General features: G+C 38.9%; 5 protein-coding genes and 1 pseudogene across 7 annotated transcripts; 2 read left to right on the top strand and 4 right to left on the bottom strand.

Annotated features, from left to right (window-relative positions):
* Positions 1-23,670: 23,670 nt before the first annotated feature.
* On the bottom strand, positions 23,671-24,864 carry LOC104445886 (histidine--tRNA ligase, cytoplasmic). Its single transcript, XM_018873062.2, is given in 3 exon segments — positions 23,671-23,930; positions 23,933-24,038; positions 24,702-24,864. Coding segments are annotated over 3 exon segments (468 nt in total). The 5' UTR covers positions 24,804-24,864.
* Positions 24,865-29,031: 4,167 nt separating this feature from the next.
* On the bottom strand, positions 29,032-43,531 carry LOC104443319 (MLO-like protein 1). The gene is made up of 15 exons (XM_018874758.2): positions 43,403-43,531; positions 43,221-43,276; positions 42,897-43,122; positions 42,314-42,430; positions 42,142-42,202; positions 41,835-41,929; positions 31,372-31,426; positions 30,877-30,911; positions 30,681-30,769; positions 30,515-30,552; positions 30,068-30,120; positions 29,752-29,961; positions 29,597-29,664; positions 29,450-29,510; positions 29,032-29,343 (listed from the first exon to the last, which is right to left on the bottom strand). Exons 1-15 carry the CDS (start codon positions 43,529-43,531, stop codon positions 29,116-29,118), a joined length of 1,521 nt encoding a protein of 506 aa, XP_018730303.2. The 3' UTR covers positions 29,032-29,115.
* Positions 43,532-46,296: 2,765 nt separating this feature from the next.
* On the bottom strand, positions 46,297-61,172 carry LOC104443318 (methionine aminopeptidase 2B-like). The gene is given in 13 exon segments (XM_039312048.1): positions 46,297-46,592; positions 46,719-46,936; positions 47,017-47,106; positions 47,109-47,159; positions 48,572-48,668; positions 48,980-49,074; positions 49,203-49,294; positions 49,372-49,517; positions 49,662-49,761; positions 57,284-57,391; positions 57,474-57,513; positions 60,753-60,878; positions 61,133-61,172. Coding segments are annotated over 12 exon segments (1,263 nt in total). The 5' UTR covers positions 60,868-60,878; positions 61,133-61,172; the 3' UTR covers positions 46,297-46,481.
* Positions 61,173-62,993: 1,821 nt separating this feature from the next.
* On the top strand, positions 62,994-73,828 carry LOC104445885. Of its 3 annotated transcripts, none has more exons than XM_039314084.1 (15): positions 62,995-63,192; positions 63,285-63,419; positions 63,509-63,595; positions 63,879-63,950; positions 64,688-64,805; positions 66,814-66,932; positions 67,610-67,990; positions 68,084-68,218; positions 68,808-68,945; positions 69,150-69,305; positions 69,473-69,712; positions 69,846-70,012; positions 70,306-70,420; positions 70,815-70,895; positions 73,205-73,828. In XM_039314084.1, the coding sequence occupies exons 1-15, from the start codon at positions 63,064-63,066 to the stop codon at positions 73,427-73,429; spliced, it is 2,298 nt and encodes a 765-aa protein (XP_039170018.1). In that variant the 5' UTR covers positions 62,995-63,063; the 3' UTR covers positions 73,430-73,828. The 3 variants fall into 3 exon arrangements, with proteins under 3 accessions (XP_039170019.1, XP_039170018.1, XP_018730532.2); XM_018874987.2 differs by having other exon boundaries at positions 64,688-64,889; XM_039314085.1 differs by lacking the exon at positions 68,808-68,945 and having other exon boundaries at positions 62,994-63,192; positions 64,688-64,889.
* A 15,807-nt stretch (positions 73,829-89,635) lies between these two features.
* Positions 89,636-92,971, top strand: LOC120293215. Its single transcript, XM_039312190.1, has 3 exons — positions 89,636-90,126; positions 90,901-91,587; positions 92,358-92,971. Exons 2-3 carry the CDS (start codon positions 91,468-91,470, stop codon positions 92,943-92,945), a joined length of 708 nt encoding a protein of 235 aa, XP_039168124.1. The 5' UTR covers positions 89,636-90,126; positions 90,901-91,467; the 3' UTR covers positions 92,946-92,971.
* A 1,048-nt stretch (positions 92,972-94,019) lies between these two features.
* LOC120293436 lies at positions 94,020-107,190 on the bottom strand (annotated as a pseudogene).
* Between the last annotated feature and the right edge of the window lie 36,989 nt (positions 107,191-144,179).

The following is a 144,179-nucleotide window of genomic DNA, read 5'->3' as shown; positions in this document are numbered from 1 at the left end:
GGTGATGGACTCGTATGTTCATCCTCTATGTTGTGGTATATTTATTTTACATGTTTGATAATTTTATGGATATGAAAATATATGCAAAGCCCTGAATACACATATTTTTAGTGTATTTTTGCATATTTTTCTTGTATTTTCTATGTTTTTTGGAAATACATGTGTTGGGTTACTGGTATGTTATCACATAAACATTATAAAAGGTGATTCATTAATAAAAATTAAATTTTATTGTATTTTTTTAATGAATAAGGCAGTGTAATTAGCATGTCATGTGATTTTAGTGATATGATGCCCCTATCACTAAAGTTAAAATTACATGTATATGGTGTATGTGAGATGTAAAGATTATATCCTTGGTATGAGAGAGTTTCAAGGATTCAATTGAGTCGTGATCGCCAAAGTAGTACATTTGATTGGGTTTGAGAAATTTCAATCTCGTATATTGATTGGGATGTCTCCTGGTCTAATGCATAGTTATACTCCTAAAGGAGGTGATTGTGTATTAGTTCATGGAGGGATACATGATGGTGTGGTAGAGGAGTGACTGATCCTAATGCTTCATATGCCCAAAGGCGATGAATTCACGAAGATTGAAATATATTCTCATACCTCTATCATGTGGGGAGTGTACAATTGCATGTCATGTATTATGCGAAAATGTGATTATGTGATTTTGCATGTAACTCTTTGGATGTGTACTTGTGTGTCAAGTTACACAATGCTCACATGATGCTAATTATAAATACACTGCTTGTTTTTCAGTCACTTTTTCTGTAAACGGTAACTCCATCACTATTGAGGTTCTTGCTGGTTCAAACTTTAAGAAATTGAGAGAAGATTTTCTGTTTGTTATGGAGATGGCAAATGTTCATATGGCTTTTACTGTCGATCGGCCGGCAAGTCTTACTGCCGAGAATACAGAAGCTCAGAAAGCTCATTTTACTGCATGGGAAATGAGTAATAGAATTTGCTTACTATCGATGAAGTGTTCCATTCAGGAACACTTGAAAAGTGGTTTACCTGTAGACTACACTGCTAGGCAGATGATGGAAGCCTTGATGGCTAGAAACCGTGTGTCGCCTAATGCTGAGATAGGAACACACCTGCAAACACTATTTACTATGAAGTATGATGGTTCTAGTGGAGTTAGAGATTATGTTATGAGAATGGTAGATTTGCAGACAAAGCTTGAGGCTCTTAATGTTGTTATTCCCACTGCTTGCATTGTGCATAAAACTCTAAATAATCTTCCTCCTGATTTTGGGATTATCAAGACCAATTATAGTTCCCAAGATAAAACCTAGTCAGTTAATGACCTAATTGCAAGGCTGGTGGTAGAGGAAGAAAAATTGAAGAAAGATAAAGGGCACATTGCACTTTATGCTTCTAATTCTGGCGGTGATAATGGTAAGAAGGTGAGAAATTATACTCATAAGGGCAATTTTGAAGTTGCTGGACCTTCCAACAATAAAGGAAATTCTGAAGGTGCTGGACCTTCTAACAGTTTGGGTTCCAAGAAAGCATTCACCAAGAAGGATGGTGTTTATTGCTACTTTTGTAGAGAGAGAGGACATGTAAAGAAATGCTGCAACAAGTTTAAGATTTGGTTTTCTAAGAGAACCAAGAGTGAGCCTAAAAGTAATGATTCTTTGGCATTTGTTTATGAATCCAATCTATCTGAAGTTCCGACCAATTCCTAGTGGCTAGATAGTGGTGCAACTAATCATGTTGCATTTACCATACAGGGGTTCATAAATCGAAGGACGCCAAATCAGGATGAATCAAAGCTCACTGTTAGAAACAGCGTTGGAGTTGACGTCGAGTTCGTGGGAGATGTTATTTTGATTTTAGATTTTGGTTTTCAAATGGTGTTAAGAAACACTTTTTACATACCTTCTTTTAGGCGGAATTTAGTTTATGTGTCTTGTTTGGACATGTGTGGATACTCTTTTGAAATAAAGAGTAGTACTATTTCCATGTTTTATGATTCAAATAAGATTGGGTGTTGCAATTTATCCGATGGATTATATCGATTGAGTTTATCTCCCAACGACATGTACGTTGCTTATTCAGCTGAAAAAGGTGTTTCCAAAAGGCCTCTACCTAAGGAACAATCTTATGCGTTGTGGCATAAATGTCTTGGTCACATCTCTAAAGAAAGAGTAGAAAGGCTTTTAAAGGCTGACATCTTGCCTACTCTTAAAGGTGATTAATAGACTTGCGTAGACTGTTGTAGAGGTAAGATGACTAAGATAAAGAAGAAATCCGTTGTATGAAGTTCAGACTTGTTGGAGGTTATTCACACTAATATTAGTGGACCATACACGGCTACTTTGTGCATAAATTTTTGTTTCATCACATTTATTGACGACTATTCCTGATATGGATACTTATACTTGATTAAAGAAAAGTCTGAGTCTCTTGATAAATTCAAGATTTTTCGGACTGAAGTTGAGAAACAGTTGGGAAAAGTTATAAAGATTGTCAGATTTGATCGTGGTGATAAGTATTTTGGTAAGCACGGTGATGCTGGACAACTTAAAGGGTGGTTTGCTAAATACTTAGAGGATTCTAGGATAATAGGTCAGTTTACTATGCCCGGAAGTCCTGAACAAAATGGTGTAGCTGAAAGGCGCAATCGTACTCTTATGGACATGATGAGAAGTATGATTAGTAGGACCAATTTACCTAATTTTCTATGGGGTGAAGCTTTGAAAACAACTCTTTATATTCTAAATCGTGTTTCTACTAAAGCGGTTCCACTGACTCCTTTTGAGTTGTGGATTGGACGTAAACCTAGCTTGAATCATCTTAAAGTTTGGGGATGTCCAGTAGAAGTGAAGTTATATAATCCAACATTGAGTAAGCTGAATTCCAAAACTACTCGGTGTTACTTCGTGTCTTATCCAGATCATTCAAAGGGGTAAAGATTTTATAACTCTAATGGAGGTACAAGAATTGTGGAATCTCAGACTGCAAAATTTCTGGAATTTGATGTAGCTGAAAATGATAGCTGCTTACAAGCTATTGAAGATGATAGTATGGTGGGGATTACTAGATCCTTGTCTCATCCTATGCAGACAAATATAGAGCTTCCTGCGCCACAAAGTGACCCTGTTATGGCTCAGGATCCTATTGTTGAGACATTTCCTAATGAAATTCCTCAAGCCCCTCAAATTCAGAATGAGGTCGAAAAAGCTCCACTCAGAAGATCAACTAGAGAAAGACGTTCAGCTATACCACTAGACTATGTTGTCTACCTAGGAGAGCATGATTATGATATTGGTTGTGTTATTGATTCGGTAACTTATATGGATGTCATCTCATGTCCTGATGCAAGCCTAGGGGAGGCTTTCTCAAACAATAGGATCGGGAGAGTGACTCGCGCACAAGAAAGGGGACGAACAGAAATTTCAGCACTGCGCAAGCTCAGGAGAACAGTCATATCTTTGTCGATACAGATCAGATCAACCCGATTCCAATACCAAATGAACAAAGACTTCTGGATCTACGATTTCTCTGTTTTGGGTTTTCTGAAATAAGCACTGTAGGATAGTCGAAATTGGGTTGGAAGTAACGAACAGAACAGAAACAGATAGACACTCCGTTGGTTGCTCTTCTAGGCCTCCAAGGAAGTTGAGGGGGGCACCGATTCTTCTAGATCGATAACTGCAACTCTTCAAGGATGCAGATTTCGAAAGCTCCGACTCTTCAAGGACGGAGTGAAAACTCTTCTAGGTTTTCAAGGAGATGAACTCTATAAGGTTCACGATAATTGCTTCAAGCAAAGTTTTCTTTCATTCATCAAAAGCTGTCTGTCTTCTACAAGGGATTGGCTTATATCATTAAAGAAATAAAACATAACGTTGAAACTAGGAGAAATAAAGACAAAGCGTTGAAAACTAGGAGAAATAAAAACGGAGCATTGAAAATAGGAGATATAGTAAAGGGCATGGAAACTATAAACTAGTAAAAGCATCACGTGAGCTTTGAAGGTGTCTTTCAAGCTTCCGGGATGGACTCAAGATGTCGTTATGGCTTCTCGGTTTCGTCGAGCTTTAATGCAGGCCGATCTTCTTGGTCGAGAGAGCCGGTCTTCAATGTGGGCTGCATCATCCTCCCCATCTTTAAAAGAATTCGTCCTCGAATTCTTGCCATCATCATCAGAAGAATCTCCCACCCTACTAGGTTCCAACATAATCTTCTTGCCTCCAAATTCAAAAGAATATGTATTTCGATAACCATCATGCATAGTCCTCTTATCGAATTGCCATGGTCGACCAAGAATAATGTGACTAGCATCCATCGGCAGAACATCACACCATATTTTGTCACTATAAACAGAACCAATGGATAGATTAACAAGGCATCGTTTTGAAACAGTTACCTCAGCACCTATCTTCAACCACAACATTTTATAAGGCGTAGGGTACGCTTTTAATTCCAACTTCAGCTTGTTTGCCGCTACTTCATAAATTATATTCTCACAACAACCAGAGTCAATAATTAATTGACATACCTTTCCCATGATTGTGCAAGCAGAATGGAAAATATTGGTACGTAGCCACCTATCTCCGGTGTCATCTCGAGGAGTAGGAAAAATTTTCCTCACCATAAGAAGTTCGCCGGTGTCGGCATGCACTATTTGTTCATCATCCGCAGCTTCTTCATCATTTTTCAACTCCTCTTCAAGTGGATCCTCAGCATTCTCGTTAGAATCATTATCCACCAAGAAGGCTTTACCGGCTGGTCGATTCTTATTGATTCGACAATTTCTAGCACGATGACCCAACTCCCCACAAGAATAGCAACGTATTTCGGATGTAGCAGGTTGCTTCGAAACATGAGGTTGAGTAGAAGGCTTACTAGCAGATTGCTGTCTTCGAGAATGAGAGCGCTCCATTTTGAGTGCCCGTTGGTGTGCATCTCCTAAGTCCCAAATGTCGAGGACTTCCAAGGCGTCTTGAATGTAAAATTGAAGACTGTTCAAGTATTTGTTCACAAGCACATCCTCTGGGTCCTGGATATTGTTACGAATCACCAACTCATTGAATTCATTGGTGTATTGGTCCACCGTTCGTGTACCTTGTGTTAGATTTTGGTACCGTTGGTAGAGCTCTCTCTTATATCCTTTGGGGAGAAAATATTTTTGAATCTTGCCCTCCATCTTTCTCCACGAAGTGACTGGTGCTTTGCCAACGGCTTGGCGAGTTTGTTTTTCACGTCTCCACCAAGCAATCGCCTTGCCTCGGAATCGCATAGCAATGATCCCAACGCGACAATTCTTCGGAATATTTCGATGCTCAAACACCTCATTCACAAGTGTTAGCCAATCAACAATTTCATCAGGAGACTCATTACCTGTAAATTCTGGAACATCTTTCTTGATTTCCTTTTCCCAATCTGCTCACGAATATGTTGTAAACGATGTCGAACATGCCTCCGACCGTGAATAGATTGAACACTCTCCGAAGAGGAAGAGTCACCATGGGAATCTTCAGTCCTGGAACGGGGTGGAGAATTATTTGCTTCAGCCCTCAAACGCTGAACTTCTTGCGTCAATTCATCAATTTGTTGTTGCATATTCTCAGCGAGTGTGTGCAATTCATTGAGGGGAAGGGTTCTGTCGCCACGACGCCTAGCTTGTCTTGGAGGCATTGTCCTCTCCTCCAAAGCTCTGATACCAAATGATGCAAGCCTAGGGGAGGCTTTCTCAAACAATAGGATCGGGAGAGTGACTCGCGCACAAGAAAGGGGACGAACAGAAATTTCAGCACTGCGCAAGCTCAGGAGAGCAGTCGTATCTTTGTCGATACAGATCGGATCAACCCGATTCCAATACCAAATGAACAAAGACTTCTGGATCTACAATTTCTCTGTTTTGGGTTTTCTGAAATAAGCACTGTAGGATAGTCGAAATTGGGTTGGAAGTAACGAACAGAACAAAAACAGATAGACACTCTGTTGGTTGCTCTTCTAGGCCTCCAAGGAAGTTGAGGGGGGCACCGATTCTTCTAGATCGATGAATGCAACTCTTCAAGGATGCAGATTTCGAAAGCTCCGACTCTTCAAGGACGGAGTGAAAACTCTTCTAGGTTTTCAAGGAGATGAACTCTACAAGGTTCACGATAATTGCTTCAAGCAAAGTTTTCTTTCATTCATCAAAAGCTGTCTGTCTTCTACAAGGGATTGGCTTATATCATCAAAGAAATAAAAACAGAATGTTGAAACTAGGAGAAATAAAGAGAAAGCGTTGAAAACTAGGAGAAATAAAAACGGAGCATTGAAAATAGGAGATATAGTAAAGGGCATGGAAACTATAAACTAGTAAAAGCATCACGTGAGCTTTGAAGGTGTCTTTCAAGCTTCCGGGATGGACTCAAGATGTCGTTCTGGCTTCTCGGTTTCGTCGAGCTTTAATGTGGGCCGATCTTCTTGGTCGAGAGAGCCGGTCTTCAATGTGGGCTGCATCATGTCCTCAATTAGATTTGTGGCTAGATGCGATGAAAGATGAGATGCAATCTATGAAACACAATGGTGTTTGGGAGCTTGTTGAATTGCCTGAAGGTTGTAAACCTATTGGCTGCAAATGGGTATTCAAGACTAAAAGGGATTCCAAAGGAAAGATTGAAAAGTTTAAAGCCAGACTGGTAGCTAAGGGTTTCACTCAAAGAGAAGGAATAGATTATGAAGCAACATTTTCTCCAGTTTCTTCTAAAGATTCCATTAGAGTGATCTTGGCATTGGTAGCTCATTTCAATATGGAGTTACAGCAGATGGATGTTAAGACTGTTTTTCTAAATGGAGACCTTGATGAGGAGGTTTATATGGTGCAGCCTGAAGGTTTTGCAGCAGATGACTTAGGTAAGCTTGTTTGTAGATTGAAAAAGTCTATTTATGGCCTTAAGCAAGCTTCTAAACAGTGGTATTTCAAGTTTCATAGTGTTGTCACTTCATTCGGATTTATTGAAAACAAAGTAGATCAGTGTATATACACCAAGGTCAATGGGAGGAAATATATTTTTCTCATACTTTATGTAGATGATATCTTGCTTGCTAGTAGTGACATTGGTTTACTACATGAGACAAAGTGGATGTTATCGAAATTTTTTGATATGAAAGACCTTGGTGATGCATCTTATGTTCTTGGCATTGAGATCCTTAGGGATCGTTCACACCGTTTATTGGGTTTGTCTCAGAGGGCATATATTGATCGCATTTTAGAAAGATTCAGTATGCAAGATTGCAAACCACGAATTGCTCCCATTGTTAAGTGTGATAAATTGAGTCTTTCACAATACCCTAATTCAGATTTTGAGAAAGCTCAAATGAAGAATGTACTTTATGCTAGTGTGCTGGGAAGTATCATGTATGTTCAAGTTTGCACTAGGCCAGATATTGCATTTGCAACAGGGCTTCTAGGCAGATATCAGTCTAATCTAGGACGCGATCACTGGGTTGCTGCCAAGAATGTTTTAAGGTACTTAAAGAGAACAAGAGATTAAATGATGATTTATAAACATGTTCCAGACTTGCAACTAGCAGGGTATTCAGATGCAGATTTTGCTGATTGTCAAGATGATATGAAGTCAACAACATGATACATATTTATGTTAGTAGGAGGTGCAGTATCATGGAAGAGCGAAAAACAGAAATCTATATCTTCTTCTACCATGCAATCGGAGTTTGTAGCATGTTTTTCAGCGGCTACTCAAGTTATTTGACTCCGGAACCTCATTAGGGAGTTATCAGTTTTTGATTTTGTGGATAGACCCATACAGCAACATTGTGACAATAACTCTGCAGTGTTGTTTATTAATAACAACAGAAGTCTTAAGGGGTCTAAACATATGGAGGTCAAGTTTTTGACTATAAAGGAATCGGTACAGATGATATGATTGCAGATCCATTAACTAAAGGCCTACGCCCGTGTTTATTTGATCGACATGTCATTAGTATGAGCCTAGGAGCATCTTGAGATGCTGTTATTTAGTGGGAGCTGTGTTTTATTTTTCTTTGAATAAAGTTTACATCTGTTTTGTTACAATTTAGTAACACTTTGATATATATATATATATATATATATATATATATATATATATGTCAACTTTTGCATTTAATAAATATTTTTGAATGGATTGTTATTATGTTGAATATATATATTGTTGAAAGTCTCAAGGTATTGCTTAATCCTTGAGTGAAGGCTAGGGGCATCCGGTTATTAGCCTTGTGCATATGTCTTGTGATACATAAAGAAATGTTAAACGTACGGACAAGACATATGTGGATTCATTGGAATCATAAAGCATTCTCTAGTGGCACAAGTTTTTTTTGTGTTGCCTAAGGTAAGAGAATTGTGACTGACAAATGGAGTCTCTCTATGAGAGATGTTATCCATTTGCCACACTACCATATTGAATCCATATCGATAAAGTTGAGAGCACTCGTGACCATGGAAGGCTCTGTGTGTATACATGTAGTTATCGCCATGATTCGATGTTTGAGACTTTATGGGATATGATTGACTATTAAGAATTATCTCTGGACCAATGTGCGCACATACGGTACGATTTCAATTAATATAGTCCAAGTGAGAGAATGTAAGAGTTTTCCTAATGTTGACTACATTAATTGATATTGTAATTTACTGTTTTTACGGTTACCGTAAAATAAGGCTGGTCTAAAGTGAGATAGAATGTTTATTAATTAGTCTAATATGGGGTTGACTAGTGTGGGTCGAGTTGAGCTTGGCCCGTAATGAGGGGGCCTAGCTGGAAACTCTATAAATAGTGCTCAAGTATCTCCTCTAACCCTAATTCTCACATATATCCTCACCTAAGGAGTGTTTACTTAATGCTAAACGTGAGGGGGCCGCCTCATTGAGCCAGTGATACGGAGGGCAATAGAGGAGAAGGACTTGTGCATGGAACATTGTGTTTTCGTTTCTGCTTCAAAAACAATAGATCCTAAAACATGTACGTTAATCTTTCTACTCAATTATACATATTATTGTTATAGTTATGGAGATCTTGGGGTTGTGCAATTTGCGCACAACATTGTGTGGTTATGTCACTCATCCATGGATATCCACAGTAAGAACCCCTATTGTTTACGTTCTTTTTATTCATTGTACTTGGTAAGGGACCACTTATGAATATAGTTACTCTTTCATACATGATTTTTCTTTGGATGTCATTTAGACACAATTAAGTCAAGTTCACATGTACTGTTTTTCAGTGTAATTTTTAGAGACAATTAACCTCCAGGAATAATACTTTACAGTTCTTTAGGGGAACAATTTACTCTATGCAAAGTTGGTACATAAAAAAGTTAAGAGTTACTCTTTAAATATGTTTTGACTTGTCAACTGCCAAGAGACATAATGACCTATTTTGTCATATACAAACAATATGGGTGAGACCATAAAGTGGGAAAAGGAATGAGAAGGCAACTAGCTTAGGCAATTGCAGGAACCAAACAATGCTGACTTTTGGTCTGATCATGTAGCCTCCATCTGTTTTAAAGTGGAGGATGTTGTGAATGTGCCTATCATCAAGTCACATCATAATATGATCGAGTTGCAGATACCTGAAGTGCCAAAACTTGGCACGGAGGGACACTTAAGTGCCAAAAGTTTGGAAAGTGACACTTAAGTGCCAAAATCAGAGCAAAATGGATCACTTAAGTGTCAATCTAGCCAAAATTCGGCCAAAATGCAGACGTGGCATTTTCCGGCGACATGCTTAACTGACGTGGAATTTTTTTTTTTAAATTAAGCACACGTGGAGGAGGAAAACGACGTCGCCCCATCTACTCTGCCTTGACCAAGCTAAACGACGTCGTTTTTCCTTAGTGCTAAATGATGTCGTTTTTCTTATTTAGGGTTTAATCGGTCGTCGCTCGCGTTCACACTAGATCTGACGTCCTCTCCATCGCCATTCACAGCTCACCGTTCGTAGGTCATTGTGCATCATCGTTGCTCACTATCGTCACTCGTCGTCGTCCCTCGCCATTATCGCTCGCTCAGGTTTGTTCTCTTCTTCCTCTCCCCTGTGGTAAAATTAGGGCTTTGACTCGTTTATTAGGGCTCCAATTTGAAATTTGGGGGTCGGTTGGGAAATCTTGGAATGGTATTAATGTGAGATTTAGGGCTAAGATATGGTGCTAAAACCCTTTTGGGGGTTCAGATTGACAGTTTAGGATCGGCCTCGAAATGTAGGGCTCGGCGTAGGGCTTGGCGGGGGGAAAATTAAGGCTCATATGTGGTGCTAGGTATTGTGATGTGTGATTTAGGGCTCGGATGTGGAATTGTGATGTGCGAAAGTAATTTGTAGGGGTCGGATGTGAAATGTGATGTGTGATAGTGATTATTAGGGTTCAAGTGGGGACCTCTAGGCATTTTTTTTTAAAATTGCAGTGTTGAAATCAGTGTTATGAGGACCCATCTTATCTAGGGGACCTCTCCATATTTTAAGGGAATGCGACATAATCAAAGTAGCTGTATGTCGGGTGGGGACCTCTATTTGTCCTGAGGGCATCTTTCCAATCAAAGTAGTTGTCATTCCGAATACTGCATATTTTCCTTATTTCTTATCTTTTCTTTAATAAAGAGTGTAGGGACCTCCACATGCAATTGTCTGTTGTCCTTTGTGAATGTGGTCCCAAAAGTTAATTGTATTTTTTTCCTCTTTTGTTGCAGAAATGGCTCATGATAAGGACTATATTGCTGTCATTGTTTGCTACAATAGGGATTTTGCGATTAGGGAGGATGAGTGGGAGTATGAGGGGGGAATGAGGGTACTATCTTTGTAGATATAAAGAAGGCATCTTATATTGGATTTGTTACGATATAGTGACATATTTGCCTTGTAAAGTACAAAAGTTGCTGTATTGTGTTCTTGGGAAATGCTTGAGAGATGGTTTGAGACCTTTAGAAGATGATAATGGTTTTAGGGATGTCATATATCATTATCTTCATGGCGAAGATGCAAAAGTATATGTTGAATAAATAGTGATAGTGAAGATGAAAATGATGATAGAGATAGTATCCAAGTAAGAGAAGGAGGAGATGATATTCAAGCTAGTACTGAGATTAGGGATGAAGAAGGGCATGATAGATAAGACAGGGAGGAGAGGGGCGTAGATGCTGTTCACCAGAGTGATGGTAACATAGGTGATGTCACCATCACTGAATTAAATTGGGAAGTAGCTGAATCTAGTGATGGTGATAATAACGATGAAGGGTTGGCTGCTGAAAATTTCTTAATCTTTAGTGACGATGACGACGAGGAGCTTACATAGTCAAGGAAAAAACAAAGGGACTTTTTGTCAAATAGATTTGTAACTTTGCAAGTAGTTGATGAAGTTCCAAACAGAGATGAAGGCCCTGCAAATGTTACTGGTGTTAGTGGCCAGGAGATAGATTATAAAGAAAGCATTAAGACTGCTACTTGCCAGGACGAGCTTGAAGAAGATCAAGGAGCTGTGCATAGAAGGAAAAGTAAGTTTCTTTCCTATAATCCATCCATTGCCTCTCCTACTTTGTCAGTAGGTATGAAATTCCAAGATGCAAAACAATTTAGGGAAGCTATGCTGAAGAATTCCATTGCTGCACAAAGAAATATTGACTTCATTAGAAACACTAAGAACTTTGTTAGAGCTAAGTGTTCGCAGAAAAATTGTCCATGGAAGATTTACAGCGCATTTGTTAAAAGGAGTGGGTCTTTCCAGATTAAAGCCTACCAAGAGGAACACACTTGTTCCATTAATTTTCAAAACAAAAGGGTAACGGGTGCATGGTTGTCCAAGCACTTCTTTGATCTGATCAAGCTGATGCTCGAGATGAAAAGTACCGACTTTAGGATGCTGGTGAAGGAGCATGTAGGCATCAATGTATCTAGGAATCAATGCAAAAGAGCAAAGCAAAAGGTGATAAAGATACTTATTGGTCAGTATGGCAAGGAATATGGGCAGGTGTGGGAGCTTGGGAGTGTAGGCTGCAAAACCCTTCAAGTAGTGTATGTAGAGGTGGTGGAGAGGCCGCTTCCTGATAGTGGGACAAAGTTCGACAAGTTCTATGTGTGTTTTGATGCATGCAGACAGGGATTTTTAGCTGGTTGTAGATGGATTATAGGATTGAACGGCTGTTTTTTGAAGGGCTTGTGCAAGGGAGAATTGTTGGCGGCGATTGGAAGAGATGCGAATAACCAAATGTTCCCACTAGCTTGGGCTGTTGTAAGGATTGAGAATAAGGACAATTGGTCCTAGTTCTTGAAAAATCTGATGGCTGACTTAGAGATAACAAACATGGAAGGGTAGGCGTTCATGAGCGACCAACAAAAGGTAATGCTTGCTTTTTGAAAAATGTAGTTAATTGTTTGCTTTGTAATATTAACATGTTATTTGCTTACATTTCTTACTTTGAATTATTGTAGGGATTGGTTCCAGTAGTAGCCGAGTTGTTGCCCCATGCTGAACATCGAATGCGTGCATGGCACATATACGGGAATTGGGCAAAGACCTACAAAGGGGATAAGCTGTAGTTGCAATTTTGGCAATTAGCAAAGAGTACGAACATGACTGACTTTACAATAGCTAAAGAAGGACTACTTCAGTTGACAAAGGAAGGTTGTGCAGCACTATTTCAAACAGAACCGAAGCATTAGTGCAGGGCATTCTTCAGTGAGGAATTCAAGTGCGATCACATCGACGACAACATATGTGAATCATTTAATGCAAAGATAATAGATGCCAGATGCAAACCAATCATCTAAATGCTTGAAGATATATGAGTTATGGTCATGACTTAGCTGCACAAATAAAGAGATGATGCTGCAAAGTGGACTAGACAATGTAGTCCTAGGATTACCAAGAAATTGCCATCCCATTTGGAATGGGGATGACGGATATGAGATAATGAAAAATTTCAATAAGTATGTTGTCCATCTAGATACGAGAAAGTGTTCATGTAGAGCATGGAAACTAAGTGGAATTCCTTATGCACATGCCATATGTGCCATCCAGTTGAAGGGCCACAATGTAGAGGATTACATTGATGATTGGTACAAAAAATCGAAATACCTTACTTCGTATCAGTTCATGATGCAGCCAATTAGAAGTAGCAACTTTTGGGAGTCGACGGATCATGAAGCATCTCAACCTTTGCCACTGAAGAAGAAAATGGGAAGGCCAAAATGAAGATGAAGAATGGTGGAGGGAGAGGTCTCGGGTTAGCAAAGAATGAGCAGGACAGGTGCAAAGATGACGTGCTCTTATTGTCGCGTAGCAGGGCACAACACTAAAGGTTGTCAATTGAGAAAGCAACAAGAACAGTTGAAGCCAACTAAGGGGCCTAGTGAAGGGACAGTTGGAGAAAGGCAAATAAAAGGGCTAAGTGAGTCGACTGCTATTCAGTCGACAACCAGAAGCCCAGTAAGTCACAAAATTTATGTTTATGTTGCTTTGTGGTTTATCATAAATATGTACATAATATCCTATTTGGCCTTGTATGTAATGTCTTAGTCAGGTCACGAGAAAACCCCAATAAGTCATGAAACTGAAGGGCCTATTCAAAGAAGGCAAGGTAGAAGACGGCCAGCTGAAGGATTGGCCCAAGCAGTTAAACGGCTAATTCAGTCGATTGTTCTTCAGCAGAGAAATAAATACCCAGTAAATTCAACAATCTGTATTCAGTTTTTCTTTCTTTACGTTATTATATATAGCCTGATGTTATATTTATGATGTCTTTTGCCTCTTTCTCAGGTTTGAAGAATGCAAGTTGGAGCTCAATTGCCAATTGAAGGGCCATCACAAGAGCCACCACAAGGGTCATCACAGGGGCCACCAGAAGAATCACTATAAGGGTCACCACAAGTACTACCAGAAGGGCTAATAGAAGGTGTCACTAAAGCTGAAGAGCTACATAGAAGGACAACTACAAGAAAGCCATATGAAGGGGCAGCTATACAAAGGCCATCTAGAAGATGCCCAACTAAAGAATTAGTTGAAGAAGCCCCGACTGTAGTTGAAGGGCCAAAATAAGAGCCAAAGAAATCACAAGCAAGAAAAGGAGCCAACAAATCACAAGTTCCTGAAAGTGACGCCCCTATTCAAACAAGAGGGGCACTTGGGAAGAGGTTAAGACAATATGGCTATAACCTTTATACAGATGAGTGTACTGGAACAATCATTCTGAATGTAAGTTTTATTGGCTACATTTAATTTAATATATGCTACAGATTTTTGCTGACAATTTATTATTTTTTTGTAGCTTGGGAGAAATTTAGAGGTTCTTATCTCTCAAGGCCCAACTCAAGAATCAACGACTGTACCAGCAAAGAAGAAAAAGAAATCATCAGTTGCGCCAACAAGAAAGAAGGGCAAGAACCTAGTTGCAGGTCCATCTGAATCAATTCAGCCTGGGACAGTTGCAACTGCACCTTCTTCTGAATCAATTCAACTTGGGACATTTGCAGCTCAATCTGAGTCAGTGAATACTAAGAAGGTTGAAGAAGAAGTTGCACGTCCAGTTAGAAAGAGTGCGAGGATTATGAATCAAGTGAAAGACCCATCAAAAAGAGCACGAACAGGGGGTGTTGTGCATATTAATTGATGAGATGGGACGTGAAAGGATTTGTGGAGCTTAGGAGTTAGTTTTGTAAATTTTTATCAATGGAATATTTGTCATTCCTAACTTGCTATGGAACCATCTTTTTTTTTTTTCTTTAGTTCATCAACAATTTCGTGAGACTTAATTTCAATATCAATGGAATGAACTTGCTGCTTGTCAAATTCTTTTGTTTTTTGTAAGATATGGATTTTACTTTTACTTGCTGCTGTTGGTGTTGGGTTTGTGGTGGTAGCTGGAGAGCTGGTGTGGCTTGTGGTGGTGGATGGTGATGTTAGAGTGCTGCTTTTACTTGCTGCTGTTTGATGCTTGGTGTTGGGTCTGTGGTGGTAGCTGGAGTGCTGGTGTGGCTATTGAGTGGTGGCTGAGTGCTAATTGTTGGAGAAAACTTCCTTATTTGTTTTGAAGCTGACAAAACCTTTCCATCAGTCTAGTCTGAAGACTTGCAGACTCTTTTGACAAAGTCTGAAGACTACCAAACCGCCAGACTCAAGACTCAAAGTCTGCCCTCATTGACAGATTCTAGACTGACGAAGAAGACTTATCCAGAATTGAGTATTTCTCTAAGGATTTGATTCGAGCGGTTGAAGAAGATCTCATGGCTAGAGATAGCATTTCGGAATCTATTATTCATTTTGAAATTAATTCAGGTAATTTGGATCCGTTGATTAGTGCAGCATACTTGGAAGGTTCTACTTATGGAAACCTGGATCTTGTTTGTATGGGCGAACATGATTGATGGGTTATCGTCACATTCCTTAAGTAACTCAAGATCTCCCTAATTGATTCTGTCCAATGGGTAGATTGGAAGAACTCCTTTGGAAAGTGCCAACGGTTATGAAGGCATGGAGGAGTATATAAGGAAGATGCTCTGGTTATTTGAGGAAGTGCGCGATAGATAAATTCCAAAGTCTGAAGCTCATTGTTCTTTGTCAATTCATTTGTTGAGCGTAAACTTGTACTCAAAAGAGAGTTTATACATTTGTGAAGCCTTGAGGAAGTGTAGCAGAGTCTCTACACTATAGAATCAAGGAAGTGATACTGTAACAACTCTTTTGATTCTTAGTGGAATCCAGTCGGTGGGCTGTCAGTGCGGGAGAATGGACGTAAGCTTGGATTAAGCCGAACCACTATAAACCTTGTGCTCTTATTCTCTTCCCTAAACTCTTTTACTTTGATCGTAACTCTATTTGATTATTAGAGTCTAATTTCATTTTCAAAGTCTATTGCTAAATAGATTCGAGTTAAAAGTAAAATTTTATACTTTACTCTACAAAATTTGTTTTCGCACCTATTCACCTCCCTCTAGGTACTCGTACTAGCATTTACACTAATGTGGTGGTTGGGGTGATGGTGTAGCTAGTGGTGGTAACTGGTGATGCCTGGTGGTTATGGGTTTGTGGTGGGGTTGGGAGCTTATGCTGCACCTGGTGCAAGTGTGCAGTGTGGTGGTAGCCGGCGTAATTTTTAAAGAAAACCTACAAAAAATTGGCACTTAAGTATCCCACTTTTCAAAAAAAAAAAAAAGTGGCACTTAAGTGTTCATTTTTAATTACGTGTGACACTTAAGTGATCACTTTAATAATAACATGACACTTAAGTGATCATTTTTTCATCGCGACTAACACTCAAGTGATTACTAAATACAACTTATGACACTCAGGTAATCACTCGTGTTTGTCTTATGTATATGCTGGTTTGCAGCAAAACAGAGAAGGTGATGATAATTTAACTTATGGCAACTCCATTCAATTCTAATATTTGCTGCTAGTTTACGTTTATATTCATAACACATTGACCCAATACACATCCATCATTATTGGTTTATATTCAAGAACAAGCAACAACACAGTACAAGCAGCATCAAATTCACTCATTCCCTTTCCTTAACCTCCTTACAAACATAAGAAGTAACTCATAATACATATAACAGCATAAACAACAACAAAGCCATAATGATCTTGTGGAACAACACAAACTTCTTCTCATCTTTCAAAAAGAAAAAAAGCCTACATTTAATCCAAAACAATTACATTTCTCCATTCATTTTTAACTATGGTAGTCGGAGAAACTTTTTCTCATCTTCAAGTGCTTTACATTTCATCATAAAGTATAATATATAACAAAACAACATCATAATAAACGCTTGATAACACTTCCGTTCAATATTCATCCTTGAAACTTCATTCTTGAAAAGTTTAGCCAAAGACGATTGAGCTTGCATTGAGTCAACATCGTCCAAGTTGTCCACGAACATAGATGAAGATTGATGTCTTTTATCAAGTAGATCCACTATCACTTCTGTGGCTCAATGAGAGAATTTCGTATCGACCCATTTGAAGTATTTGCACTTCGACCCTTCATTATATATGGCGCATACATAAAATCTTCTCCCGAGATTCATTCGAGTCCACGATGTTCTTCTTGGACTCGGTAATCCATAAAAATAGAAACTCTGGCCTTCTCCTTCGCTTCGGTGAGAGGAATTTGAGGCGTTGCTGCGAGTCCTGCTCTCCATTTCCAATATTTGACGATGGAATTTTAGGCAAATCAAGTTCGAGACTAGGATTCGAACACTTCACTAGGGATTTTAGCCGATTTAAGGTTTTAGATTTGGGGCAATTTCGGCGATGACGACGTTTTGGCAAATTCGGGGCTTATATTTTGGCAAACTATGGAAACGACATCGTTTTGGGTGAGTTAGAGCTTAGTCAGCTCTCCAGCGAGCCACCTAGGCGAGCAAAAACAATAAAATATTGCCACGTAGGATTTCCGGCAAGGTCCGCCAGAAGTGGCACTTAAGTGTCCCACTTTTTCAAAAAAGTAGCATTTAAGTGTCACTTTCCTAACTTTTAGCACTTAAATGTCTTCTTGTGCCAAGTTTTGGCACTTGGGTTGTACTTTGCCCTAATATGATCTGCACTTCTGTTGATCCGGCTGTTAATATATCTACTTTGAATCACATTTAAATGTTGAAGCTTCTTCCTTCAAAGTTGGACCAAGAAACATTCGGATAACAATGGAATGGTGCTATCTTTTTCTTTTTTCTTTTTAAAGCATTTTTAATGTTATAGGAGAAACAATTGTATTGACAGTTTTCACCCTCGTTTTCTTGCTACATATCTTCTTGCATCAAGAGCTTGTCTCTTGGTTATCTCTTCTTGAGTCATTTTGCTAGACTCAATGGTTTCTTTTCATCTTTCTGAGACTGATGTAGATTTAGAAATGATTCCTTTTTCTACCACGTCCCATTCCAGAGGATCATTTGATCTTAGAAATGCCTTCATTTTGTTTTTCCATATGTTATATTCCTTTCCATCAAAGTAAGGCGGTCTGGTATTGCTTTGCCCTTCAACCAGTCCTGGAGCCAACATACTAGCCATGGATCTTTAACTTTAAAGTAAAACACTTCAATTCAAGTGAGTACATAAGCTCTGATACCAATTGTGAGAGCTAGTATGAGCACCTAGAGGGGGTGAATAGGTGCAGAAACAATTTTGCGAGATATGTGCAGTGCTAATCAACAATAGATTAAGAAAATGAAATTCTCAAAACGAATTACGATCAAAGTAAAATAGTATAGAGAAGAGAATATGAACACAGAGATTATAGTGGTTCGGCTTAATCCAAGCCTATGTCCACTCTTCCGCACTGACAACCCACTGGCTGGATTTCACTATGAACAAAAGAGTTGTTACAAATAGGCTCTTCCTTGATTCCACTGTGTAGAGACTCTATTACACTTCCTCAAGGTCTCTCAATGATATAGACTCTCTTTTGCGTACAAGATTTCGCTCAGCAGTTTAATTGACTAAGAACAAGGAGCTTCAGATTTTGGAATTCTTCTATCGCGCACATACTTGAACAACTAGAACGCCTTCCTTATATACTCCTTTATGCCATCATACCCGTTGGCACTTACCAAAGGAGTTCTTCCAATCTACCCGTTGGACAGAATCAATTAGGAAGATCCTTGAGCTATTTAAGGAACATGACGATAGCCCATCAATCCTGCTTGCCCATACAATCAAGATCTTGGTTTCCATAAGTAGAACCTTCCAAGTATACTTCGCCAATCAACGAATCCACGATTCCCAAATCAGTCTAGATCAGAATAAATGATTCCGACATGCTATATCCAACCGGAAGATCTACTCCAGTCGATAAAGTCAAATCCTTGATGAAACATCCAATTCTGGATAAGTCTTCTTCGATGGTCTAGAAACTATCAATGAGGATAGACTTTGAGTCTTGAGTCTAGCAGTTCGGAGGTCTTCAGACTTTAATGGAAGAGTCTGCAAGTCTTCAAACTAGATTGATGGAAACGTTTTGTCAGTTTCAAAACACTCAAGGAAGTTTTCTCCAACAATTATGAGCACTAATATCCACACTTTCTGACACGTAACTACACAAAATTTCTACTCTAGAAATAGAAAAAAAAATAGAAATGCGTTTGGTACGAAACAGTTTCTTTTTTGTATTTATTCGTTTTTATTCTTACTCATGGATCGCTTGTCGACCGCTGGCCGCCACCGATCGTCGTCGCCTGCCACCCTTGCTGCATGAACGCCGGCGGCCGATAGCTTGTGCAGCGGCGGTCGGCGGTGATGGTCGGTGGCTGGCGTTTGTGCAACGGCGGCGGGCAGCAACGGGCAGCGGTGGCGATCGGCGACGGGTGGTAGCGGCGATCGGTGACGGCCGTCGGTCAGTGGCGGCAGCGACGGTCAGCAATGGCTCCGGGTGGTTGGAAGTGGCCATGAGAAGAGAGAGACAAAAGAAAAAAAAAATTGGCTTATTTCTAGAAATTTTTCCCGGGAACAAGAAGGTACTTTTTTTGTTTCTGGTTTCTATTCCAAAACTGTTCACGGAACCAAAAAAAATAGAGAAATTTTTCCCGGGAACAAAAGTTTTATCAAATGGATTTCTGTTCTTTTTTTATTCCGGAGAACAAAAGAACAAAAATTGAAAGAAACAAAAACGTTGTCATGCATACCCAAATTGTCCATGTCAATCCTTATATGATCGAGTTGCCCAAATCATATTCCATGCCGATAGATTTGTCTCTAAAGATATATCTACCACATTCAACCACATCACCATCCAACATCACTAAAGCACAACTCTTTCATCTCTTGAAACAGTGGTAAGTGCAAATATTTGTTCCATTGGAGCTTCAAAGTAGCAATACTTGTGTAAGACCAGCAAAAACAAGGCTCTGAAATGTGGATGGAAGTTCACATTCACTTTCAAAACCTGGCATCGTAATTTAAATTGATAGCTTTTCTAAATATCTCTGGTGGTGCAATTATTCAGTTCATTACTATTTCCATAGAGAAGCCTTTGGTACATTCTGTAACTAAGGTCCATATTTTTTATGTGAATATTAACAAAATAACATGAAAATTTGCACCTCTATCAAGATGCAAACTGTTGCGACCTAAATTTCGGGTGCACCATTAATGGACTACTAAGTCTAACTTAGCCCGGGCTCTCCCAAGCCCATACCAATTCACGACTTAAATTCAAATATCTAGCATGCAAAAGGGAGTCGCCATTAATCAGTTTCAAGCCCATATCAATTTGCGACTTAAATTCAAATATCTAGCATGCAAAAGGGAGTCGTCATTAATCAGTTTACGGTAAGTCGATTAGACACCTAAGTAAAATAATAACTAGAGACTTTGGGTACGGGGATTTGGTTACACTAGACTTTTCTAATACCCTTTCGGTATATTTCTCTTTTATTTTCAAAAAATGTTTTGCAGGCAGCTTGAATTAATTTTAATTTACCTCCTTAACATGCAAGGTGATTGGGTGCGCAAACCACCAATTTAACACCCCGAAAGCAAATTGTGAAAGCTAGTATGAGCACCTAGAGGGGGTAAATAGGTGTAAAAACAAATTTTCCCTAGTGAAGTGTGCAACTTAAATTAGCAATAGATTATGAAAAGGAAATTAGACTATTGTAAACAAATCGAGTTACGATCAATATAAAAGAGCGTAGAGAAGAGAATAAGAACACAGGGTTTATAGTGGTTCGGCTTAATCCAAGCCTACGTCCACTCTTCCGCACTAACAGCCCGCCGGCTGGATTTCACTATGAAACAAAAGAGTTGTTACAGTAAAGCTCTTCCTTGATTCCACAGTGTAGAGACTCTGCTACACTTCCTCAAGGTCTCTCAAAGATATAGACTCTCTTTTGCGTACAAGATTTCGCTCAACAATGTAATTGACTAAGAACAAGGAGTTTCAGACTTTCGAATTCTTCTATCGTGCACACACTCGAACAACTGGAACGTCTTTCTTATATACTCCTTCATGCCATCACACCCGTTGGCACTTACCAAATGAATTCTTCCAATCTACCCGTTGGACAGAATCAATTAGGAAAATTTTGAGCTATTTAAGAAACATGACGATAGCCCACCAATCCTGCTCGCCCATACAATTAGGATCTGGGTTTCCATAAGTAGAACTTTCCAAGTATACTTCACCAATCAACGGATCCAAAATCCTCGAATCAATCTTAATTTGAATAATGGATTCCGACATGCTATATTCAGCCAAAAGATCTTCTTTAGTCGACATAATCAAATCCTTAACGAAATACTCTGATTCGGATAAGCTTTCTTCGACGGTCTAGAAACTGTCAATGAGGATAGACTTTGAGTCTTGAGTCTGGCAATCCGGAGGTATTCAGAATTTTATGGAAGAGTCTGCAAGTCTTCAGACTAGACTGATGGAAACGTTTTGTCAACTTTAAAACACTAAAGGAAGTTTTCTCCAACACATAAAAAAAAAATGCAAAACTTACCTCATAACAACGAAAGCATATGCAATGTTAGATCATAATTCACATCAACGGTCCTAGATATGATTTCTAATTAACACGTAATTTCTTTTTTGTTTTCACTTATTTGATTTTCACTTATTTGATGAAAATCATGATTTATGTAATACATGCTATTAATCTAACATGAAATGATATGACATGACAATATGATCTAAACTACATGACATAAATAAGTATGCAATCTATTCTAAAGATATGCAATAATTAAATGTGCAATCTAAATTAACCAAATGACCTAATTTTAATGATGAGCAATTTCTAACTAAATGAACCTAGCAACAATCACTAGATGACGGGCATTTCATGAATCTAATCCCACATGACATGTGCATGATTTTTTTTTTATTTAATGAAAATTCGTAATTAAAATCACTAAAAATAATATCTAACTAAAGTGAAAACTAAAGTGAAATGTTATCTATTCTAAATAGATGCATTTAAAAAAAAAAATCTAACTAACCTATCATGCAATCAATTCTAATCTACATGAAATGCAAATGTAATTTTTTTGTATTTTCGGGATAAGCAAAACAATTAAAAGATAAACATAAATCATCCATGGTTATAAAAAAATGCTATCCACCATTCGAATTGAAATTCAAACTTGATTATTTCACTTATAAAATCGATAAATTGATCTTAAGCCTTAAAGATCAAGATATCAATTTTACTCCCGCGTGAATAATTATTCCATCTAAACCTTATAGATGGAACAAAAATTCATGCGGTTGTGAATTGGATGCTACATCATGGATTTCAATTATGCATTGGAAAATATTTCAAACAAAGAGATAAAATATCAAAAACTAAAATAAGATAAAACAAATCTACCTAATAAATTAAATCTTCTTAATAAAATAAATCTACCTAAAAATAAAATAAATCTCTACCTAAATTGAATTTTTTCAAAAATCCAATCAGTAGAATGGACCAACGATGGGCGCGGCACGGCACAGCTCTAGGGCAATGGCTGTGGCAGTATCACGACGTGGCTTGACAAAGTCACGACGAGTTCGATGGGCTATCGTTCAGGACACCAAGAAATCTGCAAAACTATCGAAAGTTTAAATAATTCGTCGGGAGGTTTGCCGGTGTCGCTGAGGGATCGTTAGTGCTGAGAACCGGTCACAGTATTGAGGCCAGAATGGTGAGGCCGAATAAGAAGGAACAATCCGTTGCGTCGGGTTGAACAATGAACAATCTGGTCGCAACTCAAAGCTGGGGAACCTGCAGTAGCATCCGCACGAATGGATGGGCGCTGGCGCCACTGTACCGGCCACCTGGAAGCACACGCCTGGATTGCTGGCAGAAGCTGGGTCGTGGTGGGACGACCACGAAGCAACTGGCGTGGCAGCAGACTGGTTGACGTTGGGCGCTCTTCACGGACACGATAACATCACCGAGAAAAAGCCGCAGGCGTGCATGAAGATCCCTGGAGTCGATGGAGCCCCTTTGAACTACCAAAGGTCAAAGGGCAGAACTTTTGTTCGCCGTCAATTTTCCCTCACGATCTGCCCTTTCCTCTCGATTCTCACGTATGTTTCTCAATTTTTCGTATACTCAATTGTGCGGCCCCCGAAAATCCTACACAAATAATCTATTTATAAGCCATAGACTAGGATTTCAATTTATTTTCCAAACGCAATATTCATTTTGCCGAACGCAATATTTGCTTTCCCACTTACCCTATCCAAAAAAAAAAAAAAATTCAATATGTCCCGAAAAATTTCAAATTCCTATTTTTCACGAGATAATCTTCGATCATCAAAAAAAAGGGGTTTGGGCCAATTTGCTCGCTTCGTGGCCTTAGTCTAGCCTACCAAGCTAAAGCTCAAAACCACTAATTCAAATCCATCCACTACCGGTCCAATAAATAAATGCAAAACATGCAAACTAAAAATAAATGCATATAAATCTATATGATATGCAATTAATATTTTTTCAGGGATAAAATTAACCCATTATTTTCTATGCAATAAATAAATGACCAGATCGCTAAAATTTAGGTGTCAACACAGACAATGCAGCAATGAGACCTCATCAACATCTCTTAGCAGATTTTACGCCTCATATCTTTCATCTCTCTCACAAGCATGCGCGCACTCTTTCACAAGTGTAGAAATGACCACGGGGACAAGACAACAGCAACTACAAGGCAACTCCATTTTGTAATCAAAGGGGATTACTTCTATGTCCTATCTTTGACGAGCAAAACTGCCAGACAGAAATTGCTTATACGTGAAATATTAAGTAGGAAGCGCTTGCAAAGAGTCACCCGCGTGGCCCCTTTAAAAACTGCTCCATAAATCACCCCTGTATAATAATCAAAACCTCTGGCAAGACTCAAGTCAAAAACAACTCTGTTGATACTCTTTGACTTTTCCAAGGCATTGAACAATATTTCCAAATCATCCAGAGCATGTACAGATCCTTCATTTTCCAAAAATTGCTCCCCTTGTCTTGAAGCTTTGCCAACAATTCCAGAGGTGGACCCCTTTCCTTTACAAAATTGCCAATGCGGTCGGCCACCTCAGCAGTTAAACCTTTTTCCTCCACCTAAACGATGTCAAGAAATTTTAGCAGAAATTTGGGCTTATGTTTTTAACAATAAAACACAGTGAAAATATCAGTTTATCCACCCAAAGAACACATGTTTCCATAATGACCACAGGTCATGAAAAACAACCCAACAATAAAGTTGTTAAAGAGCCCCATCAAATAGACGAAAGCTGAGTACATATTCATACATAAGCAGTGAATTGGAACAAAACACAACTAGCTGATATTTACTGAATGAAAACACATGCACGTTACCTTCAACTTCGCTGGATATTCCAGGACTCATGCATTCATTTGAGGAGCCTTAAATTTGCTTAAACTCTTCCCTCCAGAGAGAAACATTAATGTCTTCCAATGGCGAAAGGCAAATCGATTGTCAACAGATAATTATAAAAACAGAGCTCTACCAAGTGCTTTCAAGTATGTCCACATTTGAATCACCCAATGCTCTCTTTTCCTCCATCAGAATCAATTGAAGATATTGTACAAAAAAAGTCAAACGAAAATTGAGTTCACAAAGAAAATGACATTCAAAACACCACACACAAAATCTAATTTTTCACCAACACAAGCATACATGCAAGGCTACTAAAGAGTTTCTCACCAATACTTTCCTAATTTAGACATGAGCATGACCACAAGGATGGTATAATTTCTTACCATCTCCTTCCTGATCTGGTCAAATGACTGTTTGTCTAACTTGTCGATACTTGAGCAAATAGTTCTGAATTTCTCTGGTGGCACACCACATATTTCCAGCATGCCGTCCAATAACTTCCCGTGGTTCAGCTTTATCTGAGAACAATCATTATCAACAAATAAAAAAAAATTAAAAAAGATAAACAGGTGAAGAGAAGGTATTCATACTCTGACAAAAATGCCAAACATAAAGAACTTCTCTTTCCATGGACATATCAAGTCTGAATACCAGAAACTAAATTTTTACCGGCAATCGTTAAATCCTGAAAATAACTATAAAAACAGTCAAATTTACGACCGAAGTGCAACATCTTTCTTGAATTTCTACATAAACAATAAAGCGCTATCCTGAACATCAACAACAAAGATATGAAAATTACATTATAAAAGGACAATCCTTGAGGGTAGTGCTGGAATGGATGAAACAATCATCAGAGCATTTGCCGTGATAGGCCTGAAAATCAACATCGCTGAAACTTTGTGAAACCTATAACATCAGGGCATGAGATTTCCTCTTTTTACTGGAAGCTATGTTGTTTGCTGTGCTTTATTTTCAAAAACTGAGCAGATCTTTTAAGACTATTGGAGTACTTGAGTGACTTTTCACCAGAAAAGATGAAATCGTGTTTTATATATTCGTTTATGAGAATTTCCTGGTTTGTTTCCCGGACGGTTAACTGGAGGATGCAGTATTAATTTTCTGGCAGTCAGCTGAGATCCACCTTAAAATTTATTTTAAGTTCTAATGTGCTTACTCACTCAGTATTATATCCTAATCTTGCTATTTGTATGACCAGCCCGGGCACATTGTAGAAGGAAATGAGGAGGGAATCAAAGAAAACAGACAGAGCTGTGAAGGACAACTCAGCGAACCTTGTTGTGAGGCACACTTCAATGAGGTAAGTATATATGGTGAAATTTTTTAGGCATTGGGTCTGGCTTTCGCCCACTAGCTATGTAGTCTTGGATAGTGCATGGCAGCACTTTTGATTATCAACATAAGCATGAAGGTTGAAGAATATGAATCACATTGAAGACATTCTGGCTTGCAGACATCTTGAAGTTCGATCTACCTTTGTTGTGTTCTATGATGCTCAGGCCCATTTTGATAGTTTTTGGGCTTGGGTTCCTTGTTTGAGAACCTCCGACTATACTCCAGTGTTTAGTCTCTGTACTTGTGACAAATTTCATAGACAACGATGATGAGTAAGCTTTGAAAGATGCCAGCTATCTGCGAAATGAACTTATCTCTCTATGTTCTCCTTTAAAATCCCATTTAATGGCGCCTAATGGAATGGCTAATTCAAGTAAGTTTCTGGCTTGAGGTCTTTCAATTTAGCAGCTCAGAATTTGGTTTTGTTTGAACTTACAAAAATGAGCTATTCGGAAATTTGCTTCTCGAAATTTTGCTGATAAATACATGCGATTTTAGCTTGAGTAATTGTGTTGCTGTCAACTGTTTTTTTTTAGGGGATAATGGACTAGTATAGTGTTTACTAATTGTTGTGTTTGGTGCTTTTTCACATATGTTTATCAGTGAGTCATCTGTAGTTTATCAAAAATGAAAAGTGAGTTGAGTTTTTTTAAGAAGTTTTTCCATAGTCATCACTTATCGTTGTTTATTGCTCTTTCTTGTTAGCTTCAGTAATGAAAGTTTCTTTTCCACCTGGTGCAAGATGAAAGTGAAGAGAATGCGAATGATGCTGAGTTGGTAAAGCGCCTGAACAAGCAGAGACGGCGAGCAATTGCTGCTGTTCATAGAGGAGGGAAGACCATTGCTTCTAGAAATTCTTACAAGGGCAAAGGTGGAAGGTCATCTCACAATTCCAAAATTCAAAAGAAATTAAGCTCCTGGTAGTGCACATGGAAGAATTTAGCAGCATGTAGGGGCTGGAGGAAGGTGTGAGTTTAAGACTTCGTATTATAGCATATTTCGTTAGGAAAGATAAAGGAGAATTTTGGGCAAAAGAATGCTTAAGTGCCATAACTTGGCACAAAGGGACATAAGTGCCATAACTTACGAAAATGACACTTAAGTGCCACATTCGAAGAAAAACTGATCACTTAATTGCTATTCCAGTCAAAATCTAGCCAAAACGCTGACATGTCAATTTTCCGGCGAAACAAGTGCAAAACGACGCCGTTTTGCACGCTGACGTGGCCAAATAATGCAAAAACGGCATCGTTTTTGGCTAACATGGTAAAAATATAGTATAAATATTAATTAAATTAAATTTAAAATTAAATTTAGTTAAAATATTTAAAAATAATAATTTTAATAAAAAAAAAAGAAAAGGGGGGGGCAAGCGCGAAGGGCGCCACCGCCTCCCCGCCGTCACTAGGAAGGGTCGGCGACGGAGGGGGAGGGTCGGCCGGGGTCGCCGGCCTTGGCCGGGGCCGTGACCCCGGCCGACGGCGCGACGTTGCAGCCCTCGCCTAGATCCGGCGAGAGTCGGTGGCCCTTGCCTAGATTTGTGGCAACCGGCGAGGGGTCGGCGGCCCTTGCTCGGCCGGGCCAAACCCGACCGACCCTCCCCCTCCGTCGCCAGCCCTTCTCGGCGATGGTGGGGAGGCGGTGGCGGCCTTTTTTTTTTTTTTACAATTTTTTAATATTTTAACTAAATTTAATTTTAAATTTAATTTAATTAATTTTTATATTATTTTTTACCACGTCAATCAAAACGAGGCCATTTTTGCATTATTTAGCCACGTCAACGTGCAAAACGACATTATTTTGCACTTGCTTCGCAGGAAAAATGCCACATATGCAATTTACTCAAGTAATCCATTTTGCTCCAATTTTGGCACTTAAGTGTACCTTTCGTAAGTTATGGCACTTAAGTGTTCATTTCTACCAAGTTATGGCAGGTCCACATGTTGAGAATTTTGTGTATTGGAAGTATAGATAGGTGGCTATTTTGTTGAGAATATGTGTAATAGTCAGTTACCGTGATGATGTTTATGTTTGAGCTGTTGTCTCAAACCGCTTTCTTGATTAATCATGAAAGGTTTAAATTAATGGGTAATGATTGTTGAATTATGCACTACTTTTTGTTATTGAAACCATTTTTATAGTTAATGTCTGCAAAATAACTTGGTTTTGCAGCTCCACTATGACAGCAAAAATAGCTTGGGCGGGAATAATTCGAAGCATTGAATCACGATTTATTGATCTTGTATCTCCTTTTGTTTTTGTAATAAATTATGCCGAAGAAGATATATATATATATATATATATATATATATATATATATATATATATATATATATATATATATATATAAGGCAATTGCCCTCTTTGAGTTTACTGTCTTGGTACATAAAATATCCTACTCCATGATCTTCAAGACTGCAACAATGCGCACCAAGAAAATTTCACTTTTTACTATTGACTCATTGCCTAGAAATCGGATTTTGAGTATTAAAAGTCCAAATGTGTGGAACAATTTGACAATCAGAATAAAATTTAGAATATAAAATTTATCTTATGTTTGGTTTTCGTTCAAGATTTAAGAGGGCTATAGCATGAATATAATTATTCTATGGAGATGTGAGATAAAGGTAAATAAGATTTCTAATATCTATGATATAAAAGTTGTTTTTTTTTTTTTTTCAAAAAACAAATTTCTTATTATAAAATTAAAATAATATTGGAAGATAAATAATATTTTAATTCTGATAAAAAAATTGAAAATAACAAAAAAGCAAAAGTTTCATTTTTATTTAATCCTCTTTTTTATTTATATATTTTATTTATTTCTATCTTATAATATTAATCAATATATATATATATATATATTTTTAGTATGTATATTACATATTTTAGGACTTTAGTATTTTAGATATATTACTATAGTTTACTATATAATAAAATTTTATTAGAGAATGATGGAAGGGGAAAAAGAATAAAAAAAATATAGGAAAAAAATTAAAAATAATTAGCAAATAAAAATGAAGTAAGTTAGAGAATGATGAGAGATTTTTATCATATCTATTGTGCAACTTTTAGATTCATTTTGTATTGACATGTTGTTTATACCATACAATATATATAATATGATGTGGATATATTCGATTTGATCACTGTGACGAACAATTGATAGAATATGGCAAAATTTCTAGATTTTATATCCTCTAATCTTCTCCTAACTAGAAATCTAAACGACCACATGTAACCTTATAGAATGAGAAATGACCGTCTCAGAGAAAATAGGGCTTGATGGAAGGTTCATTTTTGTTGACTATTGTTTGGTGTCTGGTGTCTGGTTATGAAATATAATCAACATCGGGGTAGAGAAAGCAGGCCGAGTTTCCCATTTAAGAGGTCTAAAGATGATGAAACATGGAAATTGGAAGGGAATGTTTCAGATGGTTGCTACATCTCTTTTGGTCCCTGGAAGGAAGGATCATATTGGATCTCAGCTTCTTTCGTTGGCTCGCCAAGGGATTGTGAAGTCACTTTGGGGTCCACGGGGAGGGTGGTCGATCCTGTGCCAGTCGCCGTCATTCTTGCATTCTTCTTCATCTTTGCATGCTGGGTCCAGACGCTGAGCCCCTCATGTATGTGTTCCTCAAATATAGCCTTCTTGAATGAGCTTCCCATCTTTAACAACCAAGCGCAAACACGCAAGTAAATATGCCATTAGTTTCAATATCATGTTGCAGTAAATAGTCATGAACCGTGAGAACGATGTGCCTAGATTGGTCACCTGGGTAACTATCGCATAGAGTGGCAAGGTGCTGTAGCTGCACATGAATTGAACCGACACCCTGACAACATTGCCCGTAGCCATTCAGATACATGTGATACTGGTAAGGATAAATCCACATATGAGGAGAAGGAAGAAGGCTTTTACCCTATCACGAGTCTTGGGATTATGAAACCGACTTGTCCCATTATGCACGAGTCAGAACTATACTGAACCTGCCAGGTTTTTTCCCCATGGAAGCTCCGGTAAGTAATCGTAAGCACTTATTTTCTTTTGGCAATTCAACTATTTTTATCCCTTACACAAATGAAGAAGAAGAAAGCGAGCTCAAAAGCATTTTGGAAGAGGAGGATATGAATGAGCAGCAGGACAATGCGAGGTCTATGGAACCAGAAATGATCATCAGAAGGTTGAACCACCAAGTCCCCTTCCACGGCTGCATGCTTCTCCGCGACATCTTGCGCTAATTGATTTATCACGTGCTCCAGCTTTGTTCCGACAGCAAGTAAGAGCTAGAAAAGGAAATAGAATAACCAATAATCTGAATCCCACTATGACTCATTTCTCAAGAGATGTACAATGAGGCTTAAGCAGCCCAATGCCGGGACACGAACTCACCAAAAAGGGAATGAAAGATATCCAGAAGTATGCATGCCAGCCTGCATAATTGATTGCAACCCCTCATCAGTTACAGTTAAATCCCCCTTTTATAGGATTGGCCTTTAAGCGTTACTTTAGGGGTTTTGATGGGAATTATGTTGCGGGTAACTTGATATTAACTGCTCTTGACTCTCGCATGCTCAGAAGCATCAAGAAAGCTGTTATGATGTCCATGACATTGCAAAATGCCTAGGTGTTTCTCCGGAAAGGACCATTGAACTCCGTGCAAATTCCTTCTCAATATGAGGACTAGAATCACCATGCCAAACCATGCCTAAATTGTGTTCAGCCATGTTTTGCTGGGGTAAAAACTACAGTAATGAAAAGTAAACCTTGTTGTATTCATGAAGCGTAAATTTGGAAACTGCAATATGCAATTAATGTGGTTTCTCACCATGGACATTAGCAATAAGAAGATGACCACAAATATCCAAAGGTACCAACTGCAATTATATAAGGAGATGTCAACAGTAGTAGTGCTCCAACGGTTAGCGGAACCAACAGAAAGGTAAAACCAAACGTTTTTGAGGAAATAGAAACAGATAAAAGTAAATAAAGACTAACACCTTACCTTATTCCAACAACTTTCTTAAAATCAGCTTCAAGAGCGCGGATCATATATTTATGAAAGTTAAATTTTGGATTTCCCCTGCAGTGAGTCTAAAACGATGGTTCCAAATCAACATGCAAGTTTGGAAAACAAATAACCTAGAATTAACTAAAGATACATGAAGTCAAAACAGATAAGTCAAGACCAATTTGCTTACCATTATAAAACCGAGGTGAATTGTCATATAATCATCTGTTAAAAAAATTTTGATGTGTGAGTGCGGAAGCATGGTTTTGGTATTAATTATAGTTTTTGGTTAGTGACGTGTGCAAGTGTATGAAATATTTTGTAGATGATGAACCAGGAACATGATATGATAATTGAAGGATATAGGACATGAGATGTGGGGGAAAATAGTTTCATTAGTTAAACAAAATAGTTTGATGGAGGTATAGTAGAGAACTATGACCTCTCATGCACAAGGTGGAGGTTTTACCTCTCACTCCCTCAAATGATGAACTACACCACCTTAGAGGATTCTAGACTTCTCTAGCTTGTTCTAGGATTTTCTTTGATGCTTAGCTTTTGCTTGCTTGCATTCCCATGTGAATCTTCTAGATTCAACTAGCAATCTCCATTCTCAATTCTAGAAGGTTCTCACCTTCATGATTAAGTTAGTAGTTTCTAGATAGTTTTAGAGAAAATGAATCACAATTTCCAACATCATCCTTGGTCACAGAAGCGTAAAATTGCTTGAAAAATGATTGCTGGGAGAGTATATGATGAAAGTTAGCGATAAGTTGGGGTTTACTTATGTATGACCCAGGAATTCTTAATTTTCAATTAACTTAATAACATTGATAAGAAGAAATGTTAGAATATCACCATGTCGGATTTTCGGTGTCCCAAATCGGAGTCAGTACTTAAATTATCGTATTTTTTAATTCAAAATTAGTACTTAATAATCTGATGAAAAGTTTTGGCACAAAGTTATGACACTTCTAGTGTCCTTTTCCCCTTTAAAATGTCAAAATAGATTTGGTTATTTGTGTTTTTTCTTTGAGGAAACTATACAGCTCAAGTTGCTATTACTTGTATCAGATGCTAACTCGTCCATAAATGAGCAAGTACTAGCCTCTAAGGATTCATGACTTACCCGTGACATCCAGATTTTCGGGTTTAATTTGTCTCGAATAAATAGGATCTGTCTCATCGCTCGTCAATTTATTGACGGGTCCGAAATTTCAATAAAGAAATTATCGGAGGAAAAATCGAAGACCGGAAGACATTAGAAAGGGAAATGGAAAGAGAAAAAGAAAATTTAGAATATTATTGTTCTTTTTCTTTTCTCTCTCTCCCTCTCTTTTCTTTTCTTTTCTTTCTTTTCTCTCTTTTCTTTCTCTCTCCTCTCCCCTCCCCCTCGTGCGAAAATCCCCCACCGCTCACTTCCCTCTCTTTTCTTTGACCACCAATGCTTATCTCTCTCTCTCTCTCTTTCTTCTCTTTCTTCCTCTCGCACGCCCGAGCGAATGAACCAGCTCTTCTTCTCCTTCTTCTTTTCGCGTGCGAACCAGCCAGGAGCCGGAGCGAAGCGGCCGCCCGCTCGCCGCTCGTCTCGCCGCCGCACCGCCACCCGCCCGTCACCGCGCGCCCGGCCGCCGTTCGCGTGCGCCCAGGCGTTCTTCCCCCGCTCGGCTCAGCTCGATTCGCCTCTGTTCAGCCGCCATTCGGCCACCTCCCGCCGCCACCCGGCTCCGTTCGGCCACCGCCTAGCCCCGCCGGACCTCCCCGCGATCCCTTAGCCCTCCGCCGGCCTCCCCGCCGTTTTGGCCGCCGGATCTGCTCCAACCAGCCAAGGACAGAAACCCACGAAATGGGTTTCCAGCTGGTTTGGGCCCGTTTTGGCCGTTTCCGGCCCCGAACCCGAGCCGTGCTTTGGGGACAATCGTTCCTCGCGTCGCCGCCGTCGGATTGATCCGATTTGTGCGCGATTTGGTGAGTAATCTCACTAATCTTTGATTAGTTGGCTAATTATGCTTTAGGTTGGTTTAGTTTTAATTAATTATGTTTAGGTTGTTAGATTAGAATAAATTAGCAATTATTAGTCAATTGTGATGTGATTTAGATAAATTGATTGTGCAATTAATAAGTAGACGTGGTCTACTAATTATTGGGAGTATCTCGGGAATTTTCCGACCTCTAATTGGGCTTCAATTTGGCAATTCGGGCCTAAGTGAGATTTTTGGGCATTTAAATATTAATTTTCGGAATTAAATTAAATAATTATTTATTTTCCGAAAATTCAAGGGAGATGGTTTGTGACCGGAAAATTATGCTGGTGACCGTGGTGAAGTCCGTTTATTTAATTGGGCTTTAAATTGAGTTAAATCGAATTTTTAATACTAATTATTTAATTTTCGAAATTTATTAATTAATTAATTATTTTCCGAAAATTCAATCGGATGGCCCGTGACCGGAAAATTATGCTGATGACCGTGGTGAAGTCCGTTTATTTAATTGGGCCTCATTTTGAGCTAAACGGAATTTTTAATGTTTAATAATTAATTTTCGAAATTAATTAATAATTAATTATTTTTCGGAAATTAAGATTTTGAAGGCCGACGACCGAAATCTCGTACTGATTGTCGTGGTGCAGTCTGTTTATTTATTTGAGCTTTGAATTGTGCCAAATTGAATTGAATGTGGAATTTAGGATATATTCCTAAATGGTTGTGGTTAACTATTTCATTGAGAAGCCATTGAATCTTGCAAGTGGTCGAGTGGGACCGTAAAGCCATTAAATCTTGCAAGCGGTCGAGTGGGACCGTAAAGCCATTGAATCTTGCAAGGGGTCGAGTGGGACCGTAAAGCCATTGAATCTTGCAAGGGGTCGAGTGGGACCGTAAAGCCATTGAATCTTGCAAGTGGTCGAGTGGGACCGTAAAGCCATTAAATCTTGCAAGCGGTCGAGTGGGACCGTAAAGCCATTAAATCTTGCAAGCGGTCGAGTGGGACCGTAAAGCCATTAAATCTTGCAAGGGGTCGAGTGGGACCGTAAAGCCATTAAATCTTGCAAGGGGTCGAGTGGGACCGTAAAGCCATTAAATCTTGCAAGCGGTCGAGTGGGACCGTAAAGCCATTAAATCTTGCAAGCGGTCGAGTGGGACCGTAAAGCCATTGAATCTTGAAAGTGGTCGAGTGGGACCGTAAAGCCATTGAATCTTGCAAGTGGTCGAGTGGGACCGTAAAGCCATGAAATATTGAATGTTCTTGAGTGGGACTATGAATAGCAATAGCTTGAATGACCGGGAAATGGTCAAGTTGACATGTAATCGACAAGGTCGATTGATCATTGTTTGATTTGATGTTGTGAATTGATTGACTGAATGTGAATGACCGTGAGTGGTCTTGTCAGCTTGTAATCGACTAGGTCGATTTGATCGATGCTTTGATCGGTGATACGATTGCTTGAGTGCCTATTATGAATTGTACCGACTTGCGTGGGATCTAATGCCAAGGTACGTCTTACGCCCTATGCGTGTATAGGCAGCCTATAGTATAATAGTTTACTAATTGGGCTTAGTGGGGTAGAACTCGGCGAGACGTAGTCTCATCCCGTTTGGGGAAAAACATTTCAGGACCCCGATGAGGAGCTGATGAGGAGGAGTCTCGAGAAGGAGAATTCGGAGGTGAAACTTAAAGAGAAGGATTTTTGGAAGAAGAAGATAAACCCGAGAGGGGCCTTGAGTATGGCCTGGATGGGCTGAAAGTCTACCTTCTTTTGAGATCTCTTTTTGATGTGAATAGTTTTGAAGTGGTTTTTGTTTTGTATAAAAGTTTGGTTATAAATTTCAATATGAAAAATATGGCCCTGCTTTTCTATCCCATCGTTTTATTGTCTGGGATTTTAATTGCTTCCGCATGTGCTTAATAATAGAAAGGGTCGGCGATACTAGTCCTGGGATATCGCATTATAAAATCGACCAAATAGAAGGATGTGCACGTGCCTGAGGATCGGGGCGTGACATCCTGTTTAAGTGGTATCAGAGCGAAGTTGAAGATTGGAGTGATAAGGAGCGTTGACCATGGGATAGTTAGTAGGAAAGGCCTTTAAATTCATGCTGGTGCATGTCTGTGTTAGCTGGATGCTAGAATTGATTGTCGTGTGAGGATCGCTCATCTTCCAATCCAGTGTGGATGTGGAAGACGGGTTTCGATGTAAAGACGAACCATGAGCGAGCAGAGCCGAGAACTCCTAGTAAGAGGACAATGTCCTCTCGTGACTCGGATAATGCACGACAAAGGTCGGTACCCGAGGTGGTTGTGGCGAGTGTTGGCTGCGCGGCTCGAGTGTAAGAGTACCACTGCAGGTTGGTACTAGTGTAGCAGCGTCGAATGATCCTAAGTTCGATAGGATCGTTCTGATGCAAGTATTTCTTGGGAACTAGATGAGCCAGTAAGCTCAAGATCAAGCCGTTGTCGTTGTCGCTATCACTACTGCCGTTAGTGCTACAAGCGCCTTTGTTACTACACCTGTTGAGATCCAGAGTGGGGATATGATCAGGGATTGAGCCATCGCTTCCAAGTCAAGGTACGATCCGGTTCGGGCGAAATGGAAATCGGTCGGGAAAAGATCGAAGTCGAGAGCGGTTCTAACAGGACCGATAGGACAACCGAAAAGAGTGTGTGCTGTCACTTTGGGCGGGGAGATAGAAGACTCACCCGATGAGTGCCGAAAGTATGGAAGGAATGCATGGATTAATCCTGTGTTCGAGAATGACTAGAACATGCTTTGATGGTAGTGAGCACGGCCATCAAGTGAAGGACTATCGGTTGGGGTTTAAGAAGAACACCAACACTGTTACTACCGTTGGAACACCAGCAAGATGGCAAAAGGAACAGGAACGGAACCGACTATGCCTTATTCAATGAAAGAATATTTTGTGGTGATTTTATCAGAATAGTGCCATAGAATGTTGGGATTGTAAGTGTGGAATTTCAGTTGTTTGTTAAGGCTGTAGGAAAGAACCATTGACTAGAGTTATACTTGATTGGCTGTTGGTGTATAACTTATTCGTCAAGTGTAGAAAGAATTGGTTCTTGAGCATTTTATGGTGATGAATTGTTATGGTAGAGTAACCCTTATTCCGGAGCATGTAGAAGTACCGAGTTTTACGAGAATTGAGAAGGGTTCTTGACTTCTTTGATTTCGTCACTTGAGGTAACTGATTGTCGACGAAGTTATCGAGATTAGTGAGCAATGATCCGAGATAAGACAGATTGAAGAATTAAAAATTGAGAACTCCTCGGTAGTCCAAGAATTCTTGGAAGTGTTGCAAGAAAAGTGGTCGACCGTTGCCGAGAAAGAGATAGAATTACGATCAAGTTAACATCCGGAACGTAACCATTCTATAAAAGTTCTTAATGGTTGTTGTTGTTTGAATTGATAGAACCAATGGTGCAGATGGGAGGATTGATGAATGAGGAATTCATGCATATCGCTGCATCACTTAGGGATCATCGGTTTTGTGAAAAGAGAAAGAAAGATGGTTCGTTGCAATTATGCATCAACTATAGTCGACCCAATCAAGTGACAATCAAGGATAAGTGTTCATTGTCAAAGATCGACGAATTGGGCGACTTGTTATAAAGAGTGTGGATGTCTTCAAGGATCGACTTGAGGACAGGTTATTGTCAGTTGAGAACTAGGAAGGAGGTTATACTGAAGACGGCATTTCGCACTTGATTTTGTCCTTGTGAGAATAATGTAAAGCCATCTGATTTGACGAACGCTCCAGCCGCTGTCATAGATTTGACAAATCGAGTGTTCAAAGAATATCTAGATCAACGGTGATCGTGTGGTGTAACGACATTATAGGGTGTTCATTAAGTGTTGAGAATCACGAGATGCCCCTAAGAATGGTCGTGTGGTTACAAGCAAAGGAATCTTCATGGACCCGGCAAGATCGAATCGATTGTTAATGGACCGAGACCGACATCAATGTCAGAGATCAGAAGTTGTGGGGATTTGACAGATTACTACGGAAGGTTTGTGAAAGAATTTTCAGCATCAGTATCATCATGGGCTTGACCTCTTGAGAAAGAAGAGAAATTCATTGGCATAGATAAGTACGAGGATAGTTTCCAGAGCTTCAGTAAGATCAGGCCACCGCACTTATGCTAAACTTTCATTTGGCTCTGGAAAGCATGAAACCTTTAGTGATGTGTCTTGCCAACGATTGGGTATGTATTGATACAACATGAGAAGATTGTTGTATAACCGTCCCGCCAGTTGAGACCCAACAAGTTGAACATGAAACAGTGTCGTGAATCAGAATTTTGGCAGAACTATAATGATGTTATCTGGTATTATTTTGGGAGAATGAAAGAAGTAATTTATGTGTTGAGCCCAGAGTCTTTGATTATACATAGGCTGGCTAAAGTATAAACTTTACTTAAAAAGGGTTCGAAATTTGGTTTTCAAATTTGAGGTAGGCTACCTTTTAAATTTTATAGCCGCCCTCAAAATTGAACCAAATGTTCAAGTTAGAATTGGCACCTAGTTGACGTACGAGATGTTCGGGAGATCTTATAAGAGGATATTGGCAAGAAAGAATCTAACTTTAAAACTTCCGAGAATGGAACGTTTGGGTTCCATGAGGAAATTGAGTGCACTTGACAAAGCAGCACTCGGGAAAAGATTTTGTCGAAGTTCGCTATAGTATTGCAGCTTTGTCCAGATGGTGCAAGTAAATCGAATCGGCATGAGCTAGATTAGTAAGCTGATATGAAGATAAATACAGCTAAGCGGGTTGAAAGCGTCAAAAGTGTCGGTAAGTGGAATGCGAATCGGGAGGATTTTACCATCACTTGAGAGTCCCAAGTGAAAATGGAAATATATCACAATGGAACATTGTGATAGGCTTACTAAAGATTCGGGGATTGCTGATACCATTTGAGAATAGTGGTTGATCGATAGATGGAGTTGGTCCACTTTGGTACAGTATGAATATATCTTGTTTTGAGTGTGCGATCCAGATTTCGGCCTCTGATTTCGATTAGATAAATTGGGCATTTCCTCGATGCGATTACAGTGTTTTTCTCTGAGTTGGCCACTCATGAGATAACTAGACTAGCTGGGTGAGTTATTAAGGACCTTAAGGCAAATAGACTTGAGAATTCGACCATGGATCGACTTCTCGACCGTGCTCATCTTTAGAGATCATTGCGGCACGTATAAAATCGATTTGAAATCGAAATAGATCGGCTCGACTAAGATGAATGACCGATCGTGGGTGACTCCACTAAATTGGAAAATTCTCATCGACCGGTACTAATTTGATGTTTCTATCGTTTTGGTACCCTGTGTCCGTATTTGAACCTTTGAGATCTTCACGATAATCGAGAGTCGCCAATGTGTCGAGTGGGTTCATTGTGGCTCGAAGAAAATCGACCACGGGTCATTTGTCCTAAAAGCTCAACACTACCCGGTAGCCTAGGTCACACTAAAAGCGTGTCGGAGTGAAATTAACCGCCAATCTAAGTTCGATTTCAGAAATTGAAGATCCTATCTTGTTACGAGTGGGTATACCGAAGTGTGTGTGTGCATTAGATGATTCGCCGGCATGGAGTGTCGAGGATGAATTATATTTCGAATCTAAATCGAGATTATAAGTTCGGCGAGTTTTCGAGAGGATTCTTTATTAAGCAAAGTGTATAGCAGATGGTACAAAATTTCAAAGTGGGGAAAAGAAAGTGAATAAAGATTTCAGGCCAAAGTCATTGCGGAGCTGGGGATTACGGTTGCCAAGATCGGTACCGAGTTATATAAGATCTTGACCGAGAGATTCCCGTTTCAGCGGGTCATCGCCGATAGTTTCTTTTTAATCAGGCAAAGCGAGTGTACAGATTTCAATCGGTTGAGATGAGATCGAAATCGAAAATCGCAAGTCCAGTCGCTCGGTGATCGGTATTTGCGGTTGTCGATCAATGTCGAATAAAGGCTACTCGTAGCTGTCGAAATTTTGAACCGTTGAGGTTCAAAGGTTTATTAAGGAGTAAAGAAAAAGAGATCAGATGTGGATGACAGAGTGTCTTGTGAGAAGCTCAGTTCAGTTGTTGGTTTAGAAAGAGGAGAGTTTGTGTACCAAGATGATCTCCTTGGTCAAAATGGTCAAACAACGCCACGAGACCGAATGATCAGCGTGGAGAAGTGAGACTCGATGAGACGGCAATATCCCCACCTTTCGTTTATGGATTGATAAAGGTTTAAATTTCGAGGACGAAATTTTTATAAGAGGGGAAGAGTTGTGACATCCAGATTTTCGGGTTTAATTTGTCCGAATAAATAGGATCTGTCTCATCGCTCGTCAATTTATTGACGGGTCCGAAATTTCAATAAAGAAATTATCGGAGGAAAAATCGAAGACCGGAAGGCATTAGAAAGGAAATGGAAAGAGAAAAAGAAAATTTAGAATATTATTGTTCTTTTTTCTTTTTCTCTCTCTCCCTCTCTTTTCTTTTCTTTTCTTTCTTTTCTCTCTTTTCTTTCTCTCTCCTCTCCCCTCCCCTCGTGCGAAAATCCCCCACCGCTCACTTCCCTCTCTTTTCTTTGACCAGTCAATGCTTATCTCTCTCTCTCTCTCTTTTCTTCTTTTCTTCCTCTCGCACGCCCGAGCGAATGAACCAGCTCTTCTTCTCCTTCTTCTTTTCGCGTGCGAACCAAAGCCGGAGCGAAGCGGCGATCGCCGCCCGCCGCTCGTCTCGCCGCCGCACCGCCACCCGCCCGTCACCGCGCGCCCAGCCGCCGTTCGCGTGCGCCCAAGCGTTCTTCCCCCGCTCGGCTCGCTCGATTCGCCTCGTTCAGCCGCCATTCGGCCACCTCCGCCGCCACCCGCTCCGTTCGGCCACCGCCTAGCCCCGCCGGACCTCCCCGCGATCCCTTAGCCTCCGCCGGCCTCCCCTCGCCGTTTTGGCCGCCGGATCTGCTCCAACCAGCCAAGGACAGAAACCCACGAAATGGGTTTCCAGCTGGTTTGGGCCCGTTTTTGGGCCGTTTCCCCCGCCCCGAACCCGAGCCGTGCTTTGGGGACAATCGTTCCTCGCGTCGCCGCCGTCGGATTGATCCGATTTGCGCGCGATTTGGTGAGTAATCTCACTAATCTTTGATTAGTTGGCTAATTATGCTTTAGGTTGGTTTAGTTTTAATTAATTATGTTTAGGTTGTTAGATTAGAATAAATTAGCAATTATTAGTCAATTGTGATGTGATTTAGATAAATTGATTGTGCAATTAATAAGTAGACGTGGTCTACTAATTATTGGGAGTATCTCGGGAATTTTCCGACCTCTAATTGGGCTTCAATTTGGCAATTCGGGCCTAAGTGAGATTTTTGGGCATTTAAATATTAATTTTCGGAATTAAATTAAATAATTATTTATTTTCCGAAAATTCAAGGGAGATGGTTTGTGACCGAAAATTATGCTGGTGACCGTGGTGAAGTCCGTTTATTTAATTGGGCTTTAAATTGAGTTAAATCGAATTTTTAATACTAATTATTTAATTTTCGAAATTTATTAATTAATTAATTATTTTCCGAAAATTCAACTGGGATGGCCCGTGACCGAAAATTATGCTGATGACCGTGGTGAAGTCCGTTTATTTAATTGGGCCTCATTTTGAGCTAAACGGAATTTTTAATGTTTAATAATTAATTTTCGAAATTAATTAATAATTAATTATTTTTCGGAAATTAAGATTTTGAAGGCCGACGATCGAAATCTCGTACTGATTGTCGTGGTGCAGTCTGTTTATTTATTTGAGCTTTGAATTGTGCCAAATTGAATTGAATGTGGAATTTAGGATATATTCCTAAATGGTTGTGGTTAACTATTTCATTGAGAAGCCATTGAATCTTGCAAGTGGTCGAGTGGGACCGTAAAGCCATTAAATCTTGCAAGCGGTCGAGTGGGACCGTAAAGCCATTAAATCTTGCAAGCGGTCGAGTGGGACCGTAAAGCCATTAAATCTTGCAAGGGTCGAGTGGGACCGTAAAGCCATTGAATCTTGCAAGTGGTCGAGTGGGACCGTAAAGCCATTAAATCTTGCAAGCGGTCGAGTGGGACCGTAAAGCCATTAAATCTTGCAAGCGGTCGAGTGGGACCGTAAAGCCATTAAATCTTGCAAGGGGTCGAGTGGGACCGTAAAGCCATTAAATCTTGCAAGCGGTCGAGTGGGACCGTAAAGCCATTAAATCTTGCAAGCGGTCGAGTGGGACCGTAAAGCCATTAAATCTTGCAAGCGGTCGAGTGGGACCGTAAAGCCATTGAATCTTGAAAGTGGTCGAGTGGGACCGTAAAGCCATTGAATCTTGCAAGTGGTCGAGTGGGACCGTAAAGCCATGAAATATTGAATGTTGCCGAGTGGGACTCGAATAGCAATAGCTTGAATGACCGGAAATGGTCGTTGACATGTAATCGACAAGGTCGATTGATCATTGTTTGATTTGATGTTGTGAATTGATTGACTGAATGTGAATGACCGTGAGTGGTCTTGTCAGCTTGTAATCGACTAGGTCGATTTGATCGATGCTTTGATCGGTGATACGATTGCTTGAGTGCCTATTATGAATTGTACTGACTTGCAGGTGGGATCTAATGCCAAGGTACGTCTTCTGCCCTATGCGTGTATAGGCAGCCTATAGTATAATAGTTTACTAATTGGGCTTAGTGGGGTAGAACTCGCTGAGACGTAGTCTCATCCCAGTTTGGGGAAAAACATTTCAGGACCCCGATGAGGAGCTGATGAGGAGGAGTCTGAGAAGGAGAATTCGGAGGTGAAACTTAAAGAGAAGGATTTTTGGAAGAAGAAGATAAACCTGAGAGGGGCCTTGAGTATGGCCTGGATGGGCTGAAAGTCTACCTTCTTTTGAGATCTCTTTTTGATGTGAATAGTTTTGAAGTGGTTTTTGTTTTGTATAAAAGTTTGGTTATAAATTTCAATATGAAAAATATGGCCCCGTTTTCTATCCCATCGTTTTATTGTCTGGGATTTTAATTGCTTCCGCATGTGCTTAATAATAGAAAGGGTCGGCGATACTAGTCCTGGGATATCGCATTATAAAATCGACCAAATAGAAGGATGTGCACGTGCCTGAGGATCGGGGCGTGACATTACCAACCAGCCAAGAAAGGTTGAGTTTTTACCGATGCCCAAAAAACGACCCTTGATAAAAGCATGATCTTGGACTCTTGTGAACTTTGTTCGTAGAACTGCATTCATAAAACAACGTTGAGAAAAAAAAATTAGGCAAAGGAAATGACAGGTAGAAGATGAAATAAGTGATGCATTCCATAGCCTAGTACCGACCCTGATGGCAGTGGCAAAGAAATACTAAGCTAGAATTGCGTGACCTGTAAGTGTATAAGTGTAAGAAGAAAAAAACTGTAACACTGTCAAGGGAACTCAGTCAGGAAAACAGTACCCTCTTCCGAATCATATTCTTTCTTTTGCAAGGCATCCTCCCAGGGCTTCCACTGACGTATCTACAGAAATCGCAAGGAAAGGTGAAGAAAGGCATAGTTGCAGGAGGCATAACCATATCGGGCCAAGGTTTCCCAAAGATTGATAAGAGAAATGATAAATGGGCATTACACCTTTGTGCCGGCAAACAGAATTGTGAGTGCAGACATAGTCACGTGCACGATTACCAGCACAAAGATAAAGATATGTAGATGGTGGAGTGCTGTTGCAGATAACAATGGGACCTTCCCCTGCAATGTCAATTTAAGGCACAACAGTTAGAATTCTTCCACTGAGTTCTGGCATGGTAATGTTACAGGGAGTAGAAATTGTATAGGCAAAATATCGTCAGTGACGCTCAACGCTATTACTGTTGTTTGTTTGAGATAATGCAATTAAGGCAGTACTTCGATAGTTATCATAAATTTGGAACTTCAAACGGTTTAGAATACTTCCGGAATGCAGAGAAGAGCCAGGAAGTCGTGTGGTTTTTTCCAGACATTGGTGTCAGGTTCAGGTACAACTAGTGGCTTGAGCTTGATCATAATTTGGAATCACGGATCTCAAAGGTCCTCATCCTGAACATGGGTACAGGAGTGAAACTAAGCTGAACACCAGATATAATGAGGGTCATTCTATTATGGTAGTGTCTGATGGGAAGAGACTGGACACGATAGAGAAGAAGCAACAGAATTGATATCAGCAGGAAGAGGAGACCTGTTGAGCACAGTGATCAGTGGAGGCCGATGCTTCGGCGAGAAGTCGGCGTGCATTCCCAGAAGTGAAAGAAGAGAAAGAGGTCTGGAAGTGGGTAGTACTAGTATCATCTTCTTTCTTGCAGGGAAGCCACTTGCTGGACGAGTGCTGGGATATGCAAATCGTGTTTATCCTACTTTGGAACACCGTGAGGAGCAGTGATATAAACCCCAGCAGCATCAACTCCACACCATCACAAACACAACCATCCCCAGTTTATACCCAAACTAGCTAGCTGGTGGACCTTCCCCATAAACATACGGTGAGGAGGGTCGAAGAAACCTTCTTTGATCTTTAAGCAAGGAGTCAAAAAGAGGCTTCTGTTTCTTTTTCTTCAGATACTGTGTGCCAGAGCAATAAGAGTCATCAAAAATCAAATCAAAGGTGGTGATCAGCAAAGCAACCACTTGTAACTGGAAATAGAAGAAAAAGATTACAAACATAAGGGATGATGATTAAGTGCATGCCTTGCCGGTGTAGTGAAGGAGGCGCTCAACAGTAAGGGAAATAGTAACTATCACACTGCACACCACTGCCACCACCCACGTCGGCGTGTACTCCAAATTCGTCTCCTCTCCGTCACTGCCACCCGCCATCTTTGTCTCTGTCCCCTGCTCTGATATCTCTCTCTGCGTCTATCTATTTATTCATGTGCGCCTTCACACCACCGGAGTCACGAGGAAGAAAAGAGAATTGGTGGTGGAGCAGAGGCGAATTGCTTCAATCAATTATCGGATCATACTTTGAAATTGAAATTGGAGTGGTGGAGCTGGTGTGTTAGGACGACTTTGACCTGTCCTTGTCTCATGACAGCCTTTGCATTTTAAGTCGAGTCATGCTGATTAATATATTGTAGTTATACTATGCCAAAAGCTGCGCCTACAACGCACGACTAGTGCCATGTCTTTGTTTTTTCTTCGCATGTTTTGCTTATAGTTGGTTTGTTATGAGGAATATCTATTGGGGAGGGCAACCTTCTTCTTCGTTGAACTATCGCCAGAGTCATATTGGATATTAAATTGAGCAACCAGCTTGACGGGGTACTCAACCAATATTTTTCGTCCTTTCAACGTGAGCCGAATTAGGACTTTTGTATTCGTTGCCGGTCCATGCCATCTCATGCTGCACTCATGCATGAGAGAGATTCACATCCCCATTCCTTCTGTCTTCCAATTTGACGGCCCACGGATCATATCATGCCTTTGGTAATTATGGGCGGTACTAAAATTCTTTAGATACGGTTTGGTCAATCATCCACATATAAACTCGACAAATATTATTTTTATATAAGCCAGCATTTGGAGACATTCAAATTAATTAGTCGTGTTATTTTTAGGTACTCTCTATTTACGTTAGTCCACTTCATATGAGCCTTTAGATTATATGAGTCTCATATTTAACGGCATATACAGAGATGGTTTGCACAAAAGAGAGTATCTAACAATTTTCTCAATTAGCTCTATAGTCAATGTTGGATAAGAGACCTTGATGAACCACCCATAACAGAAAATTGGGAGAAAATAGGTGGAAGGGAGAGAAACACAGATGAAGAAATAGTCCGCGACTCTACTATTGACAAGCCTGGTGTCGATCATTGTAACTCTTTATGTGGGTCTCGGTACCTTCTTGACGTGTAATTGATTGATGGTGAACAAACAATTCATAACTCCTTCATTTGAAACGCATGAGAATAAGTTACAACGGAAATAAATAACAAGAGCAAATAGGATGAGGGACCAAGATCCCAGTTTTGATTACACATCCTTCTTCCCAGTATGCACTGCAAGCCAGTTGGCACATGCATTAACCTCACTAAGGAATCGTATATATGGAACAAATTCTTGTTAGCGTTAATCTCTTGACAGCACATTTTTTATGCTCCCAGTTGCAGCACTAGTGGAAATTGATGATGTCAGTAGAAACAACTTGAGCAACCATCCCTATGTGCCCTTTAGCCCAACATTTCTGCTTCGCAAGCATCGACCCAGCTTGGATCATCAAGCCTCTGGCATCCTACAAGCTGAACTTTCAGCATCTCTAGCCACAACACCTACTGCAGCAAAGCTTTGTGAAATTTTGGAATTATTAATCTCCGTAATTTTGGAATATTAAGAATTTGTGGTAAACACAGCATACTTGGGATTTTGTTGCTCTCAGTTGATGGAAAGTTAATATTTATGTTGTTTTTCGTGAAAAGTGTTGGTCTAATTTTGGCATGTTGAAGCACTTTGAAATGAAAATACTAGTGTGTCTTGTAGTTTCTGAAATTAAATTGAATTCTGGATTATTTTTTACGTGTAAAAATGATTTTATTGACCAAAATGTTTGCTGTTCCACCACCCATCATAAAATAAATAAATAAATAAAATCAAAAAGTGACTTGCGATTTCTGGTGTCATAGATAATTTGTTTTTGTTTTGGCAATTCGATATATGCCTTTTCCTTTTTGTTGGCTTTTCTTTTACATCTAACAGTAATGTATGTACAACGACACTTATTCTGACATTTATATCCGCTTTAAATGTTGCATTTAAAAAAAGTTGCACTTATGCTCTCAAGCATAGAGTAGCAATAAGATCAATCAATTCCTCTGAAATATAAATTACAAAATATATTCCAATAATAGGCTGGACTCTCGTATTGATGCGAACAAATTATCCCTTTTATTGAATAAAATCTTCACCAAGCAAGCAAGAGGATAGTGAATTGCCAATTAGATTTCAGTTAGTACATGTAGATTCATTGCAGTGAAATTCACGAGTGAGGTAACAGCTATATGAAACACCCAACTAACTTGGCGAAGTTCGGCGGGGATCAGTGCATTCTTGCCTATTACCCAAGGCCCTTAGCATTAGGGGTGTCATTGTACTGTTGTTCAACTCAAGTTAAAGATTTAACCAATGCAACCCAGTGATTGAACTTCTTACCATCAGATAGAAAGCTTTATGGTCAAATAGTACATGTGAACTTCTCACCATTCATAAGCTCATTTTATTTCCCGCCTGCAGGGTTACGTGTGCAATGGCCTCTTGTGCAAGTTTGCCAAGATAGTAGTAGAAAAACTTCAAGAGAATTTTAACGAACTAAACTGCAGCCCTAAATTCCCAAAGCTTCCTCAAGTTTCAAAAAATGCTAAGAACAAGGTCGAACATGTTTATCCCTGTTACAAGCCAAGGATGTCAATGAAAGTATTATGGTATTTACATAAAGGGATGTCAGCCAAGTTATGTCCGTAAACACTGTCCACCCCACATCGTAAATTATTAAAGCAAGTTACAGTCTGCACAACTTGCTTCTAAGCAAATTTTCTACCACTACCCTACCTCATAATATGTCTCAAACAGTTCAACAGAACCAACACTGAAGCAACTCCAGAAGAAGAATCATCATATATCTTGAACCATTTAATATCTTTTTCAGACGAGAGACGCAGGAAACAAACACAAATCCAACACCCCAAAATCAAAGTAAATGCCAAACGGTATCTTGCTAACATGTAATCCTTTTTATCTTCTTGGTATTCACTGACATGTTACATACAGAAGATCAATAGTCATCACCTCTGGATATGACCTCCTTGCAAGTTGGCCGGAGTAGGATGGTATGCTCAAACTGAGAGACATAGCTTCCCTTGACGTCACAAAGAGGTGGACAAGGCTGCATGTGAACAAAATCCAATATTTATACACCAGTGCATCATCTGTCTAGTGAAGGGCATGTAAAAAATTGGCCCAATGGTATGTCATCTAAAAACTCAATAAAAACAAATTAAATCAATTTCACCTGCACAATTCCAGCATCACATAAGTTCTTCAATGCCATAAGATATTTGGTCTCACCCAACCGGTCTAAATAACGTCTGCAAAATGCTAAGGTGGAGAAGTTCTTATTAATTGTTGCTAAGAGTTGCTTTGCTCTGGGCAGCCTCAACGGGACGTGGCCAACATCAAAATTTTTCATGTAAATGCTGCACTCCAAGTCTTCTCTTACATATCCCTTTCCTGCAAAAGAACAAAGTTACCCCTAACAGGACATTGAAACAAACTTATAATAAACCTACATTAAATGCAAAGGCGATTACCTGTCCAACCAAAGGTTTCAATAGCGAAAAATTCACCCTCTTCCATTTTTGTCTGCTCACCTCCCTTCACAATGGGCACAGATTTTCCAGATGGATTTGATAGGGCCCGATGCTATGTCCATTTAAGTTCTGGATGCTCTTAACTGCAACAAGTCATACAATAATCCAAACATTAGGAAAGTATTTGTTCCTAAGTCTATAACTTAAATCTTAAAATTAAGTTCCTGTGCTAATGCCAAGGCAACAAGTTAGATCAAAATCGAATAATATACAGAGCAGAAGCAAAAGCCTTGAGAAAAATGCTTTTAGTGATGAGACATCAAGGCAACTATGAAAACCGACTTTACAAAGTCTACTAAAGTGATTTGAAAATGAAAATTGTACAGAGTAAAAAGAAAGGTGGGATGAAGCATCAATATTAGCTATCAAATCATATAGATGATCAAGAAATTTCACACTTCAGTCAGTTTTGAGAACTGAAGGGTCCATAGAGATTACATCCATGGCATTAAGAGAATTTAATGAAGTGCAGACATGTATAATTGGAATTTCACTTACAATCAACAAATAATTTCTTAAACTGCAATGACCACATACTTAAGAGGAACTAATGTGGGCAAGGCATCAGAATAAGCAAAAGGAATAAGTGCAATTAAGACAAAGATGTCTCTAGAGAAGCAGGCCAAGAAAAGAAGAGTAAGAATGGAGCTACAGCGGGTCGAAAAAGAAAAAGAAATGGAGTTCAGATCCTCATAATAAGAATTCTTGCATGACGAAAAACAGAAGTCACTTTAAGGAACTGCAGAAATGAGAAGACCATAACTGGCTTTGTAAGGCATACTTGGAAATATAACATAAAGCTTTATCAGTGTATTTGTCAATATATTCCACAAGATAGGATGAAAACAAAATCAAATAATGCCAAACTCACACCTTAGAGGAACATATGCACCAAAACAGTGACATATTACCACCACGAGCAACGAATTTAGGGGTCCAATTCCACTAGTTCAATAATTTCGGCGTCATAACAAGCAATTCTGCAATGATCTCACTATATTCAACTTTAAACTCAATTGCAATTTTTTTACAATTCCCCACATACATGAGCAGAAGTTGACCAATTAACTATGTAAACGATGCCTAAGAGTCCCTCAGTGGACATAACACCAGTTATGCTTAGAAAAGTGTAGTTGTAATTAGCCTAGCAAAGTAAACCACTTTGTTACTTTCCAGTTTTCCTAATTAATGTCTGCCATAACATTCTTAAATAATGCACCAACCAAAGCAATGGGAGCATTAGTGATATAGTGATGCTTCATATATTGACAGAAGCACATACTGTTAAACCTAAACAAACCAAAAAAGAAGAGTTACGAGGATAAACCATTGTAAAAACATCTTAGCTGCCAGAGAAGACCAAAGTACAATCGAGTTAACATCACACAAATCAACTCCTCCGCATAAACTAACAAGCCAACCAAATTAACACACATCATTCATGGCAATGGAAGAACTGCATTTAACTACGCAACTACCTGAGTAAGGGAAGTACCTTGAAAAGTCTTTCCATTAATTTCAACTTCGTATGACTCCATGACCTCTTGGATTGCAGCACCAACATCACAAAGACGAACGTCTATTCCAGATTCCTATAAAACCATAGGTTATGATTGACATGTCTAGATCTTGAAGAGAGATGATGAATCCATCTCATGCAATGAAATTCTGCCTGATGCTTCCTATGGATTAGGAAGGAAAAATGCCATAAAAATATTATCCTTTAAACACAGCCAGGTACAGCAATAACTCTCTCACCATCACACTCCTTTCTAGAGCTGAGAAAAGTGAGTAAAAACAAAACTTGATCTATGATGAATCAACAAAAGCAAGACGGAACCATGCGATATGTCATGGATTCAATTCATATCTAATGAGACTCGGTCCAGGAAGTGTGAATTACCTTAATACCAGCATTCGTTGCTTCCCGGGAGGCTTCAAGCAGAGGATCAAACATGGGATTAAAGGCCACTGTAAATGCACAGTCGACTATAAGCCCTGCAAATTGAGTAGACTTTTGAGATAAGATCAGTAAGGCAAGGTACCGATACAAGTCATGCAAAAATGAATTAAGATATAAGCAGCAAGCGAAAAGAAGTTTCGCTAAACAAACTCAATAAAATTACCATCAACATGAGTCCCAAAGTCCAACTTCATCACATCATCATACTGAAGCACAGTCTTATCTCCCGTATTTGGAGTCCAGTGAGCAGCAACCCTAAAAAGAGAGGAAGTGAGAAAGAAGATACATCCAACAAAATCAAGTAAAGTTGAACACAAAAGCCATCACTATACCAATTTAAAGAGCATCCTGTAGGGAAAGCAATCCCTGCTTGCAAACCATTTTCAGATATTAGCTTACGAACCGTGTTCTCTAAGGTCTCACATAAGTCAGTCATTAGCATTCCGGGTTTCAAAATTTCCCTGATATACTTCCTAACCTGCTTAGAAATAAATCAAGCCAAAGTCAAGAAGTAATAAGAAAGTTCATAGCAAAAGTGGTCGATATGTTTTTCCCTTCACCATACACAGTCTAATATGCATTTTGAGCAGCAATAAGAGCATAAGTAGACGGAGATTGCAACCTGTCGATGAACCTCTGCTGCTCGTCGAACTGAATTATATATTGGTTTTTGAAGGCGCTCCAATTCCCTCTTCTCTTCAGACGTCACCCTCCATAAATTACTATAAATGAATTGAAATTTCAGCACATAAGATTTTAGAAGTTAGCAATACCTAGAAAAGCTACGTGATTGAGCTAGAGGGAAGACTGGCATGAAATCTTTCTCTACATGTCTGTGTGTCTATCCATTTGTATTTTTCACATAACCATATAGAATTGAAAAAAGTAAAAAGAACTTCTGATGGTGACTAGTGGCTCTCGCATTAAAATTATATAAAATTATATAAGAGTTAATATCTTGTCAATACTTGAGCTCCTCATGAAAATGATCATGAAAGAAACTTAGATTACATCAAAAGAAAAAGCTAAAAGCCCAGCCAACACATATTATTGATGACTGAAACTTGAGGGCAAAAAGAAGTAATGTGGCACAGTGGAAATATAGAAAGATCAGAGACAATGGCATAGGTTATTCTCTATATTGTCTACCATCAACAAATCATCATAGAATAGACTAGTGAATTTATATAGGTGAATGCAAAAGATCAAGATGTGCATCAATTTCAGACTTCAGGCCCATGGCGAACTGTTCCAAGAGCTAGCAATTCATGTTCTCATGTCATCACCACGACATGTCAATTTAAGATGGTTATACTTTATTTGTTTGAGCCCACAATGACACATTAATCATTTCACATTTTTGAAGCCCCCATCATGACACATCTACTAACAAGCAAGAAGCGACACAGAATGCCATGTATAACACATTTGACAAATGATTTTCTACGTAAGTATTAAAAAAATGTGTCGCAAATTAAAAATGTTCAAAGACATCTTTGAGCATCTATAAAAGAAGAGTACATAGAAAGGCCATCGCCACAACATCATCCTTTTAGAAAGCACTACAAGTACATAAAAAAAAATCCCTTTCCCAGTGCCAAGGTAGATTAAAGAAAATGGACCAAAAATATGATGCAGGATGACGAGTCCCACAACAAAGAATAAACCTTCAGGTTTCACACACAAAGCTTCCTAAGCATCACTTCAATAAGTTTTGTCCCTCGAGTCGAAAGAAGTTCAGTTAGGGCATATTTTGAGTAAAACTCCTGACCAAACTTCTTGTGATAATAAAACTAGTATGGTATCATGAAACCATCATTTTCAACTATGTTTGCTTGATTGTTAAAATATGATCCATTTTGTGAAAAATCTAGAACTCCCTAGACTGCTCTACGTATGAAGGAAGAAAGCCAGCTGGAAATTAGTTGAAAAGTCAACAAAAGTGGCTGGGAGTTGCAAAGAATAGAATAATGCAGAAAAATTGAGAAGAGACCAGATTCTTCGGGAGAAGCCGCGACATGCAGAGACAAAGAAGCAAGCTGAATTTTTTATTATTTCTTGTACTTAATGTCGGTGAAGAAGAGGCGGTGCTCACGCCTATAAATAGGGGTTGGGGTGTGTGTTTTGAGTTGTAGAAAAACCACACACACTCCTTCCAAAACCCTTCCTCTGTAATAAAAGTTTTCATAATAAAAGCTCTTTTTTTTTAACCCATTCTCCCTTTGCCTTTATAGTCCTTTTATTCACACATAACACTTGCACACACACACACGCTTCCGCAAAACCACCAACAGTGGTATCAGAGCCACGTCTTTGGTTGGTGTCGGGCGTTTGTCCTACCCACCCACTCCTAAAACTACTATTTCCAAATACCCACTAACTAAACCATGGCCAACTCTACCTCGTCCTCATTTCCCATTCCCATTTTTGATGGGAACAACTATGACTTTTGGAGCATAAAAATGACTACATTCTTGATGGCCCAAGACTTATGGGACATCGTGGAAAAAGGTCACGAGGCTCCGCCAAAGGTGCGAGTGTTTCAAGGATCAACTACAAAAGGATGCAAGGGCGCTATATTTTATCCAACAAGCACTCTCGGAAACCGTATTTCCGAGAATAATTGGAGCAAGGACTGCAAAAGAGGCTTGGGATATACTACGAGAAGAATTTCAAGGATCGGAAAAGGTACGCACTATTCGTCTTCAAACACTAAGAAGAGATTTTGAGAATTCTAAAATGAAAAATTATGAGACCGTACAAGAATATTGTGGAAAATTAAAGGAACTCGTTAATCAAATGAGAGCCTATGGAGATGGGATAACTGATCAAAGGGTTGTTGAGAAAATATTGGTGTCACTTACCAAAAAATACAACTCCATAGTTACAACTATAGAAGGAAGTAAAGACTTGACGACCCTATCAATAAGTGAATTAATTGGCTCTCTAGAAGCATATGAGAAAAGACTAATGGCACAAGATGAAGATTCAGTCGAAAGTGCCTTTCAGTCTAAAGTAAATATACGGTCTCATCAAACTAAAAATGATGGAAGGAGCTCATGGAAAAACAAAAGAGGAGGAGAAATTATAAAAAAGAAAATTATCCACCTTGTGGTATTTGCAAGAAAACAAATCATTTGGAGAAGGATTGTTGGTTTAAAAATAAAAAACAATGCCGCTTTTGTAAAAGATATGGCCACGTAGAAAAAGATTGTCGCTCGAAAACAAATAATCGAGCAAACTATGTAGAAAAAAAGAAAGTGAAGAGAATACATTCTACGCAGGCCAAGCGGCAAATGACAATAAAAATGAAACATGGTACATCGATAGTGGGTGTAGCAATCACATGACGGGGGACGAATCTATATTCACTCATATTGATAAGTCGGTGAAATCTCAAGTAAAGTTGGGCAATGGTGCATTAGTAGATGTCAAAGGAAAAGGCACCATCGCCGTGGAAACGAATAAAGGCCCAAAATATATACGTAATGTATATTTAGTCCCTCGTCTTGCACAAAATCTCTTAAGTGTGGGCCAAATGATACAAAGTGGGTATTCTCTATATTTTAATAGAGATGCCTGCATTATCTATGATAAATATAAAAATATCATTGCCTCTGTTAAGATGAAAAATAACAATTTTCCTATTCAATGGAAATTGGTCAAAGATATAGCCATGAAAGCTCAACTTGATGATTCATGGCTATGGCATCGAAGATTTGGCCACTTCAATTTTGCTGGGCTAAAAATTCTCCATCAGAAAAATATGATGAGAGATTTTCCAGCCATCACAGAAATTTCAGATGTTTGTGAAGGCTGTCTTCTTGGAAAACAACAGAGACAGTCCTTCCCATCTGGAGTTTCATGGAAAGCTAAGGAGCCATTGGAACTTGTCCACACGGACGTGTGCGGTCCGATGAGGACACCTACACCCAGTCAAAATAAATATTTCATCTTATTCATTGACGATTATACAAGAATGACGTGGGTATATTTTCTTCGAGAAAGATCTGAGGTTTTCTCTATCTTTAGAAAATTCAAGAACCACGTCGAGAATCAAAGTGGCCAAAGAATCAAAGTCCTAAGAAGTGACAGAGGCACAGAATACAATTCAAAGGAGTTTAATAAATTTTGTGAAGATGAAGGAGTCCATCATCAACTAACTGTTGGCTACGCCCCAGAACAAAATGGAGTAGCTGAAAGAAAAAATAGAACCGTCATGGAGATGGCAAGGTCTATGCTAAAAGAGAAAGGCCTTCCCAACACTTTCTGGGCAGAAGCAGTTTATACTGCTGTATACCTACTAAACAGGTGTCCAACGAAAGCTATACAAAATAAAACTCCAGTCGAAGCATGGAGTGGACGAAAGCCTTCAGCAAAGCATCTTAAAGTGTTTGGATGCATTTGCTACGTCCACATCCCTACTCAAAAAAGGAGTAAACTAGATGAAAAGACAGAAAAAGGAATATTCCTTGGATATAGTGACCAATCAAAAGGCTATCGAATTTACAACCTAAGAACTAAAAAGCTAATAATTAGTCGAGATGTCGAGTTCGACGAGAATGCTGCCTGGAATTGGGAAAGCGAGAAGATTGAGAAGAAGTACATAACCTTGCCAGACATACCACCTGCTCAAGAGGAGACAATGTCACAAGAAGGAGGAGTAGTACCGGATTCTACCACTCACGATATAACTCCACCAAGCTCTCCAAGAGCAACACAAGAAGAGTCTACTCCAAAGTCTCCAGTACTAAGGGTAAAAGCCCTTAAAAGAATTTACGATACATGCAACTTTGCTATTTTGGAACCAGAAAACTACGAACAAGCATCCAAAGAAGAAGTCTGGATAAAAGCCATGAAGGAAGAGATCAAGATGATCGAGAAAAATGAAACTTGGGAGCTTGTCGATCGACCCGAAGACAAAGAGATCATTGGCGTCAAGTGGGTCTATAAGACGAAGCTCAATGCGGATGGATCAATCCAGAAGCATAAAGCAAGGCTTGTGGCGAAAGGATACTTGCAACAACCAGGTATCGACTATACTGAAACTTTTGCTCCCGTCGCCCGCCTTGATACTATTCGAGCACTTATAGCCTTAGCGGCACAAAAAGATTGGAAGATTTATCAACTAGATGTAAAATCAGCATTTCTAAATGGATACCTTCAAGAAGAAATATATGTAGCTCAACCAGAAGGCTTTATTGTCAAAGGTAATGAAGAAAAAGTCTTAAAGCTTAAGAAGGCCCTATATGGGTTAAAACAAGCACCACGTGCATGGTATAGTAGAATCGATGAATACTTCATCAAACAAGGATTCAGGAGGAGTATGAGTGAGCCAACACTCTACATCAAGACCCAAGGTAAGTCCGACACTCTCATTGTCTCTCTATATGTAGATGATCTCATATATACAGGAAACAATGAGACAATGATCCGAGAATTTAAAGAAGAAATGATGAAGACATTTGAAATGACGGACTTGGGCTTGATGAACTATTTCCTCGGTATTGAAGTCAATCAAGATAAAGGAATTTTCATCTCGCAAAAGAAATATACCGAAAAGCTCCTTGAAAAATTCAAGATGAATAATTGCAAAACAATGGCAACACCACTTGTGATGAATGAAAAACTATTGAAAGAAGATGGAGCTGCAAAAGCAGACGCTTCACTCTATAGAAGCCTAATTGGGAGTCTACTTTATCTTACTGCTACACGACCAGATATTATGTACGCGACAAGTTTACTATCACGGTTTATGCAGAGTCCAAGCCAAATTCATTTTGGAGCAACCAAGAGAATTCTAAGATACTTACAAGGAACCACTGATTATGGTATTTGGTACCGACCTAGCGCAACAACTAAGTTGATCGGTTATACTGATAGCGATTGGGCAGGATCATCTGATGACAGGAGGAGCACCACTGGTTATGCATTCACATTAGGTTCTGGAATATTTTCATGGACATCAAAAAAACAAGACTCAGTGGCACAATCCACTGCTGAAGCAGAATATATTGCGGCTTCTACAACTACTAGTCATGCAATATGGCTTCGAAGAATTTTAGAAGACATTGGAGAACCACAAATGGAATCAACGCCAATATTTTGCGACAACAAGTCCGCAATAGCAATATCAAAAAATCCGGTCTTTCATGGAAGAACAAAACATATTGATATAAAATATCACTTCATTCGTGAAGTGCAAAGCAAAGGAGATATCGAGCTAAAATATTGTAAGACTGAAGATCAAATTGCGGACATACTCACTAAAGCACTACCAACGGCAAAATTCAAGACATTGAGAGGCATGCTTGGAGTATCACAAAAATGGATCAAGAGGAGTGTTAAAATATGATCTATTTTGTGAAAAATCTAGAACTCCCTAGACTGCTCTACGTATGAAGGAAGAAAGCCAGCTGGAAATTAGTTGAAAAGTCAACAAAAGTGGCTGGGAGTTGCAAAGAATAGAATAATGCAGAAAAATTGAGAAGAGACCAGATTCTTCGGGAGAAGCCGCGACATGCAGAGACAAAGAAGCAAGCTGAATTTTTATTATTTCTTGTACTTAATGTCGGTGAAGAAGAGGCGGTGCTCACGCCTATAAATAGGGGTTGGGGTGCGTGTTTTGAGTTGTAGAAAAACCACACACACTCCTTCCAAAACCCTTCCTCTGTAATAAAAGTTTTCATAATAAAAGCTCTCTTTTTTTAACCCATTCTCCCTTTGCCTTTATAGTCCTTTTATTCACACATAACACTTGCACACACACACGCTTCCGCAAAACCACCAACATTGATCTTCAGAGAGCCACTTTGAACTGGTGCTTCCTTGTTTTCCCCAACGTGCACCCTCACTGAACATTGACAAGCAACATGACTGAAATCTCCAAACCAGAAGCACTAACTTTCAAGCCATCGTTGACCCATTCATATTTGATCTCTTTCGTGCATTCAACAACATCATTTCACTCAAGATTTTCCTTCTCGAGTTCAGACTCTTCTAATACTTGAAAATTTTGAACACCTCTAATATTTTCATCTTGTGGAGGGACTTGCTTGACAGTTGTCTCCCTTGGTTGCACTCCCAGGGCAATAAACTTCTTTATTTGCTCAAAGAATTTATCAATCTAGCTGTTTGTTGCTTAAAATGGCATCCGTGATCTTTGTGCATAGTGTCCGACTTGGATGTCAACTCACCAACCTCGGAATTCAACTCAAAGTTGGTCATTATTGTGGGAGAAAGTATAGAAGCCTTCCCTCTGATACCATAATTGATGTAGGACAGCAAGATCAACATCAAAGAATAAATCTTTAGGCTTCACACCTGAAGCTTCCTAAGCATCATACCTAGAGTTTCTTAAGCAGCACACCTAGGAGAAGAATTGCATAACACACTCCCAAAGTATATACTTGTAGAAACTCTATTACAAAGTTACAACAATATTAACAGACTCTCTACAGTTCTACTCCAAGTTGAAAAAGGAAAACTCTAAAAAATGTAAGACTGCTAATTTATCTATAAGTAGAAACATAATAGCTGCATCAAAATACTACATCTAAAGACCTGAACCCACTGTGTATCTCTCTCTCTCTCTCTCTCTCTCATGCTCAAACACACAATTTCATACTTTGTGATACCATTTCTTAAGAAACCTTACTCTTTGCTGTTGACAAAGAGAGCTTTGGACCACTTTTAAAAGAGCAAAAAGATGATGATTTGCTCTTTACTAGAGGAATAGGTGGCCAAGTTAAACACAGATCGACTGGCCTTGTAGAATGATAAAATCAGAGTCCCAAGACTGACTTAAAAATAGGCGAGGGACATGACTGATGAAGTTCTGGGGAGTCACCAGGAATTCAATCAAGCATAGTTGTGGTCCAGGTATTGGTTTGAGCAGCACTCCGAGACTATGCTCTTTGGTCACCTCCACTTTCCTACTTCAATTGGAAGTCCCATTCTGAGACTCTAGTTTCTAATGATAGAAAAATTTCTCTCAACAATAGACGGAAGAGAACAAAGTAAAGAAAGGTTTCCAATTGACAATACAAAGTTCTTGCGGAACCTCACCTCGTATCAATTGTAAGTTAAAGAAATCTCCTAGACACGCTTAATGCAGCTACAACAAGTAATTAACAGAAGATTCTGGCCACTAGAAGGGCAGGAAGGAAACTATATAAATGTCCATCCAACCAATAGACTCCACAACGATTACAGATAAAAAAGCACGATAAGTCAGGAACTCACTCATCCTTGTACTGTTGAATTTCACCCTCTGGAAACTCCCCAGATGGAAAAAGTTCAGCAACAGGAATTGAGGGCGGATTAGTCTGCTGGGGCAATTCTTTCTTTTTCCTAAGAGCCAAACAAGGGTTAAAATTCTCAAACTGCACTCATTGGGAGGGAAGGGTAGGGGAGGAGGTAGAAAGAGTATTACTTGCTTTTATTCTTTTTCTTTTTCTTCTTGGTGACTTCTCCTGTAGGAAAATCGAACCAAATTAAGTCACGATCAATGCAGACCTGTCGCGACCAATTTTTCGTCGGGTGTGAACCACCTAGGGTTTAGCTAATGGATTGTTAAGCCTAAACTTAACTCGGGCTCTCCCAAGCCCATACCAATTCGCGACTTAGCTTCAAGTTTATAACATGCAAATGATTTTTCAATTAGGAGTCGCCACTAATCTATTTTTGGTGGGTCGATTAGAAAGCCAAGTAAAGTAACGGGAGATTTACTTTACTCCTACGAACCAGAGATTATGAATTCGGGGACTTGGTTACGCTAGACTTTCCTAACGCCTTTTCGGTACATTTCTTTTTTATTTCGAAGAAAATTTTGCAGGCAGCTTGGATTGATGTTAAATCTAATTCTCTAACATGCGAGGCGATCATGCGGGTGCGCAATCCATCAATTTAACATCCAAGAAAGCAAATAGAAAATGCAGGACTTATCTCGTAGCAATGAAAGCATCTGCATTGTTAATTCAAAATCCACATCAACAACCTTGGATATGGTTTCTAATTAACACGCAAATTCTCTTTTTTTGTTTTCACTTATTTAATGATAATCATGCAATGCATGCTACTAATCTAAGATGATATGACATGGCAATATGACCTAAATTGTATGACATGAGTAAAATAATTTCTAAAGAAATGCAATGATTAAATGTGCAATCTAAATTAACCTAATGACTTAATTCTAATGACAGGCAATTTCTAATTAAATGAACCTAGCAACAATCACTAAATGACGTGCATTTCGTGACCCTAACGCTATATGACGTGTACATGATTTTTTTATTTTCTTAATAAGCATGCAATCTATCCTAATATAAAACTAACATCTTAAATGAATGCATCTTTTTTGGATTTTTATTTAAGGAAGTCGAAATAAATAAATTTCCTATTCTAAACATGCAAAATAATCCTAAAATAAGTATTTCTAACATGAACCTAATCTAACTCAAATGTTTTTTTTTTCCTTTTACGGGAGCGAACAAATAAAGGCATCAAAAACAGCACGGCACCAAATCAAGCAAAATATCATCCATGTCCATTTAATTTTGGGAAATAAATTGACGTATCGTATCTTGCGCATGAGATCGGATTGGCCAATTTCAAATGAAATCGCGAATCGTATCTTGAGCGTGAGATCGGATTGGCGATTTTTCCGTGTGATTGCGAGTCGTATTTCGAGCGTGAAATCGGACCATCAATCGTATGCACGTTGTAAAATTAGGAAAATTTCATAATTCGAGAGATCAAGAGATCTCTTGGATATGGCAATATCAATCAAACATTCAAAGAAATATTGCGATATTACAAATTAGGTAGCGACATATATGAAAATCAAATTGATGGAGAGTCTTACCTAATTCACGATGTCACATGGATGACGTTTCCGAATTCAGATGGATGATGGGTCACGGAAATCATGGTGAGGAAGGCCGGCAATCAGTAGCATGCATGGTTGCTCGGTAATGGTCGGACACGTTCCATAAGAGTATTTGGTATTCTATTTGAGAACTTCAGCTTCTTTTCACTTTGCTATCAAGCTTCGCCATTTTAAAAAAGCTTGGGCAAAACAGGACAAACTTCACCGCCTCTTTTGTATTGGGAACGCCCTCTTGTGCCCATTGAAGAATTTGGTGTCGGTTGAGTTGTTCAGAGAATCATCAAAGCGGTTGACGTCGAGGTGTGTATCGGGTTGAGCCGGACTTGGTCCTAGATGCTTCGCCCAATCTGTTGGATGTGAAGACAGATTTGCAAGTTTGGTGGAAACGTGCTGCTGAATGCTTTGGTCGTAGATCATCACTTGCAGGACTTGAGTCTGTGTTTAATGCTATGGTGGGTGGATGGTTTGACCGCGTGGACTCAACCTTTCCAGTTGAACGAGTATGTCCTTTGTTCCCAGTTCTCCATATCTCCTGGTTCTGCTCAAAAACCTGCAAAACAGAATATTTATCTAACTTGGCTCGGTGAGGATGCTGTAAGTCTCGATGGTGCTTTATGTCATCATGATGGAGGGCACTGAGCAGCAATTCGTTATGGTGATTGCGGCTAGAAGGAGTGATGTAGATCGGTGCGAGGAAGCAACTCGTGGGTGTCGCTCCGTGCAAGGCAGGAACAGAGCACCGTCGCTGGGAAAGAGTGGCAGCTTCACGGTGGCGTCTTGACTCACGCTCGGTGCTACGTTTATTCTTTTAGCGTGTAGAGTATCTGGTATCAGAAAGAAGCGAGCCCCCCCTTCAATGTGGCCATGGATGCGTCGATGTCGCGGCTGCTCTCTTACGGTTGTGCAAGCGGCAGGATCAGAGAATTGCAAGTGTTGACCGGCACTGGTATAGAGGACTTGACCGAGGCTCTCCTCTCCAAGATCTCTCTTTCTCTCGTGTGTTCTCTCTGAAATTATCAATTTGCCGGCCACCACGATTTCTTCAAGGGGGCGTGATGCTCTCTCTTCAATGCTCTCAATTGTGGCTGCCGTCTATTTTCAATATGTGTGGCCTCCTTTTATATGCATGCACGAAGCCCCCCACCAAGGAAAGAAAATGTGATAAAATATTATAAAATCTTCACTTTTGTTTTTCTTTCCCCTCTCGGGTGCGCTCAAAATCTGCGACTTTCATGTTTTCGAACGAAGAATATATCACGCCGTGTACGCTTCTTGCTGATACATTATATGAATATATAAAACGTCAACTACCATATCATCCTTTCTTTTTATTCATTTTCATTGGTCAAATTTTCCTTTTATGCTCTTGAATGAATATTGACACGATATTTCTTTTGGTCTTGTTCCGATTGTGAATTTTCCTCCAAGTATTTGACGAAGATATCCATTTCTTGTTTGAAATAAAGAAATGCCTTCATATCTATCAAGCTTAAAATCGTTCGTTCGAGTCCATCCACCATCGTCGACCCAATGTGACTGCAATAGAAAAATGAATGCACCTAAAATTATTTGTTATGCAATTAATATTTTTTCAGGGATAAAATTAATTCTTAATTTTCTATGCAATAAATAAATGATCGGATCGCCAAAATTTAGGTGTCAACAAGACCAAAAGGAAAAAAAGACAAGGACCTAATCTAGATGCAGCAGGCAGGAAATGTCCACCAATCCCCAATAATTACAACTAGAGAAAACGCGGCCAAGGCGCTCTCCAAAGAGAAGGGGGTTATTGGGTAGCGCAAGAAAAGAGAGCGGGAGGACCATTATCCTTGCCGTCGTCGGCATCGGTTTGCAGCGCGTCAAGGCGCTCGGTAGCCTCCTCTACGCCATTTTCTTCGGCAGGAACCGCTGCCACGGGCACGTTCTCCCCCTCCATCGACCAATGACCTGAAATCGCAGACGAGGGCGCGACGTATAAAACGCTTGGAAAGGTTTTAGCAAATGTCGAGCAAACAGAAGGTAATGAGCGGAGTGCGGAAGAGCAAGACGGAAACGGTCAGAAGCCAGGAAAAACAAACGATCAAAGTTCGTCATCCGCGTTAGCAAGTTCGACGGAACCCTAAATATACATCGATAGTTTGACAGATATGGATAAATGGAAAAGCAATCTAGGAGGAGAAGATGACGACGACGACGACGACCTTCAACTCCGTTCCTGAATTCAGCGTGTTTGAATCGAATCCCTCGCCCTCGCTCTCTCTCTCTCTCTCTCTCTCTCTCTCTCGCGTGCTGTACGTGCAACTGCTCGCCTTCAGCGCCGACCAGACCAGACCAGACAAACCCCTCCTCCTCCTCAACACGAACCCAAAAATATATACGAGAGAGATACAAGGCGGCTCTCCCCCACGCCCCTTCTCTTCTTGGTTTTAAGAGCGAGGTCTCGAGGCATATTGGTCAACAAAAAATAAAAAAAAGGAAAAACCGAGAGGGCGAGGAACTGTCGAGGAGCCGCTTCCTTTTTCTTCCTTTTATTTTTCTCCGCTCCTACATTCATTTTTTTTTATTTATATTTCTTTGGATATATAAAAATTATTTTTCCTTTTTCATCAAAATTACAAATTAAAGCACATGAAGAGCAAGATTTAGATCCAGTGAAAAGTAAAAGCAAAAAGTTCATTCGAATAAGTTCTAAGTCTTAACACTTGTTATCTTTCTCCACTTTGATTCTTTTATAGGTTATGGCAAAAATTCCGTAAAAAAACTTGTAATATCTTTATTTTCTTAAATAATAATCTAAGTGATTATATCAGTATCAAAAAATGGTCTAGAGTGATAATAACTATTTCAAATAGAAGCCCAACTTCACTGGCTTGCTAGTAAAAAAAAAATTCCAATCGATTAATAATACTTTTGTCCAAACACAAATTAAAATTTAATTTAATTATATTAAAACTTCAAAAAGAAAAATTAAAAAAAAAAGAGGAACACACAAGCGAGAGGGCTCTTGCCTGCCTATGACTATCGCCCCATCATCGGTGGGGCGACAACGACGGCCTGAGTCACCCGCACTTGGGGCGAGGGCTCATAACCCTTGCCGAATAGAGGCGAGGGCTCGCCTAGTCTTAGGAGAGGGTCATTGCCCTTGCCCAAGCGCTAGTGCTCTTGTCGGTTGTTGCCATCGCCCCATCGATGATGGGGGCAGTGGCCATAGGCGAGAGAGAGTGCTTATGCCTATGTTTCCCCTTCTTCTTAAGTTTTAGTTTTTTTATATTTTTTACGAAAAAATAAAGAAAGAAAGGAAAACAGTTGGTGAGTTCAAGCCTTTATTTAAGATTGATATGATCACTTTTAATGTTCTTATTTAAAATAATATCGACTTCAGGTCTTTATTTATGAAAATGAGAATACTTCAAGTTTTTATTTGAAATGATGTTAACTTTGGACATTTATTTGAAAAAATGAGAGTACTTTAAATCTTTATTTGAAAATTTTCCTAAATTATGTTATCTTTCAATGAAAATGGAATAAATCTGATCTGACCTTTTTCATTAATTTTCTCATCTACATGGCCATTAAAACAAGTCGATGGAGCTCTATAAACTGCCATTAAACCAGAACGGTGCCTTGTCGTTTTCATGTTAAAGAAAAAGAGTTGGAAAAGTAAAGAAAAGAAGATGAAATCCGATGGAAGAGGCGATGGTGCAAAGGCAGCGCCTTGCTTTGCCCTCGCGCGGTGGTAGGGGTAGCCACTCGCGACCAAAGTGGGAGGACGAGCCAGGCCCTCACCTCGCCTCGTCGCAACTGCTGCTTCGTGTAAACCCGTGCAAAGATTCCTGAACCCTCGACGACGTCTACTCCGATTTCTCTACTGTCCTTTATTTTATTTTATTTTATTTCCTTCGCTTTTAATTTCAGGCTTATATAATAATAAAATTAGAACGACCTCTTGGAATAAACTGAGAGAGTGATTCGAGGGATATCTATATGAGGGTGACGACACTGCCCAGGTCAGGTCGGTCGGGTGCTGTTGCGTTCGTGTTGCTTCAAAGGGTACCCTTTAAGAAGAGACCGGTTTCAGCTCTTTCGGGCTGCCATCGGAGCAGAGGCTCGGACTGACTGCTGATGTGGTGAAATGGAGAGGCTGAAGTCGATGGTGCCCGACACTCTCAAGGCGGTGGTGGGTGCAAGCAGCGCCGATGATATTCTCTCCACCTCCGCTTCTCTTCTCCACTTCTTTCTTGCCCTGCCCGAGTTTCAGCTGGTTCTTTCCTTTTCCTTTTCCCTCTCCATTAAATATGCTTTGTACCTCTTTCTTTAGCTATCATACTGAGCTTGATTAGGATCGTTTGTTAGATGGTACGGGACTTGGTGGATCCTGAGAGGTGTGTTTCTGGTAAGAACAAGGATGCTGCACTGGATGCAAAGCAAAAGGGCAATCGCTGCTTCTCCAGTGCCGACTTCTCCGGGGCATTAGCCTTCTATTCCCAAGTAACGTTAACCTTCATGTTCCTCTAGCGTGCCTTTGTGCTTTCCTTGTTATGCCACTTCACTTTCGCTTCCCTCCTCCTTATTGATAGGCGCTCATCGTTGCTCCCTTTGATGCTCGCGACAAGGACAAAAATCTCGTCTCTGTTTTATATGTGAATCGCGCTGTTGCATTGTATGTAAGTTCTTGTGCTGTACGCCCTCCTTTTATGCCTTTTCTATATATTATATTGCCCATGGCAGTTTCCTTGTTCTGAAACCCATATCTTTTACTTTTGGGGCTTTACAGTACTTTCAACCAGGTTATACCAAAGGAAGTTTCTTGATTTTGTATGCATCTTGGTGATTATCTTTTGGATTTGTAGTGAGATAATGTGGCTGATGCTGGACTAAGGCTTGGCCCTTAAAGCTCAATTTCAAACTTCTCTCTTCTTGTCTCATTGCTATTTCCTCTTTTTACAGAAAATCGGCTTTAAAATAGAGTGTCTTCGAGACTGTAACAGGGTGCTTCAAATTTCCCCGGGTTATGCGAAGGTATATGAAGCTATGACTCCAATTGCAATATCCTTCTACTGTTAAAACGGTGATTGGAATTTGCATCATAGACTATGTACGTGGCATATTTTTTGTCTTGCATCTGTGACGTCATCTATGGTGAGTGTGGTCTTGCCAGAACCAAGCTGGTGATAACCACTCCTCACACTGAGAGGTGCGAAGGTCATATAGCCATGGCCGGTGGTTGCTTAGGTGGTGACGTCCCTACACAAGCACACTCTCTCAGCATAGTCAATTGTGTTAATGCAAAGGGACTTCGTTGTGAAATCATACAAAGTAGAAGAGTTGATTGCACCAAAAACAGTTCAAAGAACAAGCTGCACAAATAGCACACGTAAGAGAATAAAAGAGAGCTGTCCCTTCATGTTACATGAAAGTCTCTTTTATTCTATAGAAATAGTAGCAGTTTGACTTAAGCGAACTTTGGCTGGATTTGACTTTTGAAATTGTTTTGATTTACATGAGCCAGAGATGAGTTGAGCTCAAGTATGCTGAGTTTCTCTTGATTGAAGCTCTAATTCAAAAAGATGCCTTGGTTTGAGCTCAAACCTTACTTTAAGCATTGACTTATTTAATTCAACTCAAATTCAGTTACTAAACTATGCCACCAAAAAATTTCAGAGGACACCGACCCTTATTGTGCCTTCTTCTTGCTTTCTATGGTCTGGTTAGCTTGCCATACTTGGTTTTCTGAAAATAGTTAATTTCTGCTGCAGGCATGGTATTGGAGGGGTAAGATCAACGCTTCTTCAGAAAATTATGAAGATGCAATGGCAGACTTGCATGTAGCAAATTTGATGGAGACATCATCGGGTGGCAAGAGACAGATTGAAGGTGAGATGAAGTTACTTCAGGTCCAGTTCACAACGACGTCTGGTTCATTAACTCAGCATGATGAGAACATCTTCAAAATTTCAGGTGTGAGATTATTCTTTGTTGTCCATGCATAATATAATGTGGAGGTGAATTCTTGTTGCTGCCTTTCTCATGAGACTTGTTTCTGCAGCTATGTGAATGATATCAAAGTTCCTTGTTTGTTTTCTGCTGTTTCTTAATATGATTTTAACATTTATATTAATATGGGAGAACTACTGATCTATGTGCTAAATATTTACTACGTGAAAACTTTGCTTGATGGAGATAATTTAGAGGGAAATGTAATAATCCATATTAGGATGGGAAAAAGAAGAAAAGAGATGGAGGGTTTGGTCATACCGTGTTTTGAGTGTTAATCAGAGCAAGGAAAAGGTATCGTGACCTTAATGCTCTTCTATGTCATCAGAACTGGAAAAAAAGAGAAGGTTTGACTTGGGAAATAATGACATATCTATTACCAGCACCCCCTACCCTGGAAATCCATCCTATTCATATGGATTCGGAGGGATTTAAGAACCACATATTTGCTATTAAGGCAAAAGATTGTATACCTCCTCATCCTTTTTTTACTTCTCCGTTAGTCCTTTTAAACAAGTTGCTACATTGAAGCCTTTCTCGTTCTTCCTGATCTTTTGAACCAAACAAGCTGAATTTTGTGATCCTGCTGACGATGTTGGGAAGGGTTTTTTGATTACATAGATTCATTTTTATCTCTTCCCACAAATATCACATCTTTGGAAGGCTTCTTCAGTTTTTAGTAGCTTTCTTCTATCATGTAATTGACATGTTTATTCCTTTGTTTGGTATCAAGGTTGCATCTTAAGCCTATGTGTCTTCTAGAGAGAAATTCTAGAATTTCATCAGCCAACTGTGCATAGAGGTGGCAAAAGTTGGTCACACTGGTGAAATCTATCTGACCTGGAATGATTCAATTCATACTCGTTTTGGCAAATTTTTACAAATTGTTTGTTTTTTTTTTCTTGGTTAAATAGCTAATATTTCAAATTCTCAAAACCTTACATGATCGATCCATTATGCATGAACTTGAGCCAACCTTATTTGATGCAAAACTTGAGGTTGTCCTACCAAAACTTGAAGAGTTGATTCAAGAAAGTGGTGAAATCCTGGAAAGAGACCAAAGCTGAAGGAAACTTTTATATTATGTACATACAATTTGTGATTGGTTATGCAAAATTTTCTTTGAACAAGGATACATGGCACTCCATAGTTCTTTAATACTTCTATCAGGTATTATGTTAAAATCATGTTCAGGAAATGCGAATTAAAAATCTAAAAATTTCATATATTCGTTAGTGAATGAGTGGAATTACAAAAAATGTAGGACCACAACCCACTGATCTAAAAGTTCAAGCTATTGAATGAAGGCATATGAATGCTCTATTATTGTTTATACCAGGATTTGACCTATGCTTAGAGCTTGACCTATTAGTTAGAAGTTGGGTGGCAAATAAGGAGTTTGGCGATGAGATCCCCAGTTGCTCTTCCTCTCATGCTATGTGGATGTGGGACCATTAATCTAGAATAAGTAGCTATTAGATGAAGGCATGGTTCAATATTGAGGTGCCTACTGGAAACAAATTCTTCCATTCAAAAAGATTGTTCATTTCTTCAATTAGGATACATAAAGTTGATTTTGCTGGTCTTTGTCTTCTGATGACTAAAATTTGGTCAGACTACCGGTATCCATTCTTCAGTTCCTTCATTACCTATGAGGGAGGATGAGTGAAAAGTCCATCGAGAAATTTTGGTCGACCTTTGTCCTTATTTTGGGATATAATTTTAAGTTGGGTTTTAGGAGGGGAATGTTTTCCTTGGTTAATATGCGAAGTTCCTTTTCTGGTCACTAGATTACTTGATGATTGGATACCTTATTTGGATGGTGAGAACCTTGTTTTGCTGGTGATCTGTAAGTAACGCCTAATTCTCAATAATTCTCCTTTGATAGATGTGCCACATGAGGTAAAAGTGAAGTCCATTGTGATGCCACATAAAGGAAGGGGGATGGCTTCAACTGGTGAAATTCCTCCATCTTATTTGGTTCACAGTGAGGAACCTTATGCTGCGGTAAGGATTTTTAGCCTAGCTTGTCTCTGGTCTGTCTACTTTCACAGATTGAGTCCTAGAATGCCAAATGTGACAGAATTTTTGTAGTTCTCTGTTGACACATGGAATGACATATGCACATCGGTTTAAGGCATAAATTTACGTGCGAAAGATCAGCACCTGACTAGCCTTTCAGGCGACCCAGTACTGATAAAAGTCACATTCCACATACCTTTAGCTTGTGGCGCACCATGACAAATTGCATTCCATGTACCATTAATGGAAGCAACTCTGCACAGCTTATGACAGCAATTCTTTATTTTATGAGCTGGACTACTTAAAGCCCTTCTAGTGAACTAACTTGTAAGCCAGCTAGAATCCATCCATGTTAAATACTGTTGGCATGACTTAGCTGCCTTCCTTAGTATGAATCTATTTTCTGGCGAAAAGTATCAACTTGCCGATTCCCTTTGCCTTCTTTTAAGGATGTGTGAAGGTTGTGACAGAACCACATGTAAAAGGTTTAGGGCTTTTAAATTTTGAACTATGTGATTGCCAAAAAACTATCACATTTGTCTAATCCGAGTGATTCCCCACAGGGATTCTTGACCAGATTATAATAGTGATGATCTGAGGCAGGTCAGGGTTAATCATCTGCGGAACACATTTTATTACGAGGGTGCTCCCCTGCCATGCAGGTCATATTGAAGAATTGTCGACACAGGTACTGTCACTATTGCTTCAATGAATTACCAGTGGATGTGGTACCCTGCTCTTTCTGTGCAATACCACGGTACTGCTCTGAGCATTGCCAGCTAAAAGCAGGAGGACATCAATCAAGAAACAACGTGGAAGAGGTTAGCCTTCATGTAGAAGTTCCTACAGAGATTGAAAATCACATCAGAGAAGTTACTTCTGAAAATTGGGAGGAGAAAATTCCTGAGCACTTTCCAGAACACAGACATGAATGCCTGGATGCAAACTGGCCAGCTGTATTGCCACACGAGGTAGTTTTAGCTGGTCGAGTGGTAGTGAAGTCCCTGGTGCAAAGAAGAGACCTGGTGGAGATAAAAGCCTTGGTATCTTATGACATTAATTAAATTATCTAGTTCCTGAACCTTTTTAAAGTTTCTCAAGCTACATGAGTATCTCATGGATCTATTTAATTGCAGGATCTTTCTTATAGTTACACTGAATTGGCAGTAGAGGTTAAACTGGAACTGTGTATATACGCAATTGTATTACTTGTTTGTCTTCAACACTCTCTCAGCCTTGACCTTCCAGTCAATCCTTATTTTGTATATCAGGTCTCTCTCTCTCTCTCTCTCTCGACAATGGCATGCACGAGCACATGCTGGCTTGCACTCTCACATGAGAAAGATGAATATCCTACTATTTTTCCTTCTTCACTCCTGCAACTAACACTTGTGTCCTTCAAGCTGCAGTTGAGAATTTTACTTCCATACATACAGTTCCGATAGTTGTTTCTCATTATTGGTCATGAAACAAAGATCTTATAGTTGCTCTTGTTTTGGTTGGAAGCCACATATCATACTTTTGGGTGTCTATTCAACTTGTTCAGGCACTGTCAATATGTCCTTTGATTTGCCACAGCTTGTCCATTCACCTATACCAAGTATATTTGATTATTCTTGTTTCATAAGAAGGATATGCGGCTACAAATTTAAGAAGTGTATTATTCTACTGTAAAATGCTATTTTTAATTGATTACTTCAATTGGTAAGAATCTGTCACTCTTATCACCATTATCTCAATCTTTTGATAGCTACTATGATGAATTTTGTTTTCCTTAATGGACAAGATAAAGATTCTGAGGTTGTTCGTAGTTACCTTTATCTAGTCACTAATGCTTCACACCCATTCTTATCGATGCGGATTATCATCATTATGTGTCAAATAAGGCTTAATTCTATGGCTATCAGCCGGATGAAATCTAGTGATCCCAATACTCCCCAAGATCCTCATAGAAAACTTTCATCCAATGAAGCTGCTTCAGCTAGTACAATAGAACAGGTTTCTCCTGATAGTACGCTTTTTAATCAAGCCTTAGCATTTCTGATGGAATATCACCGAGGTCCTTTTGCTGTTCTTTTTTTGGCTATTTAGAAATGTATCTACCATTATCGAATATGTCCAAGCAGAATTGTCACTTTTCCTGTGACAAAAGAAGAAAGTCTTTCTAATGTTTTGTGGTCTGTTTTGGTGATTATTATCTAGGTCAGCGTTGGTCAAGCTATTTATGCCGTTGGCAGTCTGTTTAACCATTCTTGTCGTCCAAATATTCATGCATATTTTCTTGCTCGTACTCTCTTCATCCGAACAACGGAACTGGTGGAAGCAGGATGTTCCCTAGAGTTGTCTTATGGTCCACAGGTACTATGATCCTTGATCACCAGGTTCTTCATTTCAATTAATAATCATGCTGAGTCACTAAACGTCAGTGCAGAAATCTATGGGGGAGAACTTTGATAATAATAATGCATGTAACTTGTTCACAATTCCCCAGTTTATTAATTATATTGATGATTCCCTGATTGCAGGTTGGGCAATGGAGCTGTCAAGACCGCCTTAAATTTCTGGGAGAGAATTATTGTTTTCGATGTCAGTGCAGAAGCTGTTCAGTTGTGAATCTCTCTGATCTTGTTCTGAGTGCTTTTCATTGTTTTCATCCTCACTGCTCTGGCATAGTTTTGGATACATTTGACATAAAATCTGAAACTGAAAAACTTAAGCAGTCAAGACATGCTGGAGACATATATAGCTTGGAGCCTTATGTACAGGTATCATAAGTAATTCTCACCTAGGACACATGTTAATTTTTATAGGCCTTTCTGTTTGAAATAACAGCATTGGAAAACTAGTCTGAGGAATCTTTTTCTTGTTCCTGTGGTGGCTACATAAAATTTTTCACAGGTGGATAAGTTTGGTGATCTCTATGCTGGCGAAATGGATCACAATGCCCAGGAGAAAAGTTATAGCTCCCTTCATGCAGGTGTAGGATATTGCTTGAAATGTGGGTCCCATTGTGACCTGGAATCTTCTTGCCTGATGGTGAGCAAAGCTTTAGGAAATATTAAAAGGTAATTTCGTGTATCTCCATGAAGGTTTTGCCTTGGTATTTTGGATAAGGACTTAGTGTGGAGTGGTTACTGCAAGGTAGGAGGTTATCTCCTGATGAATTCGAGTAAATCTGAGCTGTAGATTTTGCATAGTTGGGTGCATACAAAAGAGCATTAAAAGTGAAACTGCCAATTTAATTTTTTGTTTTACACTAAAATTCTTTTCTAACTAGTACTAGAATTTGCAAATCGTGTCCTTCTCCTTGCATGCATCACCTATTATTTCATCTGTAAGAGCTTTCACTTCTTGACAGGTTGCAGGATGGAATAGTTAGAAAAGAACTGTCAAGTTCTTTACTTTCTAATGCATTAGAATCTCTTGATCAGCTGAGGAAAGTGTTGCATGCATATAACAAAAGCATTGCAGAAGTAAGTTCCTCCACTTCACCATTTCCTTATTGTGTTTTTCTTGAGCGATTGGCTTATTTTGGGCGCGCATGACAAAATTTCTGGCATAGAAATTGATTTTTGGCCAGAAATTGATTTCTCAATTTCTATTTCAGAAACTGAGAAGCTAAAAATTTTAGCTTCTAATTTCTTCTTCAAATCTATTTTTGGAATAGAAATCTGTTTCAGAAATAGAGAAATGAAATTGCGTTACCCACCGGATTTCTGTTCCAAACCTGTTCCAGGGAACAGAGAAACAGAGAAATCAAGAAACAGAAATTTTATCATGCGCAGCCTTTGCGATCAGAAAGCATTAACATGTCGAGTTCTGAAGGGTAACAAATTTCATGTAAATATGTCAAAACTACATTCGTAGGCAGAGGACAGCATAGCACAAGCATTCTGCTTCATTGGAGAGCTGCAGTGCGCGATGGGGCACTGCAAATCATCAATTCAGGTATATGTATGTGGTTGTGGGCGCTTAGAATCTTTTTAACCCTTCAACAATTGTATTCTTTTTATGTTTTTGGTCATAACAATCATATTCTTGTTTGAGTTTGCATAATAGCTTTAACTTGAGGCTTGATACTCAGAGTCGATGAGAGGCAGAATAAGAAGCTTGATGATCTTAAACAAATTCGTTGGTTTTATTCAGTTTTTTTGTGAACCATATGCACTTGAATTTCAGGCTTTTAAAGTCCTACTGAAAAGACATAGGTAACATTCTGACAGCAGAAATTACTAGGAATACCCTGATTTCTAAGATCTACACTGATTTTCTGTCGGTGCTTTGTTGGATTATCTCCTGCAGTTTGTTTTACCTGCCTACTAATCCTAGATACTGAAAACACTAGTTAAATGTGAAGGGTAGATGATGCAAACCAAATCCATTCTTTACCATTAGTAGATTTTCCTATTCATACAAGAGGATGATCTAGGTTGAGAGATTTATGAGTTCACTTTGTACAATGTCAACATTTGCATAGATTTGCCATATCCATGTTTGCACAAGTCTTGAAAATTAGCAGACTATTCTTTTCGTGAGGTAATAGTTAAGTCTGAGAGATTATGACTTGACTTGCCACGATGTTAGACTGTTCTGTTGAACTTTAAATTCCATAGTTGGTTTTTTCTTCTTAGTTGTCTCTTTTCCAGCTTTGCTTATGATGTTTTTTTTTTTTTTTTTTTTTTTGGTGGCCTAGTAAAATTGATGACAAAAGGTGGTAGGGACATAGTCCTTTTTGCAACTAAGATAAAACTATGTAAGGATGCTGTGTGGCAAAAGGAAATGTTTGGCACCATCATATCTAGCATGTAAGAGAGTATAGATTCCTGTACAGGGAATTTTATTTCCCATGAATATGAGAAGTACAATTGGAATGAATGACTTTAAGTATTGGTTTTTTTTTTTTTTTTTTTTTTTTTCCTCTGATTGTATGGAGGTGGCCCATGCTTTTGACAGGCCTTGTTATAGTGGGCTGAGAGGAATATAGGTTACCTAGATCATGGATCACTTTGGTATGAAGAACGCATCGTGACGCTGAATGTCACTTACCAAATACGTGATACAGTAGATAAAGGTTTCTTTGGGTTTTCAAAACAAGGAATGATTATTTTATTATTTGCACTGAACATCAGTCTAAAAAATATATTTGATGATTAACTGAGAGTTACGGCTATCTTTTTCTGCAAAACACAACATTTCGTTGACATTTGCTTATGGAACAGCTTGGCATCAGCTTCTGCATTTTTGGTAAACGTAACTTTTTGCCAAAACCAGTTTCAAATCTTAAAGTTGGAAATGCACGTCATGATATAAACAGATTATAAGATTCAGAAATAAATGATTTGTACCTAGTTTACTCATTCACATTTCCTGTCATTCATGAGAATCTAAAACTTGCATAATATACAGCCTAATTGTAAATTTGTGGAATTTTGTGAGATTGATCAATTTCTGTAGAGTTGATCTTATCAATCAAAGCTAATCAAGATGTGAGAGGTTTTCTGCAAAACTGTTAGTGTCTATTGTAGATAAAGCAAGTTTTGAGGACTTAGGCATTTTGTGTCAATGAGGTTTTATGTCAATTGCCAAATAGTTGTTTTTGGCATTTGAATTTTGACATGAAGAGAGAAATACTAGTTTTTGCTAAACTGTTAAACAATGAAGCTTAAGAATTGCTTCTCTGTGATCAAGGTCTTGTGAAGCATCAAATTGGGAGAAAATGTATTATAGAAAACATGCATCATAATATACATCCTAGCAAGGTACCGGTTCTCATTTTCAACATTTTCTAAAATGAAGTTGGCATGGCACCTATTTCATGGGCTGCAAGTGCTTGGACAATACACTTTGAAAGTGCAGTTTGATATGTTTGTACGCAAATGTATGGATATGCCTATGTCATGGATATGTGACCATGAGGGTGTGTTTTTTAATATTCATTGAAGGGTGGGGACATGTACAAACTTCTTCATGAGCATTTTGAATAATCTCAAAACTTGAAAGGCATGCGGCACTCCTAGGGGAAAAATGGGAGTTGTCATCATCACTACTGAGATTACTATCCATCCTCCTACATAAATATTTTTTCAGTCTCAACTAACATAAAATTTAAAGAAACTTCATGATTATAATGTGATGTTGAGTTATTTCAGGATGATTGATAGGTCTACTAAATGCAGCTTGCTTTTCATACAGAGACAGTGCAAGCCTCTAAAATTTCGTAAAGATTTTTACTCACAGTTCTGTATGTGTATATGTAGATTCTGGAAAAGCTTTATAGTCCTGATCATGTCGTCATTGGATATGAACTGGTGAAGCTTTTATCCATTCAGCTATCACTGGGTGATGTTGATGCTGGAGAGACCTTGAATCGATTGGTTATAATCTTTGAGCATCACTATGGGTCCCATGCAGCAGTTGTGTTTCCATATCTTAAGTCATTCAAGAGGGAAGCGAGAAAATTGTGTGAGGTGGAAGACTCTTGAAGGTGTCGGGTATGGCAGTTCTGAACTCAATCTAAAGGTCCTTTTTTCCCTCTCTAGAAAATTAATATTTCTATGTTTTCCACTTTTGTTAATGTGATTTTGTGGTGGATGGTGGGCATATTTTTATATAATTGGTGGCAATGAATCCATCTGAAATGACCAAATTCCAAGGACCAGCCTACAAGAGTAGGAGCTCGCTTTATTTGCAAAAATGACAAACACGTGGCCTTCTATATTGTTGCAATTGAAAGGTTTTGGGGACCAGTTCAATCCACCTCAAGAGAAAGTCTTGGGGGCAATTGCTTCAATTAGGGAAATGGCCTCTCCATGTTTTCAGCTAAAGCTGTCACCTTTGTCCTTTCCGAAACTTTGCAATGCAAGTACTCTTAGTTGTGGGAATTGTTGAAAGACAAAAATTGAACTAAATACTTGGTTAAATCGATATGACCTCAAGCTATCTATTTATAATAAAGTTCAAAGTCTAAAATTACAATATTATTCTTATTGTTTCCATACATAAAATAATAAAGGAGATAAACAAATGTACTCCTATTATTTAAATATTCTCAACACTCTCCCTTGAGTTGGAGTATAGGCATCACACATGCCCAACTTGACTATACCAAGATGAAATGATTTAACTCAATACCCCTTTAGTGAACACATGAGCAAGTTGATGATTGGATTGAACAAATGGCATACAAATTAAACCACTATCTAATTTCTCCTTGATAAAGTGTCTATCAATCTCCATGTGTTTCGTATGATCATGTTGTGCAAGATTGTGGGCAATATTAATAGTAGCTTTATTATTTAGGAACATGGATAGATACACCGGATCTTCCAGTAATCCTTTAAGCCGTAACAACTCACAAACTCCCTGTGCTATCTAATGAAACTTTTCTTCAGCATTATATCTAGTAATTACATTATGCTTTTTATTGCGCCAAGTAACAAGATTCCTTTCTAAGAATGTACAATACCTAGAAATAGACTTTTAGTTAGGGGATCTAGCCTAATTAGCATTTGTATCATGAGAAGACCAAAGAATCCAAGACTTCAAATATCGAAGAATTCGAAGAATGGCATCTATATGAGTAAAGTGTGGATCATGCATGAATGATCTCACTAGCCACATGGCAAAAACAATATTAGGTCAGGTATGAGACAAATAAATCAACTTGCCCACTAACCGTTGATGATTTTGTGTAGTTACCAAAGGCCTTCAGATGTTTAGAAACTTGTCCACGGAACAAAATAAATAAATAAAAAAAATTTTTGAACGGAAATTATTTTGGGAAATAGAATGATTATCAAATGCACTCTAAGTGATTGATTGAAAGTCATGAACTCAAGAGAACATTTTATAGAAGTTATGACGCTTAAGTAATTAAAAAAAAATTATGGCACTTAAAAGAGTGCTATACGAAAGTTATGACATTTATGCTGTTTTTATCTCCCTTCAGTAGAGAATAGAAATAAGAAAGAAAGAAGCTTGTGAAAGAATATCCATTAAGAAATGCTAAAGAGCACCGGTTCAATGTGAGTCTATATTGCACCACCATTGTGGACTGGAGTGATGACAAATCGAAATGATATGGATGTTAGAATCATGATCGGTTCCCTTCCCAGGTGTATTTGCAAGTCCTATTGTTATATTGCGTATTGTCATGACAAATCAAAACAAAATGAATCAAAACCTTGTTATAATGATAAATTTGTGAAACTGATTAGCCGGCTTTTTATGTTATTCAAGGTGGAAGAAGTAGGGGAAAATTACAAAAAAAGTCAAGAACCTACTGTAGGAATGCCAAATCAATTTAAAATTTTGCAGTTAAGACAATTTGGTTTGAAACCCTTGACAAGTTACTAGTGTTGTCATTCCAGTTAATTTTAGTTGGAAATCATTGATATGGATGTCGACTTGTCCTATGTGGCACGAGCCAGTGTTGATATGAACAAAATTTTGAAATTTTTATGATTTTTTCTTTTTTGTTTTATTTTCCTTTTTTTTTTCATTAGGATTTGGTGATTTGGCGAGGGTCGTTGGTGATGGTTGAAGACCCTTGTCAGCCTTTAGGTAGGATCTACAAGCCCTTGCCCAAGCCCATGCCAATTGCCCATGCCAATTGCGAGTGTACTTGGGTGAGCTCATTGCGGACTCATCGGCTGCACGTAAGGACTTTGCAGCCATCCTCAATGACACTTGGCCATAATGGAAAACAAGAAATCTAACAATTTAGAAACCTTTATTTTTTTTAAATTGGTCATATTACTGCTAATCTTGTCACGTTGAGCGTCTAGTGTACATGTCACACCTCAACCCTTTGACACTTGGCATCCCTAGATCACTTTGGTCATTTAATTGCTATGTCTCCTATTCGTTTTATCGTTTAATTATACGAAAGTGGAAGTAGAAATAAGACCACCCAATCATTTAAATCAGGGATAGCATAAAACACACACATATAAAATCACACCTTAATACATACATATGCATCACCCATTACACGCCACTTCCTTTACATCCCACAAGCTTGGCCGTACACACATCCAAAAAGGGGTCTGGAGGTAAGTCTTAACACCTTTAGTGATACAAGGAGCAGGCTCGAGGACCAACTCCGTATCTAGATTAACCTTCAGGTCAGCGACCTCGCCATTAGGGGATACACAACCATTGGGTCCTAAACAACACCCTTGGATCCCCTGCTTGGTGGTCCATCAAATCTTGGGAGAGGGCCCCAGTGCTCCCCTCCAAACCAAATATACCTATGGGGCACTAGGTTGGGCAGTCCCTCACAAGCTTTCGTATCTAGTGTTCATACCCTCAATTGGATAAGAGGCCATCTTGGTGTCCTGATCCATAGGCACCCCAAAATGAACATAGCTCAACGGTTTAGACATGCTTAGGGCCTAAAAACATTTAAAACAATAATAGTGAGATAAAACTTAGTAAGTAAGCTCCTTGATCCTCGTATAGGGAGGCAATTTACTTTGAAGTCGCCTGCAACTTATCTGTTGATAGTAGATCAATAGCAAAGCCTTTGCTTTACATGATCTATTAACAGGAATTAGGCCACTCAACAAACAACTCTCCACTACGTGCTCGATTAGAGCACAAATAAGTTCTATGTGAGTGCATTATCTCATAAAGCATATGATGATCACAACTCAATAAATCCAGGCAGGAATAATGATACTTTTATGCACAATGCATTACACAAGTCCTGATTATTACGACCACTTTTGGCCATGACCAACTTGAAAGTTGCCGATCTTTTGGTATGACTGGGCATCGTCCCACTCCATTGGATATGACATCGTCCTGCATATTCATACACATCAGAATAACATTCCATTTAAGGTGTTTTGTTTTGAAATCCATACACAACTGCATTCCGTCGCATATTTATATGCATCAAGATCGAACCATTGCCCCACGTAATCATATGCATTAGGGCTATTATGTGATCATACAAGCATACTATCACTCAAGCCCATTTCTTATCTTCCTCATTAGCCAATGCAAGAGTGTGTAATACTCCCACCTCATACAATAGCATTAATCGCATACAATTATGTCATGCTATCATGCTACATGATCACATCCCAATTAACCATTTGCCAAGATAATCATGCTTCAATTTCATAATGTTTCACACCATAAATTCCTTTAAATAATTCAAAAATATATCTTTCAAAGTAATCTTTCATAAGTACTTCTCATTTATAATTATAAATTGCCACGAATACTTACTATTTTCAAATTAGGGATTTACATAAGCATATACTCTTTTTAAAACTAGCATTCAACAAGCACTAACCACTTTAGAATTCACACCATAATGAGCACTTATCACAAACAAGATAGGTTATTGCATCCAATGATAACTTATAATGATAGCTTATCACATCACATTATAACTTATTATGATAGCTTATCGCATCTAAGTATAACCTATCATGATAACTTATCGCATCTTATAATAGCCTATCATGATAGCTTATCGCATCCTATAAATAACCTATCAGAATTGCTTATCGCATTAAAGTATAACTTATCATGTATAACTATCACTTATCATGATAATCTATTGCCACTACTTATCACTTATCATGATAATCTATTATCGCTACTTATCAGCTATCATGATAACCAATCCCTTTAATCCACTTATCACTTAAACTAATTACCATTGGTCCTTAATTTAATACCAATTCTAGTTGTAAGTGTAATCACAATCCTAAGCAAGGGTTAGAAAGTTACTCACTCCTGAATCTAGGCTAAGTAAGCGGCGACAATGGTGAGAGCACAACAAGATGTGGTGGTGGTGGCTAGTTGGTGCTTGGCAGCCCACAGCAAGGGCCAAAATAGCTAAGGGATGTCGACAATAAGGCTGTGGATAGAAAGAATGGTAGTGATGGGCAGTGGACGGCCCATGGCCGAGGTGGCATAAGGGTATGAGGTTGCTGGATGGTGCACAGCTCATGGCCAAGGGCTTGGCATGACGGTGTGGATGGAGGTGCACGAACGATGAGCTCGAACAACGAACGGTGGACAACATGAACATCAGTGGATGACAAAGGTGAGATCCAAGGCAATGAGAGAGAAATGGGTGTGTGAATGGGAGAGAAAATGGGTTTGAGTTTTCAATTTAGGCAAGTGAGGGAGAGAGAGAAGGTGGCCGACGGTGGTGAGAGGGAGTTGAGAGGAAGAAAGAGAATGAGAGAGAATGAGGGAATGCAAAAGAGATGCATTAATTAGCCTTGTACCATAATTCCTTAAAGTCCTCATACCCATACATTTACTTGGCCAAGAATGGCTCTTGAAGATTGCCAATCCAAGGCAATTAATGTGTAGATTATGTACATGTGAGAATAAGGAGTAGGCCAGGCTAGGTGATGAGGTCACTCTCTCTCTCTCTCTTCTCTAGGGCGCCTGTCACGCCCCGATCCTCGGGCACGCACACATCCTTCTCCCTTGGTCGATTTTATAATGCGATATTCCAGGACAATGTATCGCCGACCCTTTCATTTATTACGCACATGTGGAAGCAGTTAAAATCCCCGACAATAAAACGATGGGATAGAAAATCGGGGCCATATTTTTCATATTGAAATTTATAATCAAACTTTTATACAAAACACAAACCAGAGCACTCTACAACTTTTTACTCTAAACTTTAATCACATAAAAAGGAGATCTCAAAATAAGATAAACTCTCAGCCATCCGGGCTATACTTAAGGCCCTTCTCGGGATTATCTTCTTCTCCCAAAAATCTTTCTCCTTAAGTTTCACCTCCGAGTTCTCCTTATCAGACTCCTCATCAACTCCTCATCGGGGTCCTGAAATGTTTTCCCCAAACTGGGATGAAACTACGTCTCAACGAGTTCTACCCCACTAAGCCCGATTAGTAAACCATTATACTATAGGTTGCATAAACACGCACAGGGCAGAGAACTTACCTTGGGCTCAGATCCCATCTGCAAGTCAGTACAATTCATAATAGGCACCCAAGCAATCATATCACTGATCGAAGCATCGATCAAATCGATCTAATCGATTACATGCCAACAAGACCACTCACAGTCCTTTCCAATCAGTCAATCAATTCACGACATCAAATCAAAGCAATGATCAATCGACCTAGTCGATTACATGTCAGTCAGACCATTTCTAGGTCGATTCGATTATTCCATCTCAATCCCTAATTACGAACTACGATCCTCAGATCACATCTTAAGCAAAGGTGGAAGACACAGTCCACCACTCGATAACATTCAATATTCAATGGCTTTACGGTCCCACTCGACCACTTTCGAAATTCAATGACTTTACGGTCCCACTCGACCACTTTCGAAATTCAATGGCTTTACAATCACACTCGACCACTTACGAAATTCAATAGCTTTACGGTCCCACTCGACCACTTTCGAAATTCAATGGCTTTACGGTCCCACTCGACCACTTTCGATATTCAATGGCTTTACGGTCCCACTCGACCACTTTCGAAATTCAATGGCTTTACGGTCCCACTCGACCACTTTCGATATTCAATGGCTTTACGGTCCCACTCGACCACTTTCGAAATTCAATGGCTTTACGGTCCCACTCGACCACTTTCGACATCGACAATCAATACCCAACAATTTCTCAATGAAATCATTAACAACAACCGTTTAGGAATATATCTTAAAAATTCATAATTAAATCAATTCCATACAAATTACAACTCAATTAAATAGGCGGACCACGCCACGGTCATCAGCATAATTTTCCGGTCACTAGCCATCTCAATTGAATTTTCGGAAAATAAATAAATAATTAATTAATTTCGAAAATTAAATAATTAATATTAAAAATTCAATTTAGCTCAAAATAAAGCCCGATTAAATAAACGAACTCCCCCACGGTCATCAGTATAAAATTCTAGTTCCGGACCATCTTAGTTGAATTTTTGGAAAATAAATAATTATTTAATTTAATTCTGAAAATTAATATTTAAATACTAAAAATTCTACTTAGGCCCGAAAAGCCTAAAGGATCGGAAAAAAATCCTGAGGCACTTCCAATAATTAGTAGACCACGTCTACTTGCTAATTGCGCAATCAATTTATCTAAATCGCATCACATTTGACTAATAATTGCTAATTTATTCTAATCTAACAACCTAAACATAATTAATTAAAACTAAACCAACCTTAAGCATAATTAGCCAACTAATCCGGGATTAGTGAGATTACTCACCAAATCGCGCGCAAATCGGATCAATCCGACGGGGGCGACGCGAGGAACGATTCTTCCCAAAGCATGGCTTGGGTTCGGGGCCCGGAAAGGGCCCAAAACGGGCCTTGAATAGGGCTGGAAACCCATTTTTCCAGCCACTGTTCTTGGCTGGACGAAGCTCGTCCAGTGGCTAGGGCGGCGAGGGGAGGCCGGCGGAGACCGAGAGGGACGTTGGGGGGTGGCGCGGTGGCCGGACGGCGGTAGGCGGTGGCCGGACGGCGGTAGGCGGTGGCTGGAGGCGCCGGACTGAGCTGGGCAGCGGTTGGACTCGCACGGGGGAGGGACGGCAGTGAGCTGAAGACACGGGGGCGCGCGGACGACGGAACGGCGTCGAGCGGTGGGCGTCCGGGCGGCGGTGCGGGCGGCGACGGCTCCGGCGAGCTGCAACCGTGCGGCTTCTTCTTCCTCGTCTTTGGTTTTCACGGGCGAGAAACGAGGGGAAGGGGGCTTTCGGTCACGTGGGGGAAAAGTGGGAGAGAAGAGAGGGAGAGAGAAGAAGAGATAAGAGAGAGAAGATATAGGGTTGAATGGTCAAACGAGAGAGAGAAGCCAAATTGAAATTGGCCAAGGGGTGTTCGGTGGGGGGAAAAGACGCACGAGGGGGAGGGGAGAGAAAAGAGAGAGAGAAAAGAAGAGAGAGGGAGAGAAAAGAAATAAAATAATATAACACCACATGGTCTTATTTTTTCTTTTCTTTTCTCTTTCCCTTTCTATTTTCTTTTGGTCTTCAATTTTTCCTCCGATAATTTCTTTATTGAAATTTCGGACTCGTCAATAATTTGACGGACGATGAGACATGATCCTAAAAATGAATTGTGACACGCTCGAATATTTGATTCCCGAAATCAAATTAAATTTCATGATTAAAAATCGATCAGACGTGATTTTAGCCTAATCCAACTAATTATGTAGCTTTTAGGGATTTTACTGCAGATACATCCCTTAACGGCTTCACCCAATAGGTTAGTTAACTCGTGAGTGATCAGCTCAGAGAAAAAGGGCCATAGGCACGTCGACGAAATGCCCATTTCACTTTATCGAAACGGGGTCGAATTTTAGGATGTCACAACGCCCATCTCATTTCCTCATGCCCATAATTTTTGTTTTATTTACTTAGGCTTCTAGAAGGGGGTAAAACGGTAATTTTACTAAGCCACTTTACTATTCATGCATATGGGCTCATAATTGTGCAAATTTATAAAGACCAAAATGGGCTTGAATGGCCTTGATGGGTTTCATTTTAGTTGACTGGTTCTTGGGCTTCCTTAGGCCACCCATTATGGGCGTGAGGCCAATTGGGCCCCATCTGTGAGCTTGGGCCCATGTGGGTCCTCATTAACGGCCTGTTTTCACTTTTCTGAATTTTTCGTGATTCGCCAATAAAAAGTTGAGATTTCATCCCAAAGTGGTTTTTTTTTTCTTTTTTTGGCTTTTCCGTAGTCTATTGATCCCTATCATAGTCCCACTTCATAGATTAATTATCGTTATAATCCCGTTCCATAGATTGGATCGGATTGATGACGCCACAATACATTAGTGATTTTAAGCCAAAATTAACCGAAATGAATATATTGACAAATCATCAAAATGTTTAGAATTAAATTGGCTAAATTAAAAAATTTATAACTAGATTGACATTCGTAAATTATGCTTGAGATTTATTTTAGTAATTTCCCAAAAAGTAGGTATATATTGTATAGACTAAAAATCCCACTGATAAATATAACTTTTAGTACCATGAGCAAGTTAAGAGCATGAAACAAGTTACATATATGTGTGAATAATCAAGTAAAAAACTAGCACCAAGCTATAGAAGCTCAATTCTGCATTGTTTTTGTTCAATTGTTTTATTGATCTTATTGAGAATTAGGGTTGTTAAAATGTGTCGGAGACTCATAATTTAACCCACATTTACGAAAGTGGATCATATGTGACTGGTCTTAAAATTGAGATATGAGTCAGATGGATTTAAAAAAGAAAAGTCTAAAAAAATGGGTCTTATTTGGGTTAGAGAGAAAGAGAGAAAGGGGCAAGGTAGGGGAACGAGGGAGACGAAAGAGCTGCGGTCGTGTCAAATGACGATGAGCGCCCAACTCGGGGGGGGCGAGGGAATCGTACTGCAAGCCCAGGTGGGAGGTTCCTTACCATAGACGAATGGCGAATGACAAAATGGCCCTAAATATTGCGTACATTGACAATAGAGTCGCCGAATGGCGTTATTATTGATTCGTATTTTTGCTTTGCATAATCAATAACAACACCATTTTTTAGGCTTCTAAATCAAGGATTTTTCTTATAATTTCAACAGAATTTTTTTTTAGCAGTCCCCCATTAAAGAACTAGGGTGGTCAAAAATCTTCTTGCTCCAAATTGAAATGTGACCGTGATCATTTTTTTCCCTTAAAAGAGAAATTTGTACATTCCTTTAAATCTTTGAAAAGGCGTATATTACCTTCTGTGACCATTGTTGCAAAGCTGAGTAGAGAAACTTGCCTTAAATAGCAAGAGAGAAGAAGGAAGAGAGAAGAAATGGAGAGGATAAGAAGAGAGAGAAACAAATTGTAAAAGCCAAAAAGGGGCCTCTTGGTTTCTTTGTGTAACATTAACCCTACACACGTTGCAATATATTTATACTAAATATGAATTATACTTGACCATAATGCCCTTGTTTATTAAAAGAAATAAACCCTAGAAAATGAAATTGACACCACTCGAGTATTGTAACCCTCCCCTTCGAGTTGGAGCATATAGGTTAGCCATGCTCAGCTTGGAACAACCAACAATAAAAATAGGACGAAACAATGCTAAGGGGCACGTAAGGAGTAGCAACCAACTTCTACTTCATAGCATTACTAACAAAGTTATAGTCAACTTCTATATGCTTAATTCGCTATTGAAAAATAGGATTCCCAACAATATTAATTGTTGCCTAATTATCACACATCATATTGATTGGTTGATTAATAGAAAATCCAAACTCCTAAAGAAGGCATTTCAACCACAATAATTTAGGCACAGTATGTGCTATAGCACGAGATTCAACCTCCGCACTAGGTCTGTCAATGTTATTCTATTTCTTATTTTTCCAAGTAACCAAATTACCACCAAGAAAAGTGCAATATCCAGTCATAGATCATCAATCCCACGACCCGGCCCAATCAACATCAGAATTGCTAACTAGAGTAGAAGAATTGTTTAGTTTATAAATCAATCCCTTACAAAAAGCGCTTTTAAGGTACCGAAGAATGCGATAAACAACATCCTAATGAGCCTTCTTGGGTGACTCTATAAACTGACTCACCACGTCAACAACAAAGAAAATATCAAGACGGGTAACAGTAAGATAAATTAGTTTCCAAATTAGATGCCAACATTGATGCTTATCTTCAATATCATATCCATCATCAACTCCAAACTTTTGATTTGGATCCATAGGATTATCAATTGGCTTGTAAGCTAGTATACTAGTTTCAGACAAAAGATCAAGAGCATACTTTCCCAGAGATAAGCTATTGAGTTTTGACTTTCAAATTAAAAACAAATAAGGATATTTTAGACCATGCACCTTTATTTTAGGGATTTTTGAAGGAAGACGATAAAAAGAACGTGTTTTGAGTTTTTGGATTGTACTATCTTATATATATATATATATATATATATATATATATATTGTTGAAAATAGTGAGACTTCCTTCTCTCCCTATGATTTTTCCTGTTTTGGGTTTTCCACATAAATCTTACAATTCATATGATTTTGATTTTACTTTCATCCTTTGCTAATTGTACTTTGATTGGTGCATCTTTTCATATTTTTCCGCAATAAACTAGTATCAGAGCTAAGGAATTTCGGTCTTTTTGTTCAAGATGGCATCTATCAAGTTCGAAGTGGCACTCTTCGATGGCCAAAAACATTTTGGGTTATGGAGGATCTAGATGAAAGCGTTATTGCATTGAGAAGGTTTAGTAAGAGCCTTGGATGGGAATTATTCCAACAATATGATTGTGGCTGAGATCGAGTAGATGGAAGAAAAGACGCATATCACCATCCAATTGTCGTTATCCGATAAGGTGTTTTGTGAAGTCGTGAATGATGAACCGGTTTCAAGATTGTGGAATAAGCTTGAGAGCATTTACACGAAGAGTCTCTTACGATAAGATTATTCTTGAAGCAACGTCTTTATATGCTAAAGATGCAAGAATGTACTCTTATCCAAGAACATCTAGATGAATTTAATAAGATTGTTATAGATGTGAAAAATTTAGATTTGAAGTCAGATGATGAAGATCAAGGTTTGATTGTGTTATGCTTACTACTGAATTGTATGAAAATTTTGTGAATTTTATGCGATATGAAAGAAAATCCATAACTTTTGAGGATGTGAATGCCTCGTTGAATTGTGGAGATGCATACAAAATTGAATGCGAGTAGTAGTGATGATAAAGTTGATGGCTTAGTTGTTAGGGGCATGTTGAATCATTATGATAGATGCAGTAATAGTGAATGACATTTGAAGTTTAGTTAAGTCAGAGATAAAAGTAAGGTAGGGTGTTACTATTGTCATAAATTCAAACATTACAAAAATGAGTGTCTAGTGCTCAAAGTTTAAGGGGAAGCAGTTGATGGAGAGTTCTGATTCAACTAGTCTGGTGAAAAATAACGAGTCAGCTAATGCATACAATGTTCTTATTATTTTGTCTTTAGATTGTCATGTAGATGATGAATAGACTTTAGATTTAGCATGTTCATATCACATATATTTACATAGAGATTGATTCCACACCTATGAAAAAGTCAATGGTGGTATAGTTTCAATGGGTAACATACTATTTGCAAGATTGTGGGTATTGATATGATGTAGATTAAATATCATGACAATGTAGTAAGAACTTTGACAAATGTTAGACATATTCCATATTTGAAGAAAAACCTTATTTCATTGAGTAGTTTAGATTTCATTGAGTGCATATACATAGATAAAGGTGGAGTTTTCAAAATTTCAAAAGGCTCATTGATTTTGATAGGGGTGATCGGGTCCAGGGTCGGTAAGTTCTAGACTTGGATCTTGTACCTGACCCTGTTATAACCGGTTCCCATTTTTTGGACAATGTACCCGACCTTGTTTGCATTGGATCTTGTATCTGACTCACCCTATTTTTCCGGTCTAGTTCTAGGGTTAATTCTGTTTATATTGGAACCTGTTTTGCAACCGCCCATTTATACGACTTCGAATTTTATTTTAATACGTGAGAAAACAACATAATTTTTCTTATTTATATTGAAATATTAAGCGTAATTAATTAGTAAATTTCCACCTCATTTCGTATGCATTAGTCAAACTCTAAGTGGTTTACCGGAGGTTAGGTCGTGACAGCTTGATGATTCCACTGTGGTTCTTTTCTTTTTTTGGGATCACTTGGCAGGGGCCTTCTTTGTTCATTGGAAAAAAGAAACAAAAAAAAAAGGGAAAGAAAAGCTTGAGAGTCAAGGTCAAGGTCAGGAGGCAGAGGAGACGTGGGCAGCATAGAGAGGGACGTGAGGGAGACCTGACAAGCCAGCATAGAAAGTGGGAATTGATTTCAATGAAGTGCTCTCTTCAGTTGCGAAACATAATTCCATTGGTGTGTTCTTTGCATTAGTAGCCTTTTATGATTTGGAACTTGAACAACTTGATGTCAAGATTGTTTTTCTGTATGGTGAGCTCGATGAAACAATCTATATGTCTTAAACCAAGAAATTTGTTATTGAGGGTAAAGGAGATCACGTTTGTAGGTTGAAATGTTCTTTGTATGATCTCAAGCAATCTTTGCGACAATGGTACAAGAGGTTTAATAGCTTTATGTTAGGTCATGGCCACTTTCGAAGTGCGCATGACAATTGTGTGTACCATAAGAGATTGCATGATGATTCTTTTATTTATTTACTATTATATGTGGATGACATGCTTACTATAGTGAAGAACATATTAGAGATACTAAATTTGAAGAGGTAACTTAGTAGCGAATTTGAGATGAAAGATCTTCTAGTTGCCGAGAAAATTCTAGGCATGGAAATTTGTAGAGATAGATAGGTTGTGAAGTTATATACCTCTTGCACAAGGAGTATATTAGGAAAGTACTCGAGCGCTTTGGTATGAAGAATTTTAAACTAGTAAGTACTTTGTTAATATCCCATTTTAGGCTTTTAGCTTCTTTGTCGCCTAAAACTAAAGAAGAGGAAGATGAGAAGTTTCGAGTTTCATATTTAGTGCTATGGGCAGTCTTATGTATGCTATGGTTTGCACTTGTTTGGATATTTCACAAGCTATTAGTGTTGTGAGTAGGTATATGTCACATCTAGGTAAAGCTCATTGGCAAGTTGTGAAATGGATTCTTTAGTATATTTGGGGTACCTTAGATGTGGATTTGGTCTTTGATAGATGTTTTGATATAAGACATTCAATTGTTGGTTTCATTGATTCTGACTATGCAAGCAATCCTGACAAAAGGAGATCTTTTACAGGTTATGTTTTTACGCTTGGTGGTTCTGCGGTTAGTCGGAGAGCAATTTTGTAGGATACAATTACTTTGTCTCACACCGATGTAGAATACATAGTGGTGAAAGCAGTAAATGAAGCTCTTTAGTTGAAGCGTTTGGTTATAGAACTTGATGTGAATCAGTAAAGAGCATTCATTATCTTTTGCGATAACTAAAGTGCGAACCAGTTGACCAGGAACACGATATATCTTGAGAATACAAAACATACTGCCATATGGTATCACTTTATATGTGATGAGGTTGCTTAAGATACGATTATGATGAAAAAAATACCTACCGTGGATAATTCGGCAGATATTTTAATGAAATCAGTTCCCTTGACAAAGTTCAAGCATTACTTGGACTCGATTAGAGTTTTTGCCATTTGAGTTGCTTAGGTAGAGTTGACAGCGTTTCATCCCTTGTTTCCTACACTAAGTATGCTCACGTAGGCTTAAGGGTGTGCATTGTTGATTCCGCCATTTTGGGGTAGTCTTGTGTGGTCCCTTTTGGTGGTGAGAGAGAGGTCTTTTGGTGTTTAGCATAATGCTCTTTTGAAGATTCAAATTTAATGTGGATATTTGTTGAGTTTTGACTTTTAAATCGAGAGATAGGGAATTTTATGCCATGCACCTTTATTTTAGGGATTTTTGAAGGGAGATTATAAAAGAAATGTGTTTAATAACACATCTTAAACCCTTGCCTCCATATTATTTCTTTTTTTTTTCCTATCTCGTTATTGGATCTCTTAGATCTTGTCGCTCACCAAGTGATTTTTTGAGCTTTTAGATTGTATTTTTATTTATTTATTGAAGATAATGAAATCCATCTCTCTCCCCATGATTTTTCTCGTTTTGGGTTTTCCACATAAATCTTGCGTTTCATGTGATTTCAATTTTGCTTTCATTCATTGCTACTTGTGCTTCGATTGGTGCATGTTTTTGCATTTTTCCACAACACAAACTAATACCTTTCCAACTTCATAAAACTTCACTACCCAAAAGATACCGAAGAGCTCTCAAGTCATTAATTTGAAATTTCTACTGAAAAAAGACTTAACTTCAGAAATGTCGGTCACATCACCACTAGAGACAATTACATCATCCACATATACAACAGGAATGACCACCCCTTGACTCCTTCATGTGAACAAAAATAGAATGATCTGAAGAACATTGGTGAAAACAACACTTGAAAATCACTAAATTGAATTTCTCAAACTGTGGTCTTTGAGACCATTTCAAACCATAAATAGTCTTATGTAGCTAGTATACTTTATTACCATTCTCCCCTTAAGCAACATACTCAAGGTACTTGCTCCATATATATTTCTTCGAGCAAATCACCATAAAGAAAAGCATTTTTCACATGCAGTTGATGGTCAAAATTCACAGTAAGAGAAATAATAACACGAACAAAATTGATATGTGCCATAGGGGAACATGTCTTAAATTGCCTACTCCATAAATTTGAGTAAAACCCTTAGCAACAAGCCTAGTCTTAAGATGCTCAACCAAGCCATTTGTGTTGTACTTGATAGTGTACACCCATTGACACTTCATCACTTCTTTCCTAAGAGGAAGATTAACGAAAGACCGGGTAGGAATTATGTAAGTATGTAATGATAAAGCAAAATCATGTACTAGGGAAGGAAAATGTGAGAGATCGGGCAACTTCTAGAAGGTGATGGTTCTTTTTCTCGGCCACACCATTTTACTAAGGAGTACAAGTACAATTCATTTGATTTATAATGCCAAAATTGGAACAGAATAAAGAAATTGATCTCTGTGAATGTTCTAGAGCATTATTTGTTCATAAAATGTTAAGGGATATATCAAATTAATTAGTAATTTCATGATGAAATAATTGAAAAATATATAAAAATTGAGAACAATCATGAAATATAATATAACCGTGTTAGAGGGACTTTTTTTAGGCATGAGAATAGCAGAGAAAAAATGATTTTAGTTAAAATGATATTTAGATATAATGTGTGTGTGAGACTCACATATAAAAAGCCAAGGGGCTCGAATTTGTGCAGAGGACGCCGTTACTTTGTAGGTGGTGGACAGAAGGAGAAAGGCTGCATCCCCTCAGTTGGATAAATAAAAGAGGAGACAAAAATCAATGGAACACCTCCAAAATAAATATTAACGATAAAAACAACAAAATCAGCAGAGAATCTATTTTGGATAAGAATTCATGTCCGGAAGTTGTACGGGAACACTCTCCCCCGCGAGAAAATATTGGGTACGTCTTATGTAGCCAGCGTGGCAAACAAGAAGGCGGTGGGAGCGCGACAAGTGTCCTCGTGGGACCCATAAAGTCAGGCGTCTGCTCCTCGACTCAGCGCTTCTTCCTCTCTCCTCTAACTCTCGTCTCGGCTGGTGGCTCGGCTCGGCTGGCAAAAGAAAGGACGTCCTCTCCTCCCGACCTGCACGCTCTCTCTCCTGTCGAGCATTTATTGCGGAAACTTTTCTCTTTCCTTCGTTTGAGAAAGAAAATGGCGTTCGTTCCTCTTTCCCTCTCCATTTCTTTCCTTTCGAATTTTTGAATCTGAAATCCTCTCTCCGCGCTCGTTGTTGCTCCGCCGTGCATCAAGCGGCCGTTCTCCTGCCATCACCGACGAACCACATTACGGCCGCCGCTACTCCGGTGCTCACTCGCTTCTCTCTTCGGGTTCGTTGCTGCTCCGTCATTCGTTCCGGCGTTCCCGGGATCGCAGATGCAGCACGCGGAGGAGAAGCAGGCCTCTTCGAGCTCCCCTCAACGTTGGCGACGTCGCCCGCCAAGTGAGACCCGCACACACGGAAGGCTCGGAGGCGAGGTTGCTGGAGAAGCTGGTGCTGAGCTGCCTCGTCGTGTTCGACGCTCCTCCGCCTCCCTCTCGTGACGCCCGCTCTGCTCTCTCTCTCCCCCCCTGCGAAGTCGTGACTCTCTTCCAGCGAAACGCGACGCCGACGGCCCTCCACCTCTGCCGGTTGACTCCGTCGCCCTCGACTCCGACTCCGACTCCGACGCCGACGCCGACGCCGCCTCCTCCCCTGAACCCGACTCTGACACCGACGCCCCTTCGCCGGTTGCCTCCGTCGGCGTCGGAGTCCGTCGCCCTCGACGCCTCGGCCTCGGCCTCCGCCTATGCGCCTGACGCCGACGCCGACGCCGATGCCCCTTCGCCAAGTCCATGCATCGCAGAAAATGGTGATGCCGACCCAACATTACTTATTCAGTTATTTCCTTTTGCTGCTGCCGAAAAGGAGAGACAAGCTTTGGTGGATGCACTTAGAGCTAGTGAAGCTGAATGCGATGCTATTGATGCGAAGATGCAGGAGGTTTTGAATGCACAGATTGCTGCTGAGGATGAGTGTGTTTCTCTGTTGGAGAATTTCTCTAAGGTCAGTGACAACATCTTTTCTTTTTTTTTTGGCTACACTAATGTTTGATCCTAGAATGAATTAAGATAGAGTGAGCTCTATAGTAAGAACTTCGCACCACAGGGCAACACAATCATTGGCTGGAGCAGATTGATACACGTTTCTGGTTTTCTCTCTGTCTTTATAAACTTGCGTGTGTAATGGTACAAGCCTTCCTGACTGGATGTTCTTTATATTCATGCTTGTGCTTAGCTGCCCCTGTTGAGTGAAGGAAGTCGTTTGTCAATTTTCATCTTTCAATTGGCAGTCGGGTTCTCAAGGTGAACATGGAAAGACTAGTTTTGTCAAAGTGCTTCAAGGAAAATGAATGGAAAACAAGAATGTCTCTTGACCATTGTTGGGTTATGGTAGATTATAGGCATGGTAGTGGGTGCACTGCATGTGTGGTGTCATTGGTGTGCCCTTGCGCACAATTGTAGCCCTAGTTTTTATTTTGAGATAGCCATGGTTTTAATTGACTTGATGTAAGGTAAACTAAAAGCTTTCAGCAAGTCATATTGATCCCATGGTAGTCTCTGTTTTGCCAATCCAAGTAGACTTTTGGATAGTGACTGTTTTAAGGATAGCCGTGCTATCTCTCTCTGAACTTTTTCATTAACTGTTTCATCTGTCCCTACAAAACATGAGGTTGGATCATGCGTACCACGAAAAACTTTCTCGTAAGCTATCGATTTCATGTGGTAGCCAAATTTAGTTTGAAGCAGAATGACTGACATTTTACCTCTTATCCTGCAGGATGCAACTGCTAGTGCTGACCTGATAGAGAAGAAGGCAAACTTACTGCGTGCTGAGGAAATGGACAAATGGCTTTCATCAAGTGAAGATTTGGAGGTGAGGAAGATGGAACTTGAAATCGAGTCATATTTGATAAGTGAAGCTCGTAAAGGAGTGAATGTTTCCATCGAGCATTCAATTGATGATGACAGTAGAGAGAAAGAAAACTTCTTAAGAAGAAGGATGTGTTGTTGGATGAATTGGAGAAGCTGCTTAATTTAGTGAGAGAGAAGGAGAAGCAAATTGCTGAGAATGATGCTTCCATTGAAGCAGTAGAGAAGCGCATTGCTGGTGTGGTCTCTGGATTTCAGGACATGCAATCAGATATTGGTGCTAAATATGATAGAATGAAATCAAAGCTCTCTCAGGTTGATGCCAAAAGTGAAGCTTTATCTATAAAAAAAGAAAGATATTGATGACGTACTCTCTCAGGAAGATAATAAAGGAGCAAAGATTAGGGAACTTGGGAAGATTGCTGCAGATGAAGCAAAAGCATACAATGAAGCAGCAGGATTGAGAAAAGGTTTAATGCTCTGCATTTTGGAGTACAGAGAAAGTAAACTGGGGCTGATGAAGACTGAGGAGAAATTTTCTGAAGATGTCATGAGGCTCCAACAAGAAGCTTCCTCTGCAAGAGCTTCTTTACAGGTTATTTTACTTTTTAGCTATCTTACTCTTTACATGCAAACGACATATACCTAAAAGGTGGTTAAGCTTCACATGCTTAATCTACTATAATTCTGGCCTATGGAGTCTACATGTTGCAACATTTTGGAGAATTTACTTCCAGTCTTCTGAATCAGTAATGCTTGAGGTTCATGTTTGATTATCCAACCTAGGATGAGTGTTGGTTCATGGTTAAGATATACTTGCTGAAGGAATATTCTAAAGACACAGGCAGTGAGTGACTCCTACTTTCTTTCAAAAGTTTGTTTATGCGACGTATTTGTTTTTTTTTTTTTTTGGTGAAAATAAGAGATGCGACGTATTCGTTAGGGAAGCCTTAATCTTAAAAGTTTAGGCAACTAGGGATATGTAGACAATGTATGTTGAGATCTACTGTTTCCCCTCACAGAAAAGCTATAGCTTGAGTGAGACAGTGGATGTAATCATGAAATCAAACTATTGTAGAGCTGGAGTACTGTAACAGGAGAAATAGGAAACAATAAGCAAAAGAGGGAGCAACAGGAGAGTATAAGCAAAAGCAGAATTTGATCAGATTTCAAATCTTGCAGTGAACTCCAATGTTGTGTCAGGAGACCTTTATCTGAATTTTTTGTCCAGTCTAGTGGTCAGGGTATTGTGTTAAGCATGTTCTTTAGCTATAGCTTCAGGACGAAAATTCAAAAATTGAATACTCGAAATTTATTTGGCTCTTCAACGCATCATTTGATTAGATTCTTGTCTTTTGATCATAGGAACTGTCTTCAAATAAGTCCAGCCTCCAACAGGAGATAGCTTCATTTGAGCAGAGGATACTTTATGTGGACAAGAGACTTCCAGAACTAGAGACTGAGAAAAAGGTTGCTGCTGCTGCAAGAAATTTCAAAGAAGCTACACGAATAGCTGCTGAAGCAAAGTCGTTGAGCAATGAGAAGGAAGGAACACAAATCAAGCTTGAAAGAGCCACTATGGAGCTTGGAAAGCTTGAAGAAGAAATTAAAGAAACTGTTGATAAATTGCAGGAGGCTGAGGAGCAGATCTTATTAAGGGAGAGGGATTTGGCAGTGGCTAGACTCCAGAGGTTACTCATAACTGCCAGTGCTGCCAATGCTGAAAGAGCTGCTGCTGTGGAATTGGGTGACCATGAAGAAGCAGACATTTTACTTGCTGAGGCCAAAGCTGCAGAATATGAAGCCCAAAAGCTCCAAGCGGTATATGATTTGAAGGAGGAAGATTTTGGCAATCAACCAAAACATTTAATCCCTATGGAACTTGTTTATGATCTCAGCAGGAAACAATTAGCAGAATTAGCTGCATCTGTTCATCTCAACCCAGCATCATGATGACAAAGTGGATTTTGAGATGACTGACCTTTTGGCAGGACAGGCTTCTGAAACTCTGGTCACATGTATTCAAGGGGATTAGCCTGGAAGTTTCATCTCACCTTTGGCTAGACGCTTTCAAACCTCAGTGCCTAGAAATGACAGTTGTGGCATTCTTTGGTCTTTGGCCAGTAGCAAGTTTGGTATGGGTTTTGAAGATCTCGGCGATTTCATTTTATGGTACTGGATGTGAGAATTCAGCTTCTCCAAGGCAATGGGAGGAGTAATTTTTTTGTAAATCTGTTGAGTGAAAGTGAAAGATTAATACACGTCTCTTCTCATACAGAATAATGTCAGCCCAATACAAAAAGGGGTTGGGGATGGTGTGGAAAATAGCCAGAATTTTCTTTAGATTCTCTTTTGTGACTTTTTTTGGGGCTCCTCTCCTGCTTTTCTTACTGTTGCTGAAGAGTTGGAACATTTTGGTCACCTGCGTCTCATCATCGTTCTGGCCCGTCTCACCAGATGCCAAGATGAATCTCCAAGTTGATGCTGCATTGACGCTCAAATCGTGTAAAACTTTCTGTCTACAGATGATTTGCATTAAAACTTCCTGCATCCAACTGTTACAGAGACTCTTTTGTTCCTGAGGAGAATCTGAAAAATGGCAATGGTTTGCAATGCACTTGGAGCAATAAGATGTTAAGTCAGGTCACTTAAATATGTAACAACCAATCAAAACCGTCGCAACACCTACTGTGGCAAAAGAAAATTGAACTTCTTCCCTCTGATCTTTCAACGAACTTTTACAGCTCTTCTGTTCTTGAGGAGAATCTAAAAAATGGCATGGTTCGCAATGCACTCGTAGTAATAAGATGTACAGTCTTGTCTCTTACATATGTAAGCAATCAAAAACGTTTCTGTGGCCAAAGAAAATTGAAAATTTTCCCTTTGATCTTTCAACCGACTTTTGCAGCTCTATTGTTCTTGAGGAGAATCTAAAAAATGGCATGGTTTGCAATGCACTCGTAGTAATAAGTACAGTCAGGTCTCTTGAATATCTAAGCAATCAAAACCGTTTCTGTGGCCAAAGAAAATTGAACTTTTCCCTTTGATCTTCCAACAGCAAAACGCCATGCATGGCCACATTAAGCAGCATCAACTGAGGGACGATGCCCCGTATATAATACATGCTCACAATTTCGGCTGAGTTACACTTACACAGGGGAGAGAGAGGGAGGGAGAGAGAGAGATTATGAGATGATAATACACATTATACTGTGGTTCACGCCACCTCCTCATCCTAGAAAAGAAAAAAATTATGAACCAAATAAAGAATCAAGAAGCAGTGTCACAGTCCTTTCCGACAATCTCCCAGCTGTTGCAAAAGAGCAGCAAAGTCGGTTTTTGTAGCCCTTCAGAGTGTTGCGGTCAAATGGAGAGGCGGAGTTGCGGAAACAGTGACGTCCAAACATGCCCTTTATTTGCATTGCAGACGGCACCACACCAAATGTATTCTTTCTGTATCCTTACGATAAATAACCCATAAACAAATCCTACTGACCAAATGTTCCAGGAATCAGACACTCTTGCTAATTACAGTCCAACCCGCATTCTTCCAAAAGTGGTCCGTCCGACTTGGCCAAGAATGAATCGACACGTACCCACAGAAGGGAGAAGATGGAAGCGAGCAAGATTGACCACACAATGATGATTGTAGGAGTCCTGTTCTGCCGTCCGAGCACACCCTTTAGGAAAGGATACAAGTGGACAATCACCCAGAAGGCAAAGAATAGCTTTCCGAAGAGAGGACCCCAGGACTCGTAACCGTTGTTTATTGCGTTTGATACGCTAGCTACAACACCATCCAGGTTTATTATAAGCAATGTGGTTGGCGGAATGAGCAAGGTGGTCCATTTGAACGCATAGAGTTGAGAGAACTCCTCGTCATCCCCACCCTTTGATGTCACAGTGAAGTTCGTGTCAACACCAGCCAGAACCTTCAAAAGCCCCTGAAAAACTGCAAAGAGATGTGCTGAAACTCCTCCGATGACCCAGAACTGTTCGTTCCTCCACCATTCTTCTATTCCAACCCCACTCCATCGCATTTCCAGGATACTTGTCGCGAAAATGCAAATGAAAAGTGACAGAAACCACAGACTAGCCACATTGCTCAGCTGCAACGGGGACAAGAAACAAAGACAATATAAGATCTTTTGCCTGGAATATCATCAATTGTACGATATAAAAGCAATAGTTGAAAAAAAGAAAAAAAAAGAAAAAGAAAAATCTAATAGCCTACCTCTGGCGTGATGAATTTCCCAGTAAGCAAGCAGCACACAGCAGGCAAAGTACAGTATGCCAACAGAGGGATTGATGTCCAGGGGTATACTGTGGCATTTATGTAAGATAATCGCTCTAACCATTTCAAACCGCCTCCATAACCATACCAAAGGGGACAATGCCTGCTTAAGAAGATCTCAATGGAACCAAGAGCCCAACGAAGGACCTGGTGGAGACGATCGGAAAGATTAATGGGAGCAGATCCTTTCAAAGCGGGTCTTGCAGGGATGCAGTAGATGGAACGCCATCCATGGCAATGCATTTTAAAGCCCGTCAATATATCTTCTGTAACTGAACCATATATCCATCCAACCTGTATATGATGAAAGTTCAGCCAACTCTGAGAGAAACAATAATTGTTTCGGGGAATCGCATGAAGAGAGCATTTACACTACACTTACCTCTTTTCCCCACTCAGTCTTATCTTCGTAGCCGCAGCTGATGACATGGATAGCTTCTTTTAGCAAAGATGCAGGGCTCGTGCCTTTCAGTGTTCCTCCATCCTCTAGCATTGTCGATGCGACAAAGACTGAGGATTGCCCAAACTTCTTTCCAAGCTTATGCTGAGGCGTGGGATTTTCAGTTTCAATTCCTGCATAAGAAAACATGAATGTATTGATGACTAAGTAAAAGAACTAGCCTTAAACATGACATAGGAAGCAAAATTGGTTAAGTCCAAATTGGAACAGATGTTAACTGGGAAGCAACCCAATAGAAAACAAGCTTTTGGAAGAATAAAAGATTTCACCGATTGATGCCAAAATTGAGAGGCACATTCAATGATAGAAAAAGGTAAACCAACACTAGACAATTAAGTGGGACTTCATGCAAAAGCAGAATCTCACCTTCAATGCCCTCTTCGATACCTTCCAAAGGTGGTGGAGTACCTGCATCTTTTTTTTAAAAAAATCTCTTCTTCAGTTCGGTCTTAGGCTTGGTATTCTTCTTCTTCTTCTTCGTCCCAGAGCAACAGCACCCACAACAGCACCACTTTGGCAAGCAGTTGCAAGTTCTGGTCGGTGGCTTCTTTGCTTTTGGAGCATCATAACCATAGAGTGCCAGCCTTCTGAATACACAACCAGTCCCAACGTAAATAGGACCTTGAATACCATCCAGACCTTTCATGTTAATCTGAAAGAGAGAAATTTCTCCGTCAGATCTTCTTGCACAGAATTAATGATACGGTATGTGCAATGGACATGAGGCAATTCTGTTGGAGAAATCTTTCCAGAATATTTTGAAGCTGACAAAACATTTCTATCAGTCTAAGTCTGGATATCGATAGTTAAAGTCTCAAGATTTTATAGTCTCAAGACTTTGTTATCTCAAGACTCAAGACTCAAGACTCAAGACTCAAGACTCAAAGTTATTCTCACTGACAGTCTTTCTAATCCGTGTTGAAGGAAATCCAAAGTCGAGGTTTATGATTGAGGATTTGATCCTATCCTCTGGGATAGATTCTTTGGTTGGATAATCATTTGGATTCTTTATATCTTATCTAAGAACGATTGAAGATCCGATGGTCGACGAAATAATCTTGGATTATTCTATTCTTGAAACCGAGATCCCGATTGTATGGGCGAACAGGATTGATGGGCTATCATCGATTCCTTATATAGCTCGGATGATCTTCTTGATTGATTCCGTCCAACGGGTAGATTGGAGGAATTCCTTTGGTAAGTGCCAACGGCTATGATGGCATGAAGGAGTATAAAGGGAAGACGTTCTAGTTGTTTTAAGTGTGTGATCGATAGAAAAATTCCAGAGTCGAAGATCCTTTGATTGTTAGTTGAGGCGAGCGAAATTGTATGCGAGAGTGTTTATACTTGGTGACGCCTTGAGCAAGTGTGGTAGATCATCTACACCTAGAAATCAAGGAAGATCAACACTGTAACAACTCTTTGATCATAGTGGAATCCAGCCAATCGGTGTCGGTGCGAAGAGTGGACGTAGGCTTGAATCAAGCCGAACCACTATAAACGAGTGTTCAATTCTCTCTTTCCCTTACTCAGTCTTGCGATTGAATTTTCAACTGTTGCAAAGTCTCTAATTGTTTAAATATCGTGCAAACATCGAGAAATTTTTTTATACCTATTCACCCCCCTCTAGGTACTCGTACTAGCTATCTCAATTGGTATCAGAGCCTGTGTTCTTACTTTGTTTGAAGTGTTTTACTTCAGAGTAAAAGATCCATGGCTAGTATGCTAGCACCGGGGCTGATGGAGGGGCAAAGCAATACCAGACCTCCCTACTTCGATGGAAAGGATTACAACATCCGGAAGAACAAGATGAAAGCTTTCCTACGATCAAAGGATCCTCTGGAATGGGACGTAGTGGAAAAAGGAATCACTATTGCTGCTGCATCAAACACTGAAAGAGGAAAAGAAACCGTTGAAACCAGCGGAATGTCTCAAGAAGAAATAAACAAGAGACAAGCACTTGATGCTAAAGCAATTTATTCTTTATATTGTGCTTTGTCACCAACTGAATATAACAGAATATCTTCTTGTGTCACAGCAAAAGAAGTGCAGGACAGGTTACATATCACTTATGAAGGAACAGATCGAGTGAAGGAGACCAGAATTAACATTCTTCTTGGTCAATATGAATCCTTCAAAATGAAACCAGGAGAATCTATAACTGACATGTTTAGTCGTTTTACAGATATTGTCAATGGTCTTGAGAACCAAGGACAAAAAATTTCTGATCCCATGAAGGTGAACAAGCTTCTACGTGGACTCTCAAGGATTGGAATCATATAAAGACTTCAATAAGAGAGACGCAAAGAATCATGCCATTATCTCGTAGACGAACGATTGGAACTCTTCATCTTACGAAGTGGAACGAATTAATGAAGACGAAGATCCAAGAGGTAAGAAATCTATTGCACTAAAATCAAATGATGATTCGATGATGCAGATTCTGAAGATGATATGAATGATGAGGAGCTCGCCCTCATGATAAGAAGATTCAGAAAACTGAATAGAAAAGGCAGAAGGTTTATCCCAAAGAAACAAAATTCTCGAGAGACAGCGAGACCAAGTCTCGTGATGATGAGGAACCAAACAAAGAAGTAGTTTGCTTCGAATGTAAAAAGAAGGGACACATCGAGACCCAACTGTCCTCTTCTGAAAAGAAAAGAGGAAAAGCTGAGAAATTTCGAAAAGCTCTTAAAGCCGAAACACCGGGAGCGATCTGAGTGTGAAGAGAGTGATGAGGAATATGCCAACTGTGTCTAATGGCGCAATCGGACTCGGACTGGATCGGACTCGACAGTGAATTTGAGGTAAGTAATTATAAAATCCCTGTCAAAGTCTCTAAATATATTAATGAGTTATGTTTTAGTCTTAAGACTTCTCTTAAAAGGATTTCCGAACTTAAAAAGGAAAACTCATTTTTAAAACAAAAGGAAATCATTTTAGAAGAAAAGGTAAAAAATTTAGACTTGAATGTTTCTACTCTTAAAGAGAGTGAAGACAATCTTTCAAAAGAAAATGCTTTCTTAAAAACTGATTTATCAAATATTTCAAAGAAATTTTCAATAGGGTCCGAAAAACTTGAAAAAGTTCTTTCAATCCAAAGACCTTACTTTAATAAGTCGGGTCTAGGTATGACAGAAGAAACAATCCCTTTGATTGATTTTCCAAAAGTAAAAGAAAGAATTAAGAAAAGACCATCGAGAGAGGCTTATAAAAATCATTTCAAAAAGTCTTTGTAAAGCCCGTAGGTCGAAATGCTTTAAGGTGTTCTAAGTGTAACAGTCGGGATCATTTTGAAAAAGAGTGTCCTATGGTTTGGAAGCCTTTGTGAAGAGAGTATGGCCTAATAATGCTTATCCTACTAACACGAAAGGACCCAAGAAAATTTGGGTACCAAAGAAAGCTTGAGACTCTTTTTGAATGCGAGTCTCTGTCAAAAAAGAAGGTAAAGTGGTATCTTGACAGCGGATGTTCAAGACACATGACGGGAGACTCGAGTGTTTCATAAAGCTTATTAAAGTGAATGGTGGAAAAGTTTCATTCGGAGGAAATAGCAAAGGAAGTATTGTGGGATTCGGAATTGCGAAAATTGGAAATCTCACAATAAGCAATGTCTCTCTAGTGGAAGGACTCAACTACAATCTACTCAGCATTAGCCAATTGTGTGATACTGGTTACAAGATCTTCTTTCAAGAAGGCATTTGTTCTGGAATTAGCAAAGATTCGACTCGAGTCTTTCATGGGTCGAAGGCATGGAAACATCTACCTCCTTGATGTAAAGCCAAATGAAGAACAATGCTTAATTTCAATTCAAGATGAAGCAATTCTATGGCATAGAAAGCTTGGCCATATCAACAAGAAGCAATTAGCCAAAATCTCTTCAAAGCAGCTTGTTAGAGGTCTACCTAATCTGCCATACCAAAAGTCTGACTTATGTACTCCATGCATTCTGGGAAAGCAGGTAAAAAATTCATTTAAACAAATAAATCATGTATCTACTAATCATGTAATACAGTTGCTTCATATGGATCTCTTCGGACCAACAAGAACCCGAGCATTGGAGGTAAGAAATATTGTCTAGTAATTGTAGATGATTACTCTCGTTTTACACAGGTATATTTTCTAGCAAACAAATCGAAACCTTTTCGTACTTTGAAAAGTTTGCTAAAAAGGTTCAAAATGAAAAAGGATGTGCTATTTCTAGTATAAGAACAGATCATGGAAGTGAATTTGAAAATCAAGATTTTACGAGATTCTGTGATAAATCTGGTGTTAATCACATGTTCTCCTCTCCGTATACTCGAGCAAAATGGAGTTGTGGAAAGAAAGAATAGATCTCTTCAAGAAATGGCTAGAACACTTTTAATTGAAAGTAAAATTTCTTCACGATTTTGGGCTGAAGCTGTTTCAACTGCTTGCTATATTATAAATAGAGTCTTTTTAAGACCTATTCTTGATAAAACCCCTATGAATTGTTCAAAGGTAAGAAGCCTATTGTTTCATACTTTCATGTGTTCGGTTGCAAATGCTTTATTTTGAAAAATGCAAATGATCGAGTTGGTAAGTTTGAAGAAAGATCGGATGAAGGCATCTTCCTTGGATATTCTACATCAAGCAAAGCCTACGAGTCTACAACAAAAAAGCCGTCAGTGGAAGAATCAATGAATGTCAAATTCCAAGACTCGGTGCAAGATGAATCCAGCCCGGACTCGGTACGATGAGACTGAATCCGCTCTAGATCTTCAAATGTCTACATCTCAAGAAGCATCTCGGATTCGGAAGTCCATCATCAAGACGCTCATGGAGAATCAAATAAAGAAAGAGATCATCAACACAGCAACTTGGAAACACAAATCCGAGTCATCCCAAAGATCTTATTATTGGCGAACTTAATGAAGGAATCCGCACCAGATCAAAAAGGCATGAAGAATCTAGTCTTTGTGGCTCTCATCTCTGAAATTGAACCAAAAAGCATAGAAGAAGCTTTATCTGATGAAAGCTGGATCGAAGCTATGCAAGAAGAGCTTAGACAGTTCAACATCAATGATGTCTGGGAATTGACATCTAAACCAAAAGGTAAAACTGTTATTGGAACCAAATGGGTATTCAGGAACAAAATGAACGAAAAAGGAAAAGTCGTACGAAACAAAGCAAGGCTCGTGGCCAAAGGGTATACGCAAGAAGAAGGAATAGACTATGACGAGACTTACGCACCCGTTGCAAGGTTAGAAGCTATTCGTCTATTACTTGCGTTTGCTTGTTACAAAAATTTCAGGTTATTCCAAATGGACGTCAAAAGTGCTTTCCTAAATGGATTTATCCATGAGGAAGTTTATGTGGAACAACCGCCTGGATTTGAAGACCCAAAGAAGCCGGACTCGGTCTTGGACGAAAAGGCTCTGTATGGTCTAAAGCAAGCACCTCGAGCTTGGTACGACAGATTAAGTAAGTTTTTATTACAAAATGGTTTTGTCAAAGGTAAAGTAGATACTACTTTGTTTATCAAAAAGGAAAACAAAAACTTTTTACTTGTTCAAATATATGTTGATGACATTATTTTGGATCTTCTAATGAAAGTCTTTGCAAGAAATTTTCTAAGTCTATGCGGGATGAATTTGAAATGAGTATGATGGGAGAATTAACATTCTTTCTTGGACTCCAAGTGAAACAAATGAAGGAAGGAACTTTCATCCATCAAGAAAAATATGCGAATGATCTTGTCAAAAGGTTTGGATTGGAAAAATGCAAAAAGATCGACATACCAATGTCATGTTCTCGGAAGATAGACAAGGATGAAGAAGGGAAGAAAATAGATCAAAAGGCATGTACGAAGCATGATCGGTTCACTTCTTTATCTTACTTTTATTCTAGACCTGATATTTTGTTTAGTGTTTGTATCGTGCTAGGTTTCAATCGGATCCTAGAGAATCACATCTCGGTGCCGTGAAACGAATTATCAAATACGTTGCTTCATCTTCAAGCATCGGTCTTTGGTATCCAAAGAAGGGAGACTTTAATCTTCTAGGATACTCGGATGCGAATCTGGCCGGTTGCGGGAATCGATAGAAAGAGCACTTACGGAACTTGTCAACTACTTGGAAACAGAACGGTGTCTTGGTTCTCGAGGAAACAAAGCACGTAGCTCTTTCAACAACGAAGCGAGTATGTAGCTCTTGGAAGCTGCTGTTCGCAAATTCTATGGATAAAACAACAGCTACAAGACTTTGGCATTGAAGACTCATGCACGAAATCGAATGTGACAACACCGGTGCTATAAATCTCACCAAAAATCCAATCCTTCATTCAAGAGCAAAGCATATTGAGATTCGACATCACTTTATTAGAGATCATATTCAAAATGGAGAAATCTCGATTCAATTTGTTGATTCAAAAAGTCAACTAGCGAGACATATTCACAAAGCCTTTGGAGAAGAATCGGTTTGACTTTATCCGCTCAAGACTCAACATTTTGAAGCTTGAAGAAGTTAAAGTCTAGAGACTCACCAACTCTAAAGACTCGATCTCTTAGACTCTAAGTCCGAGACTCGGACATTCGTGGATAAAGGCGCAAGTTGTATTTCTTCTAAAAGGTACTAATTGTCATTTAGTCGAAAAGGTACGATCTTTTGTTTAATAATTTTGGCGGTTATAGATTTTGAAAAGAAGTAATCGTTCACTTTCCATTGCACCGATTGAACTTCCCTTTTCAAAAACTAAGTTATATATATATGATTTTTCCCCAAATCTTCAAAACCCTAAAAGCACTCTTCTCTCGATCTTTGTTTCTACTCTTTGTTCATCGTCGAGAAAGTGGTCATTTTTCTTGGGAAAGCAAGTGAAGGAATCCTCCAATAGACAAAGAAAGATGTCGTCTTCAAGGAAATCATCAAGAATCGCGAACGAGGGGACCACAAAGAATGAAGAAGGGACCGACTCATTTCGATCTCACTGAGGAAGAAGACTTATCTGGTCAGCGACAAAGTCCGATTCGCTCTCCTCCACGTCATTCAGCATCTCCTGCCCCACAAAGTGAAAGTCATAATCTGGAAGAAGAGATAATCGAGGATGCCGACCCAGTAAGAGTTCAAAAGCCTTCCTTTTTGTATAAACTTTATTGTGCATTGAAAAGCACAGTACTCCATTGAACTACATAGATGACTTCCTTAAGGACAAAAATTATGGGAATGAGTATCTTTTTTGAAGAAAATGGAGGAATGGGGAATTGCCCCAAAAGGAAAAAGAGAGGAAGCTCTTGCGAACATTCCAAGAGATCCTCGTATGCCGGGACAAAATCTGATTGACGCGAATGATGATGACAAAATGTTCCTTGAATTTGAACCTAGAATGGGTGTGGCGGCAAAGGCGAAAGGAAATCGGATGGATTTGTTTAAATCCAAGGATCAAGAAAAAGTGTATTACGATCTGTTGAAAAGAGGGTAATCAACCCTAGAAGTGTCGATTTTGACTTCTGGATTCCATCAACTTGAACCTAAGAGAGAAGTTGAATTTGCTTCAACTTGAGACTTTCTGCTCTCGACTCTGAGACGGGTATGATCATCGACTGCTTATTTCTATTCAAATCTTAGCTTTTGGATGCGAATAGAATTTCATTCGGTGTTCGAGACAAAGTCTATGTGGTAGATGTGAATATGTTGGCGAGACATAGTTGGAGTTGAACGGGGACGCTATCTCCCAATTAAAGTCTCACCTGCTCGAACTACTCGGATCTTGTCAAAGATAGGGATGTAGATAAGAAAATTATCTATTCAAGAATGAACGCTATCAACATTGTGCTTCACAAGATTGTGATCAATTGTCTAAGACCTAAGTCTACTTCAAAGACTTCGTGTCTCTTTACGAAGCAAAGTTGATGTATGCGATCAACTCGGGGCGGAAGTTCTCTCTCCCGCACACTATTCTTTTCCATATGTACGAAGCTGTGTCAAAAGACAAAGGACAATTGCCTTATCCTGATGCAGTGACCAAGATCTTCGACATCTGAATATTGAACTGCCACATACTTTTTGTGTTAGACCGTGTGATAAGATGGTGGTAGGGTTGAAAATGTTAATGAAGATGCGTCTGCAAGAACTTTCTAAGGCAATGGAGAAATTCAAAGTGAAATCTCCGGTCGATCTGCTTCAAAAGGAAAAGGAAAGAAGGCATTTAGTGCTTCTTCGAAAAAGAGGAAAAGAATTCTTATCCTGGAGGATGAGGATGAAGATGATGATGATGAAGATCCCACTATTCCAGCACTGACAAGAACAAGACGTTCTGTGTCTTATTCGACGAGAACTTCAGCGAAGCGAGAGAAGAAGAAGAACGAGAGAGAGAAGGAGAAAGAAGTTGAGGAAGAAAAAGAAGAAGTAAAAGATCGGTCTGCTGATAAATGGGAGAGAAGGGAAATCAAGAGATTGATCATCACTCTTCCCCTTTCGATGTCCTAGAGACGGGGGAGTTAGCGAGCAAGAGAGGTCTCCACCTCATGCTGCTGAAGATCAAAGAAAATCTCCAGAAGACCCAGAAGAAGCTCAGGTCTCTCAATTGCCTGAAGAAGATGATACGACGATTCCAAATCTGCAAGACCGTTCAGAAGCGCCATCGTCTGCACACACACCATCTGAGAAAGCCAATGCCAGTACACAGACGGATGATTCTGTAGATCTTCGTAGTATCATGAATATTCTTCTGGAAATGCGTAACCAGATATATATTCTGGATTGTGAAATCCAAGTCTTGAAGCATCTTTGGACAAGCATCTTGATCTCTGGAAGAAAAATACAAAGACCTCGCTCTACAACTTCAAGCCAATGCCAAGAGAGAAGAGGTAGCTCATCTGCGAGAAGATCCGAAGAAGCTCGAAGGAGTAGTCCGATCCATTGGGGATTTCCGGATCGTGCGCATTCCCAAGCGGACATGACTCCTTTCTCACCCTCTTTTAATGATGACAAAAAGGGGAGAACCAATTTGAACAAACATTATTTTAAAACTTTATTTGACTTTTGTGGTTATGTTTATTTTTGAGTATGACTTGAGAACTTGAACTTGAGTGTTAGACTGAATTGGTTGTGGATTTTGATGCTTGACTGGTTGCATTTATATCAAGTATTGTTACATGGTATTACTCATGAAAGACTAACCAATTTGCTGTGGATGCGAGTCTGGTTGTTTATTAATCTTTATGAGTTAGCCATATTGCTTGAGAAATGTTTTTGCAGGTCAAAGTTGTTCAAATCTTCAAGAAAGTTTTGTCACCATCAAAAAGGGGAGATTGTTGGAGAAATCTTTCCGAATATTTTGAAGCGACAAAACATTTCTATCGATCTAAGTCTGGATATCGATAGTTAAAGTCTCAAGATTTTATAGTCTCAAGACTTTGTTATCTCAAGACTCAAGACTCAAGACTCAAGACTCAAGACTCAAAGTTATTCTCACCGACAGTCTTTCTAATCCGTGTTGAAGGAAATCCAAAGTCGAGGTTTATGATTGAGGATTTGATCCTATCCTCTGCGGATAGATTCTTTGGTTGGATAATCATTTCGGATTCTTTATATCTTATCTAAGAACGATTGAAGATCCGATGGTCGACGAAAATAATCTTGGATTATTCTATTCTTGAAACCGAGATCCCGATTGTATGGGCGAAACGAGGATTGATGGGCTATCATCAGATTCCTTATATAGCTCGGATGATCTTCTTGATTGATTCCGTCCAACGGGTAGATTGGAGGAATTCCTTTGGTAAGTGCCAACGGCTATGATGGCATGAAGGAGTATAAAAGGAAGACGTTCTAGTTGTTTTAAGTGTGTGATCGATAGAAAAATTCCAGTCTGAAGATCCTTTGATTGTTAGTTGAGGCGAGCGAAATTGTATGCGAGAGTGTTTATACTTGGTGACGCCTTGAGCAAGTGTGGTAGATCATCTACACCTAGAAATCAAGGAAGATCAACAACGTAACAACTCTTTGATCATAGTGGAATCCAGCCAATCGGCTGTCGGTGCGAAGAGTGGACGTAGGCTTGAATCAAGCCGAACCACTATAAACCGAGTGTTCAATTCTCTCTTTCCCTTACTCGGTCTTGCGATTGAATTTTCAACTGTTGCAAAGTCTCTAATTGTTTAAATATCGTGCAAACATCGAGAAATTTTTTTTTATACCTATTCACCCCCCTCTAGGTACTCGTACTAGCTATCTCAAATTCAATGGTTGATAATTGCATGCTTACATCGAAAAACACGATGTTCCGATTGGCATATTGATCGTGCCTATCTATACCGTCGAATCTTTGAGGGAACTGGACGTAGCACACTCTTTTTCCAATAAGTGGGTCCATCATGAAGCACATTGCCTCCCTAATAGCCTTACTATTATTGAAGTAGTGATCACAATCCAGATTCAAAAGATAAGGCGCATTTGTAAGCACAGCAGAGACCCTGACCGGTTAGACAAACAAAAGTTCACAGAGAGGTCAATGGAGAGAGCAAAAAAAGGGGTTTACCAACTAAGGTGGATTCTTATGACACTTACCAAAGCATTCATGGCTCCTGCCTTCTTGTGGTGATTATAGCCAGGCCTCTTCTCTCTGGAAACATAGACAAGGCGAGGTAATTCATTCCCGTCAGAGTCATGTCCTCCACTTTGGCCAAGAAAAACCTATTAAAGATAGCAGAAATAAGCAGTTAATCTCATCTCACATCAACAAAGAGTTCTAAAACTGAAAATGACAACTTTGCATACCTGAATCATGCCAGGATGATCACGGACGTTATTTCCAGGCCATGGTGTTCCATCCTGCATCGTCCACCCTTCTTCAGGAACCTTCTGGGCTTTGGCCACCAAAGCATTTATACGAACCTTAAATTCTTCATACTCTCTCTGCAAACACAGCAAGAACAGAATTAAGACTTTGACTATCATCTGCAAAGAGCAATTGATAAATTAAATTTGGCACTCCTACTACCTTCATTGCTCTTCGCTCCTTCACAAAAGATGCCTCAACCTTATCTTTGAGATAATCTATCTTCTGAGCAAAATAAAACTCAGGTGCCCGTGGCTCAATGTTGAATTTCTTACAGAAAGGGAGGCAACCGGCGAAGGGGCGTTGGCGTCAGAGTCGGGTTCAGGGGAGGAGGCGGCATCGGCGTCGGCGTCGAAGTCGGAGTCGGAGTCGAGGGCGACGGAGTCAACCGGCAGAGGTGGAGGGCCGTTGGCGTTGCGTTTCGCTGGAAGAGAGTCACGACTTCGCAGAGGGGGAGAGAGAGAGAGCAGAGCGGACGTCGCGAGAGGGAGGCGGAGGAGCGTCGAACACGACGAGGCAGCTCAGCACCAGCTTCTCCAGCAACCTCGCCTCCGAGCCTTCCGTGTGCGCGGTCTCGCTTGGCGGGCGACGTCGCCGACGTTGAGGGAGCTCGAAGAGGCCTGCTTCTCCTCCGCGTGCTGCATCTGCGATCCCGGGAACGCCGGAACAAATGACGGAGCAGCAACGAACCCGAAGAGAGAAGCGAGTGAGCACCGGAGTAGCGGCGGCCGTAATGTGGTTCGTCGGTGATGGCAGGAGAACGGCCGCTTGATGCACGGCGGAGCAACAACGAGCGCGGAGAGAGGATTTCAGATTCAAAAATTCGAAAGGAAAGAAATGGAGAGGGAAAGAGGAACGAACGGCCATTTTCTTTCTCAAACGAAGGAAAGAGAAAAGTTTCCGCAATAAATGCTCGACAGGGAGAGAGAGCGTGCGGAGTCGGGAGGAGAGGACGTCCTTTCTTTTGCCAGCCGAGCCGAGCCACCAGCCGAGACGAGAGTTAGAGGAGAGAGGAAGAAGCGCTGAGTCGAGGAGCAGACGCGACTTTATGGGTCCCACGAGGACACGTGTTGCGCTCCCACCGCCTTCTTGTTTGCCACGCTGGCTACATAAGACGTACCCAATATTTTCTCCTCCCCCGCCTCTCTGCCCCTTCTTATCTCATTCTTCTTCTTCAGTTTGTCTCTGTCGCATCCTCATCCTTTCCCCGGTCTTCTTCGCATTCCAAGAGAAACCTTTGACTTCCCTACTATCTCTGTACGGACACACCTATCCCCCTTTTTCTTCTTCGTTTCGTCGCATGCCACCACCCTCTCCCCCTTTTTCTTCTTCGCATCCTTCCCTCTCTGTCGTGACCCCCTCCCTCCCTCCCTCTCTCTCTCTCTCTCTCTCTCTCTCTCTCTCTCTCTCTCTGTTCTGTGTTGCTGGTAGAGCCGAAGCTAGTATTCGCTTTATCACACTCGCTTGATTAGAAAACGAAAAAGTATAGAACTTTTTCGATGGAAAAGGAGCGTTTCATTGTGCATGTTCTGATCTTTGTTTGCCTTGAATCTGCAGTTATATTCTTCTGTAAAATGACGAGCGAGATGCAGCCAAGTGTTGCACAGGGTCCCGGAAGTGAAGGATCGTCCTCTTCGCACCCCTCAGTTGATGGCTCCGATTTTGCAACCCCGTGAGTTACACGCATTTATGTTAACATCATGAACTTTCGTCGTCCTGCAACCCGAGAATCTTTTGTGGACTTCTCGGCAGTTAACTATTCGTTTCCCTTTTTTCTCATTTTCTGTACTTTTCTTTACATCCAAAATGATTGTTGATGTAACGTTTACTATGACGTAAAAATTGATGATTCAACAAGTATGTTTTGAGGAAAGATGGAAAACAGACAACTAAGAAGATCAAAAAACCAACTATGGAATTTAAAGTGTAATAGAACAATCTAACGTCCGGGCAAGTCTAGTCATAATCTCTCAAATCTGACTATTACCTCACGAAATGAATTGTCTGCCAATTGTCAAGACTCGTGCAAACATGGATATGATGAATTTATGCAAATGTTGACATTGTATAAAGCGAACTCGTAAATCTCTCAGCCTAGATCATCCTCTTTGTATGAATAGGAAAATCTACTCATGGTGAAAAATGGATTTTGTTTGCATCATCTAACCTTCACATTTAAATAGTGTTTTCAGTATCAAGCATGAGTAGGCGGGTGAAACAAACTGCAGGTGATGAGTCAATAAAGCACTGACAAAAAATCAGTGTAGATCCTAGAAATCAGGGTATTCCTAGTAATTTCTGCTGTCAAAATGTTACCTATGTCTTTTCAGTAGGACCTTAAAAGTTTGATATTCAAGTGCATATGGTTCACCAAAAAACCGAATAAAAACCAACACATTTATTCTGCCTCTCGTGGAATCTCAAGTCTCAAGTAAAGGCCTTTTATGCAAACTCAAACAAGAATATGATTGTTATGACCAAAAACATAAAAAGAATGTGATTGTTGAAGGCTTAAAAAGATTCTACGCGCCCACAACTTTATATATACACCTGAATTGATGATTTGCAACAAAGATAAAACTAAGTAAGGATGCCGTGTGGCAAAAGGAAATGTTTGGCACCATCATTTTTACTCATTCGCATTTCCCTGTCATCCATGAGAATCTAAAGTTTACATAATATACGGCCTAATCTTAAATTTGTGGAATTTTGTGAGATTGATCAATTTCTGTAGAGTTGATCTTATCTATCGAAGCTAATCAAGATGTGAGGTTTTCTGCAAAACCGTTAGTGTCTACTGTTGATAAAGCAAGTTATGTGGACTTAGGCATTTTGTGTGGATGAGGCTATATATCAATTGCGAAATAGTTGTTTTTGGCATTCGAATTTTGAAATGAAGAGAGAAATACTAGTTTTTGCTAAACCGTTAAACAATGAAGCTTAAGAATTGTTTCTCTATTATCAAGGTCCTTTGCAACATCAAATTGGGTGAAAACGTATCATAGAAAATTTGCATCATAATATACATCCTAGCAAGTTACCGGTTCTCATTTTCAATTTTTTCTAAATTGGAGTTGGCATGGCCCCTTGTACATGGGCTGCAAGTGCTTGGACAATACACTTTGAAAGTGCAGTTTGATATGGTTGTATGCAAATGAATGGATATGTCCATGTCATGGATATGTGACCATGAGGGCGTGACATTTAAAATTTTGTCGAAGTGTGGAGACATGTACAAACTTCTTCATGAGCATTTTGAATAATCTCAAAACTTGATAGGCATACGGCACTCCTAGGTTAAAATGGGGAATTGTCATCAACACTACTAAGATTACTATCTATCCTCCTGCATAAATGTTTTTTCAGTCTCAACAAACATTAAATTTTAAGAAACTTCATGATTATAATGTGATGTTGAGTTATTTCAGGATGATTGATATGTCTAATAAATGCAGTTTGCTTTTGATATGGAGACAGTGCAAGCCTCTTAAAATTTCTTTAAGAATTTTTACTCGTAGTTCTGTATGTCTATGTAGATTCTGGAAAAGCTTTATAGTGCTGATCATGTCATCAGTGGAAATGAACTGGTAAAGCTTTTATCCATTCAGCTATCATTGGGTGATGTTGATGTTGGAGAGACCTTGAATGGACTAGGTATAATCTTTGAGCATCACTATGGTTCCCATGCAGCAGGTGTGCTTCTATATCTTAAGTCATTTAAGAGGGAAGCGAGAAAATTGTGTGAGGTGGAAGACTCTTGAAGGTGTCAAGCATGGCAGCTCTGAACTCGATCTAAAGGTCTTTTTTCCCCTCTCTAGAAAATTAATATTTCTTTGATTTCCACATTTGTTAATGTGATTTAGTGGTGGATGGTGGGTATATTTGTATAGAATTAGTGGCAATGAACCTTTTTGAAAATACCAAATTCCAAGGACCAACTTGCAAGAGTAGAAGCTCGCTTTATTTGCAAAAATGACAAACACGTGCCTTTCTATCCTGTGCGTTTGGAAGGTTTTGGGGACCGATTCAATCCCCTTCAAGATGAAAGTGCTAGTATGAACACCTAGAGGGGGGTGAATATGTGTGAAGAAATTTTTTCGCAAAGAACAGTAGAAATATTTTTCTTCTGAAACTGAGTTTGAAGAATAACAGACTTTTGAAACTGAGTCTGAAGAGTAGCATATTTTGTGCGAGATTAGACTTTAGCAGTTAAATAGAACTACAAACAAAATAAAGGAGTTTAGGGATGAGAATAAGAACATAAGATTTATAGTGGTTCGGCTTAGATCAAGCCTACGTCTATTCTCCCACACTAATAGCGTTTTAGCTGGATTCCACTATGTAATTAATAAGAGATTACAACTTTGAGTGCAAACACTTAGTAGTAGATCACACTATCTCACTAATTCACTCTTTTGGTATTTCTCTCACGATCACAAACGTTTAAGCTCACCAAAGACAAGTGTATACTCGAAGTTCGCTCAGACTTTGGAATTATAAATTCTACGCTCCCTCTCTTACTTGCTCATCGGTCCTTGATCTTCTTAAATACTCCTCCACTTCCAAACTAGTCGTTGGACAGTATATTAGAGGATCGTCTTCCAATCTACCAATTTGATAGATTTGTATCTAGAAAATTTGGTAGATGTTGAGTGATAGAAGTAGAATCCCAAATTGATTCTGATTGCCCATACAAATAGAATCTTGATTTCCATAAGTAGAGCTTCTTCGTATATAAAGTTCTTGGTTTCAATATTCAATTGTTAATCAATTAGATTGAGTCAATCAAATCAATCTTGATATAAAATCCAAACTAGATCACTAGCCATTATATGTTTGGGGTTTGTGTTACGTTCGGTCGAGTCTGGATGTAAAGTCTGAGAGTAATAGACTTTACAATTTGAGTTTGAGTGCAATAGACTTTACAATCTGAGTTTGAACATATTCTGCTTCTGAACAGATTTAGCTTTAAGATCTGGACACAGTCTGAATAAGTTCAGCTTCAGCATAGAGTCTGTCTTCTAGTTATTCCAAATATAGACTTTGATAATATCTTTTACACATTCTATCATCTGCATAGACTATTACTCATCCATCAGACATGTTAGTAGCCTTTGATTTATTTTGTCATATTCAAAACATCATAAGGGATTTCCCTAATAATCTCTCATTTTTAATGATGACAAAATAATCTCTAAATATGCAAATTTGTAAACATACTTTTAAAAATATTAATTTAAATCAAATCATATTAGAAGATAGCAAATATATTGAGCATAACAATATATAGAAAAATAATCGCAGCTCAATAGACCATGAATGGACCTAGACTTAGAACTAGGGAAGGAGAGTAAATTTCTTGCAGGTATGCATCCCACAGTGGGCGAACAACTCCCGTTCAAGCCCTTCAGGGATAGCCTTTCAGCAAAAAACCACTCAGCCCTTTAGTTCAGAGCTTAGAGACACTCAAAGATGCCATGATGGAAATGTTTCTAATCTACCCAAGCTGTATTTCTTGGCGGATCCTACCAGGCTGGAGAAGAAGAGGGATTTAGAAAGCCATGGAGATGTTTTCACAAAACACTCACTTTACTTCAAGGGACTTTGCCCAACGCATTACACTCTCCTCGCCTTTTATAGACAATAAGAGGTCACAAAGACACTCACAAGGACCAAGCTCATGGGTTCAGATACAAACAAATGCACCAGAAACTTCCGAGAGGGAATTATTCGCACACTATGAACAGTGATTATACTGTGAACAGTACTTTCCCTAGTCTAGTGCTATAGTAAAAGTGAACAATGACTTGCTACAGTGAAAATGTACGGACTCAACGCTCTCATTCGTCACGAGCATTGTAGCTACATACTGAGTTATCTGAGCTGCATTCTAGAAGATGTTCTTCATATTTCTGTTCAAGAGCTTCAAGGTCTTCTGGTGAGAGGATTTGGTTCAGCCGTCGTGATGAGAATGCTTCTACACGAGCCCAATGGGATGCTTCTTCTTCAACCCAGTTTGTATTGTCACTTGTAGTGTTGGCAAGAATGCTTGGTTGAGGCCAATTGGATGGCTGTGCATAGAAGGATGTGCCCATGTTTTAGGATAAAGACGAAGGTCTTGGATTATAGGGGTCTTGGGAAAAAGGACCTACAAAGCGTGCATAGGGGTCTTGAGTAGACTGGACAATATCATCTTCACTTGTCACTTCATGATCTTAGGATGATGCAGCTTGTCTGTATTGCCTGAGTGCTTCCTTAGCTTCTGGTGCTAGGTCATAATGATGATATTGCTAGTATGAGTACCTAGAGGGGGGTGAATAGGTATATAAAAGATTTTTCTTCAACAATTGCACAATACTAGACAGTTGATAGATTTGAGACAAACGATAATCAAAGTAAGACTGAGAGAAGAGAAAATTGAACACGCGGTTTATAGTGGTTCGGCTTATATCAAGCTTACGTCCACTCTTCTTCACTGACAGCCTATTGGCTGGATTCCACTATGAACAAAAGAGAAGTTACAGCACAGCTTTGCCTTGATTCCACAGTGTAGATGTTCTACCACACCTCCTCAAGATTTCTCACAAATATAGACTCTCTTTTGTATACAAGTATTCGCTCAAAGGAATTGTCTAAACAAAAGGAGCTTCAAACTTTGGAATTCTTCTATCACACACACTGAACAACTAAGACCGTCTTCCTTATATACTCCTTTATGCCATCATACCCGTTGGCACTTACCAAAGGAATTCCTCCAATCTACCCGTTGGACGGAATCAATTAGGAAGGTTGTTCGAGCTATTAAAGGAACGTGTCGATAGCCCATCAATCCTGTTCGCCCATACAATCAAGATCTTGGTTTCCATAAGTAGAACCTTCCAATAATATTTAGACAATCACCGGATTTTCAATTATTGAGTCAATCTTTGATCAATCAAAGGACTCCGTTATGTCTTTTCCAGCCACGAGATCTTCTCCGTTGATAAGGTTAAATCCTTAACGAAACATCCGATTCACGGATAACCTTTCTTCAACGGATTAGAGACTGTCAATGAGGATAGATTTGAGTCTTGAGTCCGGCTGTCCTGGAGGTTTTCAGACTTTAAATAGCGAGTATGCAAGCCTCCAGGACTAGATCGATGGAAACGTTTTGTCAACTTCAAAACACTTCAAGAAGATTTCTCCAACAATCTCCCCCTTTTTGATGGTGACAAAACTTTCCTGCAGACTTGGATAACTTTGACTGCAAAACATTTCTCAAACACATATGCATATCTTATAGAGATAAATGGCTAAAAGAATAACACTAGAATCCAACCACGAAAAATAGGTTAGTCTAGTATATGATAAAGCCATCCATAAGATATCAATACTAGTTAATAGAAGCGAGTCAAGTCCAAGTCTAGTTCGGTTCTCATCCGGACACAAAACAAAGTCAAACGAGTTCAAAAACAAAACAATCCAACAAACAGTTAAAAGTTTAATGATTGAAAGTTTGTTCAAATCTTGCATCTCTCCCCCTTTTTGTCAGCATTAAAAAGAATGAAATGAAGTCAAGATTGCTTGGGAACGCGAACAAGCTGGAAATCTTCCATAGACTGAATGATGCCTTCCAGCCTTTTCAAGTCTTCCTTCAGTTGTGCAATCTCCTCACCCTTGGCATTGGCCTGAATTTGAACAGAGAGGGCTTGGATCTTATCATTCAATGAACATGAAGAAACTTGACCCGCATTCTGCAAGTTTTGAACCTCGCATCCCAAGGCATAAATTTGACCTCGCATCTCCAAGAGAATATCCATGATTATGCGAAAATCTACTGCATTATCAGTCCGAGTACTTGCTTCGGCTCGATCGATGGAGTAAATGCGGGCGATGGTAGATCAGCATAATCTCGCAGGTTTGGCGATGAAACTTCATGACCTTCCTCGGAAACGAGAGGCATAAACATCATCTCGGTCTGCTGGTGAGCGACTGACTCCTTCACTTGCATCAAGATATGAAGACTTCACTCATTTCTCCTGATCTCCCCCTGTTTCCATGCCTACATGTGGAGAAGAGTGTTCCTCAGGTTCTCCTTCTTCTCTTCTTTCTTCTTTAGGTCTTTCCTCCTCTGCTTCTTTTTCAGCTTCTCTTTCTTCTTCTTCCTTCTCCTCTGCTTCTTTCGTCATTTGTTCCGATTCTTTCTGTGGAACAGGACGACTTAAATTCTTCAAAGCCAATGCGAGAGATGGTGATGTCTTCCTCATCATCTTCATCCTCAACAAGGAGAGCTCTTCTTCTCTTGGATGGAGCAACCATGGGCTCCTTCCCTTTTCTTTTAGCTACATAAGAGATTTGATGAGATTTGGCGAGTCTTCTCCTTGAATTTCTCCAACTCCTTGCTCGGTTCCTTGGACACATTTTGGTCACCATTTTCAGTCCTACCACCATATGATCGCATGGTCGAACACAAAAGATTTGCGGAGGCTGAATATTCAAATGTCTCGAATAACTTCGTAACAAGGCTTGGGTAAGGGAGTTGACCTCTGTCCTTCATCATTGCTCTATACATGTGAAACATAACGGTGTGAGGGAGAGAAAACCTTTTCCAAAGAGGATGGCATACATCGGCTTGCCTCGAACTTGAGACATCGATCTTGGAAGTTGATTTCGGTCGGAGGCAATTAATCACAATCTTGTGAAGCAAGATGTTGAATGCACTCATCCTTAAGTAGGTGATCTTTTCATCTGTTCTCCTGTCCTTCACCAGTTCTAGTGTGGCCCGAGCAATGGAAACTTTGATTGGTTGATATCTTCCTCTTTCAACTTCTAACACATCTGCTAGCATATTCATATCCACTGCATAGTCTTGGTCTTTAACGCTAAAAGAGAATCTATTCGCATCCAAAAATCTAAGATTTGAATAGAAGTATGCAGTTAATTCAGTAGAGGCCTCTGTAGTGTCAGAGCAGAACTTTTCAAGTTGAAGATAACTGAACTTTTCCCTCAAGTTCACATTCACAGCATCCAGAAAATCAAAACCCACACTCCTAGGGTTTATTACCCCACGCTTTAGCAGTTTCGAGTACAGATCCTTTTGTTCCTTCGATCCGAACAAATCTCCCATTTTTCCTTGATTTTCAACCGCAACACCCATTTTCGGTTGAAATTGACTCGTACAATTTGTCATCATCATTCCCATCTACGATTCGGCCCCATCCATGAGGATCACTTGGGATATTTGCAAGGGTTTCCTCGGCCACCCCTTTTCGAGCAATTCCCAAACTTTCCATTTTTCGCAGAAAGATATATTCGTTCCCATGTCCTTTGTCTTTAAGAAAATCATCAATGTAGTTCAAAGGAGTACGAATTCCTTTTAAGGCACAATATAGCTGGTAAATATAAGCGGGCTTTTGAACTCTTACGAGTGCATCCTCGATGATTTCTTCCCCGTTGTTGATGATCAACCCTTGAGGACTAGATGGAGGAGAATGACGCTGCTGAGAATGTTGTGGGCTCGCTTGCTGTTCTGGAGACACTTCTTCTTTAGTAAGATCGAAGTGCGTAGGCCCCTCACTCATTCGCTGTGGTCCGTGCTTGCAATTCTCGAAGATTTTCTTGAAGATGACATCTTTCTCAGTTTTTGGAAGATTCCTTGCTTGACTTTCCCAAGAAAGATGACAACTTTTTGAAGATTAAACAAAGAAGACAAACGGGAATGGAGGATCGATGCTTTCTAGGGTTTTTTAGAGTAAAGTGAAGAGGAATCGACAGTGCTCGATCGGTTAAAAAGAGGGATAAACGAACTGTCACAAAGGAAATAAAAAAAAATGCCTTTTCAAAATAACTGTCTTTTTCCACAAAAATAGCCATTTCAAAAATAACTTCCTTTTTGAAAATGAAACGATGCAATAATTACGTCAATTAAATATAGCAACAATTTAAACACAGTCTGACGATCGTACCTTTTCAAGATGAGTTTCAAGAGAATGACTTACAGTCTGATGGTCGTACCAAGACTATCTTAAAGATAAAGTCTTGTAAGTTTGAGTCTGAAAGTCTTTAGACTTTGATATCCTCATACCTCAAAATGTTGAGTCTCTATAGGATAGATTCAAATTGATTTTTCTCCAAAGGCTTTGTGAATATATCCGCCATTGGTTCTTTGAGTCAACAAATTGAATTGAAACATTTTCATTTTGAACATGGTCTCTAATAAAGTGATGTCGAATCTCTATATGCTTTGCTCTTGAGTGGAGAATTGGATTTTTGGTGAGGTTGATAGCGTTGGTGTTGTCGCAATTAATCTCCGTGCATGAGTCTTCAATTTCAAAGTCTCTTAGCTGTTGTTTTATCCATAGAATTTGCGAACAGCAGCTTCCAAGGGCTACATATGCTACTTCGTTGTTGAAATAGACACGGTGCTTTGTTTCCTTGAAAACCAAGACACTTTGTCCCTTCCAAGCAACCGGCAAGTTCCCGAAGTGCTCTTTCTATCAACTCGCAACCGCCAGATCTGCGTTTGAATATCCCGGAAGATTAAAGTCTTCCTTCTTAGGATACCAAAGACCGATGCTTGATGATGAAGCCACGTATTTAATGATACGTTTCGCAGACCGAGATGGGATTCTCTAGGATCTAATTGAAACCTAGCACGATGCAAACACTCAACAAAATGTCGGGTCTAGAAGCAGTAAGATAAAGAAGTGAACCAATGATGCTCCTGTTCAGCTTTTGATAAACTTTCTTCCCTTCTTCATCTTTGTCTATCTTCAAAGAACTTGACATCGGTATGTCGGTCTTTTTGCACTTTTCCAGTCCAAACCTTTTGACAAGATTATTAACATATTTTTCTTGATAAATAAAAGTTCCTTCCTTCAATTGTTTTACTTGAAGACCAAGAAAGAATGTTAACTCTCCTATCATACTCATTTCAAACTCATCTTGCATAGACTTAGAAAATTTCTTGCACAGATTTTCATTAGAGGATCCAAAAATAATGTCATCCACATATATTTGAACAAGTAAGAAACTTTTGTTTTCCTTTTTGATAAATAAAGTCGTATCTACTTTACCTTTGACAAAACCATTTTGTATTAAGAACTTACTTAATCTGTCGTACCAAGCTCGAGGTGCTTGCTTTAAACCATACAAAGCCTTTTTCGATCCCGAAGACGAGTCGGCTTCTTTGGGTCTTCAAACCCTGGTGGTTGTTCTACATAAACTTCCTCATGAATAAATCCATTTAGGAAGGTGCTTTTGACGTCCATTTGGAATAACCTGAAATTTTTATAACAAGTAAACGCAAGTAATAGTCGAATAGCTTTTAACCTTGCTACTGGTGCGTAAGTCTCATCATAGTCTATTCCTTCTTCTTGCGTATATCCCTTGGCCACGAGTCTTGCTTTGTTTCGTACGACTTTTCATTTCTCATTCATCTTGTTTCGAACACCCATTTAGCTCCAATAACGTTTTACCTTTTGGTTTGGATGTCAATTCCCAGACATCATTAATGCTGAACTGTCTGAGCTCTTCTTGCATAGCTTTAATCCAGCTTTCATCGGATAAAGCTTCTTCTATGCTCTTTGGTTCAATTTCATAAACGAGAGACATAGCACTATACTCTTCTCCCCTTTTGGATCTGGTGCGAATTCCTTCATTAATTTCGCCGATTATAAGATCTTTGGGATGACTGGACTTATGCTTCCAGTTACTTGTTGATTTGTCTGGTTGATGATCTCTCTTTATTTGGATCTTCACGAACAACCCGATGCTGGTTTTCCGTAGTCGAGATGCTTCTTGAGTTGTAAGCTTTGGAAGGTGGAGCAAGTTCGGACTCTTCTTGATGAGTCGACTTGATTCATCTTGCGTTGAGTCTTGAAATTTGACATTCATTGACTCCTCCACGACTGGCTCTTCTTGTTATAGACTCGAAGGCTTTGCTTGATGTAGAATATCCAAGGAAGATACCTTCATCGATCTTTCTTCAAACTTACCAACTCGATCTTTTGCATTTTTTAATATAAAACATTTGCAACCGAATACATGAAAGTATGAAACAATAGGCTTTTATCTTTGAATAACTCATAAGGGGTTTTCTCTAGAATAGGTCTTAAGAAGACTCTATTGATGATATAGCATGCTTTGTTGAAACAACTTCAAAAATCGTGAAGAAATCTTACTTTCAATTAAAAGAGTTTTAGCCATTTCTTGAAGAGATCTGTTCTTTCTTTCCACAACTCCATTTTGCTGAGGAGTATATGGAGAGGAGAACACATGCTTAAATCCAGATTCATCACAAAATTTTGTAAAATCTTGATTTTCAAATTCATCTCCATGATCTGTTCTTATACTTGAGATAACACATCCTTTTTCATTTTGAACCTTTTTAGCAAATTTTTCAAAATACGAGAAGGTTTCGGACTTACTTGCAAGGAAATATACCCAAGTAAAACGGGAGTAATCGTCCACAATTACTAGGCAATATTTCTTACCTCCAATACTCTGTGTTCTGCTTTCCTAAAATACATGGAGTGCATGGATCAGTCTTTTGATAAGGTAATTTGGGTAGTCCTCGAACAAGCTGCTTTGATGAGATTTTGGCTAATTGCTTCATGTTGACATGACCAAGCTTTACGTGCCATAAGCTTGCTTCGTCTTGAATTGAGATAAAACATTGCGATTCATTTGGTTTCACATCTAGAAGATAGATGTTTCCATGTCTTCGACCCATGAAAGATCGAGTAGAGTCTTTGCGATTCCGAACATATTCATTCTTGAAAGAAGATCTTGAAACCAAAGTATCACACAATTGACTAATGCTGAGAAGATTGTAATTGAGTCCTTCCACTAAGGAAACATTACTTATTGTGAGATTTCCAATTTTCACAGTTCCAAATCCCACAATACTTCCTTTGCTGTTTCCTCCAAATGAAACTTTTCCACCATTTACTTGAGCAAGCTTTATAAAACAATTTGAGTCTCTGTCATGTGTCTTGAGCATCCACCGTTAAGATACCACTTTACCTTTTTCTTGACGGTGACCTGCATTTAAAATAAAGTCTCAAGCTTTCTTTGGTACCCAAACTTTCTTGGGTCCTTTGGTGTTAGTAACATAAGTAGTATTAGCCCATATTTTCTTAATAGGTTTCCAAACCATAGGACACTCTTTTTCAAAGTGATCCGGACTGTTGCACTTTGAACACCGAGAGCATTTCTACCTACATATTTTACAAAAACTTTCTTGAAATGATTTTTGTAAGCCTCTCTCGAGAGTCTTTTCTTAATTCTTTCTTTTACTTTAGGAAAATCAATCAAGGGAATTGTTTCTGTCATACCTAGACCGGACTTATTGAAGTAAGGTCTTTGAGCTGAAAGAATTTTTTCAAGTTTTTCGAGACCTATTGAAATTTTTTGAAATATTTGATAAGTCTGTTTTTAAAAGAGCATTTTCTTTTAAAAGATTATCTTCATTTTCTTTAAGAGTTGAAACAGTCAAGTCTAGACTTTTAACTCTTTTACTAAAACATTTTCCTTTTGTTTTAGAGCTGAGTTTTCCTTTTTCAGTTCAGGAAATTCTTTTGAGAGAAGTCTTAAGACTAAAACACAGTTCATCAATGTATTTAGAAACTTTGACAGGAATTTTAAAATTACTTGCCTCAAATTCACCGTCGAGTCGATCCGAGTCTAAGTCTGATTGTGCCATCAGACATAGATTGGTATATTCATTATCACTTTCTTCACACTCTGTATCACTCAAGGTTTCGGCTTTGAGAGCTTTTCGAAATTTTTCAGCTTTTCCTCTCTTCTTCTTCAGAAGAGGACAGTTGGGTCTGATGTGTCCCTTTTTCTTACATTCAAAGCGGACTACATCTTTGTTTGGTTCCTCATCATCAACGAGACTTGGTCTGCTGTCTTTGAAAGCTTTGTTTCTTTGAGTTGAACCTTCTTCCTTTTCTATTTAGTTTTCTGAATCTTCTTATCATGAGAGTAAGCTCCTCATTGTCCATATCATCTTCGAATCTGTATCATCGAATCATCATTTGATTTTAATGCAATGGATTTCTTACCTTTTGGATCTTCATCTTCATTGATCCGTTCCACTTCATAAGACTGAAGAGTTCCAATCAGCTCGTCGACAGATAGTGGCATAATTCTTTGCGTCTCTCTTATCGAAGTCTTTATGTGATTCCAATCCTTGGAGAGTCCACGCAAAGTAGCTTGTTTACCTTCATGGGATCAGAAATTGGTTGACCTTGATTTTCAAGACCATTCACAATATCTCGTAAACGACTAAACATGTCAATTATAGATTCTCCTGGTTTTATTCTGAAGGCTTCATATTAACCGAGAATAATGTTGATTCTTGTTTCCTTCACTCGATCTGTTCCTTCATAGGTGATATGCAATCTGTCCCAAACTTCTTTTGTTGTAACACAAGAAGATATTCTATTATATTCAGTTGGTGACAAAGCACAATATAAGGAGTAAATTGCTTTTGCATCGAGTGCTTGTCTCTTGATTATCTCTTCCCGAGTCATTCCGTTGGTCTCATCGTTTCTTTCCCTCTTTCGAGAGACCGATGCAGTGGTAGGAGTAATTCCTTTTCTACAACGTCCCATTCCGGAGGATCCTTTGATCGTAGGAAAGCTTTCATCTTGTTCTTCCGGATGTTGTAATCCTTTCCATCAAAGTAGGGTGGTCTAGTATTACTTTGCCTTTCCATCGCCCCCGGTGCTAGCATACTAGCCATGGATCTTTTACTACGAAGTAAAACACTTCAAATAAAGTAAGTACACAGTGCTCGATACCAATTGATATTGCTAGTATGAGTACCTAGAAGGGGGTGAATAGGTATATAAAAGATTTTTCTTCAACAATTGCACAATACTAGACAGTTGACAGATTTGAGACAAACGATAATCAAAGTAAGACTGAGAGAAGAGAAAATTGAACATGCGGTTTATATTGGTTCGGCTTATATCAAGCCTACGTCTACTCTTCTTCACTGACAGCCTATTGGTTGGATTCCACTATGAACAAAAGAGAAGTTACAGCACAGCTTTTGCCTTGATTCCACAAAGGTAGATGTTCTACCACACCTCCTCAAGATTTCTCACAAATATAGACTCTCTTTTGTATACAAGTATTCGCTCAAAGGAATTGTCTAAACAAAAAGGAGCTTCAGACTTTGGAATTCTTCTATCACGCACACCCTGAACAACTAAGACCGTCTTCCTTATATACTCCTTTATGCCATCATACCCGTTGGCACTTACCAAAGGAATTCCTCCAATCTACCCGTTGGACGGAATCAATTAGGAAGGTTGTTTGAGCCATTAAAGAAACGTGTCGATAGCCCATCAATCTTGTTCGTCCATACAATCAGGATCTTGGTTTCCATAAGTAGAACCTTCCAATAATATTTAGACAATCACCGGATCTTCAATTATCGAGTCAATCTTTGATCAATCAAAGGACTCCGTTATGTCTTTTCTAGCCACGAGATCTTCTCCAGTTGATAAGGTTGAATCCTTAACGAAACATCCAGTTCTGGATAACCTTTCTTCAACGGATTAGAGACTGTCAATGAGGATAGACTTTGAGTCTTGAGTCTGGTTGTCCGGAGGTCTTCAGACTTTAAATAGCAGAGTTTGCAAGCCTTCAGACTAGATTGATGGAAACGTTTTGTCAACTTCAAAACATTTGAAGAAAATTTCTCCAACAAATGATCCCACGTAGTGGTCACATTGTTCCATACATATTCGGGAATGGTTTTGTTTTTTTGGCACAAGATTCTCTAGGTTCTCGGTACTGGTGTTCATAAGATCTAACAGATCTTGGATAAGATTTGTGAATCCGAGCTTTTCGGCTATCTAAGTAAGGTCTATAGGATGTGGTTCTTATTTTCTGTGGAGCATTGAGGATGTTGCCATTGTTTTTGAAAAAATGCCATGGACGTCGGAAAAACAGGATGGTATGGATTTCAAGATTTGGGGTCATGGTTCTCAGTTCTTTTTCCAAGAGATGTTTCTAGTGAGTAGGATGATAGAACCAATTAAGAAAGTCTAAGAGATTTTTATCACTTTCTTTTTCAACATTTCTTCTGAGTAAGAATATCCTGGTGAGGTTGGCAATGAATCTTCTTGTTGGAATTTCAATAGCTATTAAGTACTTATTGGTTAAGTACCATAATAATGTCTTGAGTTGATCAGGGAAATCATCTTCCTTCCAGATAAGGGGATGAATGAATGGATAATTCAAATTTAACTCGAAAGGATAAAGAATCAAACCTCTATTGAATCTGAATAGATCTGTGTGGCATTACCACATGAGGTTTTCCAGGTTCTCAGTGAGACTATCATTTTGGATCTGTTGAATAATCTCCTAGGGATATTTCCAACTTGACAAATTTTTGATCTTCTCAATCTTATATTTCACACCATGATTGAGCATATGAAAAGCATGCCTCTTGATGTATATGTTGATTTCAGCTGGTGCTTTTGGTCTTGACAAGAAGTCGGCAAGCACATTCTTCTTCCCAGGAATATGTTTGGTTTCAAAAGTGTATTTTGAAAACCATTCAGCCCATCGAAGCATTTGAGAATTTGTAATCTACTTTTGTTTAAACTTGATCATCTAAGAGAATGATGCCATGTCTAATTCTATTAGGAAGTGATGGCCGATGAGATGGAATTTGAACTTTTTTATTCCATTTTTCACTATTAGAATTTCTTTGAAAGTGGAATGGTAATGCATTTCAACTTGAGAAAACTTTCCACTTTTGTGAGTACAAAGGTATCTCTTACCATCAATTTCTTCAAACAGGATGGCTGCCCAGTATTCATCACTGGTGTCAGTTTGAAGGATTCTCTTTCCTGTTGATGGTATTTGCAGTGGTGAAAGATTTTGCATAATCTCTTTAAGCTCAGCAATTGCTTTAGTCTGAGGTTTTCCCCATGGTGGGGGATTTTTCTTCAGCATGGATTGCAAAGGAATCATGAGCTTTGCAATGTTTGGGACAAAATCCCTAAGATAATTGATTATCCCAAGAAATTGCTGAACTTGTTTTGTTGTGAAGTTATCTTTAGGAAACTTCAATAATTTTTGAGTGATATGTTGCTCTGGATAGTATGTACCTTTGTTGAGGTGCATACCAAAAAATTCAATTTTTGTCTTGGCTATATTCATTTTCCTTTGGGAAAGCATAATACTTGTTGGAGAAATCTCGGTGAAAGTGTTTTGAAGTTGACAAAACGTTTCCATCGATCTAGTCGAAGGTCTGCAGACTCGGTAGTTAAAGTCGAAGACTTCCTGACAGCCGACTCAAGACTCAAAGTCTATCCTCATTGTGAGTCTCTAATCCGTTGAAGAAAGGTTATCCCGGAACTGGATGTTTTGTTCGGATTTAACCTTATCATCGGAGAAGATCTCGTGGGCTGAAGAAGACGTATCGAGAATCCTTTGATTGATCAAGATTGATTCAATGACTGAAGATTCGATGATTGTCTAAATATTATTGGAAGGTTCTACTTATGGAAACCGAGATCCCGATTGTATGGGCGAACAGGATTGATGGGCTATCAACACGTTCCTTTAATAGCTCGAACAATCTTCCTAATTGATTCCGTCCAACGGGTAGATTGGAGGAATTCCTTTGGTAAGTGCCAACGGGTATGATGGCATAAAGGAGTATATAAGGAAGACGTTCTTAGTTGTTCGAGGTGTGCACGATAGAAGAATTCCAAAGTCTAAAGCTCCTATTTGTTTAGATAAATCCTTTGAGCGAATACTTGTATACAAAAGAGAGTCTATATTTGTGAGAGACCTTGAGGAGGTGTGGTAGAACATCTACACCGTGGAATCAAGGCAAAGCTGTGCTGTAACTTCTCTTTTGATCATAGTGAAATCCAGCCGGTGGGGCTGTAAGTGCGGAAGAGTGGACGTAGGCTTGGAATAAGCCGAACCAAGATAAATCCCGTGTTCAAATTTCTCTCTCTCTATCTCGATCGTATTTCAATTTGTTAAGAATTGCTTCCGTATTTGGACAAATTGTTTGTGCGCCTATTCACCCCCCTCTAGGTGTTTATACTAGCAATATCAATTGGTATCGAGCTGTGTACTTACTTTATTTGAAGTGTTTTACTTCATAGTAAAAGATCCATGGCTAGTATGCTAGCACCGGGGGGCGATGGAAGGACAAAGCAATACCCAGACCACCCTACTTTGATGGAAAGGATTACAACATCCGGAAGAACAAGATGAAAGCTTTCCCTACGATCAAAGGATCCTCGGAATGGGACGTTGTAGAAAAAGGAATTACTCCTACCATTGCATCGGTCTCACGAAAGAGGAAAAGAAACGAAGAAACCAGCGGAATGTCTCGGGAAGAAATAACCAAGAGACAAACACTCGATGCAAAAGCAATTTACTCCTTATATTGTGCTTTATCACCAACCGAGTATAATAGAATATCTTCTTGTGGTACAGCAAAAAAGTTAGGGACAGATTGCATATCACCTATGAAGGAACGGATCAGTGAAGGAAACAAGAATCAACATTCTTCTTGGTCAATACGAAGCCTTGAGAATGAAACCGGGAGAATCGATATCGACATGTTTAGTTGTTTTACGGATATTGTAAATGGTCTTGAAAATCAAGGTCAACCAACTTCCGATCCCATGAAGGTAAATAAGCTACTGCGTGGACTCTCCGGGATTGGAATCACATAAAGACTTCGATAAGAGAGACGCAGAATTATGCCACTATACCGTTGACGAGCTGATTGGAACTCTTCAGTCCTATGAAGTGGAAAGGATCAATGAAGATGAAGATCCAAAAGGTAAGAAATCCATTGCATTAAAATCAAATGATGATTCGATGATACTGATTACGAAGATGATATGGACGATGAGGAGCTTGCTCTCATGATAAGAAGATTCAGAAAACTAAATAGAAAAGGAAGAAGGTTCAACTCAAAGAAACAAAGCTTTCAAAGACAGCGAGACCAAGTTTGTTGATGATGAGGAACCAAATAAAGATGTAATGCAAGAAAAATGGACACATCGGACCCAATTTGAATGCAAGAAAAATGGACACATCGTCTGATGGCACAATCGGACTCCTCGAATCGAGACTCGAGCCAGTGAATTTGAGGCAAGTAATTTTAAAATTCTCTTTCTAAATATATTGAAGTTTTAAGAAAAAGAAAAACTAAAAAAAGGAAAAGCTGAAAAAAAGAAAATTCTTTTAAAGAAAATGTCTTTTTAAAAACAGAAAAATATATCAAAGAAATTTTCTATAGCTCTCAAAGCTGAAACCCGATTGATTTTCCTAAAGTAAAAGAAAGAATTAAGAAAAGGCTTTTGAGTGTTTATAAAAATCAAGAAAGTGATAATGAATATGCACTTTGAAAAAGAGTGTCCTATGTATGGAAACCATTAAGCTAATACTGTTTATCTTACTAACACCAAAGGACCCAAGAAAATTTGGGTACCAAAGAAAGCATGAGACTTTATTTTAAATGCGGGTCTCATCAAGAACAGGTAAAGTGGTATCTTGACTGATGCTCAAGACACATGACAAAGAGACTCAAATTGCTTTATAAAGCTTGCTCAAGTAAATGGTGGAAAGTTTCATTTGGAGGAAACAACAAAAGAAGTATTGTGGGATTTGGAACCGTGAAAATTGGAACTCTCACAATAAGTAATGTTTCCTTAGTGGAAGGACTCAATTACAATCTTCTCAGCATTAGTCAATTGTGTGATACTTGGTTTCAAGATCTTCTTTCAAGAAAGGACATGTTACGGTAAAGACTCTACTCATCTTTCATGGGTCGAATACATGGAAATATCTATCTTCTGGATGTGAAACCAAATGAATCGCAATGCCTTATCTCAATTCAAGACGAAGCAAACATGGCACAAAAAGCTTGGTCATGTCAACATGAAGCAATTAGCCAAAATCTCATCAAAGCAACATTTGTTCGGTCTACCCAAATTGCCATACCAAAAGACCGATTCATGCACTCCATGTATTCTAGGAAAGCAGGTAAGAAATTCTTTTAAGTCAATAAATCATGTACTACAGTTGCTGCATATGGATCTCTTCGGACCAACCAGAACTCAGAGTATTGGGGGTAAGAAGTATTGCCTAGTAATTGTTGATGATTACTCCGTTTTACTTGGGTATATTTCCTTTCAAGTAAGTCAAAACCTTTTCGTATTTTGAAAAATTTGCTAAAAAGGTTCAAATGAAAAGGATGTGTTATCTCTAGTATAAGAACAGATCATGGAGGTGAATTTGAAAATCAAGATTTTACAAAATTCTGTGATGAATCGGCCTTAAGCATGTGTTCTCCCTCTCCATATGCTCGGCAAAATGGGTTGTGGAAGAAAGAACAGATCTCTTCAAGAAATGGCTAGAACTCTTTTGGTTGAAAGTAAAATTTCTTCTCGATTTTGGGCTGAAGCTGTTTCAACAACATGCTATATCATCAATAGAGTCTTCTTAAGATCTATTCTTGAAAAAACCCCCTTATGAGTTATTCAAAGAAAAGAAGCCTATTGTTTCATACTTTCATGTATTTGGTGCAAATGTTTTATATTGAAAAAATGCAAAAGATCGAGGTTTGAAGTTTGAAAAAGATCGAGATGAAAGGTATCTTATTCTACTGAAGCAAAGCTTACGAGTCTATAAATAAGAAGAGATCAGAGTAGAGGAGTCAATGAATGTCAGGGCCTCAGACTCAATGCAAGATGAACAGAAGTCGAACTCATCAAGAAGAGCAAACCGCTCCGAGGACCTCCAAAGGAAACCTGGCATCTCGAAAACCAGCATCGGTGTTGTGAAGATCAAATAAAGAAAGAGATCATCAACTAGACAAATCAAATCGCTGGAAGCATAAGTCCGATCATCCCAAAGATCTTATAGTGGCGAGAAATTAATGAAGGAATCGCACCCAAACAAAAGGTGAGAAGAAGTCTAGTCTTTGTGGCACTCGTTTCTGAAATTGAACCAAAGAGCATAATAGCTTTGTCTCCGATGATGAAGCTGAAAACTATGCAGAAAAAGCTACGAGCTTCAGTATTAATGATGTGCTGAATGTATCAAAACCAAGAGGTAAAACATTATTGAGCTAAATGGGTGTTGAAACAAGATGAATGAGAAAGGAAAGTCGCGGGAACAGCAAGACTCGTGGCCAAAGGATATGCATGAAGAAGAAGGAATAGACTATGATGGACTTACGCTCTCCAAGAGAGGTGCAAGCTGTTCGACTTATTACTGTGTTTGTTTGTTATAAATTTCAGGTTATTCAAATAGCGTCAAAAAGCGCCTTCTAAATGGATTTATCCATGAGAAGTTTATGTGGAACAACCACTGTGTGTTTGAAAAAAGAAGCTTTCCGTCTTCCCTTGAAAAGGCTTTGTATGGTTTAAAGCAAGCACCTCGGGGCTTGGTACGACAGGTTAAGTAAGTTCCTAATACAAATGGTTTTGTCAAAGGTAAAGTAGATACGACTTTATTTATCAGAAGGAAAACAAAAGTTTCTTACTTGTTCAAATATATGTGGATGATATTTTTTTGGATCTTCTAATGAAAGTCTCCGTGCAAGAAATTTTCAAAGTCTATGCGAGATGAGTTTGAAATGAGTATGATGGAGAGTTAACATTCTTTGGTCTTCAAGAAATAAAACAATTGAAGAATGAACTTTTATTTATCAAGAAAATATGTTAATGATCTTGTCAAAAGGTTGACTGAAAAGTGCAAAAAGACCGACATACCAATGTCAAGTTCTTTAAAGATAGACAAAGATGAAGAAGGGAAGAAAGATTGATCAAAAGCTGTGGGCCAGAGCATTATTGATCACTTCTTTATCTAACTCAGCCTCTGTTTGATATTTTGTTGAGTGTTCAGATCTGTGCTAGGTTTTTCAATCGATCTAGAGAATCTCATCTCTCTTTGCTTAACGCATCATTAAATACATCGCTTCATCATCAAGCATCGTCTTTGGTATCCTAGAAGGAGACTTTTTAAACTTCCCGGGGATATTCGCACGCAGACCGCATTCAGCGAGGAGTTGATAGAAAGAGCACGAGAACTTGCCGATTGGTTGGAAGAACAATGTCTTGGTTTTCCAGAGAAACAAAGCACCTGTCTCTCTTTCAACAACGGCAGTATGTAGCTCTTGGAAAACTGTGACAAAAATTCTATGGATAAAACAACAGCTAAGAGATTTTGAAATGAAGACTCATGCACGGAGATTAATGCATAATACGACAGCACATTATCAACCTCACCAAAATCAATTCTCCATTCAAGAGCAAAATATAGAGATTCGACATCACTTTATTAGAGATCATGTTCAAAATGGAGATGTTTCAATTCAATTTGTTGACTCAAAGAATCAGCTGGCCGATATCACAAAGCCTTTGGAAAAATCAATTTGAGTCTATCATTCCATCAACATTTTGAAGTATGAGGATATCAAAGTCTAAAGACTTTTTCATCGAAGCTTTCAAGACATCAACGATCTTGGCTCGACTGATCGCAAGTCTGTCTCTCAATCTTATCTTGAAAATGCGATCATCGAACTGTTTAAATTTACTATATTTAATTAACGTAAAAAATTGCATCGATTCATTTTCAAAAGGATTCATTTTCAAAAGGGGAAGTTATTTTTGAAATAGCTATTTTTTATGGATAAAGATTATTTTGAAAAGGCATATTTTATTTCCTTTGTGACGGTTCGTTTACCCTTCTTTTTAACCGAACAGGCAGATGGATTTCTCTTCACTTTTCTATTCACTTTTCTCTCAAAAAACCCTAGAAAGCATCGATCCTCCACTCCCGTTGTCTTCTTCACTCAATCTTCAAAAGTTGTCATCTTTTTCAGGAAAGTCAAGCAAGGAATCTTCCAAACACTGAGAAAGATGTCATCTTCACGAAAGTCCTCAGAATCGCATGCGGACCATAGAGAATGAGTGAGGGAGCCTCGCGATCTCTGAAGATGAAGCTACTCCGATCAACAACCGAGCCCACAACATTCTCGGCAGCGTCATTCTCCACCATCTAGTCCTCGGCGTTGTTCATCAACATTGGGAAGAAATCATCGAGATGCGGATCCTGTAAGAGTTCAAAAGCCCGCTTTTTTATTTACAAGCTATACCGTGCCTTAAAAGGAATTCGTACTCTTTGAACTATGTTGATGAGTTTCTTAGAGACAAAGGATATAGAAACGAATATATCTTTTGCGAAAAATGGAAAGTTTGGGAATCGCTCGTAAAGGGGTGGCTGAGGAAACTCTTGCGAATATCCCAAGTGATCCTCGTGACGAGAATCTGTAGATGGAAATGACGATAATGCATTCAGTCTATTTCAGCGAAAATGGTATTGCGGCTGAAATTCAGGAAAAAGGAGATTTGTTCAGATCAAAGGAACAAAAGGGATCTGTACTCGAAATTGCTGAAAGCGTGGGGTAATAAACCTAGGGAGTGTGGACTTTGATTTTTCACGGATCTTTGAAAGTGAACTTGAGGAAAAGTTCCAGTTATCTTGAATTGAAAAGTTACGACTCTCAGCGGGCTTATGCTGAATTATTTATATTTCTATTCAAATCTTAGCTTTTTAGATGCGAATAGATTCTCCTTCACGTTAAAGAACAAGACTATGTTGTGGATATGAATATCTTTGGCGAGATGTGTTAGAAGTTGAGAGGCGGATATCAACCAATCAAAGTTTCCATTGCTCGGGCCACACTTGAACCGGTGAAAGACGGGAGAGCGGATGAGAAGATCACCTACTCAAGGATGAATGCATTCAACATCTCGCTTCACAAGATTGTGATTAATTGCCTTCGGCCGAAATCAACTTCCAAAGCGATGTTTCAAGCTTCCGAGCAAAGTTGATGTATGCCATCCTGTGGAAAGAAGTTTTCTCTCCCTCATACTTTGTTATGTTTCACATGTATAGAGCAGTGATGAAGGACATAGGTCAACTCCCTTATCCAAGCCTTTGTTACGAGAGGTTATTGACATTTGAATATTCAGCCTCCCAAATCTTTTGTGTTCGATCATGCGATCATATGGTAGTAGGAATGAAAATGGTGACCAAAATCGTTTGGAAGGAACCGAGCAAGGAACGGAGAAATTCAAGGAGAATACTCTCGCCAAATCTCATCAATTCTCTTCTCGCTGCTAAGAGAAAAGGGAAGGAGCCATGGCTGCTCCATCAAAGAGAAGAAGAGCTCTCCTGCGTTGAGGATGAAGATGATGATGAAGACATCACCATCTCTTGCAATGGCTTTGAAGAATTTAAAGTCGTCTGTTCCACGGAAAGAATCGAAACGGAGAAGACGAAAGAAAGAAGGGAGAAAAGAAGAAGAAGAAAGAAAGCGAGAGAGAAGGAAGAAGAAGAAAGAGAAGAAGAGCAAGCAAGGCGAAGAGGAAGAAAGACCCGAAGAAGAAGAAAGAAGAGAAGAAGGAGAAACCGAGAAATCTCTTCTCCACAGGTTTTCCCCGGATGGTGGGGGATTTTTCTTCAGCATGGATTGCAAAGGAATCATGAGCTTTGCAATGTTTGGGACAAAATCCCTAAGATAATTGATTATCCCAAGAAATTGCTGAACTTGTTTTGTTTGTTCAAAACTTTTCATTCATTAAACTTTTTGAAGTTATCTTTAGTTTGTGTCCGGAACTTCAATAATTTTGAGTGATATGTTGCTCTAGGATAGTATGTACCCTTGTTGAGGTGCATACCAAAAAATTCAATTTTTGTCTTGGCTATATTCATTTTCCTTTGGGAAAGCATAATACCATACTTTTTCATGATTTACTTATGGAAACAAACTTGATGGACTATCAACACGTTCCTTTAAGTTGGTTCCGTCCAACGGGTAGATTGGAGGAATTCCTTTGTTTATACTAGCAATATCAAATACCATACTTTTTCATGATTTCTGCGAACTGCTCAAGAAGTTGGTAGTGTAACTGCTCATCAGGACTATAGAGTAGAATGTCATCAATGTATACATCTGCACTTGACAAGATTGGTTGGAAAATACGACACATGGCCTTTTGAAAAAGGGATGGTGCTACCTTTAAGCCAAAATGAAGAACTTTCCATTGGAAGTGCTAGTTAGGGATACGAAACCTGTTTTGGATATGTCTTCAGGATGGATGCCCAATTGCCAAAATCTGGCTTTGAGGTCAAATTTGGAATAAATGTGGGCCTTGGTTAGACCAGTAAAGAGTGAATCTTTGGATGGTAAAGGGAATTTATCATCTTGGAGAAAAATGTTGAGGGGTTGATAGTTAATTACCAGCCTCATTTTTCCTTTGTTATGCTCGGCACGCTTATTGACATAAAAAGGCTTCATAAGCCCATTGAGAATTTGAGATTTCAATAAGGCCTTGCTACAATAATTCTGAGCATTCCCTTTGAGCTAAAGTCAAGTGTTCTGGCTTCATTCCCATATGACTCGCCTTTGTTGAATTGATGTCTTCATTATTTTTGAATGGAAGGCGGACAAAAAACTTTGGATTTTCCCATAAAGGATGAAAACATTTCTGAGCAAATTCAGAATGTGATTTTGAACAAGATTCCAATAATTTTTGCATGATTGGATTTAATAAACTCATTTGAATGGAAAATAGTCAATAATATCAACCAATCAATACATATGCATATTCATATATTCTCCCCCTTTTTGTCATAATCAAAAAGCGATAATAATGGAAAAAGTATAACGTAGAGAATATAAAATGATAACAAATATCTTGCATGAAACACCGTTTCCAAAAAATTAGTTTTTAAAAAGTAAATCGAATATTAAAGATATGCAATATAGCTCACTTTGATAATATATATCAGCAAATATCCAATAAAAATCACAGATACATTATAAAATTTGCTTACCCTTTTTGTCATAATAAAATGATAATATCAATAAAAGATTTGTTAATGACAAAAGGAAATAAAAGATGCACTAACCTGATTTTGTAGAACTTAAATTCTGACACATTTACCTTTTTTTTTTTTTTTCCATAATAAGATTACGATCAATTCAAAAATATTTTTTCATAATTGATCAAAGCTCCCCCTCAAATTTGTTGCCTTTTTGAGGTGATCACGATTCTTTCCTTTCTTTTGGATTCGCTTTCTCCCCGTTATCATGACAATATTTGTGAATAGAAACAACTGTTGCTTGTGCACGTTGAACATAATATTTTTTTAGTATTTCCTTTGTAGCGACAACATCCGCAACGATCACTTACATTTTTAAATTCGAGGCAAAAATTTATTTTCTTCAATCAAGCTTGTCTTGAATTCAACTTACATCAACTTAACAAACTTTTTGCACAAATAAGCTATAATAATATCCACATAATATATAATGCCATTTCTTCAAATAAATAAATTGAGCAGCATATATAAAATTATAAATTATTGAAATTCAGAACTACTCAATCTTTCGTACGACACATTAGGGATTTTCTTAACAATTTGCAAAAACTTTGTACAAGGAAGGGAATTTTTGAACTTTTAGAAGAATATTCATGCATATGCAGTAAATCTCAGATATATATTATTGATGCATTTCGCAAAAAGAAAGATGATATTTCTATCACGTGCCAAATCAAGCAATTTAAAAAAAAATGCAATGCCTATGTTCATAACAAAAGATATTTGCAATATAAATCATATATAATTCATTGGCAATCATCTAAAATCATGATAAATGTATGTAGAGATCCATCTAAAATCATGATAAATGTATGTAGAGATTTGTAAGGCAGGATAAAAATATTCTCTTACCCATGGTATATATTTGAAATATACCATTGATAAAAAAAAAATCATTACCAATCTTCATAGGAGATATTTTTCTGATTGCACTAAAATTTCCTGCAATGCACTCATTTTCTTTTTGGCATCCATCAATTTGGATTCTTCCATTTTGTTAGAGCAAAATATAAAATCTCCATAGATAATCAAATATTCTTTCCAAACTCATCATAATAAAGTATTTAAGGAAATAATATCTTGCACAAAAATAAATTCTCACTTATTGAAAGCACAATAAAATCAGAATAAAATCCTTGAATATCTTAAGAAAGAATATTTTAATATCATGCAAAACATATTTCTACTTTACAAAATATGACAAAATTATAGAGCATAAAATCAAATCAAATAAATTCATTTGTCTCTAAGCAAAATGATCACACGTATTATATCAAATCTCAACGCATGAATCACAAAAATAAATTACACAATTTTTCTTCAATAAAACAAATCAAAGAATATGATTATTATAAAATCTGAATCAACTAAAGATATATCGAATATCAAGCATAATGAGAAATTTAAAATTGTGTACTCAAACCTAATTGAGAATAAAAATATATACATTTCTTACCAAACTCTCTTTCTTCTTTTCTTTGGTACCTATTTTTTCTTGGGTCCAAGAGAGTTAGTAGAGTATGCCGTTTTAACCCAATCTTTCTTAATAGGTCTCCAGACTATAGGATATTCTTTCTTAAAGTGTTCTGAATCTCCACAATTTGAACATTTGAGGGCTTTTTGACCAATAGGTTTTGTAAAGATTATTTGAAAATGTTTCTTGTATGCAAGTCTAGGAGGTCTTTGTTTAAGTCTCTCCTTAACTTTAGGAAAATCAATTAGAGAATCACTTTCATTTTTAAAACTAAGTCCCGACTTATTATAGTATGGTACTTACATGAAAATGATATGCTCTAATGTTTTTTAACTATTTGAAAATTTTGTCGAAATATTTGAAAATTCATTTTTTAAAGAATCATTTTTTTTTACAAGTAAATCTTGACTTTTTTTTTTTGTTTGTAGAAAATCTTTTTGCAAAATTTCAAACTTTTCTTTTCGAGAAAGATTCTGTTGCCTTATTCATGAATTCTCATTTTTTAGTTTGGAGATCCTTTTGAGAGAAGATTTGATATTTAAACAAAGTTCATTTATATACTTTGAAACTTTGATAGGAATTCTTTACCAAAAAAAAAACTTTGATAGGAATTTTTGAATGGCTTACCTCGATTTCCTCATCGGATTTTGAGTCTGTATCTGAGTCAGACTTTGATTCTGAGTTTGTGTCTAAGTCAAACTCAGATTCTGAATGTGTTATCAAACATATATTTCCTTGCTCGTCATCTTATTTCATGGTTCTTTTCTGGCCATTCTGCTTATATTGTCTTCTTTCACTGAATTTCCTTCTTTTTCTACTAATTTTTCGAATTTCTTGATCATAGAAGCAAGTTCTTTGTCGTCCATGTGATTTTTAGAGTCTGTATCATCAAAATCAATGTTAGATATTAAAGTGATGGACTTCTTACCTTCCGGATCTTCTTCATTGATTTGTTTCACTTCATGGGATTGAAGAGTGCCAATCCATTCATCAACGAAGAGTGGCATAATCCTCTGAGTTTCCCAGATTGAGGTCTTGACATGGTTCCAATCTTTTGAGAGACCTCGTAAGAGTTTGTTGACCTTCATTGGGGCAGAAATTAGCTAAAATTGGCTGACCTTGATATGCTAAATCATTTACAATTTCTATAAAATGGCCGAACATATCTCCAATCAATTCTCATTGATTCATCTTGAAGGATTCATATTTGTTAAGTAGAAAGTTTACTTTTGTCTCTTTTATACGATCAGTCCTTTTATATATAACATAAAGTCTATTCCAAACTTCTTTAACTATTTCACATGAAGAGATTATATTATACTCAGCAGGAGACAAGGCATAATATAAAGAATAAATGGATTTTGCATCAATAGCTTATCTTTTGGACAACTCTGTCCGAGATATAGGAGCCGAGGGTTTGGTTTTTTTTGTCTTTGCCATTCTTATTTGAAGAAGATGTAGTAGTGGGGTTGATTCATTTTTCCACAACATCCCATTGCAAGGGATCGCTAGATCTTATGAATGCTTTCATTTTGTTCTTTCACACGTTGTATTCATTTCTATCAAAATATGGTGGCCTATTGTTGCTTTGCCCTTCCATAAGTCCTGGTGTCAAGATACTAGTCATAGAAGATCTTTAGCTTAAAAGTAAAAACACTTTTATAAACCGAGCACTTGGCTCTCATACCTATTGAAAGTGCTAGTATGAACACCTAGAAGGGGGGTGAATAGGTGTGAAGAAATTCTTTTGCAAAGAACAGTAGAAATATTTTTCTTCTGAAACCAAGTCTAAAGAATAACAGATTTTTGAAACTGAGTCTGAAGAGCAGCAGACTTTGAGCGAGATCAAACTTTAGCAGTTAAATAGAACTACAAACAAAATAAATGAGTTTAGGGATGAGAATAAGAACATAAGATTTATGGTGGTTCAGTTTAGATCAAGCCTACGTCCACTTTCCCATGCTAATAGCTTTCTAGCTGGATTCCGCTATGTAATCAATAAGAAATTACAACTTTGAGTGCAAACACTTAGTAGTAGATCACACTATTTTACTAATTCACTCTTTTGGTATTTCTCTCACGATTACAAACATTTAAGCTCACCAAAGGCAAGTGTATGCTCGAAGTTCGCTAAGATTTTGGAATTATAAATTCTACACTTCGTCTCTTACTTGCTCATCGGTTTTTATTCTCCTTAAATACTCCTTCACTTCCAAACTAGCTGTTGGACAGTATTTTAGAGGATCGTTTTCCAATTTACCCATTGGTTAAATTTGTATCTCACTTTCTGGGTATCGGAATCTCCAAAATATTAAATCGGACCATAATAATGCCTTTGAAGCCCGTTTATCCACATAGTTGCCCCCTACCAGGGTGGGCATCGAAAATACCAAAAATGAATTTTTAATGTAACAAAAGGGAATTTTCTATGCCAAGTCTCAATTTCCTGATTTCAGCCCAATTTTTGGGTATCGAGATCTCCAAAATATTAAATTGGACCGCAATAATGCTTTTGGGGCTCGCTTATCCTCGCAAATTTCGCCTCCCGGGGTTTGCAGTGAAAATACCAAAAATGAATTTTTAATGGAACATAATGAAATTTTCTATGCCGAGTCTCCGTGTCCTGATTTCATCCCACTTTCTCGGTATTGGGATCTCCAAAATATTAAATTGGATCATAATAATGCTTTTGGAGTCCACTTATCCACGCAGTTTTCACTTGTTGGGGTCTACAGTGAAAATAACGAAAATGAAATTTTAATGTAATAGAAGGGAATTTTATATGTCGAGTCTCTGTGTCCTAATTTCAGCCCACTTTCTGCATATTGGGATCTCCAAAATATTAAATCGGTTCGAAATAATGCTTTCGGAGCCTGCTTTTGCACGCAGTTTCTGCCTCCCGAGGTCTGGAGTGAAATTACCAAAAATGAATTTTTAATGAAACATAAGAGAATTTTCTATGTTGAGTTTCCGTTTCCTTATTTCATCTCACTTTCTGGGTGTCTAGATCTCCAAAATATTAAATCAGACCCAAATAATGCTTTTGAAGCTCGCTTATTCGCGCAATTTTTGCCTCTCGAGGTCTGCAGTGAAAATACCGAAAATGAATTTTTAATGGAACATAAGGGAATTTTCTATGCTGACTCTCGGTTTCCTGATTTCAGCCCACTTTTTAGCTATCAGGATCTTCGAAATATTAAATCGGACCGCAATAATGCTTTTGGAGCCCGCTTATCCACACAGTTTTCCCGCTGTGGTCGGCTGAATATACCAAAAATGAAATTTTTAACGGAACAGAAGGGAATTTTCTATGCCGAGTCTCCGTTTCTTGATTTCAGCCCAATTTCTGGGTATCAAGATCTCCAAAATATTCAATCGGACTGCAATAATGCTTTTGGAGCCCGCTTATCCATGTAGTTTCCGTTTGCTTGGGTCAGCAGTGAAAATACTGAAAATGAATTTTTAATGGAACAAAAGGGAATTTTTTATACCGAGTCTTCGTTTCCTGATTTCAGCTCACTTTTTGGTATCAGGATTTCCAAAATATTAAATCGGATCGTAAAAATGCTTTTGGAGCTCGCTTATCCACACAGTTTCCCCCTTCCAGGGTCGGCATCGAAAATACTAAAAATGAATTTTTAATGTAACATAAGGGAATTTTCTATACCGAGTCTCCATTTCTTGATTTCAGCCCAATTTCTGGGTATGGAGATCTCCAAAATATTCAATCGGACTACAATAATGCTTTTGGAGACCATTTATCCACACAGTTTCCGCTTGCCGGGGTCAATAGTGAAAATACCGAAAATGAATTTTTAATGGACCATGAGGGAATTTTTTATGCCGAGTCTCCGTTTCCTAATTTCTACTCAATTTCTGAGTATCGAGATCTGCAAAATATTCAATCGGACCGCAATAATGCTTTTGGAGCCCGCTTATCCACATAGATTCCGCTTGCCAGGGTCGACAGTGAAAATACCGAAAAAGAATTTTTAATGGAATAGAAGGGAATTTTTTATGCCGAGTCTCGATTTCCTGATTTCATCTCGATTTCTAGGTATTGGGATCTCCAAAATATTAAATTGGATCGTAATAATGCTTTTGGAGTCCGCTTATCCACACAGTTGCCCTTTGCAAGGGTCGGCATTGAAAATACCAAAATGAATTTGTAACGGAACAGAAGGGAATTTTCTATGCCGAGTCTCCGTTTCCTGATTTCTACCCAATTTTTGGGTATCGAGATCTCCAAAATATTCAATCGGATCGCAATATTGCTTTTGGAGCCCGCTTATCCACGCAGTTTCCCCCGGATCTCCAAAATATTAAATCGGACCGTAAAAATGCTTTTGGAGCCTGCTTATCCACACAATTTACCCCTTTCCAGGGTCGGCATCGAAAATACTGAAAATGAATTTTTAATGTAACAGAAGGGAATTTTCTATGCCAAGTCTCCATTTCCTGATTTCAGCCCAATTTCTAGGTATCGAGATCTCCAAAATATTAAATTGGACAGCAATAATGCTTTTGGGGCCCGCTTATCCTCGCAAATTCCGCCTCCCAGGGTCTGTAGTGAAAATACTGAAAATGAATTTTTAATGGAACATAAGGGAATTTTCTATGCTGAGTCTCCGTGTCCTGATTTCATCCCACTTTCTCGGTATCGGGATCTCCAAAATATTATATTAGACCGACATAACACTTTCTGAGCCCGCTTATCCATGCAGTTTTCGCTTGTCGAGGTCGGCAGTGAAAATAACGAAAATGAATTTTTAATGTAACATAAGGGAATTTTATATGCAAAGTTTCCGTGTCCTGATTTTAGCCCATTTTCTGCATATTAGGATCTCCAAAATATTAAATCATTCCGAAATAATGCTTTCGGAGCCTGCTTTTGCACGCAGTTTCTGCCTCCCAGGGTGTGGAGTGAAATTACTGAAAGTGAATTTTTAATGGAATAGAAGGGAATTTTCTATGCCGAGTCTCCGTTTTCTTATATCATCTCACTTTCTCGGTATTGGGATCTCCAAAATATTAAATCGGATCGAAATAATGCTTTTGAAGCCTGCTTATTCACGCAATTGTCGCCTCCGGGGTCTGTAGTGAAAATACCGAAAATCAATTTTTAATGGAACATAAGGGAATTTTCTATGCTGACTCTTGGTTTCCTTTTTTCAGCCCACCTTCTAGCTATCGGGATCTCCGAAATATTAAATTGGACCGTAATAATGCTTTTTGGAGCCCGCTTATCCACATAGTTTCCCCCTGCTAGGGTTGGCATCGGAAATACGAAAATAAATTTTTAACGGAAAAGAAGGAAATTTTCTATGCCATGTCCCCGTTTCCTGATTTCAACCCAATTTCTAGGTATCGAGATGTCCAAAATATTCAATTGGACCGTAATAATGCTTTTGGAGCCCGCTTATTCACGCAGTTTCTGCTTGCCGGGGTCGGCAGTGAAAATATCGAAAATGAATTTTTAATGGAACATAAGGGAATTGTATATGCCGAGTCTCCGTTTCCTAATTTTAGCCCACTTTCTTCATATCGGGATCTCCAAAATATTAAATCAGTATGAAATAATGCTTTTCGAGCCTGCTTTTGTACGCAATTTTTGCCTCTCGGGGTTTGGAGTGAAATTACCGAAAATGAATTTTTAATGGAACAGTAGGGAATTTTCTATACTGAGTCTCTGTTTTCTGATTTCAGCTCATTTTCTGGGTATCGGGATCTCCAACATATTAAATCAGACCATAGTAATGCTTTTGGAGCTTGCTTATCCACATAGTTTCCCCCTGCCGGGGTCGGCATCGAAAATACCGAAAATGAATTTTTAATGGAACATAAGGGAATTTCCTATGCCGAGTCTCCGTGTCTTGATTTCATCCCACTTTCTCGGTATCGAGATCTCCAAAGTATTAAATCAGACCGAAATAATACTTTTCGAGCCCGCTTATCCACGCAGTTTTCGCCTGTCGGGGTCGATAGTGAAAATAACGAAAATGAATTTTTAATGTAAAAGAGGGGAATTTTATATGCCGAGTCTCTGCGTCCTGATTTCAACCTACTTTCTGCGTATCGGGATCTCCAAAATATTAAATCGGACCATAATAATGCTTTTGGAGCCCGCTTATCCACACAGTTTCCCCGTGCCAGGGTCGGCATCAAAAATACCGAAAATGAATTTTTAACGGAATAGAAGGGAATTTTCTATGTTGAGTCTCCGTTTCCTGATTTCAGCTCAATTTTTGAGTATCGAGATCTGTAAAATATTCAATCGGACCGCAATAATGCTTTTGGAGCCCGCTTATCCATGCAGTTTCCGATTGCCGGGGTCGGCAGTGAAAATACCGAAAATGAATTTTTAATGGAACAGAAGGGAATTTTTTATGCCGAGTCTCCATTTCCTGATTTCATCTCACTTTCTGGGTATCGGGATCTCCAAAATATTAAATCGGATCATAATAATGCTTTTGAAGTCCGCTTATCCACATAGTTGCCCCTTACCAGGGTTGGCATCGAAAATACCGAAAATGAATTTGTAACGGAACAGAAGGGAATTTTCTATGCTGAGTCTCCATTTCCTGATTTCTGCCCAATTTTTGGGTATCGAGATCTCCAAAATATTCAATCGGACCGCAATATTGCTTTTGGAGCTTGCTTATCCACGTAGTTTCCCCCGGATCTCGAAAATATTAAATGGGACCGTAAAAATGCTTTTAGAGCCTTCTTATCCACACAATTTCCCCCTTCTAGGGTCGGCATCGAAAATACTGAAAATGAATTTTTAATGTAACATAAGGGAATTTTCTATGCCGAGTCTCCATTTCTTCATTTCAGCCCAATTTATGGGTATCAAGATCTCCAAAATATTAAATTGGACCGCAATAATGCTTTTGGGGCCCGCTTATCCTCGCAAATTTCGCCTCCCGAGGTCTGTAGTGAAAATACCGAAAATGAATTTTTAATGGAACAAAAGGGAATTTTCTATACCGAGTCTCCGTGTCCTGATTTCATCCCACTTTCTCAGTATCGGGATCTCCAAAATATTATATTAGACTGACATAATACTTTTTTAGCCCGCTTATCCACGCAGTTTTCGCTTGTCTGGGTCGGCAGTGAAAATAACGAAAATGAATTTTTAATGTAACAGAAGGGAATTTTATATGCGGAGTTTTTGTGTCCTAATTTTAGCCCACTTCTGCATATTAGGATCTCCAAAATATTAAATCGGTCAGAAATAATGCTTTCAGAGCCTGCTTTTGCACGCAGTTTTTGCCTCCCGGGGTGTGGAGTGAAATTACCGAAAATGAATTTTTAATGGAACAAAAGGGAATTTTCTATGCCGAGTCTCCGTTTTCTTATGTCATCTCACTTTGTCCGGTATTGGGATCTCCAAAATATTAAATCAGACCGAAATAATGCTTTTGAAGCCTGCTTATTCACGCAATTTTCACCTCCGGGGTCTATAGTGAAAATACCAAAAATGAATTTTTAATGGAACATAAAGGAATTTTCTATGCTGACTGTCGGTTTCCTGATTTCTACCCACTTTCTAGCTATCGGGATCACCGAAATATTAAATTGGACCGTAATAATGCTTTTGGAGCCCGCTTATCCACACAGTTTCCCCCTGCCAGGGTCGACATTGGAAATACCGAAAATAAATTTTTAACGGAAAAGAAGGAAATTTTCTATGCCAAGTCTCCATTTCCTGATTTCAGCCCAATTTCTGGGTATCGAGATGTCCAAAATATTCAATTGGACTGCAATAATGCTTTTGGAGCCCGCTTATTCACGCAGTTTCCGCTTGCCGGGGTCGGCAGTGAAAATATCGAAAATGAATTTTTAATGGAACATAAGGAAATTGTATATGCCGAGTCTCCGATTCCTGATTTCAGCCCACTTTCTTCATATCGGGATCTCCAAAATATTAAATCGGTTAGAAATAATGCCTTTGGAGCCTGCTTTTGCACGCAGTTTCCGCCTCTCGAGGTCTGGAGTGAAATTACGAAAAATGAATTTTTGATGGAATAGTAGGGAATTTTCTATATTGAGTCTCTGTTTCCTGATTTCAGCTCATTTTCTGGGTATCGGGATCCCCAGCATATTAAATCGGACCGTAATAATGCTTTTGGAGCCTGCTTATCCACACAGTTTCCCCCTGCCGGGGTCGAAATCGAAAATACCGAAAATGAATTTTTAATGGAACAAAAGGGAATTTTCTATGTTGAGTCTCCGTGTCCTAATTTCATCCCACTTTCTCGGTATCGAGATCTCCAAAGTATTAAATTAGACCGAAATAATACTTTTTGAGCCCGCTTATCCACGCAGTTTTCGCCTGTCGGGGTTGGCAGTGAAAATAACGAAAATGAATTTTTAATGCAATAGAGGGGAATTTTATATGCCGAGTCTCTGCGTCCTAATTTCAGCCTACTTTCTGCATATCGGGATCTCCAAAATATTAAATCGGTCCGAAATAATGCTTTTGGAGCCTAGTTTTGCACGCAGTTTCTGCCTCCCGGGGTCTGGAGTGAAATTACTGAAAATGAATTTTTAATGTAATAGAAGGGAATTTTATATGCCGATTCTTTGTGTCCTGATTTCAGCCCACTTTCGGCATATAGGGATCTCCAAAATATTAAATTGATCAGAAATAATGCTTTTGGAGCCTACTTTTGCACGTAGTTTATGCCTCTTGGGGTTTGGAGTAAAATTACCGAAAATGAATTTTTAATGGAACAGAAGGGAAGTTTCTATGCTGAGTCTCCGTTTTTTGATTTGATCTCACTTTCTCGGTATCAGAATCTCCAAAATAGTAAATCGGACCGAAATAATGCTTTTGAAGCGCACTTATTCACGCAATTTTTGCCTCTCGGGTTTGTAGTGAAAATACCGAAAATGAATTTTTAATGAAACATAAGGGAATTTTCTATGCTGACTCTCCGTTTCCTAATTTCAGCCTACTTTCTAGCTATCGGAATCTTCGAAATATTAAATCGGACCGTAATAATGCTTTTGGAGCCCGCTTATCCACGCAGTTTCCCCGGCCGGGGTCGGCATCGAAAATACCGAAAATGAATTTTTAATGGAACAGAAGGGAGTTTTCTATGCCGAGTCTCAGTGTCCTGATTTCATCCCGCTTTCTCAGTATCGGGATCTCAAAAATATTAAATTAGACCGAAATTATACTTTTTGAGCCCGCTTATCCACGCAGTTTTCCCTTGTCGGGGTCGGCAGTGAAAATAATGAAAATGAATTTTTAATGGAACATAAGGGAATTTTCTATGTCGTGTCTCCATTTCCTGAAAATACAAGCTCCAAAATAAAATTGGTTCTAATGCTTTTGGAGCCTCTTTTGCACTCTCTCCCGTCTACAAGACAATCTTTGTCTGTCTCTCTTGTCTCTCTCTCTCATGAATCACGAGCACTTATAGCACGCATCTACTTGGACAACCCTCTCTACACCCCACACATTACTAACCTTAAAGTGGTGGGAGAGAGAGAAGGCAAAAGATGGGGACAAGACATCCTTCCACACAATCAAAGATTTTGTCTCCCATTTCCAAAATCCCCCCACCTCTGACTTTTCACCTCCCCTTTTATTATATGGAGAGCAACCCCCCCCATTAACTTAGCAAAAGACCAAGATCTCTCTCTCTCTCTCTCTCTCTCTCACTCTCAGCCACCGAGGACTTGATGTTTTTGAGTGAGGCCAGTCCCTCTCATATTTGAAAAGCTTTCACTAGTGAATGCATTTCTTGAATTATTTTTGTTAATCATTAGTGAGCCTACCTTGAGTACATGATTGTCACTCAAAATACATTGATAACCTCATGAATCGGGTAAAGGTAATTAGAGGTAAATGCAAAATTTGGGCTGATAGTCCAAATATAAATTTGTTAAAGTTTGATATAATAAAGAGTCGAACCTATTCAAATTCATATGCATTCTTACACCTAATCTATAAGTGCTCGTGATTCCTGGAGGCAGCGGCAACGCACCAGAGAATGCAGCGGATCTGAGCTTGTCCAATGGGTAGATTGGAAAAACTCCTTTGGAAAGTGCCAACGGTTATGAAGACATGGAGGAATATATAAGGAAGACACTCAAGTTATTTGAGTGTGTGCGTGAAAGAAAAATTTCAAAGTTTGAAGCCCTTAGTCTTTGCTGTTTCAATTGTTGAGCTCAAATTGTACTCAAAAGAGAGATTAAATACTT

The sequence above is a fragment of the Eucalyptus grandis genome, chromosome 5 (assembly GCF_016545825.1).
Source record: "Eucalyptus grandis isolate ANBG69807.140 chromosome 5, ASM1654582v1, whole genome shotgun sequence".
In the NCBI taxonomy this organism is placed as follows: Eukaryota; Viridiplantae; Streptophyta; class Magnoliopsida; order Myrtales; family Myrtaceae; genus Eucalyptus; species Eucalyptus grandis.
The sequence above is the reverse complement of the archived record's forward strand: the minus strand, read 5'-3'. Positions and strand labels throughout refer to the sequence as shown.

Excerpts from the sequence above, each read along its gene's own strand:
- LOC104443319 (XM_018874758.2), bottom strand. The coding sequence starts at position 43,531 with ATGGCGGGTGGCAGTGACGGAGAGGAGACGAATTTGGAGTACACGCCG. Across the intron at positions 41,930-42,141 it reads AGAATATGATTCGGAAGAGG|TTCTACGAACAAAGTTCACA; the intron begins GTACTGTTTTCC and ends TTATGAATGCAG. Across the intron at positions 30,553-30,680 it reads AAGAAAGTTGTTGGAATAAG|TTGGTACCTTTGGATATTTG; the intron begins GTAAGGTGTTAG and ends ATATAATTGCAG.
- LOC104445885 (XM_018874987.2), top strand. The coding sequence starts at position 63,064 with ATGGAGAGGCTGAAGTCGATGGTGCCCGACACTCTCAAGGCGGTGGTG. Across the intron at positions 68,219-68,807 it reads ATCCTTATTTTGTATATCAG|ATTATCATCATTATGTGTCA; the intron begins GTCTCTCTCTCT and ends TTATCGATGCGG. Across the intron at positions 68,946-69,149 it reads CAGCTAGTACAATAGAACAG|GTCAGCGTTGGTCAAGCTAT; the intron begins GTTTCTCCTGAT and ends ATTATTATCTAG.
- LOC120293215 (XM_039312190.1), top strand. The coding sequence starts at position 91,468 with ATGCTCTGCATTTTGGAGTACAGAGAAAGTAAACTGGGGCTGATGAAG. Across the intron at positions 91,588-92,357 it reads CTGCAAGAGCTTCTTTACAG|GAACTGTCTTCAAATAAGTC; the intron begins GTTATTTTACTT and ends TTTTGATCATAG.